General features: G+C 40.1%; 1 annotated feature.

The window, feature by feature from the left end:
- Positions 1–144,179: part of a centromere (Linear centromere model derived predominantly from reads generated in PMID: 17803354. This region does not represent an actual centromere sequence, as long-range ordering of repeats and unmapped WGS contigs is not provided by the model. For details of model production, see http://arxiv.org/abs/1307.0035.) that runs on past both edges of the window.

Genomic DNA, 144,179 nt, shown 5'->3' on the forward strand with positions numbered 1-144,179 from the left:
CTTTCATAGTTCAGCTTTCAAACACTCTTTTTGTAGAATCTGCAAGTGGATATTTGGACCACTTTGTGGCCTTCCTTCGAAACGGGTATATCTTCACATCAAACCTAGACAGAAGCATTCTCAGAATGTTTCCTGTGATGACTGCATTCAACTCACAGAGGTGAACAATCCTGCTGATGGAGCAGTTTTGAAACTCTCTTTCTTTGGATTCTGCAGGTGGATATGTGGACCTCTGTGAAGATTTCGTTGGAAACGGGTTCATCTTCACAGAAAAACTAAACGGGAGCATTCTCAGAAACTGCTTTGTGATGTTTGTGTTCCACTTCAGGAATTGAACTTTCCTCTTGACAGAGCAGCTCTGAAACCCTCTTTTTCTAGAATCTGCAAGTGGACATTTGGAGGGCTTTGAGGCCTGTGGTGGAAAAGGAAAATCTTCACATAAAAACTAGATGGAAGCATTCTCAGAAACTACTTTGTGATGATTGCATTCGACTCACAGAGTTGAACATTCCTATAGATAGAGCAGGTTGTAAACAATCTTTTTGTAGAATCTGCGATTGGAGATTTGGACTGCTTTGAGGCCTACTGTAGTAAAGGAAAGAACTTCATCTAAAAACCAAACGGAAGTATTCACAGACAATTCTTAGTGATCATTGGATTGAACTAACAGAGCTGAACATTCCTTTAGATGGCGCAGTTTCCAAACTCACTTTCTGTACAATCTGCAAGTGGATATTTGGACCTCTCTGAGGATTTCGTTGGAAACGGGATAAACTTCCCAGAACTACACGGAAGCATTCTGAGAAACTTCTTTGTGAAGTTTGCATGCAACACACAGAGTTGAACCTTGCTTTCATAGTTCAGCTTTCAAACACTCTTTTTGTAGAATCTGCAAGTGGATATTTGGACCATTTGTGGTCTTCCTTCGAAACGGGTATATCTTCACATCAAACCTAGACAGAAGCATTCTCAGAATGTTTCCTGTGATGACTGCATTCAACTCACAGAGGTGAACAATCCTGCTGATGGAGCACTTTTGAAACTCTCCTTCTTTGGATTCTGCAAGTGAATATGTGGTCCTCTGTGAAGATTTCGTTGGAAACGGGTTCATCTTCACAGAAAAACTAAACAGAAGCATTCTCAGAAACTGCTTTGTGATGTTTGTGTTCCACTTCAGGAATTGAACTTTCCTCTTGACAGAGCAGCTCTGAAACCCTCTTATTCTAGAATCTGCAAGTGGACATTTGGAGGGCTTTGAGGCCTGTGGTGGAAAAGGAAAATCTTCACATAATAACTAGATGGAAGCATTCTCAGAAACTACTTTGTGATGATATCATTCGACTCACAGAGTTGAACATTCCTATAGATAGAGCAGGTTGTAAACAATCTTTTTGTAGAATCTGCGATTGGAGATTTGGACTGCTTTGAGGCCTACTGTAGTAAAGGAAATAACTTCATCTAAAAACCAAACGGAAGCATTCACAGATAATTCTTAGTGATATTGGATTGAACTAACAGAGCTGAACATTCCTTTAGATGGAGCAGTTTCCAAACACACTTTCTGTAGAATCTGCAAGTGGATATTTGGACTTCTCTGAGGATTTCGTTGGAAACGGGATAAACTTATCAGAACTACACGGAAGCATTCTGAGAAACTTCTTTGTGATGTTTGCATTCAACTCACAGAGTTGAACCTTGCTTTCATTGTTCAGCTTTCAAACACTCTTTTTGTAGAATCTGCAAGTGGATATTTGGACCACTTTGTGGCCTTCCTTCGAAACGGGTATATCTTCACATCAAACCTAGACAGAAGCATTCTCAGAATGTTTCCTGTGATGACTGCATTCAACTCACAGAGGTGAACAATCCTGCTGATGGAGCAGTTTTGAAACTCTCTTTCTTTGGATTCTGCAAGTGGATATGTGGACCTCTGTGAAGATTTCGTTGGAAACGGGTTCATCTTCACAGAAAAACTAAACAGAAGCATTCTCAGAAACTGCTGTGTGATGTTTGTGTTCGACTTCAGGAATTGAACTTTCCTCTTGACAGAGCAGCTCTGAAACCCTCTTTTTCTAGAATCTGCAAGTGGACATTTGGAGGGCTTTGAGGCCTGTGGTGGAAAAGGAAAATCTTCACATAAAAACTAGATGGAAGCATTCTCAGAAACTACTTTGTGATGATTGCATTCGACTCACAGAGTTGAACATTCCTATAGATAGAGCAGGTTGTAAACAATCTTTTTGTAGAATCTGCGATTGGAGATTTGGACTGCTTTGAGGCCTACTGTAGTAAAGGAAATAACTTCATCTAAAAATCAAACGGAAGCATTCACAGACAATTCTTAGTGATCATTGGATTGAACTAACAGAGCTGAACATTCCTTTAGATGGCGCAGTTTCCAAACACACTTTCTGTAGAATCTGCAAGTGGATATTTGGACCTCTCTGAGGATTTCGTTGGAAACGGTCTAAACTTCCCAGAACTACACGGAAGCATTCTGAGAAACTTCTTTGTGATGTTTGCATTCAACTCACAGAGTTGAACCTTGCTTTCATAGTTCAGCTTTCAAACACTCTTTTTGTAGAATCTGCAAGTGGATATTTGGACCACTTTGTGGCCTTCCTTCGAAACGGGTATATCTTCACATCAAACCTAGACAGAAGCATTCTCAGAATGTTTCCTGTGATGACTGCATTCAACTCACAGAGGTGAACAATCCTGCTGATGGAGCAGTTTTGAAACTCTCTTTCTTTGGATTCTGCAAGTGGATATGTGGACCTCTGTGAAGATTTCGTTGGAAACGGGTTCATCTTCACAGAAAAACTAAACAGGAGCATTCTCAGAAACTGCTTTGTGATGTTTGTGTTCCACTTCAGGAATTGAACTTTCCTCTTGACAGAGCAGCTCTAAAACCCTCTTATTCTAGAATCTGCAAGTGGACATTTGGAGGGCTTTGAGGCCTGTGGTGGAAAAGGAAAATCTTCACATAAAAACTAGATGGAAGCATTCTCAGAAACTACTTTGTGATGATTGCATTCGACTCACAGAGTTGAACATTCCTATAGATAGAGCAGGTTGTAAACAATCTTTTTGTAGAATCTGCGATTGGAGATTTGGACTGCTTTGAGGCCTACTGTAGTAAAGGAAATAACTTCATCTAAAAACCAAACGGAAGCATTCACAGACAATTCTTAGTGATCATTGGATTGAACTAACAGAGCTGAACATTCCTTTAGATGGAGCAGTTTCCAAACCCACTTTCTGTAGAATCTGCAAGTGGATATTTGGACTTCTCAGAGGATTTCGTTGGAAACGGGATAAACTTCCCAGAACTACACGGAAGCATTGTGAGAAACTTCTTTGTGATGTTTGCATTCAACTCACAGAGTTGAACCTTGCTTTCATAGTTCAGCTTTCAAACACTCTTTTTGTAGAATCTGCAAGTGGACATTTGGACCACTTTGTGGCCTTCCTTCGAAACGGGTATATCTTCACATCAAACCTAGACAGAAGCATTCTCAGAATGTTTCCTGTGATGACTGCATTCAACTCATAGAGATGAACAATCCTGTTGATGGAGCAGTTTTGAAACTCTCTTTCTTTGCATTCTGCAAGTGGATATGTGGACCTCTGTGAAGATTTCGTTGGAAACGGGTTCATCTTCACAGAAAAATTAAACAGAAGCATTCTCAGAAACTGCTTTGTGATGTTTGTGTTCCACTTCAGGAATTGAACTTTCCTCTTGACAGAGCAGCTCTGAAACCCTCTTATTCTAGAATCTGCAAGTTGACATTTGGAGGGCTTTGAGGCCTGTGGTGGAAAAGGAAAATCTTCACATAAAAACTAGATGGAAGCATTCTCAGAAACTACTTTGTGATGATTGCATTCGACTCACAGAGTTGAACATTCCTACAGATAGAGCAGGTTGTAAACAATCTTTTTGTAGAATCTGCGATTGGAGATTTGGACTGCTTTGAGGCCTACTGTAGTAAAGGAAATAACTTCATCTAAAAACCAAACGGAAGCATTCACAGACAATTCTTAGTGATCATTGCATTGAACTATCAGAGCTGAACATTGCTTTAGATGGAGCAGTTTCCAAACACACTTTCTGTAGAATCTGCAAGTGGATATTTGGACTTCTCTGAGGATTTCGTTGGAAACGGGATAAACTTCCCAGAACTACACGGAAGCATTGTGAGAAACTTCTTTGTGATGTTTGCATTCAACTCACAGAGTTGAACCTTGCTTTCATAGTTCAGCTTTCAAACACTCTTTTTGTAGAATCTGCAAGTGGACATTTGGAACACTTTGTGGCCTTCCTTCGAAACGGGTATATCTTCACATCAAACCTAGACAGAAGCATTCTCAGAATGTTTCCTGTGATGACTGCATTCAACTCACAGAGGTGAACAATCCTGTTGATGGAGCAGTTTTGAAACTCTCTTTCTTTGGATTCTGCAAGTTGATATGTGGACCTCTGTGAAGATTTCGTTCGAAACGGGTTCATCTTCACAGAAAAACTAAACAGAAGCATTCTCAGAAACTGCTTTGTGATGTTTGTGTTCCACTTCAAGAATTGAACTTTCCTCTTGACAGAGCAGCTCTGAAACCCTCTTTTTCTAGAATCTGCAAGTGGACATTTGGAGGGCTTTGAGGCCTGTGGTGGAAAAGGAAAATCTTCCCATAAAAACTAGATGGAAGCATTCTCAGAAACTCCTTTGTGATGATTGCATTCGACTCACAGAGTTGAACATTCCTATAGATAGAGCAGGTTGTAAACAATCTTTTTGTAGAATCTGCGATTGGAGATTTGGACTGCTTTGAGGCCTACTGTAGTAAAGGAAATAACTTCATCTAAAAACCAAACGGAAGCATTCACAGACAATTCTTAGTGATCATTGGATTGAACTAACAGAGCTGAACATTCCCTTTAGATGGAGCATTTTCCAAACACACTTTCTGTAGAATCTGCAAGTGGATATTTGGACTTCTCTGAGGATTTCGTTGGAAACGGGATAAACTTCCCAGAACTACACGGAAGCATTCTGAGAAACTTCTTTGTGATGTTTGCATTCAACTCACAGAGTTGAACCTTGCTTTCATAGTTCAGCTTTCAAACACTCTTTTTGTAGAATCTGCAAGTGGATATTTGGACCACTTTCTGGCCTTCCTTCGAAACGGGTATATCTTCACATCAAACCTAGACAGAAGCATTCTCAGAATGTTTCCTGTGATGACTGCATTCAACTCACAGAGGTGAACAATCCTGCTGATGGAGCAGTTTTGAAACTCTCTTTCTTTGGATTCTGCAAGTGGATATGTGGACCTCTGTGAAGATTTCGTTGGAAACGGGTTCATCTTCACAGAAAAACTAAACAGAAACATTCTCAGAAACTGCTTTGTGATGTTTGTGTTCCACTTCAGGAATTGAACTTTCCTCTTGACAGAGCAGCTCTGAAACCCTCTTATTCTAAAATCTGCAAGAGGACATTTGAAGGGCTTTGAGGCCTGTGGTGGAAAAGGAAAATCTTCATATAAAAACTAGATGGAAGCATTCTCAGAAACTACTTTGTGATGATTGCATTCGACTCACAGAGTTGAACATTCCTATAGATAGAGCAGGTTGTAAACAATCTTTTTGTAGAATCTGCGATTGGAGATTTGGACTGCTTTGAGGCCTACTGTAGTAAAGGAAATAACTTCATCTAAAAACCAAACGGAAGAATTCACAGACAATTCTTAGTGATCATTGGATGGAACAAACAGAGCTGAACATTCCTTTAGATAGAGCAGTTTACAAACACACTTTCTGTAGAATCTGCAAGTGGATATTTGGACTTCTCTGAGGATTTCGTTGGAAACAGGATAAACTTCCCAGAACTACACGGAAGCATTCTGAGAAACTTCTTTGTGATGTTTGCATTCAACTCACAGAGTTGAAACTTGCTTTCATAGTTCAGCTTTCAAACACTCTTTTTGTAGAATCTGCAAGTGGATATTTGGACCACTTTGTGGCCTTCCTTCGAAACGGGTATATCTTCACATCAAACCTAGACAGAAGCATTCTCAGAATGTTTCCTGTGATGACTGCATTCAACTCACAGAGGTGAACAATCCTGCTGATGGAGCAGTTTTGAAACTCTCTTTCTTTGGATTCTGCAAGTGGATATGTGGACCTCTGTGAAGATTTCGTTGGAAACGGGTTCATCTTCACAGAAAAACTAAACAGAAGCATTCTCAGAAACTGCTTTGTGATGTTTGTGTTCCACTTCAAGAATTGAACTTTCCTCTTGACAGAGCAGCTCTGAAACCCTCTTTTTCTAGAATCTGCAAGTGGACATTTGGAGGGCTTTGAGGCCTGTGGTGGAAAAGGAAAATCTTCACATAAAAACTAGATGGAAGCATTCTCAGAAACTACTTTGTGATGATTGCATTCGACTCACAGAGTTGAACATTCCTATAGATAGAGCAGGTTGAAAACAATCTTTTTGTAGAATCTGCGATTGGAGATTTGGACTGCTTTGAGGCCTACTGTAGTAAAGGAAATAACTTCATCTAAAAACCAAACGGAAGCATTCACAGACAATTCTTAGTGATCATTGGATTGAACTAACAGAGCTGAACATTCCTTTAGATGGAGCAGTTTCCAAAACCACTTTCTGTAGAATCTGCAAGTGGATATTTGGACTTCTCTGAGGATTTCGTTGGAAACGGGATAAACTTCCCAGAACTACACGGAAGCATTCTGAGAAACTTCTTTGTCATGTTTGCATTCAACTCAAAGAGTTGAACCTTGCTTTCATAGTTCAGCTTTCAAACACTCTTTTTGTAGAATCTGCAAGTGGATATTTGGACCACTTTGTGGCCTTCCTTCGAAACGGGTATATCTTCACATCAAACCTAGACAGAAGCATTCTCAGAATGTTTCCTGTGATGACTGCATTCAACTCACAGAGGTGAACAATCCTGTTGATGGAGCACTTTTGAAACTCTCTTTCTTTGGATTCTGCAAGTTGATATGTGGATCTCTGTGAAGATTTCGTTGGAAACGGGTTCATCTTCACAGAAAAACTAAACAGGAGCATTCTCAGAAACTGCTTTGTGATGTTTGTGTTCCACTTCAAGAATTGAGCTTTCCTCTTGACAGAGCAGCTCTGAAACCCTCTTTTTCTAGAATCTGCAAGTGGACATTTGGAGGGCTTTGAGGCCTGTGGTGGAAAAGGAAAATCTTCACATAAAAACTAGATGGAAGCATTCTCAGAAACTACTTTGTGATGATTGCATTCGACTCACAGAGTTGAACATTCCTATAGATAGAGCAGGTTGTAAACAATCTTTTTGTAGAATCTGCGATTGGAGATTTGGACTGCTTTGAGGCCTACTGTAGTAAAGGAAATAACTTCATCTAAAAACCAAACGGAAGCATTCACAGACAATTCTTAGTGATTATTGGATTGAACTAACAGAGCTGAACATTCCTTTAGATGGAGCAGTTTCCAAACCCACTTTCTGTAGAATCTGCAAGTGGATATTTGGACTTCTCTGAGGATTTCGTTGGAAACGGGATAAACTTCCCAGAACTACACGGAAGCATTGTGAGAAACTTCTTTGTGATGTTTGCATTCAACTCACAGAGTTGAACCTTGCTTTCATAGTTCAGCTTTCAAACACTCTTTTTGTAGAATCTGCAAGTGGATATTTGGACCACTTTGTGGCCTTCCTTCGAAACGGGTATATCTTCACATCAAACCTAGACAGAAGCATTCTCAGAATGTTTCCTGTGATGACTGCATTCAACTCACAGAGGTGAACAATCCTGCTGTTGGAGCAGTTTTGAAACTCTCTTTCTTTGGATTCTGCAAGTGGATATGTGGACCTCTGTGAAGATTTCGTTGGAAACGGGTTCATCTTCACAGAAAAACTAAACAGGAGCATTCTCAGAAACTGCTTTGTGATGTTTGTGTTCCACTTCAAGAATTGAACTTTCCTCTTGACCGAGCAGCTCTGAAACCCTCTTATTCTAGAATCTGCAAGTGGACATTCGGAGGGCTTTGAGGCCTGTGGTGGAAAAGGAAAATCTTCACATAAAAACTAGATGGAAGCATTCTCAGAAACTACTTTGTGATGATTGCATTCGACTCACAGAGTTGAACATTCCTATAGATAGAGCAGGTTGTAAACAATCTTTTTGTAGAATCTGCGATTGGAGATTTGGACTGCTTTGAGGCCTACTGTAGTAAAGGAAATAACTTCATCTAAAAACCAAACGGAAGCATTCACAGACAATTCTTAGTGATCATTGCATTGAACTAACAGAGCTGAACATTCCTTTACATGGAGCAGTTTCCAAACACACTTTCTGTAGAATCTGCAAGTGGATATTTGGACTTCTCTGAGGATTTCGTTGGAAACGGGATAAACTTCCCAGAACTACACGGAAGCATTGTGAGAAACTTCTTTGTGATGTTTGCATTCAACTCACAGAGTTGAACCTTGCTTTCATAGTTCAGCTTTCAAACACTCTTTTTGTAGAATCTGCAAGTGGATATTTGGGCCATTTTGTGGCCTTCCTTCGAAACGGGTATATCTTCACATCAAACCTAGACAGAAGCATTCTCAGAATGTTTCCTGTGATGACTGCATTCAACTCACAGAGGTGAACAATCCTGTTGATGGAGCAGTTTTGAAACTCTCTTTCTTTGGATTCTGCAAGTTGATATGTGGACCTATGTGAAGATTTCGTTGGAAACGGGTTCATCTTCACAGAAAAACTAAACAGAAGCATTCTCAGAAACTGCTTTGTGATGTTTGTGTTCCACTTCAAGAATTGAACTTTCCTCTTGACAGAGCAGCTCTGAAACCCTCTTTTTCTAGAATCTGCAAGTGGACATTTGGAGGGCTTTGAGGCCTGTGGTGGAAAAGGAAAATCTTCACATAAAAACTAGATGGAAGCATTCTCAGAAACTACTTTGTGATGATTGCATTCGACTCACAGAGTTGAACATTCCTATAGATAGAGCAGGTTGTAAACAATCTTTTTGTAGAATCTGCGATTGGAGATTTGGATTGCTTTGAGGCCTACTGTAGTAAACGAAATAACTTCATCTAAAAACCAAACGGAAGCATTCACAGACAATTCTTAGTGATCATTGCATTGAACTAACAGAGCTGAACATTCCTTTAGATGGAGCAGTTGCCAAACCCACTTTCTGTAGAATCTGCAAGTGGATATTTGGACTTCTCTGAGGATTTCGTTGGAAACGGGATAAACTTCCCAGAACTACACGGAAGCATTGTGAGAAACTTCTTTGTGATGTTTGCATTCAACTCACAGAGTTGAACCTTGCTTTCATAGTTCAGCTTTCAAACACTCTTTTTGTAGAATCTGCAAGTGGATATTTGGACCACTTTGTGGCCTTCCTTTGAAAAGGGTATATCTTCACATCAAACCTAGACAGAAGCATTTTCAGAATGTTTCCTATGATGACTGCATTCAACTCACAGAGGTGAACAATCCTGCTGATGGAGCAGTTTTGAAACTCTCTTTCTTTGGATTCTGCAAGTGGATATGTGGACCTCTGTGAAGATTTTGTTGGAAACGGGTTCATCTTCACAGAAAAACTAAACAGAAGCATTCTCAGAAACTGCTTTGTGATGTTTGTGTTCCACTTCAGGAATTGAACTTTCCTCTTGAAAGAGCAGCTCTGAAACCCTCTTTTTCTAGAATCTGCAAGTGGACATTTGGAGGGCTTTGAGGCCTGTGGTTGAAAAGGAAAATCTTCACATAAAAACTAGATGGAAGCATTCTCAGAAACTACTTTGTGATGATTGCATTCGACTCACAGAGTTGAACATTCCTATAGATAGAGCAGGTTGTAAACAATCTTTTTGTAGAATCTGCGATTGTAGATTTGGACTGCTTTGAGGCCTACTGTAGTAAAGGAAATAACTTCATGCTAAAAACCAAACGGAAGCATTCACAGACAATTCTTAGTGATCATTGGATTGAACTAACAGAGCTGAACATTCCTTTAGATGGAGCAGTTTCCAAACACACTTTCTGTAGAATCTGCAAGTGGATATTTGGACCTCTCTGAGGATTTCGTTGGAAACGGGCTAAACTTCCAAGAACTACACGGAAGCATTGTGAGAAACTTCTTTGTGATGTTTGCATTCAACTCACAGAGTTGAACCTTGCTTTCATAGTTCAGCTTTCAAACACTCTTTTTGTAGAATCTGCAAGTGGATATTTGGACCACTTTGTGGCCTTCCTTCGAAACGGGTATATCTTCACATCAAACCTAGACAGAAGCATTCTCAGAATGTTTCCTGTGATGACTGCATTCAACTCACAGAGGTGAACAATCCTGCTGTTGGAGCAGTTTTGAAACTCTCTTTCTTTGGATTCTGCAAGTGGATATGTGGACCTCTGTGAAGATTTCGTTGGAAACGGGTTCATCTTCACAGAAAAACTAAACAGGAGCATTCTCAGAAACTGCTTTGTGATGTTTGTGTTCCACTTCAGGAATTGAAGTTTCCTCTTGACAGAGCAGCTCTGAAACCCTCTTTTTCTAGAATCTGCAAGTGGACATTTGGAGGGCTTTGAGGCCTGTGGTGGAAAAGGAAACTCTTCACATAAAAACTAGATGGAAGCATTCTCAGAAACTACTTTGTGATGATTGCATTCGACTCAGAGTTGAACATTCCTATAGATAGAGCAGGTTGTAAACAATCTTTTTGTAGAATCTGCGATTGGAGATTTGGACTGCTTTGAGGCCTACTGTAGTAAAGGAAATAACTTCATCTAAAAACCAAACGGAAGCATTCACAGACAATTCTTAGTGATCATTGGATTGAACTAACAGAGCTGAACATTCCTTTAGATGGAGCAGTTTCCAAACACACTTTCTGTAGAATCTGCAAGTGGATATTTGGACCTCTCTGAGGATTTCGTTGGAAACGGGATAAACTTCCCAGAACTACACGGAAGCATTCTGAGAAACTTCTTTGTGATATTTGCATTCAACTCACAGAGTTGGACCTTGCTTTCATAGTTCAGCTTTCAAACACTCTTTTTGTAGAATCTGCAAGTGGATATTGGGACCACTTTGTGGCCTTCCTTCAAAACGGGTATATCTTCACATCAAACCTAGACAGAAGCATTCTCAGAATGTTTCCTGTGATGACTGCATTCAACTCACAGAGGTGAACAATCCTGCTGATGGAGCAGTTTTGAAACTCTCTTTCTTTGGATTCTGCAAGTGGATATGTGGACCTCTGTGAAGATTTCGTTGGAAACGGGTTCATCTTCACAGAAAAACTAAACAGGAGCATTCTCAGAAACTGCTTTGTGATGTTTGTGTTCCACTTCAGGAATTGAACTTTCCTCTTGACAGAGCAGCTCTGAAAACCTCTTTTTCTAGAATCTGCAAGTGGACATTTGGAGGGCTTTGAGGCCTGTGGTGGAAAAGGAAAATCTTCACATAAAAACTAGATGGAAGCATTCTCAGAAACTACTTTGTGAATATTGCATTCGACTCACAGAGTTGAACATTCCTATAGATAGAGCAGGTTGTAAACAATCTTTTTGTAGAATCTGCGATTGGAGATTTCGACTGCTTTGAGGCCTACTGTAGTAAAGGAAATAACTTCATCTAAAAACCAAACGGAAGCATTCACAGACAATTCTTAGTGATCATTGGATTGAACTAACAGAGCTGAACATTCCTTTAGATGGAGCAGTTTCCAAACACACTTTCTGTAGAATCTGCAAGTGGATATTTTGGACCTCTCTGAGGATTTCGTTGGAAACGGGCTAAACTTCCCAGAACTACACGGAAGCATTCTGAGAAACTTCTTTGTGATGTTTGCATTCAACTCACAGAGTTGAACCTTGCTTTCATAGTTCAGCTTTCAAACACTCTTTTTGTAGAATCTGCAAGTGGATATTTGGACCACTTTCTGGCCTTCCTTCGAAACGGGTATATCTTCACATCAAACCTAGACAGAAGCATTCTCAGAATGTTTCCTGTGATGACTGCATTCAACTCACAGAGGTGAACAATCCTGCTGATGGAGCAGTTTTGAAACTCTCTTTCTTTGGATTGTGCAAGTGGATATGTGGACCTCTGTGTAGATTTCGTTGGAAACGGGTTCATCTTCACAGAAAAACTAAACAGGAGCATTCTCAGAAACTGCTTTGTGATGTTTGTGTTCCACTTCAAGAATTGAACTTTCCTCTTGACAGAGCAGCTCTGAAACCCTCTTTTTCTAGAATCTGCAAGTGGACATTTGGAGGGCTTTGAGGCCTGTGGTGGAAAAGGAAAATCTTCACATAAAAACTAGATGGAAGCATTCTCAGAAACTACTTTGTGATGATTGCATTCGACTCACAGAGTTGAACATTCCTATAGATAGAGCAGGTTGTAAACAATCTTTTTGTAGAATCTGCGATTGGAGATTTGGACTGCTTTGAGGCCTACTGTAGTAAAGGAAATAACTTCATCTAAAAACCAAACGGAAGCATTCACAGACAATTCTTAGTGATCATTGGATTGAACTAACAGAGCTGAACATTCCTTTAGATGGAGCATTTTCCAAACACACTTTCTGTAGAATCTGCAAGTGGATATTTGGACTTCTCTGAGGATTTCGTTGGAAACGGGATAAACTTCCCAGAACTACACGGAAGCATTCTGAGAAACTTCTTTGTGATGTTTGCATTCAACTCACAGAGTTGAACCTTGCTTTCGTAGTTCAGCTTTCAAACACTCTTTTTGTAGAATCTGCAAGTGGATATTTGGAACACTTTGTGGCCTTCCTTCGAAAAGGGTATATCTTCACATCAAACCTAGACAGAAGCATTCTCAGAATGTTTCCTGTGATGACTGCATTCAACTCACAGAGGTGAACAATCCTGCTGATGGAGCAGTTTTGAAACTCTCTTTCTTTGGATTCTGCAAGTGGATATGTGGACCTCTGTGAAGATTTCGTTGGAAACGGGTTCATCTTCACAGAAAAACTAAACAGGAGCATTCTCAGAAACTGCTTTGTGATGTTTGTGTTCCACTTCAAGAATTGAACTTTCCTCTTGACAGAGCAGCTCTGAAACCCTCTTTTTCTAGAATCTGCAAGTGGACATTTGGAGGGCTTTGAGGCCTGTGGTGGAAAAGGAAAATCTTCACATAAAAACTAGATGGAAGCATTCTCAGAAACTACTTTGTGATGATTGCATTCGACTCACAGAGTTGAACATTCCTATAGATAGAGCAGGTTGTAAACAATCTTTTTGTAGAATCTGCGATTGGAGATTTGGACTGCTTTGAGGCCTACTGTAGTAAAGGAAATAACTTCATCTAAAAACCAAACGGAAGCATTCACAGACAATTCTTAGTGATCATTGGATTGAACTAACAGAGCTGAACATTCCTTTAGATGGAGCAGTTTCCAAACACACTTTCTGTAGAATCTGCAAGTGGATATTTGGACTTCTCTGAGGATTTCGTTGGAAACGGGATAAACTTCCCAGAACTACACGGAAGCATTGTGAGAAACTTCTTTGTGATGTTTGCATTCAACTCACAGAGTTGAACCTTGCTTTCATAGTTCAGCTTTCAAACACTCTTTTTGTAGAATCTGCAAGTGGATATTTGGACCACTTTGTGGCCTTCCTTCGAAACGGGTATATCTTCACATCAAACCTAGACAGAAGCATTCTCAGAATGTTTCCTGTGATGACTGCATTCAACTCACAGAGGTGAACAATCCTGCTGATGGAGCAGTGTTGAAACTCTCTTTCTTTGGATTCTGCAAGTGGATATGTGGACCTCTGTGAAGATTTCGTTGGAAACGGGTTCATCTTCACAGAAAAACTAAACAGGAGCATTCTCAGAAACTGCATTGTGATGTTTGTGTTCCACTTCAAGAATTGAACTTTCCTCTTGACAGAGCAGCTCTGAAACCCTCTTTTTCTAGAATCTGCAAGTGGACATTTGGAGGGCTTTGAGGCCTGTGGTGGAAAAGGAAAATCTTCACATAAGAACTTTATGGAAGCATTCTCAGAAACTACTTTGTGATGATTGCATTCGACTCACAGAGTTGAACATTCCTATAGATAGAGCAGGTTGTAAACAATCTTTTTGTAGAATCTGCGATTGGAGATTTGGACTGCTTTGAGGCCTACTGTAGTAAAGGAAATAACTTCATCTAAAAACCAAACGGAAGCATTCACAGACAATTCTTAGTGATCATTGCATTGAACTAACAGAGCTGAACATTCCTTTAGATGGAGCAGTTTCCAAACCCACTTTCTGTAGAATCTGCAAGTGGATATTTGGACTTCTCTGAGGATTTCGTTGGAAACGGGATAAACTTCCCAGAACTACACGGAAGCATTGTGAGAAACTTCTTTGTGATGTTTTCATTCAACTCACAGAGTTGAAACTTGCTTTCATAGTTCAGCTTTCAAACACTCTTTTTGTAGAATCTGCAAGTGGATATTTGGACCACTTTGTGGCCTTCCTTCGAAACGGGTATATCTTCACATCAAACCTAGACAGAAGCATTCTCAGAATGTTTCCTGTGATGACTGCATTCAACTCACAGAGGTGAACAATCCTGTTGAAGGAGCAGTTTTGAAACTCTCTTTCTTTGGATTCTGCAAGTGGATATGTGGACCTCTGTGAAGATTTCGTTGGAAACGGGTTCATTTTCACAGAAAAACTAAACAGAAGCATTCTCAGAAACTGCTTTGTGATGTTTGTGTTCCACTTCAAGAATTGAACTTTCCTCTTGACAGAGCAGCTCTGAAACCCTCTTTTTCTAGAATCTGAAAGTGGACATTTGGAGGGATTTGAGGCCTGTGGTGGAAAAGGAAAATCTTCACATAAAAACTAGATGGAAGCATTCTCACAAACTCCTTTGTGATGATTGCATTCGACTCACAGAGTTGAACATTCGTATAGATAGAGTAGGTTGTAAACATTCTTTTTGTAGAATCTGTGATTGGAGATTTCGACTGCTTTGAGGCCTACTGTAGTAAAGGAAATAACTTCATCTAAAAACCAAACGGAAGCATTCACAGACAATTCTTAGTGATCATTGGATTGAACTAACAGAGCTGAACATTCCTTTAGATGGAGCAGTTTCCAAACACACTTTCTGTAGAATCTGCAAGTGGATATTTGGACTTCTCTGAGGATTTCGTTGGAAACGGGATAAACTTCCCAGAACTACACGGAAGCATTCTGAGAAACTTCTTTGTGATGTTTTCATTCAACTCACAGAGTTGAACCTTGCTTTCATAGTTCAGCTTTCAAACACTCTTTTTGTAGAATCTGCAAGTGGATATTTGGACCACTTTGTGGCCTTCCTTCGAAACGGGTATATCTTCACATCAAACCTAGACAGAAGCATTCTCAGAATGTTTCCTGTGATGACTGCATTCAACTCACAGAGGTGAACAATCCTGCTGATGGAGCAGTTTTGAAACTCTCTTTCTTTGGATTCTGCAAGTGGATATGTAGACCTCTGTGAAGATTTCGTTGGAAACGGGTTCATCTTCACAGAAAAACTAAACAGGAGCATTCTCAGAAACTGCTTTGTGATGTTTGTGTTCCACTTCAGGAATTGAACTTTCCTCTTGACAGACCAGCTCTGAAACCCTCTTATTCTAGAATCTGCAAGTGGACATTTGGAGGGCTTTGAGGCCTGTGGTGGAAAAGGAAAATCTTCACATAAAAACTAGATGGAAGCATTCTCAGAAACTACTTTGTGATGATTGCATTCGACTCACAGAGTTGAACATTCCTATAGATAGAGCAGGTTGTAAACAATCTTTTTGTAGAATCTGCGATTGGAGATTTGGACTGCTTTGAGGCCTACTGTAGTAAAGGAAATAACTTCATCTAAAAACCAAAATGGAAGCATTCACGGACAATTCTTAGTGATCATTGGATTGAACTAACAGAGCTGAACATTCCTTTAGATGGAGCAGTTTCCAAACCCACTTTCTGTAGAATCTGCAAGTGGATATTTGGACTTCTCTGAGGATTTCGTTGGAAACGGGATAAACTTCCCAGAACTACACGGAAGCCTTCTGAGAAACTTCTTTGTGATGTTTGCATTCAACTCACAGAGTTGAACCTTGTTTTCATAGTTCAGCGTTCAAACACTCTTTTTGTAGACTCTGCAAGTGGATATTTGGACCACTTTGTGGCCTTCCTTCGAAACGGGTATATCTTCACATCAAACCTAGACAGAAGCATTCTCAGAATGTTTCCTGTGATGACTGCATTCAACTCACAGAGGTGAACAATCCTGCTGATGGAGCAGTTTTGAAACTCTCTTTCTTTGGATTCTGCAAGTGGATATGTGGACCTCTGTGAAGATTTCGTTGGAAACGGTTTCATCTTCACAGAAAAACTAAACAGAAGCATTCTCAGAAACTGCTTTGTGATGTTTGTGTTCCACTTCAAGAATTGAACTTTTCTCTTGACAGAGCAGCTCTGAAACCCTCTTTTTCTAGAATCTGCAAGTGGACATTTGGAGGGCTTTGAGGCCTGTGGTGGAAAAGGAAACTCTTCACATAAAAACTAGATTGAAGCATTCTCACAAACTACTTTGTGATGATTGCATTCGACTCACAGAGTTGAACATTCCTATAGATAGAGCAGGTTGTAAACAATCTTTTTGTAGAATCTGCGATTGGAGATTTCGACTGCTTTGAGGCCTACTGTAGTAAAGGAAATAACTTCATCTAAAAACCAAACGGGAAGCATTCACAGACAATTCTTAGTGATCATTGCATTGAACTAACAGAGCTGAACATTGCTTTAGATGGCGCAGTTTCCAAACACACTTTCTGTAGAATCTGCAAGTGGATATTTGGACCTCTCTGAGGATTTCGTTGGAAACGGGATAAACTTCCCAGAACTACACGGAAGCATGCTGAGAAACTTCTTTGTGATGTTTGCATTCAACTCACAGAGTTGAACCTTGCTTTCATAGTTCAGCTTTCAAACACTCTTTTTGTAGAATCTGCAAGTGGATATTTGGACCACTTTGTGGCCTTCCTTCGAAACGGGTATATCTTCACATCAAACCTAGACAGAAGCATTCTCAGAATGTTTCCTGTGATGACTGCATTCAACTCACAGAGGTGAACAATCCTGTTGATGGAGCACTTTTGAAACTCTCTTTCTTTGGATTCTGCAAGTTGATATGTGGACCTCTGTGAAGATTTCGTTGGAAACGGGTTCATCTTCACAGAAAAACTAAACAGAAGCATTCTCAGAAACTGCTTTGTGATGTTTGTGTTCCACTTCAAGAATTGAACTTTCCTCTTGACAGAGCAGGTCTGAAACCCTCTTTTTCTAGAATCTGCAAGTGGACATTTGGAGGGCTTTGAGGCCTGTGGTGGAAAAGGAAAATCTTCACATAAAAACTAGATGGAAGCATTCTCAGAAACTACTTTGTGATGATTGCATTCGACTCACAGAGTTGAACATTCCTATAGATAGAGCAGGTTGTAAACAATCTTTTTGCAGAATCTGCGATTGGAGATTTGGACTGCTTTGAGGCCTACTGTAGTAAAGGAAATAACTTCATCTAAAAACCAAACGGAAGCATTCACAGACAATTCTTAGTGATCATTGGATTGAACTAACAGAGCTGAACATTCCCTTAGATGGCGCAGTTTCCAAACACACTTTCTGTAGAATCTGCAAGTGGATATTTGGACCTCTCTGAGGATTTCGTTGGAAACGGGATAAACTTCCCAGAACTACACGGAAGCATTCTGAGAAACTTCTTTGTGATGTTTGCATTCAACTCACAGAGTTGAACCTTGCTTTCATAGTTCAGCTTTCAAACACTCTTTTTGTAGAATCTGCAAGTGGATATTTGGACCACTTTGTGGCCTTCCTTCGAAACGGGTATATCTTCACATCAAACCTAGACAGAAGCATTCTCAGAATGTTTCCTGTGATGACTGCATTCAACTCACAGAGGTGAACAATCCTGCTGATGGAGCAGTTTTGAAACTCTCTTTCTTTGGATTCTGCAAGTGGATATGTGGACCTCTGTGAAGATTTCGTTGGAAACGGGTTCATCTTCACAGAAAAAACTAAACAGAAGCATTCTCAGAAACTGCTTTGTGATGTTTTTGTTCCACTTCAGGAATTGAACTTTCCTCTTGACAGAGCAGCTCTGAAAACCTCTTATTCTAGAATCTGCAAGTGGACATTTGGAGGGCTTTGAGGCCTGTGGTGGAAAAGGAAAATCTTCACATAAAAACTAGATGGAAGCATTCTCAGAAACTACTTTGTGATGATTGCATTCGACTCACAGAGTTGAACATTCCTATAGATAGAGCAGGTTGTAAACAATCTTTCTGTAGAATCTGCGATTGGAGATTTGGACTGCTTTGAGGCCTACTGTAGTAAAGGAAATAACTTCATCTAAAAACCAAACGGAAGCATTCACAGACAATTCTTAGTGATCATTGGATTGAACTAACAGAGCTGAACATTCCTTTAGATGGAGCAGTTTCCAAACACAATTTCTGTAGAATCTGCAAGTGGATATTTGGACTTCTCTGAGGATTTCGTTGGAAACGGGATAAACTTCCCAGAACTACACGGAAGCATTCTGAGAAACTTCTTTGTGATGTTTGCATTCAACTCACAGAGTTGAACCTTGCTTTCATAGTTCAGCTTTCAAACACTCTTTTTGTAGAATCTGCAAGTGGATATTTGGACCACTTTGTGGCCTTCCTTCGAAACGGGTATATCTTCACATCAAACCTAGACAGAAGCATTCTCAGAATGTTTCCTGTGATGACTGCATTCAACTCACAGAGGTGAACAATCCTGCTGATGGAGCAGTTTTGAAACTCTCTTTCTTTGGATTCTGCAAGTGGATATGTGGACCTCTGTGAAGATTTCGTTGGAAACGGGTTCATCTTCACAGAAAAACTAAACAGGAGCATTCTCAGAAACTGCTTTGTGATGTTTGTGTTCCACTTCAAGAATTGAACTTTCCTCTTGACAGAGCAGCTCTGAAACCCTCTTTTTCTAGAATCTGCAAGTGGACATTTGGAGGGCTTTGAGGCCTGTGGTGGAAAAGGAAAATCTTCACATAAAAACTAGATGGAAGCATTCTCAGAAACTACTTTGTGATGATTGCATTCGACTCACAGAGTTGAACATTCCTATAGATAGAGCAGGTTGTAAACAATCTTTTTGTAGAATCTGCGATTGGAGATTTGGACTGCTTTGAGGCCTACTGTAGTAAAGGAAATAACTTCATCTAAAAACCAAACGGAAGCATTCACAGACAATTCTTAGTGATCATTGCATTGAACTAACAGAGCTGAACATTCCTTTAGATGGCGCAGTTTCCAAACACACTTTCTGTAGAATCTGCAAGTGGATATTTGGACCTCCTCTGAGGATTTCGTTGGAAACGGGATAAACTTCCCAGAACTACACGGAAGCATTCTGAGGAAACTTCTTTGTGATGTTTGCATTCAACTCACAGAGTTGAACCTTGCTTTCATAGTTCAGCTTTCAAACACTCTTTTTGTAGAATCTACAGAAAGTGGATATTTGGACCACTTTGTGGCCTTCCTTCGAAACGGGTATATCTTCACATCAAACCTAGACAGAAGCATTCTCAGAATGTTTCCTGTGATGACTGCATTCAACTCACAGAGGTGAACAATCCTGCTGATGGAGCAGTTTTGAAACTCTCTTTCTTTGGATTCTGCAAGTGGATATGTGGACCTCTGTGAAGATTTCGTTGGAAACGGGTTCATCTTCACAGAAAAACTAAACAGAAGCATTCTCAGAAACTGCTTTGTGATGTTTGTGTTCCACTTCAAGAATTGAACTTTCCTCTTGACCGAGCAGCTCTGAAACCCTCTTATTCTAGAATCTGCAAGTGGACATTTGGAGGGCCTTTGAGGCCTGTGGTGGAAAAGGAAAATCTTCACATAAAAACTAGATGGAAGCATTCTCAGAAACTACTTTGTGATGATTGCATTCGACTCACAGAGTTGAACATTCCTATAGATAGAGCAGGTTGTAAACAATCTTTTTGTAGAATCTGCGATTGGAGATTTGGACTGCTTTGAGGCCTACTGTAGTAAAGGAAATAACTTCATCTAAAAACCAAACGGAAGCATTCACAGACAATTCTTAGTGATCATTGCATTGAACTAACAGAGCTGAATATTCCTTTAGATGGAGCAGTTTCCAAACACACTTTCTGTAGAATCTGCAAGTGGATATTTGGACCTCTCTGAGGATTTCGTTGGAAACGGGATAAACTTCCCAGAACTACACGGAACCATTCTGAGAAACTTCTTTGTGATGTTTGCATTCAACTCACAGAGTTGAACCTTGCTTTCATAGTTCAGCTTTCAAACACTCTTTTTGTAGAGTCTGCAAGTGGATATTTGGACCACTTTGTGGCCTTCCTTCGAAACGGGTATATCTTCACATCAAACCTAGACAGAAGCATTCTCAGAATGTTTCCTGTGATGACTGCATTCAACTCACAGAGGTGAACAATCCTGCTGTTGGAGCAGTTTTGAAACTCTCTTTCTTTGGATTCTGCAAGTGGATATGTGGACCTCTGTGAAGATTTCGTTGGAAACGGGTTCATCTTCACAGAAAAACTAAACAGAAGCATTCTCAGAAACTGCTTTGTGATGTTTGTGTTCCACTTCAAGAATTGAACTTTCCTCTTGACAGAGCAGCTCTGAAACCCTCTTTTTCTAGAATCTGCAAGTGGACATTTGGAGGGCTTTGAGGCCTGTGGTGGAAAAGGAAAATCTTCACATAAAAACTAGATGGAAGCATTCTCAGAAACTACTTTGTGATGATTGCATTCGACTCACAGAGTTGAACATTCCTATAGATAGAGCAGGTTGTAAACAATCTTTTTGTAGAATCTGCGATTGGAGATTTGGACTGCTTTGAGGCCTACTGTAATAAAGGAAATAACTTCATCTAAAAACCAAACGGAAGCATTCACAGACAATTCTTAGTGATCATTGGATTGAACTAACAGAGCTGAACATTCCTTTAGATGGCGCAGTTTCCAAACACATTTTCTGTAGAATCTGCAACTGGATATTTGGACCTCTCTGAGGATTTCATTGAAAACGGGCTGAACTTCCCAGAACTACACGGAAGCATTCTGAGAAACTTCTTTGTGATGTTTGCATTCAACTCACAGAGTTGAACCTTGCTTTCATAGTTCAGCTTTCAAACACTCTTTTTGTAGAATCTGCAAGTGGATATTTGGACCACTTTGTGGCCTTCCTTCGAAACGGGTATATCTTCACATCAAACCTAGACAGGAAGCATTCTCAGAATGTTTCCTGTGATGACTGCATTCAACTCACAGAGGTGAACAATCCTGCTGATGGAGCAGTTTTGAAACTCTCTTTCTTTGGATTCTGCAAGTGGATATGTGGACCTCTGTGAAGATTTCGTTGGAAACGGGTTCATCTTCACAGAAAAACTAAACAGGAGCATTCTCAGAAACTGCTTTGTGATGTTTGTGTTCCACTTCAAGAATTGAACTTTCCTCTTGACAGAGCAGCTCTGAAACCCTCTTTTTCTAGAATCAGCAAGTGTACATTTGGAGGACTTTGAGGCCTGTGGTGGAAAAGGAAAATCTTCACATAAAAACTAGATGGAAGCATTCTCAGAAACTACTTTGTGATGATTGCATTCGACTCACAGAGTTGAACATTCCTATACATAGAGCAGGTTGTAAACAATCTTTTTGTAGAATCTGCGATTGGAGATTTGGACTGCTTTGAGGCCTACTGTAGTAAAGGAAATAACTTCATCTAAAAACCAAACGGAAGCATTCACAGACAATTCTTAGTGATCATTGGATTGAACTAACAGAGCTGAACATTCCCTTAGATGGCGCAGTTTCCAAACACACTTTCTGTAGAATCTGCAAGTGGATATTTGGACCTCTCTGAGGATTTCGTTGGAAACGGGATAAACTTCCCAGAACTACACGGAAGCATTCTGAGAAACTTCTTTGTGATGTTTGCATTCAACTCACAGAGTTGAACCTTGCTTTCATAGTTCAGCTTTCAAACACTCTTTTTGTAGAATCTGCAAGTGGATATTTGGACCACTTTGTGGCCTTCCTTCGAAACGGGTATATCTTCACATCAAACCTAGACAGAAGCATTCTCAGAATGTTTCCTGTGATGACTGCATTCAACTCACAGAGGTGAACAATCCTTCTGATGGAGCAGTTTTGAAACTCTCTTCCTTTGGATTCTGCAAGTGGATATGTGGACCTCTGTGAAAATTTCGTTGGAAACGGGTTCATCTTCACAGAAAAACTAAACAGAAGCATTCTCGGAAACTGCTTTGTGATGTTTGTGTTCCACTTCAGGAATTGAACTTTCCTCTTGACAGAGCAGCTCTGAAACCCTCTTATTCTAGAATCTGCAAGTGGACATTTGGAGGGCTTTGAGGCCTGTGGTGGAAAAGGAAAATCTTCACATAAAAACTAGATGGAAGCATTCTCAGAAACTACTTTGTGATGATTGCATTCGACTCACAGAGTTGAACATTCCTATAGATAGAGCAGGTTGTAAACAATCTTTTTGTAGAATCTGCGATTGGAGATTTGGACTGCTTTGAGGCCTACTGTAGTAAAGGAAATAACTTCATCTAAAAACCAAACGGAAGCATTCACAGACAATCCTTAGTGATCATTGCATTGAACTAACAGAGCTGAACATTCCTTTAGATGGCGCAGTTTCCAAACACACTTTCTGTAGAATCTGCAAGTGGATATTTGGACCTCTCTGAGGATTTCGTTGGAAACGGGATAAACTTCCCAGAACTACACGGAAGCATTCTGAGAAACTTCTTTGTGATGTTTGCATTCAACTCACAGAGTTGAACCTTGCTTTCATAGTTCAGCTTTCAAACACTCTTTTTGTAGAATCTGCAAGTGGATATTTGGACCACTTTGTGGCCTTCCTTCGAAACGGGTATATCTTCACATCAAACCTAGACAGAAGCATTCTCAGAATGTTTCCTGTGATGACTGCATTCAACTCACAGAGGTGAACAATCCTGCTGATGGAGCAGTTTTGAAACTCTCTTTCTTTGGATTCTGCAAGTGGATATGTGGACCTCTGTGAAGATTTCGTTGGAAACGGGTTCATCTTCACAGAAAAACTAAACAGAAGCATTCTCAGAAACTGCTTTGTGATGTTTGTGTTCCACTTCAAGAATTGAACTTTCCTCTTGACAGAGCAGCTCTGAAACCCTCTTTTTCTAGAATCTGCAAGTGGACATTTGGAGGGCTTTGAGGCCTGTGGTGGAAAAGGAAAATCTTCACATAAAAACTAGATGGAAGCATTCTCAGAAACTACTTTGTGATGATTGCATTCGACTCACAGAGTTGAACATTCCTATAGATAGAGCAGGTTGTAAACAATCTTTTTGTAGAATCTGCGATTGGAGATTTGGACTGCTTTGAGGCCTACTGTAGTAAAGGAAATAACTTCATCTAAAAACCAAACGGAAGCATTCACAGACAATTCTTAGTGATCATTGGATTGAACTAACAGAGCTGAACATTCCTTTAGATGGAGCAGTTTCCAAACACACTTTCTGTAGAATCTGCAAGTGGATATTTGGACCTCTCTGAGGATTTCGTTGGAAACGGGATAAACTTCCCAGAACTACACGGAAGCATTGTGAGAAACTTCTTTGTGATGTTTGCATTCAACTCACAGAGTTGAACCTTGCTTTCATAGTTCAGCTTTCAAACACTCTTTTTGTAGAATCTGCAAGTGGATATTTGGACCACTTTGTGGCCTTCCTTCGAAACGGGTATATCTTCACATCAAACCTAGACAGAAGCATTCTCAGAATGTTTCCTGTGATGACTGCATTCAACTCACAGAGGTGAACAATCCTGCTGATGGAGCAGTTTTGAAACTCTCTTTCTTTGGATTCTGCAAGTGGATATGTGGACCTCTGTGAAGATTTCGTTGGAAACGGGTTCATCTTCACAGAAAAACTAAACAGGAGCATTCTCAGAAACTGCTTTGTGATGTTTGTGTTCCACTTCAAGAATTGAACTTTCCTCTTGACAGAGCAGCTCTGAAACCCTCTTTTTCTAGAGTCTGCAAGTGGACATTTGGAGGGCTTTGAGGCCTGTGGTGGAAAAGGAAAATCTTCACATAAAAACTAGATGGAAGCATTCTCAGAAACTACTTTGTGATGATTGCATTCGACTCACAGAGTTGAACATTCCTATAGAGAGAGCAGGTTGTAAACAATCTCTTTGTAGAATCTGCGATTAGAGATTTGGACTCCTTTGAGGCCTACTGTAGTAAAGGAAATAACTTCATCTAAAAACCAAACGGAAGCATTCACAGACAATTCTTAGTGATCATTGGATTGAACTAACAGAGCTGAACATTCCTTTAGATGGCGCAGTTTCCAAACACACTTTCTGTAGAATCTGCAAGTGGATATTTGGACTTCTCTGAGGATTTCGTTGGAAACGGGATAAACTTCCCAGAACTACACGGAAGCATTCTGAGAAACTTCTTTGTGATGTTTGCATTCAACTCACAGAGTTGAACCTTGCTTTCATAGTTCAGCTTTCAAACACTCTTTTTGTAGAATCTGCAAGTGGATATTTGGACCACTTTGTGGCCTTCCTTCGAAACGGGTATATCTTCACATCAAACCTAGACAGAAGCATTCTCAGAATGTTTCCTGTGATGACTGCATTCAACTCACAGAGGTGAACAATCCTGCTGATGGAGCAGTTTTGAAACTCTCCTTCTTTGGATTCTGCAAGTGGATATGTGGACCTCTGTGAAGATTTCGTTGGAAACGGGTTCATCTTCACAGAAAAACTAAACAGAAGCATTCTCAGAAACTGCTTTGTGATGTTTGTGTTCCACTTCAGGAATTGAACTTTCCTCTTGACAGAGCAGCTCTAAAACCCTCTTATTCTAGAATCTGCAAGTGGACATTTGGAGGGCTTTGAGGCCTGTGGTGGAAAAGGAAAATCTTCACATAAAAACTAGATGGAAGCATTCTCAGAAACTACTTTGTGATGATTGCATTCGACTCACAGAGTTGAACATTCCTATACATAGAGCAGGTTGTAAACAATCTTTTTGTAGAATCTGCGATTGGAGATTTGGACTGCTTTGAGGCCTACTGTAGTAAAGGAAATAACTTCATCTAAAAACCAAACGGAAGCATTCACAGACAATTCTTAGTGATCATTGCATTGAACTAACAGAGCTGAACATTCCTTTAGATGGCGCAGTTTCCAAACACACTTTCTGTAGAATCTGCAAGTGGATATTTGGACCTCTCTGAGGATTTCGTTGGAAACGGGATAAACTTCCCAGAACTACACGGAAGCATTGTGAGAAACTTCTTTGTGATGTTTGCATTCAACTCACAGAGTTGAACCTTGCTTTCATAGTTCAGCTTTCAAACACTCTTTTTATAGAATCTGCAAGTGGATATTTGGACCACTTTGTGGCCTTCCTTCGAAACGGGTATATCTTCACATCAAACCTAGACAGAAGCATTCTCAGAATGTTTCCTGTGATGACTGCATTCAACTCACAGAGGTGAACAATCCTGCTGATGGAGCAGTTTTGAAACTCTCTTTCTTTGGATTCTGCAAGTGGATATGTGGACCTCTGTGAAGATTTCGTTGGAAACGGGTTCATCTTCACAGAAAAACTAAACAGGAGCATTCCCAGAAACTGCTTTGTGATGTTTCTGTTCCACTTCAAGAATTGAACTTTCCTCTTGACAGAGCAGCTCTGAAACCCTCTTTTTCTAGAATCTGCAAGTGGACATTTGGAGGGCTTTGAGGCCTGTGGTGGAAAAGGAAAATCTTCACATAAAAACTAGATGGAAGCATTCTCAGAAACTACTTTGTGATGATTGCATTCGACTCACAGAGTTGAACATTCCTATACATAGAGCAGGTTGTAAACAATCTTTTTGTAGAATCTGCGATTGGAGATTTGGACTGCTTTGAGGCCTACTGTAGTAAAGGAAATAACTTCATCTAAAAACCAAACGGAAGCATTCACAGACAATTCTTAGTGATCATTGGATTGAACTAACAGAGCTGAACATTCCTTTAGATGGAGCAGTTTCCAAACCCACTTTCTGTAGAATCTGCAAGTGGATATTTGGACTTCTCTGAGGATTTCGTTGGAAACGGGATAAACTTCCCAGAACTACACGGAAGCATTGTGAGAAACTTCTTTGTGATGTTTGCATTCAACTCACAGAGTTGAACCTTGCTTTCATAGTTCAGCTTTCAAACACTCTTTTTGTAGAATCTGCAAGTGGATATTTGGACCACTTTGTGGCCTTCCTTCGAAACGGGTATATCTTCACATCAAACCTAGACAGAAGCATTCTCAGAATGTTTCCTGTGATGACTGCATTCAACTCACAGAGGTGAACAATCCTGTTGATGGAGCACTTTTGAAACTCTCTTTCTTTGGATTCTGCAAGTGGATATGTGGATCTCTGTGAAGATTTCGTTGGAAACGGGTCCATCTTCACAGAAAAACTAAACAGGAGCATTCTCAGAAACTACTTTGTGATGTTTGTGTTCCACTTCAAGAATTGAACTTTCCTCTTGACAGACCAGCTCTGAAACCCTCTTTTTCTAGAATCTGCAAGTGGACATTTGGAGGGCTTTGAGGCATGTGGCGGAAAAGGAAAATCTTCACATAAAAACTAGATGGAAGCATTCTCAGAAACTACTTTGTGATGATTGCATTCGACTCACAGAGTTGAACATTCGTATAGATAGAGCAGGTTGTAAACAATCTTTTTGTAGAATCTCCGATTGGAGATTTGGACTGCTTTGAGGCCTACTGTAGTAAAGGAAATAACTTCATCTAAAAACCAAACGGAAGCATTCACAGACAATTCTTAGTGATCATTGCATTGAACTAACACAGCTGAACATTCGTTTAGATGGCGCAGTTTCCAAACAGACTTTCTGTAGAATCTGCAGGTGGATATTTGGACCTCTCTGAGGATTTCGTTGGAAACGGGATAAACTTCCCAGAACTACACGGAAGCATTGTGAGAAACTTCTTTGTGATGTTTGCATTCAACTCACAGAGTTGAACCGTGCTTTCATAGTTCAGCTTTCAAACACTCTTTTTGTAGAATCTGCAAGTGGATATTTTGACCACTTTGTGGCCTTCTTTCGAAACGGGTATATCTTCACATCAAACCTAGACAGAAGAATTCTCAGAATGTTTCCTGTGATGACTGCATTCAACTCACAGAGGTGAACAATCCTGCTGATGGAGCAGTTTTGAAACTCTCTTTCTTTGGATTCTGCAGGTGGATATGTGGACCTCTGTGAAGATTTCGTTGGAAATGGGTTCATCTTCACAGAAAAACTAAACAGGAGCATTCTCAGAAACTGCTTTGTGATGTTTGTGTTCCACTTCAGGAATTGAACTTTCCTCTTGACAGAGTAGCTCTGAAACCCTCTTTTTCTAGAATCTGCAAGTGGACATTTGGAGGGCTTTGAGGCCTGTGGTGGAAAAGGAAAATCTTCACATAAAAACTAGATGGAAGCATTCTCAGAAACTACTTTGTGATGATTGCATTCGACTCACAGAGTTGAACATTCCTATAGATAGAGCAGGTTGTAAACAATCTTTTTGTAGAATCTGCGATTGGAGATTTGGACTGCTTTGAGGCCTACTGTAGTAAAGGAAATAACTTCATCTAAAAACCAAACGGAAGCATTCACAGACAATTCTTAGTGATCATTGGATTGAACTAACAGAGCTGAACATTCCTTTAGATGGAGCAGTTTCCAAACACACTTTCTGTAGAATCTGCAAGTGGATATTTGGACTTCTCTGAGGATTTCGTTGGAAACGGGATAAACTTCCCAGAACTACACGGAAGCATTGTGAGAAACTTCTTTGTGATGTTTGCATTCAACTCACAGAGTTGAACCTTGCTTTCATAGTTCAGCTTTCAAACACTCTTTTTGTAGAATCTGCAAGTGGATATTTGGACCACTTTGTGGCCTTCCTTCGAAACGGGTATATCTTCACATCAAACCTAGACAGAAGCATTCTCAGAATGTTTCCTGTGATGACTGCATTCAACTCACAGAGGTGAACAATCCTGCTGATGGAGCAGTTTTGAAACTCTCTTTCTTTGGATTGTGCAAGTGGATATGTGGATCTCTGTGTAGATTTCGTTGGAAACGGGTTCATCTTCACAGAAAAACTAAACAGGAGCATTCTCAGAAACTGCTTTGTGATGTTTGTGTTCCACTTCAAGAATTGAACTTTCCTCTTGACAGAGCAGCTCTGAAACCCTCTTTTTCTAGAAACTGCAAGTGGACATTTGGAGGGCTTAGAGGCCTGTGGTGGAAAAGGAAAATCTTCACATAAAAACTAGATGGAAGCATTCTCAGAAACTACTTTGTGATGATTGCATTCGACTCACAGAGTTGAACATTCCTATAGATAGATCAGGTTGTAAACAATCTTTTTGTAGAATCTGCGATTGGAGATTTGGACTGCTTTGAGGCCTACTGTAGTAAAGGAAATAACTTCATCTAAAAACCAAACGGAAGCATTCACAGACAATTCTTAGTGATCATTGCATTGAACTAACAGAGCTGAACATTCCTTTAGATGGAGCAGTTTCCAAACACACTTTCTGTAGAATCTGCAAGTGGATATTTGGACTTCTCTGAGGATTTCGTTGGAAACGGGATAAACTTCCCAGAACTACACGGAAGCATGCTGAGAAACTTCTTTGTGATGTTTGCATTCAACTCACAGAGTTGAACCTTGCTTTCATAGTTCAGCTTTCAAACACTCTTTTTGTAGAATCTGCAAGTGGATATTTGGACCACTTTGTGGCCTTCCTTCGAAACGGGTATATCTTCACATCAAACCTAGACAGAAGCATTCTCAGAATGTTTCCTGTGATGACTGCATTCAACTCACAGAGGTGAACAATCCTGTTGATGGAGCACTTTTGAAACTCTCTTTCTTTGGATTCTGCAAGTTGATATGTGGACCTCTGTGAAGATTTCGTTGGAAACGGGTTCATCTTCACAGAAAAACTAAACAGAAGCATTCTCAGAAACTACTTTGTGATGTTTGTGTTCCACTTCAAGAATTGAACTTTCCTCTTGACAGAGCAGCTCTGAAACCCTCTTTTTCTAGAATCTGCAAGTGGACATTTAGAGGGCTTTGAGGCCTGTGGTGGAAAAGGAAAATCTTCCCATAAAAACTAGATGGAAGCATTCTCAGAAACTACTTTGTGATGATTGCATTCGACTCACAGAGTTGAACATTCCTATAGATAGAGCAGGTTGTAAACAATCTTTTTGTAGAATCTGCGATTGGAGATTTGGACTGCTTTGAGGCCTACTGTAGTAAAGGAAATAACTTCATCTAAAAACCAAACGGAAGCATTCACAGACAATTCTTAGTGATCATTGGATTGAACTAACAGAGCTGAACATTCCTTTAGATGGAGCATTTTCCAAACGCACTTTCTGTAGAATCTGCAAGTGGATATTTGGACTTCTCTGAGGATTTCGTTGGAAACGGGATAAACTTCCCAGAACTACACGGAAGCATTCTGAGAAACTTCTTTGTGATGTTTGCATTCAACTCACAGAGTTGAACCTTGCTTTCATAGTTCAGCTTTCAAACACTCTTTTTGTAGAATCTGCAAGTGGATATTTGGACCACTTTGTGGCCTTCCTTCGAAACGGGTATATCTTCACATCAAACCTAGACAGAAGCATTCTCAGAATGTTTCCTGTGATGACTGCATTCAACTCACAGAGGTGAACAATCCTGTTGATGGAGCAGTTTTGAAACTCTCTTTCTTTGGATTCTGCAAGTTGATATGTGGACCTCTGTGAAGATTTCGTTGGAAACGGGTTCATCTTCACAGAAAAACTAAACAGAAGCATTCTCAGAAACTGCTTTGTGATGTTTGTGTTCGACTTCAGGAATTGAACTTTCCTCTTGACAGAGCAGCTCTGAAACCCTCTTATTCTAGAATCTGCAAGTGGACATTTGGAGGGCTTTGAGGCCTGTGGTGGAAAAGGAAAATCTTCACATAAAAACTAGATGGAAGCATTCTCAGAAACTACTTTGTGATGATTGCATTCGACTCACAGAGTTGAACATTCCTATAGATAGAGCAGGTTGTAAACAATCTTTTTGTAGAATCTGCGATTGGAGATTTGGACTGCTTTGAGGCCTACTGTAGTAAAGGAAATAACTTCATCTAAAAACCAAACGGAAGCATTCACAGACAATTCTTAGTGATCATTGGATTGAACTAACAGAGCTGAACATTCCTTTAGATGGAGCAGTTTCCAAACCCACTTTCTGAAGAATCTGCAAGTGGATATTTGGACTTCTCTGAGGATTTCGTTGGAAACGGGATAAACTTCCCAGAACTACACGGAAGCATTGTGAGAAACTTCTTTGTGATGTTTGCATTCAACTCACAGAGTTGAACCTTGCTTTCATAGTTCAGCTTTCAAACCCTCTTTTTGTAGAATCTGCAAGTGGATATTTGGACCACTTTGTGGCCTTCCCTCGAAACGGGTATATCTTCACATCAAACCTAGACAGAAGCATTCTCAGAATGTTTCCTGTGATGACTGCATTCAACTCACAGAGGTGAACAATCCTGCTGATGGAGCAGTTTTGAAACTCTCTTTCTTTGGATTCTGCAAGTGGATATGTGGACCTCTGTGAAGATTTCGTTGGAAACGGGTTCATCTTCACAGAAAAACTAAACAGGAGCATTCTCAGAAACTGCTTTGTGATGTTTGTGTTCCACTTCAAGAATTGAACTTTCCTCTTGACAGAGCAGCTCTGAAACCCTCTTTTTCTAGAATCTGCAAGTGGACATTTGGAGGGCTTTGAGGCCTGTGGTGGAAAAGGAAAATTTTCACATAAAAACTTTATGGAAGCATTCTCAGAAACTACTTTGTGATGATTGCATTCGACTCACATAGTTGAACATTCCTATAGATAGAGCAGGTTGTAAACAATCTTTTTGTAGAATCTGCGATTGGAGATTTGGACTGCTTTGAGGCCTACTGTAGTAAAGGAAATAACTTCATCTAAAAACCAAACGGAAGCATTCACAGAAAATTCTTAGTGATCATTGGATTGAACTAACAGAGCTGAACATTCCTTTAGATGGAGCAGTTTCCAAACCCACTTTCTGTAGAATCTGCAAGTGGATATTTGGACTTCTCTGAGGATTTCGTTGGAAACGGGATATGCTTCCCAGAACTACAGGGAAGCATTCTGAGAAACTTCTTTGTGATGTTTGCATTCAACTCACAGAGTTGAACCTTGCTTTCATAGTTCAGCTTTGAAACACTCTTTCTGTAGAATCTGCAAGTGGATATTAGGACCACATTGTGGCCTTCCTTCGAAACGGGTATATCTTCACATCAAACCTAGACAGAAGCATTCTCAGAATGTTTCCTGTGATGACTGCATTCAAATAACAGAGTTGAACAATCCTGCTGATGGAGCAGTTTTGAAACTCTCTTTCTTTGGATTCTGAAAGTGGATATGTGGACCTCTGTGAAGATTTCGTTGGAAACGGGTTCATCTTCACGGAAAAACTAAACAGGAGCATTCTCAGAAACTGCTTTGTGATGTTTGTGTTCCACTTCAGGAATTGTACTTTCCTCTTGACAGAGCAGCTCTGAAACCCTCTTATTCTAGAATCTGCAAGTGGACATTTGGAGGGCTTTGAGGCCTGTGGTGGAAAAGGAAAATCTTCACATAAAAACTAGATGGAAGCATTCTCAGAAACTACTTTGTGATGATTGCATTCGACTCACAGAGTTGAACATTCCTATAGATAGAGCAGGTTGTAAACAATCTTTTTGTAGAATCTGCGATTGGAGATTTGGACTGCTTTGAGGCCTACTGTAGTAAAGGAAATAACTTCATCTAAAAACCAAACGGAAGCATTCACAGACAATTCTTAGTGATCATTGGATTGAACTAACAGAGCTGAACATTCCTTTAGATGGAGCATTTTCCAAACACACTTTCTGTAGAATCTGCAAGTGGATATTTGGACTTCTCTGAGGATTTCGTTGGAAACGGGATAAACTTCCCAGAACTACACGGAAGCATTCTGAGAAACTTCTTTGTGATGTTTGCATTCATCTCACAGAGTTGAACCTTGCTTTCATAGTTCAGCTTTCAAACACTCTTTTTGTAGAATCTGCAAGTGGATATTTGGACCACTTTGTGGCCTTCCTTCGAAACGGGTATATCTTCACATCAAACCTAGACAGAAGCATTCTCAGAATGTTTCCTGTGATGACTGCATTCAACTCACAGAGGTGAACAATCCTGTTGATGGAGCAGTTTTGAAACTCTCTTTCTTTGGATTCTGCAAGTTGATATGTGGACCTCTGTGAAGATTTCGTTGGAAACGGGTTCATCTTCACAGAAAAACTAAACAGAAGCATTCTCAGAAACTGCTTTGTGATGTTTGTGTTCCACTTCAAGAATTGAACTTTCCTCTTGACAGAGCAGCTCTGAAACCCTCTTTTTCTAGAATCTGCAAGTGGACATTTGGAGGGCTTTGAGGCCTGTGGTGGAAAAGGAAAATCTTCACATAAAAACTAGATGGAAGAATTCTCAGAAACTACTTTGTGATGATTGCATTCGACTCACAGAGTTGAACATTCCTATAGATAGAGCAGGTTGTAAACAATCTTTTTGTAGAATCTGCGATTGGAGATTTGGACTGCTTTGAGGCCTACTGTAGTAAAGGAAATAACTTCATCTAAAAACCAAACGGAAGCATTCACAGACAATTCTTAGTGATCATTGCATTGAACTAACAGAGCTGAACATTCCTTTAGATGGCGCAGTTTCCAAACACACTTTCTGTAGAATCTGCAAGTGGATATTTGGACCTCTCTGAGGATTTCGTTGGAAACGGGATAAACTTCCCAGAACTACACGGAAGCATTGTGAGAAACTTCTTTGTGATGTTTGCATTCAACTCACAGAGTTGAACCTTGCTTTCATAGTTCAGCTTTCAAACACTCTTTTTGTAGAATCTGCAAGTGGATATTTGGACCACTTTGTGGCCTTCCTTCGAAACGGGTATATCTTCACATCAAACCTAGACAGAAGCATTCTCAGAATGTTTCCTGTGATGACTGCATTCAACTCACAGAGGTGAACAATCCTGCTGATGGAGCAGTTTTGAAACTCTCTTTCTTTGGATTCTGCAAGTGGATATGTGGACCTCTGTGAAGATTTCGTTGGAAACGGGTTCATCTTCACAGAAAAACTAAACAGGAGCATTCTCAGAAACTGCTTTGTGATGTTTGTGTTCCACTTCAGGAATTGAACTTTCCTCTTGACTGAGCAGCTCTGAAACCCTCTTTTTCTAGAATCTGCAAGTGGACATTTGGAGGGCTTTGAGGCCTGTGGTGGAAAAGGAAAATCTTCACATAAAAACTAGATGGAAGCATTCTCAGAAACTACTTTGTGATGATTGCATTCGACTCACAGAGTTGAACATTCCTATAGATAGAGCAGGTTGTAAACAATCTTTTTGTAGAATCTGCGATTGGAGATTTGGACTGCTTTGAGGCCTACTGTAGTAAAGGAAATAACTTCATCTAAAAACCAAACGGAAGCATTTACAGACAATTCTTAGTGATCATTGCATTGAACTAACAGAGGTGAACATTCCTTTAGATGGCGCAGTTTCCAAACACACTTTCTGTAGAATCTGCAAGTGGATATTTGGACCTCTCTGAGGATTTCGTTGGAAACGGGATAAACTTCCCAGAACTACACGGAAGCATTCTGAGAAACTTCTTTGTGATGTTTGCATTCAACTCACAGAGTTGAACCTTGCTTTCATAGTTCAGCTTTCAAACACTCTTTTTGTAGAATCTGCAAGTGGATATTTGGACCACTTTGTGGCCTTCCTTCGAAACGGGTATATCTTCACATAAAACCTAGACAGAAGCATTCTCAGAATGTTTCCTGTGATGACTGCATTCAACTCACAGAGGTGAACAATCCTGCTGATGGAGCAGTTTTGAAACTCTCTTTCTTTGGATTCTGCAAGTGGATATGTGGACCTCTGTGAAGATTTCGTTGGAAACGGGTTCATCTTCACAGAAAAACTAAACAGAAGCATTCTCAGAAACTGCTTTGTGATGTTTGTGTTCCACTTCAGGAATTGAACTTTCCTCTTGACAGAGCAGCTCTGAAACCCTCTTATTCTAGAATCTGCAAGTGGACATTTGGAGGGCTTTGAGGCCTGTGGTGGAAAAGGAAAATCTTCACATAAAAACTAGACGGAAGCATTCTCAGAAACTACTTTGTGATGATTGCATTCGACTCACAGAGTTGAACATTCCTATAGATAGAGCAGGTTGTAAACAATCTTTTTGTAGAATCTGCGATTGGAGATTTGGACTGCTTTGAGGCCTACTGTAGTAAAGGAAATAACTTCATCTAAAAACCAAACGGAAGCATTCACAGACAATTCTTAGTGATCATTGCATTGAACTAACAGAGCTGAACATTCCTTTAGATGGCGCAGTTTCCAAACACACTTTCTGTAGAATCTGCAAGTGGATATTTGGACCTCTCTGAGGATTTCGTTGGAAACGGGATAAACTTCCCAGAACTACACGGAAGCATTCTGAGAAACTTCTTTGTGATGTTTGCATTCAACTCACAGAGTTGAACCTTGCTTTCATAGTTCAGCTTTCAAACACTCTTTTTGTAGAATCTGCAAGTGGATATTTGGACCACTTTGTGGCCTTCCTTCGAAACGGGTATATCTTCACATCAAACCTAGACAGAAGCATTCTCGGAATGTTTCCTGTGATGACTGCATTCAACTCACAGAGGTGAACAATCCTGCTGATGGAGCAGTTTTGAAACTCTCTTTCTTTGGATTCTGCAGGTGGATATGTGGACCTCTGTGAAGATTTCGTTGGAAACAGGTTCATCTTCACAGAAAAACTAAACAGGAGCATTCTCAGAAACTGCTTTGTGATGTTTGTGTTCCACTTCAAGAATTGAACTTTCCTCTTGACAGAGCAGCTCTGAAACCCTCTTTTTCTAGAATCTGCAAGTGGACATTTGGAGGGCTTTGAGGCCTGTGGTGGAAAAGGAAAATCTTCACATAAAAACTAGATGGAAGCATTCTCAGAAACTACTTTGTGATGATTGCATTCGACTCACAGAGTTGAACATTCCTATAGATAGAGCAGGTTGTAAACAATCTTTTTGTAGAATCTGCGATTGGAGATTTGGACTGCTTTGAGGCCTACTGTAGTAAAGGAAATAACTTCATCTAAAAACCAAACGGAAGCATTCACAGACAATTCTTAGTGATCATTGGATTGAACTAACAGAGCTGAACATTCCTTTAGATGGAGCAGTTTCCAAACCCACTTTCTGTAGAATCTGCAAGGGGATATTTGGACTTCTCTGAGGATTTCGTTGGAAACGGGATAAACTTCCCAGAACTACACGGAAGCATTGTGAGAAACTTCTTTGTGATGTTTGCATTCAACTCACAGAGTTGAACCTTGCTTTCATAGTTCAGCTTTCAAACACTCTTTTTGTAGAATCTGCAAGTGGATATATGGACCACTTTGTGGCCTTCCTTCGAAACGGGTATATCTTCACATCAAACCTTGACAGAAGCATTCTCAGAATGTTTCCTGTGATGACTGCATTCAACTCACAGAGGTGAACAATCCTGCTGATGGAGCAGTTTTGAAACTCTCTTTCTTTGGATTCTGCAAGTGGATATGTGGACCTCTGTGAAGATTTCGTTGGAAACGGGTTCATCTTCACAGAAAAACTAAACAGAAGCATTCTCAGAAACTGCTTTGTGATGTTTGTGTTCCACTTCAAGAATTGAACTTTCTTCTTGATAGAGCAACTCTGAAACCCTCTTTTTCTAGAATCTGCAAGTGGACATTTGGAGGGCTTTGAGGCCTGTGGTGGAAAAGGAAAATCTTCACATAAAAACTAGATGGAAGCATTCTCAGAAACTACATTGTGATGATTGCATTCGACTCACAGAGTTCAACATTCCTATAGATAGAGCAGGTTGTAAACAATCTTTTTGTAGAATCTGCGATTGGAGATTTAGACTGCTTTGAGGCCTACTGTAGTAAATTAAATAACTTCATCTAAAAACCAAACGGAAGCATTCACAGACAATTCTTAGTGATCATTGCATTGAACTAACAGAGCTGAACATTCCTTTAGATGGAGCAGTTTCCAAACACACTTTCTGTAGAATCTGCAAGTGGATATTTGGACCTCTCTGAGGATTTCGTTGGAAACGGGATAAACTTCCCAGAACTACACGGAAGCATGCTGAGAAACTTCTTTGTGATGTTTGCATTCAACTCACAGAGTTGAACCTTGCTTTCATAGTTCAGCTTTCAAACACTCTTTTTGTAGAATCTGCAAGTGGATATTTGGACCACTTTGTGGCCTTCCTTCGAAACGGGTATATCTTCACATCAAACCTAGACAGAAGCATTCTCAGAATGTTTCCTGTGATGACTGCATTCAACTCACAGAGGTGAACAATCCTGCTGATGGAGCAGTTTTGAAACTCTCTTTCTTTGGATTCTGCAAGTGGATATGTGGACCTCTGTGAAGATTTCGTTGGAAACGGGTTCATCTTCACAGAAAAACTAAACAGAAGCATTCTCAGAAACTGCTTTGTGATGTTTGTGTTCCACTTCAAGAATTGAACTTTCCTCTTGACAGAGCAGCTCTGAAACCCTCTTTTTCTAGAATCTGCAAGTGGACATTTGGAGGGCTTTGAGGCCTGTGGTGGAAAAGGAAAATCTTCACATAAAAACTAGATGGAAGCATTCTCAGAAACTACTTTGTGATGATTGCATTCGACTCACAGAGTTGAACATTCCTATAGATAGAGCAGGTTGTAAACAATGTTTTTGTAGAATCTGCGATTGGAGATTTGGATTGCTTTGAGGCCTACTGTAGTAAAGGAAATAACTTCATCTAAAAACCAAACGGAAGCATTCACAGACAATTCTTAGTGATCATTGGATTGAACTAACAGAGCTGAACATTCCTTTAGATGGAGCAGTTGCCAAACCCACTTTCTGTAGAATCTGCAAGTGGATATTTGGACTTCTCTGAGGATTTCGTTGGAAACGGGATAAACTTCCCAGAACTACACGGAAGCATTCTGAGAAACTTCTTTGTGATGTTTGCATTCAACTCACAGAGTTGAACCTTGCTTTCATAGTTCAGCTTTCAAACACTCTTTTTGTAGAATCTGCAAGTGGATATTTGGACCACTTTGTGGCCTTCCTTTGAAAAGGGTGTATCTTCACATCAAACCTAGACAGAAGCATTCTCAGAATGTTTCCTGTGATGACTGCATTCAACTCACAGAGGTGAACAATCCTGCTGATGGAGCAGTTTTGAAACTCTCTTTCTTTGGATTCTGCAAGTGGATATGTGGACCTCTGTGAAGATTTCGTTGGAAACGGATTCATCTTCACAGAAAAACTAAACAGAAGCATTCTCAGAAACTGCTTTGTGATGTTTGTGTTCCACTTCAAGAATTGAACTTTCCTCTTGACAGAGCAGCTCTGAAACCCTCTTTTTCTAGAATCTGCAAGTGGACATTTGGAGGGCTTTGAGGCCTGTGGTGGAAAAGGAAAATCTTCCCATAAAAACTAGATGGAAGCATTCTCAGAAACTACTTTGGGATGATTGCATTCGACTCACAGAGTTGAACATTCCTATAGATAGAGCAGGTTGTAAACAATCTTTTTGTAGAATCTGCGATTGGAGATTTGGACTGCTTTGAGGCCTACTGTAGTAAATTAAATAACTTCATCTAAAAACCAAACGGAAGCATTCACAGACAATTCTTAGTGATCATTGCATTGAACTAACAGAGCTGAACATTCCTTTAGATGGCGCAGTTTCCAAACACACTTTCTGTAGAATCTGCAAGTGGATATTTGGACCTCTCTGAGGATTTCGTTGGAAACGGGATAAACTTCCCAGAACTACACGGAAGCATTGTGAGAAAATTCTTTGTGAAGTTTGCATTCAACTCACAGAGTTGAACCTTGGTTTCATAGTTCAGCTTTCAAACACTCTTTTTGTAGAATCTGCAAGTGGATATTTGGACCACTTTGTGGCCTTCCTTCGAAACGGGTATATCTTCACATCAAACCTAGACAGAAGCATTCTCAGAATGTTTCCTGTGATGACTGCATTCAACTCACAGAGGTGAACAATCCTGCTGATGGAGCAGTTTTGAAACTCTCTTTCTTTGGATTCTGCAAGTGGATATGTGGACCTCTGTGAAGATTTCGTTGGAAACGGGTTCATCTTCACAGAAAAACTAAACAGGAGCATTCTCAGAAACTGCTTTGTGATGTTTGTGTTCCACTTCAGGAATTGAACTTTCCTCTTGACAGAGCAGCTCTGAAACCCTCTTTTTCTAGAATCTGCAAGTGGACATTTGGAGGGCTTTGAGGCCTGTGGTGGAAAAGGAAAATCTTCACATAAAAACTAGATGGAAGCATTCTCAGAAACTACTTTGTGATGATTGCATTCGACTCACAGAGTTGAACATTCCTATAGATAGAGCAGGTTGTAAACAATCTTTTTGTAGAATCTGCGATTGGAGATTTGGACTGCTTTGAGGCCTACTGTAGTAAAGGAAATAACTTCATCTAAAAACCAAACGGAAGCATTCACAGACAATTCTTAGTGATCATTGGATTGAACTAACAGAGCTGAACATTCCTTTAGATGGAGCAGTTTCCAAACCCACTTTCTGTAGAATCTGCAAGTGGATATTTGGACTTCTCTGAGGATTTCGTTGGAAACGGGATAAACTTCCCAGAACTACACGGAAGCATTCTGAGAAACTTCTTTGTGATGTTTGCATTCAACTCACAGAGTTGAACCTTGCTTTCATAGTTCAGCTTTCAAACACTCTTTTTGTAGAATCTGCAAGTGGATATTTGGACCACTTTGTGGCCTTCCTTCGAAACGGGTATATCTTCACATCAAACCTAGACAGAAGCATTCTCAGAATGTTTCCTGTGATGACTGCATTCAACTCACAGAGGTGAACAATCCTGCTGATGGAGCAGTTTTGAAACTCTCTTTCTTTGGATTCTGCAAGTGGATATGTGGACCTCTGTGAAGATTTCGTTGGAAACGGGTTCATCTTCACAGAAAAACTAAACAGAAGCATTCTCAGAAACTGTTTTGTGATGTTTGTGTTCCACTTCAGGAATTGAACTTTCCTCTTGACAGAGCAGCTCTGAAACCCTCTTATTCTAGAATCTGCAAGTGGACATTTGAAGGGCTTTGAGGCCTGTGGTGGAAAAGGAAAATCTTCACATAAAAACTAGATGAAAGCATTCTCAGAAACTACTTTGTGATGATTGCATTCGACTCACAGAGTTGAACATTCCTATAGATAGAGCAGGTTGAAAACAATCTTTTTTTAGAATCTGCGATTGGAGATTTGGACTGCTTTGAGGCCTACTGTAGTAAAGGAAATAACTTCATCTAAAAACCAAACGGAAGCATTCACAGACAATTCTTAGTGATCATTGGATTGAACTAACAGAGCTGAAAATTCCTTTAGATGGAGCAGATTCCAAACACACTTTCTGTAGAATCTGCAACTGGATATTTGGACCTCTCTGAGGATTTCGTTGGAAACAGGATAAACTTCCCAGAACTACACGGAAGCATTGTGAGAGACTTCTTTGTGATGTTTTCATTCAACTCACAGAGTTGAACCTTGCTTTCATAGTTCAGCTTTCAAACACTCTTTTTGTAGAATCTGCAAGTGGATATTTGGACCACTTTGTGGCCTTCCTTCGAAACGGGTATATCTTCACATCAAACCTATACAGAAGCATTCTCAGAATGTTTCCTGTGATGACTGCATTCAACTCACAGAGGTGAACAATCCTGCTGATGGAGCAGTTTTGAAACTCTCTTTCTTTGGATTCTGCAAGTGGATATGTGGACCTCTGTGAAGATTTCGTTGGAAACGGGTTCATCTTCACAGAAAAACTAAACAGAAGCATTCTCGGAAACTGCTTTGTGATGTTTGTGTTCCACTTCAGGAATTGAACTTTCCTCTTGACAGAGCAGCTCTGAAACCCTCTTATTCTAGAATCTGCAAGTGGACATTTGGAGGGCTTTGAGGCCTGTGGTGGAAAAGGAAAATCTTCACATAAAAACTAGATGGAAGCATTCTCAGAAACTACTTTGTGATGATTGCATTCGACTCACAGAGTTGAACATTCCTATAGATAGAGCAGGTTGTAAACAATCTTTTTGTAGAATCTGCGATTGGAGATTTGGACTGCTTTGAGGCCTACTGTAGTAAAGGAAATAACTTCATCTAAAAACCAAACGGAAGCATTCACAGACAATTCTTAGTGATCATTGGATTGAACTAACAGAGCTGAACATTCCTTTAGATGGAGCAGTTTCCAAACACACTTTCTGTAGAATCTGCAAGTGGATATTTGGACTTCTCTGAGGATTTCGTTGGAAACGGGATAAACTTCCCAGAACTACACGGAAGCATTCTGAGAAACTTCTTTGTGATGTTTGCATTCAACTCACAGAGTTGAACCTTGCTTTCTTAGTTCAGCTTTCAAACACTCTTTTTGTAGAATCTGCAAGTGGATATTTGGACCACTTTGTGGCCTTCCTTCGAAACGGGTATATCTTCACATCAAACCTAGACAGAAGCATTCTCAGAATGTTTCCTGTGATGACTGCATTCAACTCACAGAGGTGAACAATCCTGCTGATGGAGCAGTTTTGAAACTCTCTTTCTTTGGATTCTGCAAGTGGATATGTGGACCTCTTTGAAGATTTCGTTGGAAACGGGTTCATCTTCACAGAAAAACTAAACAGGAGCATTCTCAGAAACTGCTTTGTGATGTTTGTGTTCCACTTCAAGAATTGAACTTTCCTCTTGACAGAGCAGCTCTGAAACCCTCTTTTTCTAGAATCTGCAAGTGGACATTTGGAGGGCTTTGAGGCCTGTGGTGGAAAAGGAAAATCTTCACATAAAAACTAGATGGAAGCATTCTCAGAAACTACTTTGTGATGATTGCATTCGACTCACAGAGTTGAACATTCCTATAGGTAGAGCAGGTTGTAAACAATCTTTTTGTAGAATCTGCGATTGGAGATTTGGACTGCTTTGAGGCCTACTGTAGTAAAGGAAATAACTTCATCTAAAAACCAAACGGAAGCATTCACAGACAATTCTTAGTGATCATTGCATTGAACTAACAGAGCTGAACATTCCTTTAGATGGCGCAGTTTCCAAACACACTTTCTGTAGAATCTGCAAGTGGATATTTGGACCTCTCTGAGGATTTCGTTGGAAACGGGATAAACTTCCCAGAACTACACGGAAGCATGCTGAGAAACTTCTTTGTGATGTTTGCATTCAACTCACAGAGTTGAACCTTGCTTTCATAGTTCAGCTTTCAAACACTCTTTTTGTAGAATCTGCAAGTGGATATTTGGACCGCTTTGTGGCCTTCCTTCGAAACGGGTATATCTTCACATCAAACCTAGACAGAAGCATTCTCAGAATGTTTCCTGTGATGACTGCATTCAACTCACAGAGGTGAACAATCCTGCTGATGGAGCAGTTTTGAAACTCTCTTTCTTTGGATTCTGCAAGTGGATATGTGGACCTCTGTGAAGATTTCGTTGGAAACGGGTTCATCTTCACAGAAAAACTAAACAGGATCATTCTCAGAAACTGCTTTGTGATGTTTGTGTTCCACTTCAAGAATTGAACTTTCCTCTTGACAGAGCAGCTCTGAAACCCTCTTTTTCTAGAATCTGCAAGTGGACATTTGGAGGGCTTTGAGGCCTGTGGTGGAAAAGGAAAATCTTCACATAAAAACTAGGTGGAAGCATTCTCAGAAACTACTTTGTGATGATTGCATTCGACTCACAGAGTTGAACATTCCTATAGATAGAGCAGGTTGTAAACAATCTTTTTGTAGAATCTGCGATTGAAGATTTGGACTGCTTTGAGGCCTACTGTAGTAAAGGAAATAACTTCATCTAAAAACCAAACGGAAGCATCCACAGACAATTCTTAGTGATCATTGCATTGAACTAACAGAGCTGAACATTCCTTTAGATGGAGCAGTTTCCAAACACACTTTCTGTAGAATCTGCAAGTGGATATTTGGACTTTTCTGAGGATTTCGTTGGAAACGGGATAAACTTCCCAGAACTACAGGGAAGCATTCTGAGAAACTTCTTTGTGATGTTTGCATTCAACTCACAGATTTGCACCTTGCTTTCATAGTTCAGCTTTCAAACACTCTTTTTGTAGAATCTGCAAGTGGATATTTGGACCACTTTGTGGCCTTCCTTCGAAAAGGGTATATCTTCACATCAAACCTAGACAGAAGCATTCTCAGAATGTTTCCTGTGATGACTGCATTCAACTCACAGAGGTGAACAATCCTGCTGATGGAGCAGTTTTGAAACTCTCTTTCTTTGGATTCTGCAAGTGGATATGTGGACCTCTGTGAAGATTTCGTTGGAAACGGGTTCATCTTCACAGAAAAACTAAACAGAAGCATTCTCAGAAACTGCTTTGTGATGTTTGTGTTTCACTTCAGGAATTGAACTTTCCTCTTGACCGAGCAGCTCTGAAACCCTCTTATTCTAGAATCTGCAAGTGGACATTTGGAGGGCTTTGAGGCCTGTGGTGGAAAAGGAAAATCTTCACATAAAAACTAGATGGAAGCATTCTCAGAAACTACTTTGTGATGATTGCTTTTGACTCACAGAGTTGAACATTCCTATAGATAGAGCAGGTTGTAAACAATCTTTTTGTAGAATCTGCGATTGGAGATTTGGACTGCTTTGAGGCCTACTGTAGTAAAGGAAATAACTTCATCTAAAAACCAAACGGAAGCATTCACAGACAATTCTTAGTGATCATTGGATTGAACTAACAGAGCTGAACATTCCTTTAGATGGAGCAGTTTCCAAACCCACTTTCTGTAGAATCTGCAAGTGGATATTTGGACTTCTCTGAGGATTTCGTTGGAAACGGGATAAACTTCCCAGAACTACAAGGAAGCATTCTGAGAAACTTCTTTGTTATGTTTGCATTCAACTCACAGAGTTGAACCTTGCTTTCATAGTTCAGCTTTCAAACACTCTTTTTGTAGAATCTGCAAGTGGATATTTGGACCACTTTGTTGCCTTCCTTCGAAACGGGTATATCTTCACATCAAACCTAGACAGAAGCATTCTCAGAATGTTTCCTGTGATGACTGCATTCAACTCACAGAGGTGAACAATCCTGCTGATGGAGCAGTCTTGAAACTCTCTTTCTTTGGATTCTGCAAGTGGATATGTGGACCTCTGTGAAGATTTCGTTGGAAACGGGTTCATCTTCACAGAAAAACTAAACAGGAGCATTCTCAGAAACTGCTTTGTGATGTTTCTGTTCCACTTCAGGAATTGAACTTTCCTCTTGACAGAGCAGCTCTGAAACCCTCTTTTTCTAGAATCTGCAAGTGGACATTTGGAGGGCTTTGAGGCCTGTGGTGGAAAAGGAAAATCTTCACATAAAAACTAGATGGAAGCATTCTCAGAAACTACTTTGTGATCATTGCATTCGACTCACAGATTTGAACATTCCTATAGATAGAGCAGGTTGTAAACAATCTTTTTGTAGAATCTGCGATTGGAGATTTGGACTGCTTTGAGGCCTACTGTAGTAAAGGAAATAACTTCATCTAAAAACCAAACGGAGGCATTCACAGACAATTCTTAGTGATCATTGGATTGAACTAACAGAGCTGAAGATTCCTTTAGATGGAGCAGTTTCCAAACACACTTTCTGTAGAATCTGCAAGTGGATATTTGGACCTCTCTGAGGATTTTGTTGGAAACAGGATAAAGTTCCCAGAACTACACGGAAGTATTCTGAGAAACTTCTTTGTGATGTTTGCATTCAACTCACAGAGTTGAACCTTGCTTTCATAGTTCAGCTTTCAAACACTCTTTTTGTAGAATCTGCAAGTGGATATTTGGACCACTTTGTGGCCTTCCTTCGAAACGGGTATATCTTCACATCAAACCTAGACAGAAGCATTCTCGGAATGTTTCCTGTGATGACTGCATTCAACTCACAGAGGTGAACAATCCTGCTGATGGAGCAGTTTTGAAACTCTCTTTCTTTGGATTCTGCAAGTGGATATGTGGACCTCTGTGAAGATTTCGTTGGAAACGGGTTCATCTTCACAGAAAAACTAAACAGGAGCATTCTCAGAAACTGCTTTGTGATGTTTGTGTTCCACTTCAAGAATTGAACTTTCCTCTTGACAGAGCAGCTCTGAAACCCTCTTTTTCTAGAATCTGCAAGTGGACATTTGGAGGGCTTTGAGGCCTGTGGTGGAAAAGGAAAATCTTCACATAAAAACTAGATGGAAGCATTCTCAGAAACTACTTTTTGATGATTGCATTCGACTCACAGAGTTGAACATTCCTATAGATAGAGCAGGTTGTACACAATCTTTTTGTAGAATCTGCGATTGGAGATTTGGACTGCTTTGAGGCCTACTGTAGTAAAGGAAATAACTTCATCTAAAAACCAAACGGAAGCATTCACAGACAATTCTTAGTGATCATTGCATTGAACTAACAGAGCTGAACATTCCTTTAGATGGAGCAGTTTCCAAACACACTTTCTGTAGAATCTGCAAGTGGATATTTGGACTTCTCTGAGGATTTCGTTTGAAACGGGATAAACTTCCCAGAACTACACGGAAGCATTGTGAGAAACTTCTTTGTGATGTTTGCATTCAACTCACAGAGTTGAACCTTGCTTTCATAGTTCAGCTTTCAAACACTCTTTTTGTAGAATCTGCAAGTGGATATTTGGACCACTTTGTGGCCTTCCTTCGAAACGGGTATATCTTCACATCAAACCTAGACAGAAGCATTCTCAGAATGTTTCCTGTGATGACTGCATTCAACTCACAGAGGTGAACAATCCTGTTGATGGAGCAGTTTTGAAACTCTCTTTCTTTGGATTCTGCAAGTGGATATGTGGACCTCTGTGAAGATTTCGTTGGAAACGGGTTCATCTTCACAGAAAAACTAAACAGAAGCATTCTCAGAAACTGCTTTGCGATGTTTGTGTTCCACTTCAAGAATTGAACTTTCCTCTTGACAGAGCAGCTCTGAAACCCTCTTTTTCTAGAATCTGCAAGTGGACATTTGGAGGGCTTTGAGGCCTGTGGTGGAAAAGGAAACTCTTCATATAAAAACTAGATGGAAGCATTCTCAGAAACTACTTTGTGATGATTGCATTCGACTCACAGAGTTGAACATTCCTATAGATAGAGCAGGTTGTAAACAATCTTTTTGTAGAATCTGCGATTGGAGATTTGGACTGCTTTGAGGCCTACTGTAGTAAAGGAAATAACTTCATCTAAAAATCAAACGGAAGCATTCACAGACAATTCTTAGTGATCATTGCATTGAACTAACAGAGCTGAACATTCCTTTAGATGGCGCAATTTCCAAACACACTTTCTGTAGAATCTGCAAGTGGATATTTGGACCTCTCTGAGGATTTCGTTGGAAACGGGATAAACTTCCCAGAACTACACGGAAGCATTCTGAGAAACTTCTTTGTGATGTTTGCATTCAACTCACAGAGTTGAACCTTGCTTTCATAGTTCAGCTTTCAAACCCTCTTTTTGTAGAATCTGCAAGTGGATATTTGGACCACTTTGTGGCCTTCCTTCGAAACGGGTATATCTTCACATCAAACCTAGACAGAAGCATTCTCAGAATGTTTCCTGTGATGACTGCATTCAACTCACAGAGGTGAACAATCCTGCTGATGGAGGAGTTTTGAAACTCTCTTTCTTTGGATTCTGCAAGTGGATATGTGGACCTCTGTGAAGATTTCGTTGGAAACGGGTTCATCTTCACAGAAAAACTAAACAGAAACATTCTCAGAAACTGCTTTGTGATGTTTGTGTTCCACTTCAAGAATTGAACTTTCCTCTTGACAGAGCAGCTCTGAAACCCTCTTTTTCTAGAATCTGCAAGTGGACATTTGGAGGGCTTTGAGGCCTGTGGTGGAAAAGGAAAATCTTCACATAAAAACTAGATGGAAGCATTCTCAGAAACTACTTTGTGATGATTGCATTCGACTCACAGAGTTGAACATTCCTATAGATAGAGCAGGTTGTAAACAATCTTTTTGTAGAATCTGCGATTGGAGATTTGGACTGCTTTGAGGCCTACTGTAGTAAAGGAAATAACTTCATCTAAAAACCAAACGGAAGCATTCACAGACAATTCTTAGTGATCATTGCATTGAACTAACAGAGCTGAACATTCCTTTAGATGGAGCAGTTTCCAAACACACTTTCTGTAGAATGTGCAAGTGGATATTTGGACTTCTCTGAGGATTTCGTTGGAAACGGGATAAACTTCCCAGAACTACACGGAAGCATTGTGAGAAACTTCTTTGTGATGTTTGCATTCAACTCACAGAGTTGAACCTTGCTTTCATAGTTCAGCTTTCAAACACTCTTTTTGTAGAATCTGCAAGTGGATATTTGGACCACTTTGTGGCCTTCCTTCGAAACGGGTATATCTTCACATCAAACCTAGACAGAAGCATTCTCAGAATGTTTCCTGTGATGACTGCATTCAACTCACAGAGGTGAACAATCCTGCTGATGGAGCAGTTTTGAAACTCTCTTTCTTTGGATTCTGCAAGTGGATATGTGGACCTCTGTGAAGATTTCGTTGGAAACGGGTTCATCTTCACAGAAAAACTAAACAGGAGCATTCTCAGAAACTGCTTTGTGATGTTTGTGTTCCACTTCAAGAATTGAACTTTCCTCTTGACAGAGCAGCTCTGAAACCCTCTTCTTCTAGAATCTGCAAGTGGACATTTGGAGGGCTTTGAGGCCTGTGGTGGAAAAGGAAAATCTTCACATAAAAACTAGATGGAAGCATTCTCAGAAACTACTTTGTGATGATTGCATTCGACTCACAGAGTTGAACATTCCTATAGATAGAGCAGGTTGTAAACAATCTTTTTGTAGAATCTGCGATTGGAGATTTGGACTGCTTTGAGGCCTACTGTAGTAAAGGAAATAACTTCATCTAAAAACCAAACGGAAGCATTCACAGAGAATTCTTAGTGATCATTGCATTGAACTAACAGAGCTGAACATTCCTTTAGATGGCGCAGTTTCCAAACACACTTTCTGTAGAATCTGAAAGTGGATATTTGGACCTCTCTGAGGATTTCGTTGGAAACGGGATAAACTTCCCAGAACTACACGGAAGCATTCTGAGAAACTTCTTTGTGATGTTTGCATTCAACTCACAGAGTTGAACCTTGCTTTCATAGTTCAGCTTTCAAACACTCTTTTTGTAGAATCTGCAAGTGGATATTTGGACCACTTTGTGGCCTTCCTTCGAAACGGGTATATCTTCACATCAAACCTAGACAGAAGCATTCTCAGAATGTTTCCTGTGATGACTGCATTCAACTCACAGAGGTGAACAATCCTGCTGATGGAGCAGTTTTGAAACTCTCTTTCTTTGGATTCTGCAGGTGGATATGTGGACCTCTGTGAAGATTTCGTTGGAAACGGGTTCATCTTCACAGAAAAACTAAACAGGAGCATTCTCAGAAACTGCTTTGTGATGTTTGTGTTCCACTTCAGGAATTGAACTTTCCTCTTGACAGAGCAGCTCTGAAACCCTCTTTTTCTAGAATCTGCAAGTGGACATTTGGAGGGCTTTGAGGCCTGTGGTGGAAAAGGAAAATCTTCACATAAAAACTAGATGGAAGCATTCTCAGAAACTACTTTGTGATGATTGCATTCGACTCACAGAGTTGAACATTCCTATAGATAGAGCAGGTTGAAAACAATCTTTTTGTAGAATCTGCGATTGGAGATTTGGACTGCTTTGAGGCCTACTGTAGTAAAGGAAATAACTTCATCTAAAAACCAAACGGAAGCATTCACAGACAATTCTTAGTGATCATTGGATTGAACTAACAGAGCTGAACATTCCTTTAGATGGAGCAGTTTCCAAACCCACTTTCTGTAGAATCTGCAAGTGGATATTTGGACTTCTCTGAGGATTTCGTTGGAAACGGGATAAACTTCCCAGAACTACACGGAAGCATTTTGAGAAACTTCTTTGTGATGTTTGCATTCAACTCACAGAGTTGAACCTTGCTTTCATAGTTCAGCTTTCAAACACTCTTTTTGTAGAATCTGCAAGTGGATATTTGGACCACTTTGTGGCCTTCCTTTGAAAAGGGTATATCTTCACATCAAACCTAGACAGAAGCATTCTCAGAATGTTTCCTGTGATGACTGCATTCAACTCACAGAGGTGAACAATCCTGCTGATGGAGCAGTTTTGAAACTCTCTTTCTTTGGATTCTGCAAGTGGATATGTGGACCTCTGTGAAGATTTCGTTGGAAACGGGTTCATCTTCACAGAAAAACTAAACAGAAGCATTCTCAGAAACTGCTTTGTGATGTTTGTGTTCCACTTCAGGAATTGAACTTTCCTCTTGACAGAGCAGCTCTGAAACCCTCTTATTCTAGAATCTGCAAGTGGACATTTGGAGGGCTTTGAGGCCTGTGGTGGAAAAGGAAAATCTTCACATAAAAACTAGATGGAAGCATTCTCAGAAACTACTTTGTGATGATTGCATTCGACTCACAGAGTTGAACATTCCTATAGATAGAGCAGGTTGTAAACAATCTTTTTGTAGAATCTGCGATTGGAGATTTGGACTGCTTTGAGGCCTACTGTAGTAAAGGAAATAACTTCATCTAAAAACCAAACGGAAGCATTCACAGACAATTCTTAGTGATCATTGGATTGAACTAACAGAGCTGAACATTCCTTTAGATGGAGCATTTTCCAAACACACTTTCTGTAGAATCTGCAAGTGGATATTTGGACTACTCTGAGGATTTCGTTGGAAACGGGATAAACTTCCCAGAACTACACGGAAGCATTGTGAGAAACTTCTTTGTGATGTTTGCATTCAACTCACAGAGTTGAACCTTGCTTTCATAGTTCAGCTTTCAAACACTCTTTTTGTAGAATCTGCAAGTGGATATTTGGACCACTTTGTGGCCTTCCTTCGAAACGGGTATATCTTCACATCAAACCTAGACAGAAGCATTCTCAGAATGTTTCCTGTGATGACTGCATTCAACTCACAGAGGTGAACAATCCTGCTGATGGAGCAGTTTTGAAACTCTCTTTCTTTGGATTCTGCAAGTGGATATGTGGACCTCTGTGAAGATTTCGTTGGAAACGGGTTCATCTTCACAGAAAAACTAAACAGGAGCATTCTCAGAAACTGCTTTGTGATGTTTGTGTTCCACTTCAAGAATTGAACTTTCCTCTTGACAGAGCAGCTCTGAAACCCTCTTTTTCTAGAATCTGCAAGTGGACATTTGGAGGGCTTTGAGACCTGTGGTGCAAAAGGAAAATCTTCACATAAAAACTAGATGGAAGCATTCTCAGAAACTACTTTGTGATGATTGCATTCGACTCACAGAGTTGAACATTCCTATAGATAGAGCAGGTTGTAAACAATCTTTTTGTAGAATCTGCGATTGGAGATTTGGACTGCTTTGAGGCCTACTGTAGTAAAGGAAATAACTTCATCTAAAAACCAAACGGAAGCATTCACAGACAATTCTTAGTGATCATTGGATTGAACTAACAGAGCTGAACATTCCTTTAGATGGAGCAGTTTCCAAACACACTTTCTGTAGAATCTGCAAGTGGATATTTGGACCTCTCTGAGGATTTCGTTGGAAACGGGATAAACTTCCCAGAACTACACGGAAGCATTGTGAGAAACTTCTTTGTGATGTTTGCATTCAACTCACAGAGTTGAACCTTGCTTTCATAGTTCAGCTTTCAAACACTCTTTTTGTAGAATCTGCAAGTGGATATTTGGACCACTTTGTGGCCTTCCTTCGAAACGGGTATATCTTCACATCAAACCTAGACAGAAGCATTCTCAGAATGTTTCCTGTGATGACTGCATTCAACTCACAGAGGTGAACAATCCTGCTGATGGAGCAGTTTTGAAACTCTCTTTCTTTGGATTCTGCAAGTGGATATGTGGACCTCTGTGAAGATTTCGTTGGAAACGGGTTCATCTTCACAGAAAAACTAAACAGGAGCATTCTCAGAAACTGCTTTGTGATGTTTGTGTTCCACTTCAGGAATTGAACTTTCCTCTTGACAGAGCAGCTCTAAAACCCTCTTATTCTAGAATCTGCAAGTGGACATTTGGAGGGCTTTGAGGCCTGTGGTGGAAAAGGAAAATCTTCACATAAAAACTAGATGGAAGCATTCTCAGAAACTACTTTGTGATGATTGCATTCGACTCACAGAGTTGAACATTCCTATAGATAGAGCAGGTTGTAAACAATGTTTTTGTAGAATCTGCGATTGGAGATTTGGACTGCTTTGAGGCCTACTGTAGTAAAGGAAATAACTTCATCTAAAAACCAAACGGAAGCATTCACAGACAATTCTTAGTGATCATTGGATTGAACTAACAGAGCTGAACATTCCTTTAGATGGAGCAGTTTCCAAACACACTTTCTGTAGAATCTGCAAGTGGATATTTGGACTTCTCTGAGGATTTCGTTGGAAACGGGATAAACTTCCCAGAACTACACGGAAGCATTCTGAGAAACTTCTTTGTGATGTTTGCATTCAACTCACAGAGTTGAACCTTGCTTTCATAGTTCAGCTTTCAAACACTCTTTTTGTAGAATCTGCAAGTGGATATTTGGACACTTTGTGGCCTTCCTTCGAAACGGGTATATCTTCACATCAAACCTAGACAGAAGCATTCTCAGAATGTTTCCTGTGATGACTGCATTCAACTCACAGAGGTGAACAATCCTGCTGATGGAGCAGTGTTGAAACTCTCTTTCTTTGGATTCTGCAAGTGGATATGTGGACCTCTGTGAAGATTTCGTTGGAAACGGGTTCATCTTCACAGAAAAACTAAACAGGAGCATTCTCAGAAACTGCTTTGTGATGTTTGTGTTCCACTTCAAGAATTGAACTTTCCTCTTGACAGAGCAGCTCTGAAACCCTCTTTTTCTAGAATCTGCAAGTGGACATTTGGAGGGATTTGAGGCCTGTGGTGGAAAAGGAAAATCTTCACATAAAAACTAGATGGAAGCATTCTCAGGAACTACTTTGTGATGATTGCATTCGACTCACAGAGTTGAACATTCCTATAGATAGAGCAGGTTGTAAACAATCTTTTTGTAGAATCTGCGATTGGAGATTTGGACAGCTTTGAGGCATACTGTAGTAAAGGAAATAACTTCATCTAAAAACCAAACGGAAGCATTCACAGACAATGCTTAGTGATCATTGGATTGAACTAACAGAGCTGAGCATTCCTTTAGATGGAGCAGTTTCCAAACCCACTTTCTGTAGAATCTGCAAGTGGATATTTGGACCTCTCTGAGGATTTCGTTGGAAACGGGATATACTTCCCAGAACTACACGGAAGTATTCTGAGAAACTTCTTTGTGATGTTTGCATTCAACTCACAGAGTTGAACCTTGCTTTCATAGTTCAGCTTTCAAACACTCTTTTTGTAGAATCTGCAAGTGGATATTTGGACCACTTTGTGGCCTTCCTTCGAAACGGGTATATCTTCACATCAAACCTAGACAGAAGCATTCTCAGAATGTTTCCTGTGATGACTGCATTCAACTCACAGAGGTGAACAATCCTGTTGATGGAGCAGTTTTGAAACTCTCTTTCTTTGTATTCTGCAAGTGGATATGTGGACCTCTGTGCAGATTTCGTTGGAAACGGGTTCATCTTCACAGAAAAACTAAACAGAAGCATTCTCAGAAACTGCTTTGTGATGTTTGTGTTCCACTTCAAGAATTGAACTTTCCTCTTGACAGAGCAGCTCTGAAACCCTCTTTTTCTAGAATCTGCAAGTGGACATTTGGAGGGCTTTGAGGCCTGTGGTGGAAAAGGAAACTCTTCACATAAAAACTAGATGGAAGCATTCTCAGAAACTACTTTGTGATGATTGCATTCGACTCACAGAGTTGAACATTCCTATAGATAGAGCAGGTTGTAAACAATCTTTTTGTAGAATCTGCGATTGGAGATTTGGACTGCTTTGAGGCCTACTGTAGTAAAGGAAATAACTTCATCTAAAAACCAAACGGAAGCATTCACAGATAATTCTTAGTGATCATTGGATTGAACTAACAGAGCTGAACATTCCTTTAGATGGAGCAGTTTCCAAACCCACTTTCTGTAGAATCTGCAAGTGGATATTTGGACTTCTCGGAGGATTTCGTTGGAAACGGGATAAACTTCCCAGAACTACACGGAAGCACTGTGAGAAACTTCTTTGTGATGTTTGCATTCAACTCACAGAGTTGAACCTTGCTTTCATAGTTCAGCTTTCAAACACTCTTTTTGTAGAATCTGCAAGTGGATATTTGGACCACTTTGTGGCCTTCCTTCGAAACGGGTATATCTTCACATCAAACTTAGACAGAAGCATTCTCAGAATGTTTCCTGTGATGACTGCATTCAACTCACAGAGGTGAACAATCCTGCTGATGGAGCAGTTTTGAAACTCTCTTTCTTTGGATTCTGCAAGTGGATATGTGGACCTCTGTGAAGATTTCGTTGGAAACGGGTTCATCTTCACAGAAAAACTAAACAGGAGCATACTCAGAAACTGCTTTGTGATGTTTGTGTTCCACTTCAGGAATTGTACTTTCCTCTTGACAGAGCAGCTCTGAAACCCTCTTATTCTAGAATCTGCAAGTGGACATTTGGAGGCCTTTGAGGCCTGTGGTGGAAAAGGAAAATCTTCACATAAAAACTAGATGGAAGCATTCTCAGAAACTACTTTGTGATGATTGCATTCGACTCACAGAGTTGAACATTCCTATAGATAGAGCAGGTTGTAAACAATCTTTTTGTAGAATCTGCGATTGGAGATTTGGACTGCTTTGAGGCCTACTGTAGTAAAGGAAATTACTTCATCTAAAAACCAAACGGAAGCATTCACAGACAATACTTAGTGATCATTGGATTGAACTAACAGAGCTGAACATTCCTTTAGATGGCGCAGTTTCCAAACACACTTTCTGTAGAATCTGCAAGTGGATATTTGGACTTCTACTGAGGATTTCGTTGGAAACGGGATAAACTTCCCAGAACTACACGGAAGCATTCTGAGAAACTTCTTTGTGATGTTTGCATTCAACTCACAGAGTTGAACCTTGCTTTCATAGTTCAGCTTTCAAACACTCTTTTTGTAGAATCTGCAAGTGGATATTTGGACCACTTTGTGGCCTTCCTTCGAAACGGGTATATCTTCACATCAAACCTAGACAGAAGCATTCTCAGAATGTTTCCTGTGATGACTGCATTCAACTCACAGTGGTGAACAATCCTGCTGATGGAGCAGTTTTGAAACTCTCTTTCTTTGGATTCTGCAAGTGGATATGTGGACCTCTGTGAAGATTTCGTTGGAAACGGGTTCATCTTCACAGAAAAACTAAACAGAAGCATTCTCAGAAACTGCTTTGTGATGTTTGTGTTCCACTTCAAGAATTGAACTTTCCTCTTGACAGAGCAGCTCTGAAACCCTCTTTTTCTAGAATCTGCAAGTGGACATTTGGAGGGCTTTGAGGCCTGTGGTGGAAAAGGAAAATCTTCACATAAAAACTAGATGGAAGCATTCTCAGAAACTACTTTGTGATGATTGCATTCGACTCACAGAGTTGAACATTCCTATAGATAGAGCAGGTTGTAAACAATGTTTTTGTAGAATCTGCGATTGGAGATTTGGACTGCTTTGAGGCCTACTGTAGTAAAGGAAATAACTTCATCTAAAAACCAAACGGAAGCATTCACAGACAATTCTTAGTGATCATTGCATTGAACTAACAGAGCTGAACATTCCTTTAGATGGCGCAGTTTCCAAACACACTTTCTGTAGAATCTGCAAGTGGATATTTGGACTTCTCTGAGGATTTCGTTGGAAACGGGATAAACTTCCCAGAACTACACGGAAGCATTCTGAGAAACTTCTTTGTGATGTTTGCATTCAACTCACAGAGTTGAACCTTGCTTTCATAGTTCAGCTTTCAAACACTCTTTTTGTAGAATCTGCAAGTGGATATTTGGACCACTTTGTGGCCTTCCTTCGAAACGGGTATATCTTCACATCAAACCTAGACAGAAGCATTCTCAGAATGTTTCCTATGATGACTGCATTCAACTCACAGAGGTGAACAATCCTGCTGATGGAGCAGTTTTGAAACTCTCTTTCTTTGGATTCTGCAAGTGGATATCTGGACCTCTGTGAAGATTTCGTTGGAAACGTGTTAATCTTCACAGAAAAACTAAACAGAAACATTCTCAGAAACTGCTTTGTGATGTTTGTGTTCCACTTCAGGAATTGAACTTTCCTCTTGACAGAGCAGCTCTGAAATCCTCTTATTCTAGAATCTGCAAGTGGACATTTGGAGGGCTTTGAGGCCTGTGGTGGAAAAGGAAAATCTTCACATAAAAACTAGATGGAAGCATTCTCAGAAACTACTTTGTGATGATTGCATTCGACTCACAGAGTTGAACATTCCCATAGATAGAGCAGGTTGTAAACAATCTTTTTGTAGAATCTGCGATTGGAGATTTGGACTGCTTTGAGGCCTACTGTAGTAAAGGAAATAACTTCATCTAAAAACAAAACGGAAGCATTCACAGATAATTCTTAGTGATATTGGATTGAACTAACAGAGCTGAACATTCCTTTAGATGGAGCACTTTCCAAACACACTTTCTGTAGAATCTGCAAGTGGATATTTGGACCTCTCTGAGGATTTCGTTGGAAACGGGATAAACTTCCCAGAACTACACGGAAGCATTCTGAGAAACTTCTTTGTGATGTTTGCATTCAACTCACAGAGTTGAACCTTGCTTTCATAGTTCAGCTTTCAAACACTCTTTTTGTAGAATCTGCAAGTGGATATTTGGACCACTTTGTGGCCTTCCTTCGAAACGGGTATATCTTCACATCAAACCTAGACAGAAGCATTCTCAGAATGTTTCCTGTGATGACTGCATTCAACTCACAGAGGTGAACAATCCTGTTGATGGAGCAGTTTTGAAACTCTCTTTCTTTGGATTCTGCAAGTTGATATGTGGACCTCTGTGAAGATTTCGTTGGAAACGGGTTCATCTTCACAGAAAAACTAAACAGAAGCATTCTCAGAAACTGCTTTGTGATGTTTGTGTTCCACTTCAAGAATTGAACTTTCCTCTTGACAGAGCAGCTCTGAAACCCTCTTTTTCTAGAATCTGCAAGTGGACATTTGGAGGGCTTTGAGGCCTGTGGTGGAAAAGGAAAATCTTCACATAAAAACTAGATGGAAGCATTCTCAGAAACTACTTTGTGATGATTGCATTCGACTCACAGAGTTGAACATTCCTATAGATAGAGCAGGTTGTAAACAATGTTTTTGTAGAATCTGCGATTGGAGATTTGGACTGCTTTGAGGCCTACTGTAGTAAAGGAAATAACTTCATCTAAAAACCAAACGGAAGCATTCACAGACAATTCTTAGTGATCATTGGATTGAACTAACAGAGCTGAACATTCCTTTAGATGGAGCAGTTTCCAAACACACTTTCTGTAGAATCTGCAAGTGGATATTTGGACTTCTCTGAGGATTTCGTTGGAAACGGGATAAACTTCCCAGAACTACACGGAAGCATTCTGAGAAACTTCTTTGTGATGTTTGCATTCAACTCACAGAGTTGAACCTTGCTTTCATAGTTCAGCTTTCAAACACTCTTTTTGTAGAATCTGCAAGTGGATATTTGGACCACTTTGTGGCCTTCCTTCGAAACGGGTATATCTTCACATCAAACCTAGACAGAAGCATTCTCAGAATGTTTCCTGTGATGACTGCATTCAACTCACAGAGGTGAACAATCCTGCTGATGGAGCAGTTTTGAAACTCTCTTTCTTTGGATTCTGCAAGTGGATATGTGGACCTCTGTGAAGATTTCGTTGGAAACGGGTTCATCTTCACAGAAAAACTAAACAGAAGCATTCTCAGAAACTGCTTTGTGATGTTTGTGTTCCACTTCAGGAATTGAACTTTCCTCTTGACAGAGCAGCTCTGAAACCCTCTTATTCTAGAATCTGCAAGTGGACATTTGGAGGGCTTTGAGGCCTGTGGTGGAAAAGGAAAATCTTCACATAAAAACTAGATGGAAGCATTCTCAGAAACTACTTTGTGATGATTGCATTCGACTCACAGAGTTGAACATTCCTATAGATAGAGCAGGTTGTAAACAATCTTTTTGTAGAATCTGCGATTGGAGATTTGGACTGCTTTGAGGCCTACTGTAGTAAAGGAAATAACTTCATCTAAAAACCAAACGGAAGCATTCACAGACAATTCTTAGTGATCATTGGATTGAACTAACAGAGCTGAACATTCCTTTAGATGGAGCATTTTCCAAACACACTTTCTGTAGAATCTGCAAGTGGATATTTGGACTACTCTGAGGATTTCGTTGGAAAAGGGATAAACTTCCCAGAACTACACGGAAGCATTGTGAGAAACTTCTTTGTGATGTTTGCATTCAACTCACAGAGTTGAACCTTGCTTTCATAGTTCAGCTTTCAAACACTCTTTTTGTAGAATCTGCAAGTGGATATTTGGACCACTTTGTGGCCTTCCTTCGAAACGGGTATATCTTCACATCAAACCTAGACAGAAGCATTCTCAGAATGTTTCCTGTGATGACTGCATTCAACTCACAGAGGTGAACAATCCTGCTGATGGAGCAGTTTTGAAACTCTCTTTCTTTGGATTCTGCAAGTGGATATGTGGACCTCTGTGTAGATATCGTTGGAAACGGGTTCATCTTCACAGAAAAACTAAACAGGAGCATTCTCAGAAACTGCTTTGTGATGTTTGTGTTCCACTTCAAGAATTGAACTTTCCTCTTGACAGAGCAGCTCTGAATCCCTCTTTTTCTAGAATCTGCAAGTGGACATTTGGAGGGCTTTGAGGCCTGTGGTGGAAAAGGAAAATCTTCACATAAAAACTAGATGGAAGCATTCTCAGAAACTACTTTGTGATGATTGCATTCGACTCACAGAGTTGAACATTCCTATAGATAGAGCAGGTTGTAAACAATCTTTTTGTAGAATCTGCGATTGGAGATTTGGACTGCTTTGAGGCCTACTGTAGTAAAGGAAATAACTTCATCTAAAAACCAAACGGAAGCATTCACAGACAATTCTTAGTGATCATTGCATTGAACTAACAGAGCTGAACATTCCTTTAGATGGCGCAGTTTCCAAACACACTTTCTGTAGAATCTGCAAGTGGATATGTGGACCTCTCTGAGGATATCGTTGGAAACGGGATAAACTTCCCAGAACTACACGGAAGCATTCTGAGAAACTTCTTTGTGATGTTTGCATTCAACTCACAGAGTTGAACCTTGCTTTCATAGTTCAGCTTTCAAACACTCTTTTTGTAGAATCTGCAAGTGGATATTTGGACCACTTTGTGGCCTTCCTTCGAAACGGGTATATCTTCACATCAAACCTAGACAGAAGCATTCTCAGAATGTTTCCTGTGATGACTGCATTCAACTCACAGAGGTGAACAATCCTGCTGATGGAGCAGTTTTGAAACTCTCTTTCTTTGGATTCTGCAAGTGGATATGTGGACCTCTGTGAAGATTTCGTTGGAAACGGGTTCATCTTCACAGAAAAACTAAACAGAAACATTCTCAGAAACTGCTTTGTGATGTTTGTGTTCCACTTCAGGAATTGAACTTTCCTCTTGACAGAGCAGCTCTGAAATCCTCTTATTCTAGAATCTGCAAGTGGACATTTGGAGGGCTTTGAGGCCTGTGGTGGAAAAGGGAAATCTTCACATAAAAACTAGATGGAAGCATTCTCAGAAACTCCTTTGTGATGATTGCATTCGACTCACAGAGTTGAACATTCCTATAGATAGAGCAGGTTGTAAACAATCTTTTTGTAGAATCTGCGATTGGAGATTTGGACTGCTTTGAGGCCTACTGTAGTAAAGGAAATAACTTCATCTAAAAACCAAACGGAAGCATTCACAGACAATTCTTAGTGATCATTGGATTGAACTAACAGAGCTGAAAATTCCGTTAGATGGTGCAGTTTCCAAACACACTTTCTGTAGAATCTGCAAGTGGATATTTGGACCTCTCTGAGGATTTCGTTGGAAACGGGATAAGCTTCCCAGAACTACACGGAAGCATTGTGAGAAACTTCTTTGTGATGTTTGCATTCAACTCACAGAGTTGAACCTTGCTTTCATAGTTCAGCTTTCAAACACTCTTTTTGTAGAATCTGCAAGTGGATATTTGGACCACTTTGTGGCCTTCCTTCGAAACGGGTATATCTTCACATCAAACCTAGACAGAAGCATTCTCAGAATGTTTCCTGTGATGACTGCATTCAACTCACAGAGGTGAACAATCCTGCTGATGGAGCAGTTTTGAAACTCTCTTTCTTTGGATTCTGCAAGTGGATATGTGGACCTCTGTGAAGATTTCGTTGGAAACGGGTTCATCTTCACAGAAAAACTAAACAGGAGCATTCTCAGAAACTGCTTTGTGATGTTTGTGTTCCACTTCAAGAATTGAACTTTCCTCTTGACAGAGCAGCTCTGAAACCCTCTTTTTCTAGAATCTGCAAGTGGACATTTGGAGGGCTTTGAGGCCTGTGGTGGAAAAGGAAAATCTTCCCATAAAAACTAGATGGAAGCATTCTCAGAAACTACTTTGTGATGATTGCATTCGACTCACAGAGTTGAACATTCCTATAGATAGAGCAGGTTGTAAACAATCTTTTTGTAGAATCTGCGATTGGAGATTTGGACTGCTTTGAGGCCTACTGCAGTAAAGGAAAGAACTTCATCTAAAAACCAAACGGAAGCATTCACAGACAATTCTTAGTGATCATTGGATTGAACTAACAGAGCTGAACATTCCCTTAGATGGCGCAGTTTCCAAACACACTTTCTGTAGAATCTGCAAGTGGATATTTGGACCTCTCTGAGGATTTCGTAGGAAACGGGATAAACTTCCCAGAACTACACGGAAGCATTCTGAGAAACTTCTTTGTGATGTTTGCATTCAACTCACAGAGTTGAACCTTGCTTTCATAGTTCAGCTTTCAAACACTCTTTTTGTAGAATCTGCAAGTGGATATTTGGACCACTTTGTGGCCTTCCTTCGAAACGGGTATATCTTCACATCAAACCTAGACAGAAGCATTCTCAGAATGTTTCCTGTGATGACTGCATTCAACTCACAGAGGTGAACAATCCTGCTGATGGAGCAGTGTTGAAACTCTCTTTCTTTGGATTCTGCAAGTGGATATGTGGACCTCTGTGAAGATTTCGTTGGAAACGGGTTCATCTTCACAGAAAAACTAAACAGGAGCATTCTCAGAAACTGCTGTATGATGTTTGTGTTCGACTTCAGGAATTGAACTTTCCTCTTGACAGAGCAGCTCTGAAACCCTCTTTTTCTAGAATCTGCAAGTGGACATTTGGAGGGCTTTGAGGCCTGTGGTGGAAAAGGAAAATCTTCACATAAAAACTAGATGGAAGCATTCTCAGAAACTACTTTGTGATGATTGCATTCGACTCACAGAGTTGAACATTCCTATAGATAGAGCAGGTTGTAAACAATCTTTTTGTAGAATCTGCGATTGGAGATTTGGACTGCTTTGAGGCCTACTGTAGTAAAGGAAATAACTTCATCTAAAAACCAAACGGAAGCATTCACAGACAATTCTTAGTGATCACTGGATTGAACTAACAGAGCTGAACATTCCTTTAGATGGAGCAGTTTCCAAACACACTTTCTGTAGAATCTGCAAGTGGATATTTGGACTTCTCTGAGGATTTCGTTGGAAACGGGATAAACTTCCCAGAACTACACGGAAGCATTCTGAGAAACTTCTTTGTGATGTTTGCATTCAACTCACAGAGTTGAACCTTGCTTTCATAGTTCAGCTTTCAAACACTCTTTTTGTAGAATCTGCAAGTGGATATTTGGACCACTTTGTGGCCTTCCTTCGAAACGGGTATATCTTCACATCAAACCTAGACAGAAGCATTCTCAGAATGTTTCCTGTGATGACTGCATTCAACTCACAGAGGTGAACAATCCTGTTGATGGAGCAGTTTTGAAACTCTCTTTCTTTGGATTCTGCAAGTTGATATGTGGACCTCTGTGAAGATTTCGTTGGAAACGGGTTCATCTTCACAGAAAAACTAAACAGGAGCATTCTCAGAAACTGCTTTGTGATGTTTGTGTTCCACTTCAAGAATTGAACTTTCGTCTTGACAGAGCAGCTCTGAAACCCTCTTTTTCTAGAATCTGCAAGTGGACATTTGGAGGGCTTTGAGGCCTGTGGTGGAAAAGGAAAATCTTCACATAAAAACTAGATGGAAGCATTCTCAGAAACTACTTTGTGATGATTGCATTCGACTCACAGAGTTGAACATTCCTATAGATAGAGCAGGTTGTAAACAATCTTTTTGTAGAATCTGCGATTGGAGATTTGGACTGCTTTGAGGCCTACTGTAGTAAAGGAAATAACTTCATCTAAAAATCAAACGGAAGCATTCACAGACAATTCTTAGTGATCATTGCATTGAACTAACAGAGCTGAACATTGCTTTAGACGGCGCAGTTTCCAAACACACTTTCTGTAGAATCTGCAAGTGGATATTTGGACTTCTCTGAGGATTTCGTTGGAAACGGGATAAACTTCCCAGAACTACACGGAAGCATGCTGAGAAACTTCTTTGTGATGTTTGCATTCAACTCACAGAGTTGAACCTTGCTTTCATAGTTCAGCTTTCAAACACTCTTTTTGTAGAATCTGCAAGTGGATATTTGGACCACTTTGTGGCCTTCCTTCGAAACGGGTATATCTTCACATCAAACCTAGACAGAAGCATTCTCAGAATGTTTCCTGTGATGACTGCATTCAACTCACAGAGGTGAACAATCCTGTTGATGGAGCACTTTTGAAACTCTCTTTCTTTGGATTCTGCAAGTTGATATGTGGACCTCTGTGAAGATTTCGTTGGAAACGGGTTCATCTTCAGAGAAAAACTAAACAGAAGCATTCTCAGAAACTGCTTTGTGATTTTTGTGTTCCACTTCAGGAATTGAACTTTCCTCTTGACAGAGCAGCTCTGAAACCCTCTTATTCTAGAATCTGCAAGTGGACATTTGGAGGGCTTTGAGGCCAGTGGTGGAAAAGGAAAATCTTCACATAAAAACTAGATGGAAGCATTCTCAGAAACTACTTTGTGATGATTGCATTCGACTCACAGAGTTGAACATTCCTATAGATAGAGCAGGTTGTAAACAATCTTTTTGTAGAATCTGCGATTGGAGATTTGGACTGCTTTGAGGCCTACTGTAGTAAAGGAAATAACTTCATCTAAAAACCAAACGGAAGCATTCACAGACAATCCTTAGTGATCATTGCATTGAACTAACAGAGCTGAACATTCCTTTAGATGGCGCAGTTTCCAAACACACTTTCTGTAGAATCTGCAAGTGGATATTTGGACCTCTCTGAGGATTTCGTTGGAAACGGGATAAACTTCCCAGAACTACACGGAAGCATTCTGAGAAACTTCTTTGTGATGTTTGCATTCAACTCACAGAGTTGAACTTTGCTTTCATAGTTCAGCTTTCAAACACTCTTTTTGTAGAATCTGCAAGTGGATATTTGGACCACTTTGTGGCCTTCCTTCGAAACGGGTATATCTTCACATCAAACCTAGACAGAAGCATTCTCAGAATGTTTTCCTGTGATGACTGCATTCAACTCACAGAGGTGAACAATCCTGCTGATGGAGCAGTTTTGAAACTCTCTTTGTTTGGATTCTGCAAGTGGATATGTGGACCTCTGTGAAGATTTCGTTGGAAACGGGTTCATCTTCACAGAAAAACTAAACAGGAGCATTCTCAGAAACTGTTTTGTGATGTTTGTGTTCCACTTCAAGAATTGAACTTTCCTCTTGACAGAGCAGCTCTGAAACCCTCTTTTTCTAGAATCTGCAAGTGGACATTTGGAGGGCTTTGAGGCCTGTGGTGGAAAAGGAAAATCTTCACATAAAAACTAGATGGAAGCATTCTCAGAAACTACTTTGTGATGATTGCATTCGACTCACAGAGTTGAACATTCCTATAGATAGAGCAGGTTGTAAACAATCTTTTTGTAGAATCTGCGATTGGAGATTTGGACTGCTTTGAGGCCTACTGTAGTAAAGGAAATAACTTCATCTAAAAACCAAACGGAAGCATTCACAGACAATTCTTAGTGATCATTGGATTGAACTAACAGAGCTGAACATTCCTTTAGATGGAGCAGTTTCCAAACACACTTTCTGTAGAATCTGCAAGTGGATATTTGGACTTCTCTGAGGATTTCGTTGGAAACGGGATAAACTTCCCAGAACTACACGGAAGCATTCTGAGAAACTTCTTTGTGATGTTTGCATTCAACTCACAGAGTTGAACCTTGCTTTCATAGTTCAGCTTTCAAACACTCTTTTTGTAGAATCTGCAAGTGGATATTTGGACCACTTTGTGGCCTTCCTTCGAAACGGGTATATCTTCACATCAAACCTAGACAGAAGCATTCTCGGAATGTTTCCTGTGATGACTGCATTCAACTCACAGAGGTGAACAATCCTGCTGATGGAGCAGTTTTGAAACTCTCTTTCTTTGGATTCTGCAAGTGGATATGTGGACCTCTGTGAAGATTTCGTTGGAAACGGGTTCATCTTCACAGAAAAACTAAACAGGAGCATTCTCAGAAACTGCTTTGTGATGTTTGTGTTCCACTTCAGGAATTCAACTTTCCTCTTGACAGAGCAGCTCTGAAACCCTCTTATTCTAGAATCTGCAAGTGGACATTTGGAGGGCTTTGAGGCCTGTGGTGGAAAAGGAAAATCTTCACATAATAACTAGATGGAAGCATTCTCAGAAACTACTTTGTGATGATTGCATTCGACTCACAGAGTTGAACATTCCTATAGATAGAGCAGGTTGTAAACAATCTTTTTGTAGAATCTGCGATTGGAGATTTGGACTGCTTTGAGGTCTACTGTAGTAAAGGAAATAACTTCATCTAAAAACCAAACGGAAGCATTCACAGACAATTCTTAGTGATCATTGGATTGAACTAACAGAGCTGAACATTCCTTTAGATGGAGCAGTTTCCAAACACACTTTCTGTAGAATCTGCAAGTGGATATTTGGACCTCTCTGAGGATTTCGTTGGAAACGGGATAAACTTCCCAGAACTACACGGAAGCATTGTGAGAAAATTCTTTGTGATGTTTGCATTCAACTCACAGAGTTGAACCTTGCTTTCATAGTTCAGCTTTCAAACACTCTTTTTGTAGAATCTGCAAGTGGATATTTGGACCACTTTGTGGCCTTCCTTCGAAACGGGTATATCTTCACATCATCCTAGACAGAAGCATTCTCAGAATGTTTCCTGTGATGACTGCATTCAACTCACAGAGGTGAACAATCCTGCTGATGGAGCAGTTTTGAAACTCTCTTTCTTTGGATTCTGCAAGTGGATATGTGGACCTCTGTGAAGATTTCGTTGGAAACGGGTTCATCTTCACAGAAAAACTAAACAGAAGCATTCTCAGAAACTGCTTTGTGATGTTTGTGTTCCACTTCAGGAATTGTATTTTCCTCTTGACAGAGCAGCTCTGAAACCCTCTTATTCTAGAATCTGCAAGTGGACATTTGGAGGGCTTTGAGGCCTGTGGTGGAAAAGGAAAATCTTCACATAAAAACTAGATGGAAGCATTCTCAGAAACTACTTTGTGATGATTGCATTCGACTCATAGAGTTGAACATTCCTATAGATAGAGCAGGTTGTAAACAATCTTTTTGTAGAATCTGCGATTGGAGATTTGGACTGCTTTGAGGCCTACTGTAGTAAAGGAAATAACTTCATCTAAAAACCAAACGGAAGCATTCACAGACAATTCTTAGTGATCTATTGGATTGAACTAACAGAGCTGAACATTCCTTTAGATGGAGCAGTTTCCAAACACACTTTCTGTAGAATCTGCAAGTGGATATTTGGACTTCTCTGAGGATTTCGTTGGAAACGGGAAAAACTTCCCAGAACTACACGGAAGCATTGTGAGAAACTTCTTTGTGATGTTTGCATTCAACTCACAGAGTTGAACCTTGCTTTCATAGTTCAGCTTTCAAACACTCTTTTTGTAGAATCTGCAAGTGGATATTTGGACCACTTTGTGGCCTTCCTTCGAAACGGGTATATCTTCACATCAAACCTAGACAGAAGCATTCTCAGAATGTTTCCTGTGATGACTGCATTCAACTCACAGAGGTGAACAATCCTGCTGATGGAGCAGTTTTGAAACTCTCTTTCTTTGGATTCTGCAAGTGGATATGTGGACCTCTGTGAAGATTTCGTTGGAAACGGGTTCATCTTCACAGAAAAACTAAACAGGAGCATTCTCAGAAACTGCTTTGTGATGTTTGTGTTCCACTTCAAGAATTGAACTTTCCTCTTGACAGAGCAGCTCTGAAACCCTCTTTTTCTAGAATCTGCAAGTGGACATTTGGAGGGCTTTGAGGCCTGTGGTGGAAAAGGAAAATCTTCACATAAAAACTAGATGGAAGCATTCTCAGAAACTACTTTGTGATGATTGCATTCGACTCACAGAGTTGAACATTCCTATAGATAGAGCAGGTTGTAAACAATCTTTTTGTAGAATCTGCGATTGGAGATTTGGACTGCTTTGAGGCCTACTGTAGTAAAGGAAATAACTTCATCTAAAAACCAAACGGAAGCATTCACAGACAATTCTTAGTGATCATTGCATTGAACTAACAGAGCTGAACATTCCTTTAGATGGAGCAGTTTCCAAACACACTTTCTGTAGAATCTGCAAGTGGATATTTGGACCTCTCTGAGGATTTCGTTGGAAACGGGATAAACTTCCCAGAACTACACGGAAGCATTCTGAGAAACTTCTTTGTGATGTTTGCATTCAACTCACAGAGTTGAACCTTGCTTTCATAGTTCAGCTTTCAAACACTCTTTTTGTAGAATCTGCAAGTGGATATTTGGACCACTTTGTGGCCTTCCTTCGAAACGGGTATATCTTCACATCAAACCTAGACAGAAGCATTCTCAGAATGTTTCCTGTGATGACTGCATTCAACTCACAGAGGTGAACAATCCTGTTGATGGAGCAGTTTTGAATCTCTCTTTCTTTGGATTCTGCAAGTGGATATGTGGACCTCTGTGAAGATTTCGTTGGAAACGGGTTCATTTTCACAGAAAAACTAAACAGAAGCATTCTCAGAAACTGCTTTGTGATGTTTGTGTTCCACTTCAAGAATTGAACTTTCCTCTTGACAGAGCAGCTCTGAAACCCTCTTTTTCTAGAATCTGCAAGTGGACATTTGGAGGGCTTTGAGGCCTGTGGTGGAAAAGGAAAATCTTCCCATAAAAACTAGATGGAAGCATTCTCAGAAACTACTTTGTGATGATTGCATTCGACTCACAGAGTTGAACATTCCTATAGATAGAGCAGGTTGTAAACAATCTTTTTGTAGAATCTGCGATTCGAGATTTGGAATGCTTTGAGGCCTACTGCAGTAAAGGAAATAACTTCATCTAAAAACCAAACGGAAGCATTCACAGACAATTCTTAGTGATCATTGGATTGAACTAACAGAGCTGAACATTCCTTTTGATGGAGCAGTTTCCAAACACACTTTCTGTAGAATCTGCAAGTGGATATTTGGACTTCTCTGAGGATTTCGTTGGAAACGGGATAAACTTCCCAGAACTACACGGAAGCATTCTGAGAAACTTCTTTGTGATGTTTGCATTCAACTCACAGAGTTGAACCTTGCTTTCATAGTTCAGCTTTCAAACACTGTTTTTGTAGAATCTGCAAGTGGATATTTGGACCACTTTGTGGCCTTCCTTCGAAACGGGTATATCTTCACATCAAACCTAGAGAGAAGCATTCTCAGAATGTTTCCTGTGATGACTGCATTCAACTCACAGAGGTGAACAATCCTGTTGATGGAGCACTTTTGAAACTCTCTTTCTTTGGATTCTGCAAGTGGATATGTGGACCTCTGTGAAGATTTCGTTGGAAACGGGTTCATCTTCACAGAAAAACTAAACAGAAGCATTCTCAGAAACTGCTTTGTGATGTTTGTGTTCCACTTCAAGAATTGAACTTTCCTCTTGACAGAGCAGCTCTGAAACCCTCTTTTTCTAGAATCTGCAAGTGGACATTTGGAGGGCTTTGAGGCCTGTGGTGGAAAAGGAAAATCTTCACATAAAAACTAGATGGAAGCATTCTCAGAAACTACTTTGTGATGATTGCATTCGACTCACAGAGTTGAACATTCCTATAGATAGAGCAGGTTGTAAACAATCTTTTTGTAGAATCTGCGATTGGAGATTTGGACTGCTTTGAGGCCTACTGTAGTAAAGGAAATAACTTCATCTAAAAACCAAACGGAAGCATTCACAGACAATTCTTAGTGATCATTGCATTGAACTAACAGAGCTGAACATTCCTTTAGGTGGAGCAGTTTCGAAACACACTTTCTTTAGAATCTGCAAGTGGATATTTGGACTTCTCTGAGGATTTCGTTGGAAACGGGATAAACTTCCCAGAACTACACGGAAGCATTGTGAGAAACTTCTTTGTGATGTTTGCATTCAACTCACAGAGTTGAACCTTGCTTTCATAGTTCAGCTTTCAAACCCTCTTTTTGTAGAATCTGCAAGTGGATATTTGGACCACTTTGTGGCCTTCCTTCGAAACGGGTATATCTTCACATCAAACCTAGACAGAAGCATTCTCAGAATGTTTCCTGTGATGACTGCATTCAACTCACAGAGGTGAACAATCCTGCTGATGGAGCAGTTTTGAAACTCTCTTTCTTTGGATTCTGCAAGTGGATATGTGGACCTCTGTGAAGATTTCGTTGGAAACGGGTTCATCTTCACAGAAAAACTAAACAGGAGCATTCTCAGAAACTGCTTTGTGATGTTTGTGTTCCACTTCAAGAATTGAACTTTCCTCTTGACAGAGCAGCTCTGAAACCCTCTTTTTCTAGAATCTGCAAGTGGACATTTGGAGGGCTTTGAGGCCTGTGGTGGAAAAGGAAAATGTTCACATAAAAACTAGATGGAAGCATTCTCAGAAACTACTTTGTGATGATTGCATTCGACTCACAGAGTTGAACATTCCTATAGATAGAGCAGGTTGTAAACAATCTTTTTGTAGAATCTGCGATTGGAGATTTGGACTGCTTTGAGGCCTACTGTAGTAAAGGAAATAACTTCATCTAAAAACCAAACGGAAGCATTCACAGACAATTCTTAGTGATCATTGCATTGAACTAACAGAGCTGAACATTGCTTTAGATGGCGCAGTTTCCAAACACACTTTCTGTAGAATCTGCAAGTGGATATTTGGACCTCTCTGAGGATTTCGTTGGAAACGGGATAAACTTCCCAGAACTACACGGAAGCATTGTGAGAAACTTCTTTGTGATGTTTGCATTCAACTCACAGAGTTGAACCTTGCTTTCATAGTTCAGCTTTCAAACACTCTTTTTGTAGAATCTGCAAGTGGATATTTGGACCACTTTGTGGCCTTCCTTCGAAACGGGTATATCTTCACATCAAACCTAGACAGAAGCATTCTCAGAATGTTTCCTGTGATGACTGCATTCAACTCACAGAGGTGAACAATCCTGCTGATGGAGCAGTTTTGAAACTCTCTTTCTTTGGATTCTGCAAGTGGATATGTGGACCTCTGTGAAGATTTCGTTGGAAACGGGTTCATCTTCACAGAAAAACTAAACAGAAGCATTCTCAGAAACTGCTTTGTGATGTTTGTGTTCCACTTCAGGAATTGAACTTTCCTCTTGACAGAGCAGCTCTGAAACCCTCTTATTCTAGAATCTGCAAGTGGACATTTGGAGGGCTTTGAGGCCTGTGGTGGAAAAGGAAAATCTTCACATAAAAACTAGATGGAAGCATTCTCAGAAACTACTTTGTGATGATTGCATTCGACTCACAGAGTTGAACATTCCTATAGATAGAGCAGGTTGTAAACAATCTTTTTGTAGAATCTGCGATTGGAGATTTGGACTGCTTTGAGGCCTACTGTAGTAAAGGAAATAACTTCATCTAAAAACCAAACGGAAGCATTCACAGACAATTCTTAGTGATCATTGGATTGAACTAACAGAGCTGAACATTCCTTTAGATGGAGCAGTTTCCAAACACACTTTCTGTAGAATCTGCAAGTGGATATTTGGACTTCTCTGAGGATTTCGTTGGAAACGGGATAAAATTCCCAGAACTACACGGAAGCATTCTGAGAAACTTCTTTGTGATGTTTGCATTCAACTCACAGAGTTGAACCTTGCTTTCATAGTTCAGCTTTCAAACACTCTTTTTGTAGAATCTGCAAGTGGATATTTGGACCACTTTGTGGCCTTCCTTCGAAACGGGTATATCTTCACATCAAACCTAGACAGAAGCATTCTCAGAATGTTTCCTGTGATGACTGCATTCAACTCACAGAGGTGAACAATCCTTCTGATGGAGCAGTTTTGAAACTCTCTTTCTTTGGATTCTGCAAGTGGATATGTGGACCTCTGTGAAGATTTCGTTGGAAACGGGTTCATCTTCACAGAAAAACTAAACAGGAGCATTCCCAGAAACTGCTTTGTGATGTTTGTGTTCCACTTCAAGAATTGAACTTTCCTCTTGACAGAGCAGCTCTGAAACCCTCTTTTTCTAGAATCTGCAAGTGGACATTTGGAGGGCTTTGAGGCCTCTGGTGGAAAAGGAAAATCTTCACATAAAAACTAGATGGAAGCATTCTCAGAAACTACTTTGTGATGATTGCATTCGACTCACATAGTTGAACATTCCTATAGATAGAGCAGGTTGTAAACAATCTTTTTGTAGAATCTGCGATTGGAGATTTGGACTGCTTTGAGGCCTACTGTAGTAAAGGAAATAACTTCATCTAAAAACCAAACGGAAGCATTCACAGACAATTCTTAGTGATCATTGGATTGAACTAACAGAGCTGAACATTCCTTTAGATGGAGCAGTTTCCAAACCCACTTTCTGTAGAATCTGCAAGTGGATATTTGGACTTCTCTGAGGATTTCGTTGGAAACGGGATAAACTTCCCAGAACTACACGGAAGCATTGTGAGAAACTTCTTTGTGATGTTTGCATTCAACTCACAGAGTTGAACCTTGCTTTCATAGTTCAGCTTTCAAACACTCTTTTTGTAGAATCTGCAAGTGGATATTTGGACCACTTTGTGGCCTTCCTTCGAAACGGGTATATCTTCACATCAAACCTAGACAGAAGCATTCTCAGAATGTTTCCTGTGATGACTGCATTCAACTCACAGAGGTGAACAATCCTGCTGATGGAGCAGTTTTGAAACTCTCTTTCTTTGGATTCTGCAAGTGGATATGTGGACCTCTGTGAAGATTTCGTTGGAAACGGGTTCATCTTCACAGAAAAACTAAACAGAAGCATTGTCAGAAACTGCTTTGTTATGTTTGTGTTCCACTTCAGGAATTGAACTTTCCTCTTGACAGAGCAGCTCTGAAACCCTCTTATTCTAGAATCTGCAAGTGGACATTTGGAGGGCTTTGAGGCCTGTGGTGGAAAACGAAAATCTTCACATAAAAACTAGATGGAAGCATTCTCAGAAACTACTTTGTGATGATTGCATTCGACTCACAGAGTTGAACATTCCTATAGATAGAGCAGGTTGTAAACAATCTTTTTGTAGAATCTGCGATTGGAAATTTGGACTGCTTTGAGGCCTACTGTAGTAAAGGAAATAACTTCATCTAAAAACCAAACGGAAGCATTCACAGACAATTCTTAGTGATCATTGCATTGAACTAACAGAGCTGAACATTCCTTTAGATGGCGCAGTTTCCAAACACACTTTCTGTAGAATCTGCAAGTGGATATTTGGACCTCTCTGAGGATTTCGTTGGAAACGGGATAAACTTCCCAGAACTACACGGAAGCATTGTGAGAAACTTCTTTGTGATGTTTGCATTCAACTCACAGAGTTGAACCTTGCTTTCATAGTTCAGCTTTCAAACACTCTTTTTGTAGAATCTGCAAGTGGATATTTGGACCACTTTGTGGCCTTCCTTCGAAACGGGTATATCTTCACATCAAACCTAGACAGAAGCATTCTCAGAGTGTTTCCTGTGATGACTGCATTCAACTCACAGAGGTGAACAATCCTGTTGATGGAGCAGTTTTGAAACTCTCTTTCTTTGGATTCTGCAAGTTGATATGTGGACCTCTGTGAAGATTTCGTTGGAAACGGGTTCATCTTCACAGAAAAACTAAACAGAAGCATTCTCAGAAACTACTTTGTGATGTTTGTGTTCAACTTGCAGAGTTGAACTTTCCTCTTGACAGAGCAGCTATGAAACATTGATTTTCTTGAATCTGCAAGGGGACATTTGGAGGGCTTTGGGGCCTGTGGCGGAAACGTAAATATCTGCATATAAAAACTAGATAGAAGCATTCTCAGAAACTACTTTGTGATGATTGCATTCGACTCACAGAGTTGAACATTCCTATAGATGGAGTAGGTTGTAAACAATCTTTTTGTAGAATCTGCGATTGGAGATTTGGACTGCTTTGAGGTCTACTGTAGTAAAGGAAATAACTTCATCTAAAAAACAAACGGAAGCATTCACAGACAATTCTTAGTGATCATTGGATTGAACTAACAGAGCTGAACATTCCTTTAGATGGAGCAGTTTCCAAACCCACTTTCTGTAGAATCTGCAAGTGGATATTTGGACTTCTCTGAGGATTTCGTTGGAAACGGGATAAACTTCCCAGAACTACAGGGAAGCATTGTGAGAAACTTCTTTGTGATGTTTGCATTCAACTCACAGAGTTGAACCTTGCTTTCATAGTTCAGCTTTCAAACACTCTTTTTGTAGAATCTGCAAGTGGATATTTGGACCACTTTGTGGCCTTCCTTCGAAACGGGTATATCTTCACATCAAACCTAGACAGAAGCATTCTCAGAATGTTTTCCTGTGATGACTGCATTCAACTCACAGAGGTGAACAATCCTGTTGATGGAGCAGTTTTGAAACTCTCTTTCTTTGGATTCTGCAAGTTGATATGTGGACCTCTGTGAAGATTTCGTTGGAAACGGTTTCATGTTCACAGAAAAACTAAACAGAAACATTCTCAGAAACTGCTTTGTGATGTTTGTGTTCCACTTCAAGAATTGAACTTTCCTCTTGACAGAGCAGCTCTGAAACCCTCTTTTTCTAGAATCTGCAAGTGGACATTTGGAGGGCTTTGAGGCCTGTGGTGGAAAAGGAAAATCTTCACATAAAAACTAGATGGAAGCATTCTCAGAAACTACTTTGTGATGATTGCATTCGACTCACAGAGTTGAACATTCCTATAGATAGAGCAGGTTGAAAACAATCTTTTTGTAGAATCTGCGATTGGAGATTTGGACTGCTTTGAGGCCTACTGTAGTAAAGGAAATAACTTCATCTAAAAACCAAACGGAAGCATTCACAGACAATTCTTAGTGATCATTGGATTGAACTAACAGAGCTGAACATTGCTTTAGATGGCGCAGTTTCCAAACACACTTTCTGTAGAATCTGCAAGTGGATATTTGGACCTCTCTGAGGATTTCGTTGGAAACGGGATAAACTTCCCAGAAATACACGGAAGCATTGTGAGAAACTTCTTTGTGATGTTTGCATTCAACTCACAGAGTTGAACCTTGCTTTCATACTTCAGCTTTCAAACACTCTTTTTGTAGAATCTGCAAGTGGATATTTGGACCACTTTGTGGCCTTCCTTCGAAACGGGTATATCTTCACATCAAACCTAGACAGAAGCATTCTCAGAATGTTTCCTGTGATGACTGCATTCAACTCACAGAGGTGAACAATCCTGCTGATGGAGCAGTTTTGAAACTCTCTTTCTTTGGATTCTGCAAGTGGATATGTGGACCTCTGTGAAGATTTCGTTGGAAACGGGTTCATCTTCATAGAAAAACTAAACAGGAGGATTCTCAGAAAATGCTTTGTGATGTTTGTGTTCCACTTCAAGAATTGAACTTACCTCTTGACAGAGCAGCTCTGAAACCCTGTTTTTCTAGAATCTGCAAGTGGACATTTGGAGGGCTTTGAGGCCTGTGGTGGAAAAGGAAAATCTTCACATAAAAACTAGATGGAAGCATTCTCAGAAACTTCTTTGTGATGATTGCATTCGACTCACAGAGTTGAACATTCCTATAGATAGAGCAGGTTGTAAACAATCTTTTTGTAGAATCTGCGATGGGAGATTTGGACTGCTTTGAGGCCTACTGTAGTAAAGGAAATTACTTCATCTAACAACCAAACGGAAGCATTCACAGACAATTCTTAGTGATCATTGGATTGAACTAACAGAGCTGAACATTCCTTTAGATGGAGCAGTTTCCAAACACACTTTCTGTAGAATCTGCAAGTGGATATTTGGACTTCTCTGAGGATTTCGTTGGAAACGGGATAAACTTCCCAGAACTACACGAAAGCATTGTGAGAAACTTCTTTGTGATGTTTGCATTCAACTCACAGAGTTGAACCTTGCTTTCATAGTTCAGCTTTCAAACACTCTTTTTGTAGAATCTGCAAGTGGATATTTGGACCACTTTGTGGCCTTCCTTCGAAACGGGTATATCTTCACATCAAACCTAGACAGAAGCATTCTCAGAATGTTTCCTGTGATGACTGCATTCAACTCACAGAGGTGAACAATCCTGCTGATGGAGCAGTTTTGAAACTCTCTTTCTTTGGATTCTGCAAGTGGATATGTGGACCTCTGTGAAGATTTCGTTGGAAACGGGTTCATCTTCACAGAAAAACTAAACAGAAGCATTCTCAGAAACTACTTTGTGATGTTTGTGTTCCACTTCAAGAATTGAACTTTCCTCTTGACAGAGCAGCTCTGAAACCCTCTTTTTCTAGAATCTGCAAGTGGACATTTGGAGGGCTTTGAGGCCTGTGGTGGAAAAGGAAAATCTTCACATAAAAACTAGATGGAAGCATTCTCAGAAACTACTTTGTGATGATTGCATTCGACTCACAGAGTTGAACATTCCTATAGATAGAGCAGGTTGAAAACAATCTTTTTGTAGAATCTGCGATTGGAGATTTGGACTGCTTTGAGGCCTACTGTAGTAAAGGAAATAACTTCATCTAAAAACCAAACGGAAGCATTCACAGACAATTCTTAGTGATCATTGGATTGAACTAACAGAGCTGAACATTCCTTTAGATGGAGCAGTTTCCAAACACACTTTCTGTAGAATCTGCAAGTGGATATTTGGACTTCTCTGAGGATTTCGTTGGAAACGGGATAAACTTCCCAGAACTACACGGAAGCATTGTGAGAAACTTCTTTGTGATGTTTGCATTCAACTCACAGAGTTGAACCTTGGTTTCATAGTTCAGCTTTCAAACACTCTTTTTGTAGAATCTGCAAGTGGATATTTGGACCACTTTGTGGCCTTCCTTCGAAACGGGTATATCTTCACATCAAACCTAGACAGAAGCATTCTCAGAATGTTTCATGTGATGACTGCATTCAACTCACAGAGGTGAACAATCCTGTTGATGGAGCAGTTTTGAATCTCTCTTTCTTTGGATTCTGCAAGTGGATATGTGGACCTCTGTGAAGATTTCGTTGGAAACGGGTTCATCTTCACAGAAAAACTAAACAGAAGCATTCTCAGAAACTGCTTTGTGATGTTTGTGTTCCACTTCAAGAATTGAACTTTCCTCTTGACAGAGCAGCTCTGAAACCCTCTTTTTCTAGAATCTGCAAGTGGACATTTGGAGGGCTTTGAGGCCTGTGGTGGAAAAGGAAAATCTTCACATAAAAACTAGATGAAAGCATTCTCAGAAACTACTTTGTGATGATTGCATTCGACTCACAGAGTTGAACATTCCTATAGATAGAGCAGGTTGTAAACAATCTTTTTGCAGAATCTTTGATTGGAGATTTGGACTGCTTTGAGGCCTACTGTAGTAAAGGAAATAACTTCATCTAAAAACCAAACGGAAGCATTCACAGACAATTCTTAGTGATCATTGGATTGAACTAAGAGAGCTGAACATTCCCTTAGATGGCACAGTTTCCAAACACACTTTCTGTAGAATCTGCAAGTGGATATTTGGACTTCTCTGAGGATTCCGTTGGAAACGGGATAAACTTCCCAGAACTACACGGAAGCATTCTGAGAAACTTCTTTGTGATGTTTGCATTCAACTCACAGAGTTGAACCTTGCTTTCATAGTTCAGCTTTCAAACACTCTTTTTGTAGAATCTGCAAGTGGATATTTGGACCACCTTGTGGCCTTCCTTCGAAACGGGTATATCTTCACATCAAACCTAGACAGAAGCATTCTCAGAATGTTTCCTGTGATGACTGCATTCAACTCACAGAGGTGAACAATCCTGCTGATGGTGCAGTTTTGAAACTCTCTTTCTTTGGATTCTGCAAGTGGATATGTGGACCTCTGTGAAGATTTCGTTGGAAACGGGTTCATCTTCACAGAAAAACTAAACAGGAGCATTCTCAGAAACTACTTTGTGATGTTTGTGTTCCACTTCAAGAATTGAACTTTCCTCTTGACAGAGCAGCTCTGAAACCCTCTTTTTCTAGAATCTGCAAGTGGACATTTGGAGGGCTTTGAGGCCTGTGGTGGAAAAGGAAAATCTTCACATAAAAACTAGATGGAAGCATTCTCAGAAACTACTTTGTGATGATTGCATTCGACTCACAGAGTTGAACATTCCTATAGATAGAGCAGGTTGTAAACAATCTTTTTGTAGAATCTGCGATTGGAGATTTGGACTGCTTTGAGGCCTACTGTAGTAAAGGAAATAACTTCATCTAAAAACCAAACGGAAGCATTCACAGACAATTCTTAGTGATCATTGGATTGAACTAACAGAGCTGAACATTCCTTTAGATGGAGCAGTTTCCAAACACACTTTCTGTAGAATCTGCAAGTGGATATTTGGACTTCTCTGAGGATTTCGTTGGAAACGGGATAAAATTCCCAGAACTACACGGAAGCATGCTGAGAAACTTCTTTGTGATGTTTGCATTCAACTCACAGAGTTGAACCTTGCTTTCATAGTTCAGCTTTCAAACACTCTTTTTGTAGAATCTGCAAGTGGATATTTGGACCACTTTGTGGCCTTCCTTCGAAACGGGTATATCTTCACATCAAACCTAGACAGAAGCATTCTCAGAATGTTTCCTGTGATGACTGCATTCAACTCACAGAGGTGAACAATCCTGTTGATGAAGCAGTTTTGAAACTCTCTTTCTTTGGATTCTGCAAGTTGATATGTGGACCTCTGTGAAGATTTCGTTGGAAACGGGTTCATCTTCACAGAAAAACTAAACAGAAGCATTCTCAGAAACTGCTTTGTGATGTTTGTGTTCCACTTCAAGAATTGAACTTTCCTCTTGACAGAGCAGCTCTGAAACCCTCTTTTTCTAGAATCTGCAAGTGGACATTTGGAGGGCTTTGAGGCCTGTGGTGGAAAAGGAAAATCTTCACATAAAAACTAGATGGAAGCATTCTCAGAAACTACTTTGTGATGATTGCATTCGACTCACAGAGTTGAACATTCCTATAGATACAGCAGGTTGTAAACAATCTTTTTGTAGAATCTGCGATTGGAGATTTGGACTGCTTTGAGGCCTACTGTAGTAAAGGAAATAACTTCATCTAAAAACCAAACGGAAGCATTCACAGACAATTCTTAGTGATCATTGCATTGAACTAACAGAGCTGAACATTCCTTTAGATGGAGCAGTTTCCAAACCCACTTTCTGTAGAATCTGCAAGTGGATATTTGGACTTCTCCGAGGATTTCGTTGGAAACGGGATAAACTTCCCAGAACTACACGGAAGCATTCTGAGAAACTTCTTTGTGATGTTTGCATTCAACTCACAGAGTTGAACCTTGCTTTCATAGTTCAGCTTTCAAACACTCTTTTTGTAGAATCTGCAAGTGGATATTTGGACCACTTTGTGGCCTTCCTTCGAAACGGGTATATCTTCACATCAAACCTAGACAGAAGCATTCTCAGAATGTTTCCTGTGATGACTGCATTCAACTCACAGAGGTGAACAATCCTGCTGATGGAGCAGTTTTGAAACTCCCTTTCTTTGGATTCTGCAAGTGGATATGTGGACCTCTGTGAAGATTTCGTTGGAAACGGGTTCATCTTCACAGAAAAACTAAACAGAAGCATTCTCAGAAACTGTTTTGTGATGTTTGTGTTCCACTTCAGGAATTGAACTTTCCTCTTGACAGAGCAGCTCTGAAACCCTCTTATTCTAGAATCTGCAAGTGGACATTTGGAGGGCTTTGAGGCCTGTGGTGGAAAAGGAAAATCTTCACATAAAAACTAGATGGAAGCATTCTCAGAAACTACTTTGTGATGATTGCATTCGACTCACAGAGTTGAACATTCCTATAGATAGAGCAGGTTGTAAACAATCTTTTTGTAGAATCTGCGATTGGAGATTTGGACTGCTTTGAGGCCTACTGTAGTAAAGGAAATAACTTCATCTAAAAACCAAACGGAAGCATTCACAGACAATTCTTAGTGATCATGGCATTGAACTAACAGAGCTGAACATTCCTTTAGATGGAGCAGTTTCCAAACACACTTTCTGTAGAATCTGCAAGTGGATATTTGGACCTCTCTGAGGATTTCGTTGGAAACGGGATAAACTTCCCAGAACTACACGGAAGCATTGTGAGAAACTTCTTTGTGATGTTTGCATTCAACTCACAGAGTTGAACCTTGCTTTCATAGTTCAGCTTTCAAACACTCTTTTTGTAGAATCTGCAAGTGGATATTTGGACCACTTTGTGGCCTTCCTTCGAAACGGGTATATCTTCACATCAAACCTAGACAGAAGCATTCTCAGAATGTTTCCTGTGATGACTGCATTCAACTCACAGAGGTGAACAATCCTGCTGATGGAGCAGTTTTGAAACTCTCTTTCTTTGGATTCTGCAAGTGGATATGTGTACCTCTGTGAAGATTTCGTTGGAAACGTGTTCATCTTCACAGAAAAACTAAACAGGAGCATTCTCAGAAACTGCTTTGTGATGTTTGTGTTCCACTTCAAGAATTGAACTTTCCTCTTGACAGAGCAGCTCTGAAACCCTCTTTTTCTAGAATCTGCAAGTGGACATTTGGAGGGCTTTGAGGCCTGTGGTGGAAAAGGAAAATCTTCCCATAAAAACTAGATGGAAGCATTCTCAGAAACTACTTTGTGATGATTGCATTCGACTCACAGAGTTGAACATTCCTATAGATAGAGCAGGTTGTAAACAATGTTTTTGTAGAATCTGCGATTGGAGATTTGGACTGCTTTGAGGCCTACTGTAGTAAAGGAAATAACGTCATCTAAAAACCAAACGGAAGCATTCACAGACAATTCTTAGTGATCATTGGATTGAACTAACAGAGCTGAACATTCCTTTAGATGGAGCAGTTTCCAAACACACTTTCTGCAGAATCTGCAAGTGGATATTTGGACTTCTCTGAGGATTTCGTTGGAAACGGGATAAACTTCCCAGAACTACACGGAAGCATTGTGAGAAACTTCTTTGTGATGTTTGCATTCAACTCACAGAGTTGAACCTTGCTTTCATAGTTCAGCTTTCAAACACTCTTTTTGTAGAATCTGCAAGTGGATATTTGGACCACTTTGTGGCCTTCCTTCGAAACGGGTATATCTTCACATCAAACCTAGACAGAAGCATTCTCAGAATGTTTCCTGTGATGACTGCATTCAACTCACAGAGGTGAACAATCCTGCTGATGGAGCAGTTTTAAAACTCTCTTTCTTTGGATTCTGCAAGTGGATATGTGGACCTCTGTGAAGATTTCGTTGGAAACGGGTTCATCTTCATAGAAAAACTAAACAGGAGCATTCTCAGAAACTGCTTTGTGATGTTTGTGTTCCACTTCAGGAATTGAACTTTCCTCTTGAAAGAGCAGCTCTGAAACCCTCTTTTTCTAGAATCTGAAAGTGGACATTTGGAGGGCTTTGAGGCCTGTGGTGGAAAAGGAAAATCTTCACATAAAAACTAGATGGAAGCATTCTCAGAAACTACTTTGTGATGATTGCATTCGACTCACAGAGTTGAACATTCCTTTAGATAGAGCAGGTTGTAAACAATCTTTTTGTAGAATCTGCGATTGGAGATTTGGACTGCTTTGAGGCCTACTGTAGTAAAGGAAATAACTTCATCTAAAAACCAAACGGAAGCATTCACAGACAATTCTTAGTGATCATTGCATTGAACTAACAGAGCTGAACATTCCTTTAGATGGCGCAGTTTCCAGACACACTTTCTGTAGAATCTGCAAGTGGATATTTGGACTTCTCTGAGGATTTCGTTGGAAACGGGATAAAGTTCCCAGAACTACACGGAAGCATTCTGAGAAACTTCTTTGTGATGTTTGCATTCAACTCACAGAGTTCAACCTTGCTTTCATAGTTCAGCTTTCAAACACTCTTTTTGTAGAATCTGCAAGTGGATATTTGGACCACTTTGTGGCCTTCCTTCGAAACGGGTATATCTTCACATCAAACCTAGACAGAAGCATTCTCAGAATGTTTCCTGTGATGACTGCATTCAACTCACAGAGGTGAACAATCCTGCTGATGGAGCAGTTTTGAAACTCTCTTTCTTTGGATTCTGCAAGTGGATATGTGGACCTCTGTGAAGATTTCGTTGGAAACGGGTTCATCTTCACAGAAAAACTAAACAGAAGCATTCTCAGAAACTGCTTTGTGATGTTTGTGTTCCACTTCAGGAATTGAACTTTCCTCTTGACAGAGCAGCTCTGAAACCCTCTTTTTCTAGAATCTGCAAGTGGACATTTGGAGGGCTTTGAGGCCTGTGGTGGAAAAGGAATATCTTCACATAAAAACTAGATGGAAGCATTCTCAGAAACTACTTTGTGATGATTGCATTCGACTCACAGAGTTGAACATTCCTATAGATAGAGCAGGTTGTAAACAATCTTTTTGTAGAATCTGCGATTGGAGATTTGGACTGCTTTGAGGCCTACTGTAGTAAAGGAAATAACTTCATCTAAAAACCAAACGGAAGCATTCACAGACAATTCTTAGTGATCATTGCATTGAACTAACAGAGCTGAACATTCCTTTAGATGGAGCAGTTTCCAAACACACTTTCTGTAGAATCTGCAAGTGGATATTTGGACTTCTCTGAGGATTTCGTTGGAAACGGGATAAACTTCCCAGAACTACACGGAAGCATTCTGAGAAACTTCTTTGTGATGTTTGCATTCAACTCACAGAGTTGAACCTTGCTTTCATAGTTCAGCTTTCAAACACTCTTTTTGTAGAATCTGCAAGTGGATATTTGGACCACTTTGTGGCCTTCCTTCGAAACGGGTATATCTTCACATCAAACCTAGACAGAAGCATTCTCAGAATGTTTCCTGTGATGACTGCATTCAACTCACAGAGGTGAACAATCCTGCTGATGGAGCAGTTTTGAAACTCTCTTTCTTTGGATTCTGCAAGTGGATATGTGGACCTCTGTGAAGATTTCGTTGGAAACGGGTTCATCTTCACAGAAAAACTAAACAGAAGCATTCTCAGAAACTGCTTTGTTATGTTTGTGTTCCACTTCAAGAATTGAACTTTCCTCTTGACAGAGCAGCTCTGAAACCCTCTTATTCTAGAATCTGCAAGTGGACATTTGGAGGGCTTTGAGGCCTGTGGTGGAAAAGGAAAATCTTCACATAAAAACTAGATGGAAGCATTCTCAGAAACTACTTTGTGATGATTGCATTCGACTCACAGAGTTGAACATTCCTATAGATAGAGCAGGTTGTAAACAATCTTTTTGTAGAATCTGCGATTGGAAATTTGGACTGCTTTGAGGCCTACTGTAGTAAAGGAAATAACTTCATCTAAAAACCAAACGGAAGCATTCACAGACAATTCTTAGTGATCATTGCATTGAACTAACAGAGCTGAACATTCCTTTAGATGGCGCAGTTTCCAAACACACTTTCTGTAGAATCTGCAAGTGGATATTTGGACCTCTCTGAGGATTTCGTTGGAAACGGGATAAACTTCCCAGAACTACACGGAAGCATTCTGAGAAACTTCTTTGTGATGTTTGCATTCAACTCACAGAGTTGAACCTTGCTTTCATAGTTCAGCTTTCAAACACTCTTTTTGTAGAATCTGCAAGTGGATATTTGGACCACTTTGTGGCCTTCCTTCGAAACGGGTATATCTTCACATCAAACCTAGACAGAAGCATTCTCAGAATGTTTCCTGTGATGACTGCATTCAACTCACAGAGGTGAACAATCCTGCTGATGGAGCAGTTTTGAAACTCTCTTTCTTTGGATTCTGCAAGTGGATATGTGGACCTCTGTGAAGATTTCGTTGGAAACGGGTTCATCTTCACAGAAAAACTGAACAGAAGCATTCTCAGAAACTGCTTTGTGATGTTTGTGTTCCACTTCAGGAATTGAACTTTCCTCTTGAAAGAGCAGCTCTGAAACCCTCTTTTTCTAGAATCTGCAAGTGGACATTTGGAGGGCTTTGAGGCCTGTGGTGGAAAAGGAAAATCTTCACATAAAAACTAGATGGAAGCATTCTCAGAAACTCCTTTGTGATGATTGCATTCGACTCACAGAGTTGAACATTCCTATAGATAGAGTAGGTTGTAAACAATCTTTTTGTAGAATCTGCGATTGGAGATTTGGACTGCTTTGAGGCCTACTGTAGTAAAGGAAATAACTTCATCTAAAAACCCAACGGAAGCATTCACAGACAATTCTTAGTGATCATTGGATTGAACTAACAGAGCTGAACATTCCTTTAGATGGAGCAGTTTCCAAACACAATTTCTGTAGAATCTGCAAGTGGATATTTGGACTTCTCTGAGGATTTCGTTGGAAACGGGATAAACTTCCCAGAACTACACGGAAGCATTGTGAGAAACTTCTCTGTGATGTTTGCATTCAACTCACAGAGTTGAACCTTGCTTTCATAGTTCAGCTTTCAAACACTCTTTTTGTAGAATCTGCAAGTGGATATTTGGACCACTTTGTGGCCTTCCTTCGAAACGGGTATATCTTCACATCAAACCTAGACAGAAGCATTCTCAGAATGTTTCCTGTGATGACTGCATTCAACTCACAGAGGTGAACAATCCTGTTGATGGAGCACTTTTGAAACTCTCTTTCTTTGGATTCTGCAAGTTGATATGTGGAACTCTGTGAAGATTTCGTTGGAAACGGGTTCATCTTCACAGAAAAACTAAACAGGAGCATTCTCAGAAACTGCTTTGTGATGTTTGTGTTCCACTTCAAGAATTGAACTTTCCTCTTGACAGAGCAGCTCTGAAACCCTCTTTTTCTAGAATCTGCAAGTGGACATTTGGAGGGCTTTGAGGCCTGTGGTGGAAAAGGAAAATCTTCACATAAAAACTAGATGGAAGCATTCTCAGAAACTACTTTGTGATGATTGCATTCGACTCACAGAGTTGAACATTCCTATAGATAGAGCAGGTTGTAAACAATCTTTTTGTAGAATCTGCGATTGGAGATTTGGACTGCTTTGAGGCCTACTGTAGTAAAGGAAATAACTTCATCTAAAAACCAAACGGAAGCATTCACAGACAATTCTTAGTGATCATTGGATTGAACTAACAGAGCTGAACATTCCTTTAGGTGGAGCAGTTTCCAAACACACTTTCTGTAGAATCTGCAAGTGGATATTTGGACTTCTCTGAGGATTTCGTTGGAAACGGGATAAACTTCCCAGAACTACACGGAAGCATTGTGAGAAACTTCTTTGTGATGTTTGCATTCAACTCACAGAGTTGAACCTTGCTTTCATAGTTCAGCTTTCAAACACTCTTTTTGTAGAATCTGCAAGTGGATATTTGGACCACTTTGTGGCCTTCCTTCGAAACGGGTATATCTTCACATCAAACCTAGACAGAAGCATTCTCAGAATGTTTCCTGTGATGACTGCATTCAACTCACAGAGGTGAACAATCCTGTTGATGGAGCAGTTTTGAAACTCTCTTTCTTTGGATTCTGCAAGTTGATATGTGGACCTCTGTGAAGATTTCGTTGGAAACGGGTTCATCTTCACAGAAAAACTAAACAGAAGCATTCTCAGAAACTGCTTTGTGATGTTTGTGTTCCACTTCAAGAATTGAACTTTCCTCTTGACAGAGCAGCTCTGAAACCCTCTTTTTCTAGAATCTGCAAGTGGACATTTGGAGGGCTTTGAGGCCTGTGGTGGAAAAGGAAAATCTTCACATAAAAACTAGATGGAAGCATTCTCAGAAACTACTTTGTGATGATTGCATTCGACTCACAGAGTTGAACATTCCTATAGGTAGAGCAGGTTGTAAACAATCTTTTTGTAGAATCTGCGATTGGAGATTTGGACTGCTTTGAGGCCTACTGTAGTAAAGGAAATAACTTCATCTAAAAACCAAACGGAAGCATTCACAGACAATTCTTAGTGATCATTGCATTGAACTAACAGAGCTGAACATTCCTTTAGATGGCGCAGTTTCCAAACACACTTTCTGTAGAATCTGCAAGTGGATATTTGGACCTCTCTGAGGATTTCGTTGGAAACGGGATAAACTTCCCAGATCTACACGGAAGCATTCTGAGAAACTTCTTTGTGATGTTTGCATTCAACTCACAGAGTTGAACCTTGGTTTCATAGTTCAGCTTTCAAACACTCTTTTTGTAGAATCTGCAAGTGGATATTTGGACCACTTTGTGGCCTTCCTTCGAAACGGGTATATCTTCACATCAAACCTAGACAGAAGCATTCTCAGAATGTTTCCTGTGATGACTGCATTCAACTCACAGAGGTGAACAATCCTGCTGATGGAGCAGTTTTGAAACTCTCTTTCTTTGGATTCTGCAAGTGGATATGTGGACCTCTGTGAAGATTTCGTTGGAAACGGGTTCATCTTCACAGAAAAACTAAACAGGAGCATTCTCAGAAACTGCTTTGTGATGTTTGTGTTCCACTTCAAGAATTGAACTTTCCTCTTGACAGAGCAGCTCTGAAACCCTCTTTTTCTAGAATCTGCAAGTGGACATTTGGAGGGCTTTGAGGCCTGTGGTGGAAAAGGAAAACCTTCACATAAAAACTAGATGGAAGCATTCTCAGAAACTACTTTGTGATGATTGCATTCGACTCACAGAGTTGAACATTCCTATAGATAGAGCAGGTTGTAAACAATCTTTCTGTAGAATCTGCGATTGGAGATTTGGACTGCTTTGAGGCCTACTGTAGTAAAGGAAATAACTTCATCTAAAAACCAAACGGAAGCATTCACAGACAATTCTTAGTGATCATTGCATTGAACAAACAGAGCTGAAAATTGCTTTAGATGGCGCAGTTTCCAAACCCACTTTCTGTAGAATCTGCAAGTGGATATTTGGACCTCTCTGAGGATTTCGTTGGAAACGGGATAAACTTCCCAGAACTACACGGAAGCATGCTGAGAAACTTCTTTGTGATGTTTGCATTCAACTCACAGAGTTGAACCTTGCTTTCATAGTGCAGCTTTCAAACACTCTTTTTGTAGAATCTGCAAGTGGATATTTGGACCACTTTGTGGCCTTCCTTCGAAACGGGTATATCTTCACATCAAACCTAGACAGAAGCATTCTCAGAATGTTTCCTGTGATGACTGCATTCAACTCACAGAGGTGAACAATCCTGTTGATGGAGCACTTTTGAAACTCTCTTTCTTTGGATTCTGCAAGTTGATATGTGGACCTCTGTGAAGATTTCGTTGGAAACGGGTTCATCTTCACAGAAAAACTAAACAGAAGCATTCTCAGAAACTGCTTTGTGATGTTTGTGTTCCACTTCAAGAATTGAACTTTCCTCTTGACAGAGCAGCTCTGAAACCCTCTTTTTCTAGAATCTGCAAGTAGACATTTGGAGGGCTTTGAGGCCTGTGGTGGAAAAGGAAAATCTTCACATAAAAACTAGATGGAAGCATTCTCAGAAACTACTTTGTGATGATTGCATTCGACTCACAGAGTTGAACATTCCTATAGATAGAGCAGGTTGTAAACAATCTTTTTGTAGAATCTGCGATTGGAGATTTGGACTGCTTTGAGGCCTACTGTAGTAAAGGAAATAACTTCATCTAAAAACCAAACGGAAGCATTCACAGACAATTCTTAGTGATCATTGGATTGAACTAACAGAGCTGAACATTCCTTTAGATGGAGCAGTTTCCAAACACACTTTCTGTAGAATCTGCAAGTGGATATTTGGACCTCTCTGAGGATTTCGTTGGAAACGGGATAAACTTCCCAGAACTACACGGAAGCATTCTGAGAAACTTCTTTGTGATGTTTGCATTCAACTCACAGGGTTGAACCTTGCTTTCATAGTTCAGCTTTCAAACACTCTTTTTGTAGAATCTGCAAGTGGATATTTGGACCACTTTGTGGCCTTCCTTCGAAACGGGTATATCTTCACATCAAACCTAGACAGAAGCATTCTCAGAATGTTTCCTGTGATGACTGCATTCAACTCACAGAGGTGAACAATCCTGCTGATGGAGCAGTTTTGAAACTCTCTTTCTTTGGATTCTGCAAGTGGATATGTGGACCTCTGTGAAGATTTCGTTGGAAACGGGTTCATCTTCACAGAAAAACTAAACAGAATCATTCTCAGAAACTGCTTTGTGATGTTTGTGTTCCACTTCAAGAATTGAACTTTCCTCTTGACAGAGCAGCTCTGAAACCCTCTTTTTCTAGAATCTGCAAGTGGACATTTGGAGGGCTTTGAGGCCTGTGGTGGAAAAGGAAAATCTTCACATAAAAACTAGGTGGAAGCATTCTCAGAAACTACTTTGTGATGATTGCATTCGACTCACAGAGTTGAACATTCCTATAGATAGAGCAGGTTGTAAACAATCTTTTTGTAGAATCTGCGATTCGAGATTTGGAATGCTTTGAGGCCTACTGCAGTAAAGGAAATAACTTCATCTAAAAACCAAACGGAAGCATTCACAGAAAATTCTTAGTGATCATTGGATTGAACTAACAGAGCTGAACATTCCTTTAGATGGCGCAGTTTCCAAACCCACTTTCTGTAGAATCTGCAAGTGGATATTTGGACTTCTCTGAGGATTTCGTTGGAAACGGGATAAACTTACCAAAACTACACGGAAAGCATTGTGAGAAACTTCTTTGTGATGTTTGCATTCAACTCACAGAGTTGAACCTTGCTTTCATAGTTCAGCTTTCAAACACTCTTTTTGTGGAATCTGCAAGTGGATATTTGGACCACTTTGTGGCCTTCCTTCGAAACGGGTATATCTTCACATCAAACCTAGACAGAAGCATTCTCAGAATGTTTCCTGTGATGACTGCATTCAACTCACAGAGGTGAACAATCCTGTTGATGGAGCACTTTTGAAACTCTCTTTCTTTGGATTCCGCAAGTTGATATGTGGACCTCTGTGAAGATTTCATTGGAAACGGGTTCATCTTCACAGAAAAACTAAACAGAAGCATTCTCAGAAACTACTTTGTGATGTTTGTGTTCCACTTCAAGAATTGAACTTTCCTGTTGACAGAGCAGCTCTGAAACCCTCTTTTTCTAGAATCTGCAAGTGGACATTTGGAGGGCTTTGAGGCCTGTGGTGGAAAAGGAAAATCTTCACATAAAAACTAGATGGAAGCATTCTCAGAAACTACTTTGTGATGATTGCATTCGACTCACAGAGTTGAACATTCCTATAGATAGAGCAGGTTGTAAACAATCTTTTTGTAGAATCTGCGATTGGAGATTTGGACTGCTTTGAGGCCTACTGTAGTAAAGGAAATAACTTCATCTAAAAACCAAACGGAAGCATTCACAGACAATTCTTAGTGATCATTGGATTGAACTAACAGAGCTGAACATTCCTTTAGATGGCGCAGTTTCCAAACACACTTTCTGTAGAATCTGCAAGTGGATATTTGGACCTCTCTGAGGATTTCGTTGGAAACGGGATAAACTTCCCAGAACTACACGGAAGCATTCTGAGAAACTTCTTTGTGATGTTTGCATTCAACTCACAGAGTTGAACCTTGCTTTCATAGTTCAGCTTTCAAACACTCTTTTTGTAGAATCTGCAAGTGGATATTTGGACCACTTTGTGGCCTTCCTTCGAAACGGGTATATCTTCACATCAAACCTAGACAGAAGCATTCTCAGAATGTTTCCTGTGATGACTGCATTCAACTCACAGAGGTGAACAATCCTGTTGATGGAGCAGTTTTGAAACTCTCTTTCTTTGGATTCTGCAAGTTGATATGTGGACCTCTGTGAAGATTTCGTTGGAAACGGGTTCATCTTCACAGAAAAACTAAACAGAAGCATTCTCAGAAACTGCTTTGTGATGTTTGTGTTCCACTTCAAGAATTGAACTTTCCTCTTGATAGAGCAGCTCTGAAACCCTCTTTTTCTAGAATCTGCAAGTGGACATTTGGAGGGCTTTGAGGCCTGTGGTGGAAAAGGAAAATCTTCCCATAAAAACTAGATGGAAGCATTCTCAGAAACTACTTTGTGATGATTGCATTCGACTCACAGAGTTGAACATTCCTATAGATAGAGCAGGTTGTAAACAATCTTTTTGTAGAATCTGCGATTGGAGATTTGGACTGCTTTGAGGCCTACTGTAGTAAAGGAAATAACTTCATCTAAAAACCAAACGGAAGCATTCACAGACAATTCTTAGTGATCATGGCATTGAACTAACAGAGCTGAACATTCCTTTAGATGGCGCAGTTTCCAAACACACTTTCTGTAGAATCTGCAAGTGGATATTTGGACCTCTCTGAGGATTTCGTTGGAAACGGGATAAACTTCCCAGAACTACACGGAAGCATTGTGAGAAACTTCTTTGTGATGTTTGCATTCAACTCACAGAGTTGAACCTTGCTTTCATAGTTCAGCTTTCAAACACTCTTTTTGTAGAATCTGCAAGTGGATATTTGGACCACTTTGTGGCCTTCCTTCGAAACGGGTATATCTTCACATCAAACCTAGACAGAAGCATTCTCAGAATGTTTCCTGTGATGACTGCATTCAACTCACAGAGGTGAACAATCCTGCTGTTGGAGCAGTTTTGAAACTCTCTATCTTTGGATTCTGCAAGTGGATATGTGGACCTCTGTGAAGATTTCGTTGGAAACGGGTTCATCTTCACAGAAAAACTAAACAGGAGCATTCTCAGAAACTGCTTTGTGATGTTTGTGTTCCACTTCAAGAATTGAACTTTCCTCTTGACAGAGCAGCTCTGAAACCCTCTTTTTCTAGAATCTGCAAGTGGACATTTGGAGGGCTTTGAGGCCTGTGGTGGAAAAGGAAAATCTTCACATAAAAACTAGATGGAAGCATTCTCAGAAACTACTTTGTGATGATTGCATTCGACTCACAGAGTTGAACATTCCTATAGATAGAGCAGGTTGTAAACAATCTTTTTGTAGAATCTGCGATTGGAGATTTGGACTGCTTTGAGGCCTACTGTAGTAAAGGAAATAACTTCATCTAAAAACCAAACGGAAGCATTCACAGACAATTCTTAGTGATCATTGGATTGAACTAACAGAGCTGAACATTCCTTTAGATGGTGCAGTTTCCAAACACACTTTCTGTAGAATCTGCAAGTGGATATTTGGACCTCTCTGAGGATTTCGTTGGAAACGGGATAAACTTCCCAGAACTACACGGAAGCATTCTGAGAAACTTCTTTGTGATGTTTGCATTCAACTCACAGAGTTGAACCTTGCTTTCTTAGTTCAGCTTTCAAACACTCTTTTTGTAGAATCTGCAAGTGGATATTTGGACCACTTTGTGGCCTTCCTTCGAAACGGGTATATCTTCACATCAAACCTAGACAGAAGCATTCTCAGAATGTTTCCTGTGATGACTGCATTCAACTCACAGAGGTGAACAATCCTGCTAATGGAGCAGTTTTGCAACTCTCTTTCTTTGGATTCTGCAAGTGGATATGTGGACCTCTGTGAAGATTTCGTTGGAAACGGGTTCATCTTCACAGAAAAACTAAACAGAAGCATTCTCAGAAACTGCTTTGTGATGTTTGCGTTCCACTTCAGGAACTGAACTTTCCTCTTGACAGAGCAGCTCTGAAACCCTCTTATTCTAGAATCTGCAAGTGGACATTTGGAGGGCTTTGAGGCCTGTGGTGGAAAAGGAAAATCTTCACATACAAACTAGATGGAAGCATTCTCAGAAACTACTTTGTGATGATTGCATTCGACTCACAGAGTTGTACATTCCTATAGATAGAGCAGGTTGTAAACAATCTTTTTGTAGAATCTGCGATTGGAGATTTGGACTGCTTTGAGGCCTACTGTAGTAAAGGAAATAACTTCATCTAAAAACCAAACGGAAGCATTCACAGACAATTCTTAGTGATCATTGGTTTGAAATAACTGAGCTGAACATTCCTTTAGATGGCGCAGTTTCCAAACACACTTTCTGTAGAATCTGCAAGTGGATATTTGGACCTCTCTGAGGATTTCGTTGGAAACGGGATAAACTTCCCAGAACTACACGGAAGCATTCTGAGAAACTTCTTTGTGATGTTTGCATTCAACTCACAGAGTTGAACCTTGCTTTCATTGTTCAGCTTTCAAACACTCTTTTTGTAGAATCTGCAAGTGGATATTTGGACCACTTTGTGGCCTTCCTTCGAAACGGGTATATCTTCACATCAAACCTAGACAGAAGCATTCTCAGAATGTTTCCTGTGATGACTGCATTCAACTCACAGAGGTGAACAATCCTGCTGATGGAGCAGTTTTGAAACTCTCTTTCTTTGGATTCTGCAAGTGGATATGTGGACCTCTGTGAAGATTTCGTTGGAAACGGGTTCATCTTCACAGAAAAACTAAACAGAAGCATTCTCAGAAACTGCTTTGTGATGTTTGTGTTCCACTTCAAGAATTGAACTTTCCTTTTGACAGAGCAGCTCTGAAACCCTCTTATTCTAAAATCTGCAAGTGGACATTTGGAGGGCTTTGAGGCCTGTGGTGGAAAAGGAAAATCTTCACATAAAAACTAGATGGAAGCATTCTCAGAAACTACTTTGTGATGATTGCATTCGACTCACAGAGTTGAACATTCCTATAGATAGAGCAGGTTGTAAACAATCTTTTTGTAGAATCTGCGATTGGAGATTTGGACTGCTTTGAGGCCTACTGTAGTAAAGGAAATAACTTCATCTAAAAACCAAACGGAAGCATTCACAGACAATTCTTAGTGATCATTGGATTGAACTAACAGAGCTGAACATTCCTTTAGATGGCGCAGTTTCCAAACACACTTTCTGTAGAATCTGCAAGTGGATATTTTGATTTCTCTGTGGATTTCGTTGGAAACGGGATAAACTTATCAGAACTACACGGAAGCATTGTGAGAAACTTCTTTGTGATGTTTGCATTCAACTCACAGAGTTGAACCTTGCTTTCATAGTTCAGCTTTCAAACACTCTTTTTGTAGAATCTGCAAGTGGATATTTGGACCACTTTGTGGCCTTCCTTCGAAACGGGTATATCTTCACATCAAACCTAGACAGAAGCATTCTCACAATGTTTCCTGTGATGACTGCATTCAACTCACAGAGGTGAACAATCCTGCTGTTGGAGCAGTTTTGAAACTCTCTTTCTTTGGATTCTGCAAGTGGATATGTGGACCTCTGTGAAGATTTCGTTGGAAACGGGTACATCTTCACAGAAAAACTAAACAGGAGCATTCTCAGAAACTGCTTTGTGATGTTTGTGTTCCACTTCAAGAATTGAACTTTCCTCTTGACAGAGCAGCTCTGAAACCCTCTTTTTCTAGAATCTGCAAGTGGACATTTGGAGGGCTTTGAGGCCTGTGGTGGAAAAGGAAAATCTTCACATAAAAACTAGATGGAAGCATTCTCAGAAACTACTTTGTGATGATTGCATTCGACTCACAGAGTTGAACATTCCTATAGATAGAGCAGGTTGTAAACAATCTTTTTGTAGAATCTGCGATTGGAGATTTGGACTGCTTTGAGGCCTACTGTAGTAAAGGAAATAACTTCATCTAAAAACCAAACGGAAGCATTCACAGACAATTCTTAGTGATCATTGCATTGAACTAACAGAGCTGAACATTGCTTTAGATGGCGCAGTTTCCAAACACACTTTCTGTAGAATCTGCAAGTGGATATTTGGACCTCTCTGAGGATATCGTTGGAAAAGGGATAAACTTCCCAGAACTACACGGAAGCATTCTGAGAAACTTCTTTGTGATGTTTGCATTCAACTCACAGAGTTGAACCTTGCTTTCATAGTTCAGCTTTCAAACACTCTTTTTGTAGAATCTGCAAGTGGATATTTGGACCACTTTGTGGCCTTCCTTCGAAACGGGTATATCTTCACATCAAACCTAGACAGAAGCATTCTCAGAATGTTTCCTGTGATGACTGCATTCAACTCACAGAGGTGAACAATCCTGCTGATGGAGCAGTTTTGAAACTCTCTTTCTTTGGATTCTGCAAGTGGATATGTGGACCTCTGTGAAGATTTCGTTGGAAACGGGTTCATCTTCACAGAAAAACTAAACAGAAGCATTCTCAGAAACTGCTTTGTGATGTTTGTGTTCCACTTCAGGAATTGTACTTTCCTCTTGACAGAGCAGCTCTGAAACCCTCTTATTCTAGAATCTGCAAGTGGACATTTGGAGGGCTTTGAAGCCTGTGGTGGAAAAGGAAACTCTTCACATAAAAACTAGATGGAAGCATTCTCAGAAACTACTTTGTGATGATTGCATTCGACTCACAGAGTTGAACATTCCTATAGATAGAGCAGGTTGTAAACAATCTTTTTGTAGAATCTGCGATTGGAGATTTGGACTGCTTTGAGGCCTACTGTAGTAAAGGAAATAACTTCATCTAAAAACCAAACGGAACCATTCACGGACAATTCTTAGTGATCATTGCATTGAACTAACAGAGCTGAACATTCCTTTAGATGGCGCAGTTTCCAAACACACTTTCTGTAGAATCTGCAAGTGGATATTTGGACCTCTCTGAGGATTTCGTTGGAAACAGGATAAACTTCCCAGAACTACACGGAAGCATTGTGAGAAACTTCTTTGTGATGTTTGCATTCAACTCACAGAGTTGAACCTTGCTTTCATAGTTCAGCTTTCAAACACTCTTTTTGTAGAATCTGCAAGTGGATATTTGGACCACTTTGTGGCCTTCCTTTGAAAAGGGTATATCTTCACATCAAACCTAGACAGAAGCATTCTCAGAATGTTTCCTGTGATGACTGCATTCAACTCACAGAGGTGAACAATCCTGCTGATGGAGCAGTTTTGAAACTCTCTTTCTTTGGATTCTGCAAGTGGATATGTGGACCTCTGTGAAGATTTCGTTGGAAACGGGTTCATCTTCACAGAAAAACTAAACAGAAGCATTCTCAGAAACTGCTTTGTGATGTTTGTGTTCCACTTCAGGAATTGAACTTTCCTCTTGAAAGAGCAGCTCTGAAACCCTCTTTTTCTAGAATCTGCAAGTGGACATTTGGAGGGCTTTGAGGCCTGTGGTGGAAAAGGAAAATCTTCACATAAAAACTAGATGGAAGCATTCTCAGAAACTACTTTGTGATGATTGCATTCGACTCACAGAGTTGAACATTCCTATAGATAGAGCAGGTTGTAAACAATCTTTTTGTAGAATCTGCGATTGGAGATTTGGACTGCTTTGAGGCCTACTGTAGTAAAGGAAATAACTTCATCTAAAAACCAAACGGAAGCATTCACAGACAATTCTTAGTGATCATTGGATTGAACAAACAGAGCTGAACATTCCTTTAGATAGAGCAGTTTACAAACACACTTTCTGTAGAATCTGCAAGTGGATATTTGGACTTCTCTGAGGATTTCGTTGGAAAAGGGATAAAATTCCCAGAACTACACGGAAGCATTCTGAGAAACTTCTTTGTGATGTTTGCATTCAACTCACAGAGTTGAACCTTGCTTTCATAGTTCAGCTTTCAAACACTCTTTTTGTAGAATCTGCAAGTGGATATTTGGACCACTTTGTGGCCTTCCTTCGAAACGGGTATATCTTCACATCAAACCTAGACAGAAGCATTCTCAGAATGTTTCCTGTGATGACTGCATTCAACTCACAGAGGTGAACAATCCTGTTGATGGAGCAGTGTTGAAACTCTCTTTCTTTGGATTCTGCAAGTTGATATGTGGACCTCTGTGAAGATTTCGTTGGAAACGGGTTCATCTTCACAGAAAATCTAAACAGAAGCATTCTCAGAAACTGCTTTGTGATGTTTGTGTTCCACTTCAAGAATTGAACTTTCCTCTTGACAGAGCAGCTCTGAAACCCTCTTTTTCTAGAATCTGCAAGTGGACATTTGGAGGGCTTTGAGGCCTGTGGTGGAAAAGGAAAATCTTCACATAAAAACTAGATGGAAGCATTCTCAGAAACTACTTTGTGATGATTGCATTCGACTCACAGAGTTGAACATTCCTATAGATAGAGCAGGTTGTAAACAATCTTTTTGTAGAATCTGCGATTGGAGATTCGGACTGCTTTGAGACCTACTGTAGTAAAGGAAATAACTTCATCTAAAAACCAAACGGAAGCATTCACAGACAATTCTTAGTGATCATTGCATTGAACTAACAGAGCTGAACATTCCTTTAGATGGCGCAGTTTCCAAACACACTTTCTGTAGAATCTGCAAGTGGATATTTGGACCTCTCTGAGGATTTCGTTGGAAACGGGATAAACTTCCCAGAACTACACGGAAGCATTGTGAGAAACTTCTTTGTGATGTTTACATTCAACTCACAGAGTTGAACCTTGCTTTCATAGTTCAGCTTTCAAACACTCTTTTTGTAGAATCTGCAAGTGGATATTTGGACCACTTTGTGGCCTTCCTTCGAAACGGGTATATCTTCACATCAAACCTAGACAGAAGCATTCTCAGAATGTTTCCTGTGATGACTGCATTCAACTCACAGAGGTGAACAATCCTGTTGATGGAGCAGTTTTGAAACTCTCTTTCTTTGGATTCTGCAAGTTGATATGTCGACCTCTGTGAAGATTTCGTTGGAAACGGGTTCATCTTCACAGAAAAACTAAACAGAAGCATTCTCAGAAACTGCTTTGTGATGTTTGTGTTCCACTTCAAGAATTGAACTTTCCTCTTGACAGAGTAGCTCTGAAACCCTCTTTTTCTAGAATCTGCAAGTGGACATTTGGAGGGCTTTGAGGCCTGTGGTGGAAAAGGAAAATCTTCACATAAAAACTAGATGGAAGCATTCTCAGAAACTACTTTGTGATGATTGCATTCGACTCACAGAGTTGAACATTCCTATAGATAGAGCAGGTTGTAAACAATCTTTTTGTAGAATCTGCGATTGGAGATTTGGACTGCTTTGAGGCCTACTGTAGTAAAGGAAATAACTTCATCTAAAAACCAAACGGAAGCATTCACAGACAATTCTTAGTGATCATTGGATTGAACTAACAGAGCTGAACATTCCTTTAGATGGAGCAGTTTCCAAACACACTTTCTGTAGAATCTGCAAATGGATATTTGGACTTCTCTGAGGATTTCGTTGGAAACGGGATAAACTTCCCAGAACTACACGGAAGCATTCTGAGAAACTTCTTTGTGATGTTTGCATTCAACTCACAGAGTTGAACCTTGCTTTCATAGTTCAGCTTTCAAACACTCTTTTTGTAGAATCTGCAAGTGGATATTTGGACCACTTTGTGGCCTTCCTTCGAAACGGGTATATCTTCACATCAAACCTAGACAGGAAGCATTCTCAGAATGTTTCCTGTGATGACTGCATTCAACTCACAGAGGTGAACAATCCTGTTGATGGAGCACTTTTGAAACTCTCTTTCTTTGGATTCTGCAAGTTGATATGTGGACCTCTGTGAAGATTTCGTTGGAAATGGGTTCATCTTCACAGAAAAACTAAACAGAAGCATTCTCAGAAACTACTTTGTGATGTTTGTGTTCCACTTCAAGAATTGAACTTTCCTCTTGACAGAGCAGCTCTGAAACCCTCTTTTTCTAGAATCTGCAAGTGGACATTTGGAGGGCTTTGAGGCCTGTGGTGGAAAAGGAAAATCTTCACATAAAAACTAGATGGAAGCATTCTCAGAAACTACTTTGTGATGATTGTATTCGACTCACAGAGTTGAACATTCCTATAGATAGAGCAGGTTGTAAACAATCTTTTTGTAGAATCTGCGATTGGAGATTTGGACTGCTTTGAGGCCTACTGTAGTAAAGGAAATAACTTCACCTAAAAACCAAACGGAAGCATTCACAGACAATTCTTAGTGATCATTGCATTGAACTAACAGAGCTGAACATTCCTTTAGATGGCGCAGTTTCCAAACACACTTTCTGTAGAATCTGCAAGTGGATATTTGGACCTCTCTGAGGATTTCGTTGGAAACGGGATAAACTTCCCAGAACTACACGGAAGCATTGTGAGAAACTTCTTTGTGATGTTTGCATTCAACTCACAGAGTTGAACCTTGCTTTCATAGTTCAGCTTTCAAACACTCTTTTTGTAGAATCTGCAAGTGGATATTTGGACCACTTTGTGGCCTTCCTTCGAAACGGGTATATCTTCACATCAAACCTAGACAGAAGCATTCTCAGAATGTTTCCTGTGATGACTGCATTCAACTCACAGAGGTGAACAATCCTGCTGTTGGAGCAGTTTTGAAACTCTCTTTCTTTGGATTCTGCAAGTGGATATGTGGACCTCTGTGAAGATTTCGTTGGAAACGGGTTCATCTTCACAGAAAAACTAAACAGGAGCATTCTCAGAAACTGCTTTGTGATGTTTGTGTTCCACTTCAGGAATTGAACTTTCCTCTTGACAGAGCAGCTCTGAAACCCTCTTTTTCTAGAATCTGCAAGTGGACATTTGGAGGGCTTTGAGGCCTGTGGTGGAAAAGGAAAATCTTCACATAAAAACTAGATGGAAGCATTCTCAGAAACTACTATGTGATGATTGCATTCGACTCACAGAGTTGAACATTCCTATAGATAGAGCAGGTTGTAAACAATCTTTTTGTAGAATCTGCGATTGGAGATTTGGACTGCTTTGAGGCCTACTGTAGTAAAGGAAATAACTTCATCTAAAAACCAAACGGAAGCATTCACAGACAATTCTTAGTGATCATTGGATTGAACTAACAGAGCTGAACATTCCTTTAGATGGAGCAGTTTCCAAACACACTTTCTGTAGAATCTGCAAGTGGATATTTGGACCTCTCTGAGGATTTCGTTGGAAACGGGCTAAATTTCCCAGAACTACACGGAAGCATTCTGAGAAACTTCTTTGTGATGTTTGCATTCAACTCACAGAGTTGAACCTTGCTTTCATAGTTCAGCTTTCAAACACTCTTTTTGTAGAATCTGCAAGTGGATATTTGGACCACTTTGTGGCCTTCCTTCGAAACGGGTATATCTTCACATCAAACCTAGACAGAAGCATTCTCAGAATGTTTCCTGTGATGACTGCATTCAACTCACAGAGGTGAACAATCCTGTTGATGGAGCAGTTTTGAAACTCTCTTTCTTTGGATTCTGCAAGTGGATATGTGGACCTCTGTGAAGATTTCGTTGGAAACGGGTTCATCTTCACAGGAAAACTATACAGGAGCATTCTCAGAAACTGCTTTGTGATGTTTGTGTTCCACTTCAAGAATTGAACTTTCCTCTTGACAGAGCAGCTCTGAAACCCTCTTTTTCTAGAATCTGCTAGTGGACATTTGGAGGGCTTTGAGGCCTGTGGTGGAAAAGGAAAATCTTCACATAAGAACTAGATGGAAGCATTCTCAGAAACTACTTTGTGATGATTGCATTCGACTCACAGAGTTGAACATTCCTATAGATAGAGCAGGTTGTAAACAATCTTTTTGTAGAATCTGCGATTGGAGATTTGGACTGCTTTGAGGCCTACTGTAGTAAAGGAAATAACTTCATCTAAAAACCAAACGGAAGCATTCACAGACAATTCTTAGTGATCATTGGATTGAACTAACAGAGCTGAATATTCCTTGAGACGGAGCAGTTTCCAAACACACTTTCTGTAGAATCTGCAAGTGGATATTTGGACTTCTCTGAGGATTTCGTTGGAAACGGGATAATCTTCCCAGAACTACACGGAAGCATTGTGAGAAACTTCTTTGTGATGTTTGCATTCAACTCACAGAGTTGAACCTTGCTTTCATAGTTCAGCTTTCAAACACTCTTTTTGTAGAATCTGCAAGTGGATATTTGGACCACTTTGTGGCCTTCCTTTGAAAAGGGTATATCTTCACATCAAACCTAGACAGAAGCATTCTCAGAATGTTTCCTGTGATGACTGCATTCAACTCACAGAGGTGAACAATCCTGTTGATGTAGCACTTTTGAAACTCTCTTTCTTTGGATTCTGCAAGTTGATATGGGGACCTCTGTGAAGATTTCGTTGGAAACGGGTTCATCTTCACAGAAAAACTAAACAGAAGCATTCTCAGAAACTACTTTGTGATGTTTGTGTTCCACTTCAAGAATTGAACTTTCCTCTTGACAGAGCAGCTCTGAAACCCTCTTTTTCTAGAATCTGCAAGTGGACATTTGGAGGGCTTTGAGGCCTGTGGTGGAAAAGGAAAATCTTCACATAAAAACTAGATGGAAGCATTCTCAGAAACTACTTTGTGATGATTGCATTCGACTCACAGAGTTGAACATTCCTATAGATAGAGCAGGTTGTAAACAATCTTTTTGTAGAATCTGCGATTGGAGATTTGGACTGCTTTGAGGCCTACTGTAGTAAAGGAAATAACTTCATCTAAAAACCAAACGGAAGCATTCACAGACAATTCTTAGTGATCATTGCATTGAACTAACAGAGCTGAACATTCCTTTAGATGGCGCAGTTTCCAAACACACTTTCTGTAGAATCTGCAAGTGGATATTTGGACCTCTCTGAGGATTTCGTTGGAAAGGGGATAAACTTCCCAGAACTACACGGAAGCATTCTGAGAAACTTCTTTGTGATGTTTGCATTCAACTCACAGAGTTGAACCTTGCTTTCATAGTTCAGCTTTCAAACACTCTTTTTGTAGAATCTGCAAGTGGATATTTGGACCACTTTGTGGCCTTCCTTCGAAACGGGTATATCTTCACATCAAACCTAGACAGAAGCATTCTCAGAATGTTTCCTGTGATGACTGCATTCAACTCACAGAGGTGAACAATCCTGCTGATGGAGCAGTTTTGAAACTCCCTTTCTTTGGATTCTGCAAGTGGATATGTGGACCTCTGTGAAGATTTCGTTGGAAACGGGTTCATCTTCACAGAAAAACTAAACAGAAGCATTCTCAGAAACTGCTTTGTGATGTTTGTGTTCCACTTCAAGAATTGAACTTTCCTCCTGACAGAGCAGCTCTGAAACCCTCTTTTTCTAGAATCTGCAAGTGGACATTTGGAGGGCTTTGAGGCCTGTGGTGGAAAAGGAAAATCTTCACATAAAAACTAGATGGAAGCATTCTCAGAAACTACTTTGTGATGATTGCATTCGACTCACAGAGTTGAACATTCCTACAGATAGAGCAGGTTGTAAACAATCTTTTTGTAGAATCTGCGATTGGAGATTTGGACTGCTTTGAGGCCTACTGTAGTAAAGGAAATAACTTCATCTAAAAACCAAACGGAAGCATTCACAGACAATTCTTAGTGATCATTGCATTGAACTAACAGAGCTGAACATTCCTTTAGATGGAGCAGTTTCCAAACACACTTTCTGTAGAATCTGCAAGTGGATATGTGGACTTCTCTGAGGATTTCGTTGGAAACGGGATAAACTTCCCAGAACTACACGGAAGCATTGTGAGAAACTTCTTTGTGATGTTTGCATTCAACTCACAGAGTTGAACCTTGCTTTCATAGTTCAGCTTTCAAACACTCTTTTTGTAGAATCTGCAAGTGGATATTTGGACCACTTTGTGGCCTTCCTTCGAAACGGGTATATCTTCACATCAAACCTAGACAGAAGCATTCTCAGAATGTTTCCTGTGATGACTGCATTCAACTCACAGAGGTGAACAATCCTGTTGATGGGGCACTTTTGAAACTCTCTCTCTTTGGATTCTGCAAGTTGATATGTGGACCTCTGTGAAGATTTCGTTGGAAACGGGTTCATCTTCACAGAAAAACTAAACAGAAGCATTCTCAGAAACTACTTTGTGATGTTTGTGTTCCACTTCAAGAATTGAACTTTCCTCTTGACAGAGCAGCTCTGAAACCCTCTTTTTCTAGAATCTGCAAGTGGACATTTGGAGGGCTTTGAGGCCTGTGGTGGAAAAGGAAAATCTTCACATAAAAACTAGATGGAAGCATTCTCAGAAACTACTTTGTGTTGATTGCATTCGACTCACAGAGTTGAACATTCCTATAGATAGAGCAGGTTGTAAACAATCTTTTTGTAGAATCTGCGATTGGAGATTTGGACTGCTTTGAGGCCTACTGTAGTAAAGGAAATAACTTCATCTAAAAACCAAACGGAAGCATTCACAGACAATTCTTAGTGATCATTGGATTGAACTAACAGAGCTGAACATTCCTTTAGATGGAGCAGTTTCCAAACACACTTTCTGTAGAATCTGCAAGTGGATATTTGGACTTCTCTGAGGATTTCGTTGGAAACGGGATAAACTTCCCAGAACTACAGGGAAGCATTCTGAGAAACTTCTTTGTGATGTTTGCATTCAACTCACAGAGTTGAACCTTGCTTTCATAGTTCAGCTTTCAAACACTCTTTTTGTAGAATCTGCAAGTGGATATTTGGACCACTTTGTGGCCTTCCTTCGAAACGGGTATATCTTCACATCAAACATTGACAGAAGCATTCTCAGAATGTTTCCTGTGATGACTGCATTCAACTCACAGAGGTGAACAATCCTGCTGATGGAGCAGTTTTGAAACTCTCTTTCTTTGGATTCTGCATGTGGATATGTGGACCTCTGTGAAGATTTCGTTGGAAACGGGTTCATCTTCACAGAAAAACTAAACAGAAGAATTCTCAGAAACTGCTTTGTGATGTTTGTGTTCCACTTCAGGAATTGAACTTTCCTCTTGACAGAGCAGCTCTGAAACCCTCTTTTTCTAGAATCTGCAAGTGGACATTTGGAGGGCTTTGAGGCCTGTGGTGGAAAACGAAAATCTTCACATAAAAACTAGATGGAAGCATTCTCAGAAACTACTTTGTGATGATTGCATTCGACTCACAGAGTTGAACATTCCTATAGATAGAGCAGGTTGTAAACAATCTTTTTGTAGAATCTGCGATTGGAGATTTGGACTGCTTTGACGCCTACTGTAGTAAAGGAAATAACTTCATCTAAAAACCAAACGGAAGCATTCACAGACAATTCTTAGTGATCATTGCATTGAACTAACAGAGCTGAACATTCCTTTAGATGGAGCAGTTTCCAAACACACTTTCTGTAGAATCTGCAAGTGGATATTTGGACCTCTCTGAGGATTTCGTTGGAAACGGGATAAACTTCCCAGAACTACACGGAAGCATTGTGAGAAACTTCTTTGTGATGTTTGCATTCAACTCACAGAGTTGAACCTTGCTTTCATAGTTCAGCTTTCAAACACTCTTTTTGTAGAATCTGCAAGTGGATATTTGGACCACTTTGTGGCCTTCCTTCGAAACGGGTATATCTTCACATCAAACCTAGACAGAAGCATTCTCAGAATGTTTCCTCTGATGACTGCATTCAACCCACAGAGGTGAACAATCCTGCTGATGGAGCAGTTTTGAAACTCTCTTTCTTTGGATTCTGCAAGTGGATATGTGGACCTCTGTGAAGATTTCGTTGGAAACGGGTTCATCTTCACAGAAAAACTAAACAGGAGCATTCTCAGAAACTGCTTTGTGATGTTTGTGTTCCACTTCAGGAATTGAACTTTCCTCTTGACAGAGCAGCTCTGAAACCCTCTTTTTCTAGAATCTGCAAGTGGACATTTGGAGGGCTTTGAGGCCTGTGGTGGTAAAGGAAAATCTTCACATAAAAACTAGATGGAAGCATTCTCAGAAACTACTTTGTGATGATTGCATTCGACTCACAGAGTTGAACATTCCTATAGATAGAGCAGGTTGTAAACAATCTTTTTGTAGAATCTGCGATTGGAGATTTGGACTGCTTTGAGGCCTACTGTAGTAAAGGAAATAACTTCATCTAAAAACCAAACGGAAGCATTCACAGACAATTCTTAGTGATCATTGCATTGAACTAACAGAGCTGAACATTCCTTTAGATGGAGCAGTTTCCAAACACACTTTCTGTAGAATCTGCAAGTGGATATTTGGACTTCTCTGAGGATTTCGTTGGAAACGGGATAAACTTCCCAGAACTACACGGAAGCATTGTGAGAAACTTCTTTGTGATGTTTGCATTCAACTCACAGAGTTGAACCTTGCTTTCATAGTTCAGCTTTCAAACACTCTTTTTGTGGAATCTGCAAGTGGATATTTGGACCACTTTGTGGCCTTCCTTCGAAACGGGTATATCTTCACATCAAACCTAGACAGAAGCATTCTCAGAATGTTTCCTGTGATGACTGCATTCAACTCACAGAGGTGAACAATCCTGCTGATGGAGCAGTTTTGAAACTCTCTTTCTTTGGATTCTGCAAGTGGATATGTGGACCTCTGTGAAGATTTCGTTGGAAACGGGTTCATCTTCACAGAAAAACTAAACAGAAGCATTCTCAGAAACTGCTTTGTGATGTTTGTGTTCCACTTCAAGAATTGAACTTTCCTCTTGACAGAGCAGCTCTGAAACCCTCTTATTCTAGAATCTGCAAGTGGACATTTGGAGGGCTTTGAGGCCTGTGGTGGAAAAGGAAAATCTTCACATAAAAACTAGATGGAAGCATTCTCAGAAACTACTTTGTGATGATTGCATTCGACTCACAGAGTTGAACATTCCTATAGATAGAGCAGGTTGTAAACAATCTTTTTGTAGAATCTGCGATTGGAGATTTGGACTGCTTTGAGGCCTACTGTAGTAAAGGAAATAACTTCATCTAAAAACCAAACGGAAGCATTCACAGACAATTCTTAGTGATCATTGCATTGAACTAACAGAGCTGAACATTGCTTTAGATGGCGCAGTTTCCAAACCCACTTTCTGTAGAATCTGCAAGTGGATATTTGGACCTCTCTGAGGATTTCGTTGGAAACGGGATAAACTTCCCAGAACTACACGGAAGCATGCTGAGAAACTTCTTTGTGATGTTTGCATTCAACTCACAGAGTTGAACCTTGCTTTCATAGTTCAGCTTTCAAACACTCTTTTTGTAGAATCTGCAAGTGGATATTTGGACCACTTTGTGGCCTTCCTTCGAAACGGGTATATCTTCACATCAAACCTAGACAGAAGCATTCTCAGAATGTTTCCTGTGATGACTGCATTCAACTCACAGAGGTGAACAATCCTGTTGATGTAGCACTTTTGAAACTCTCTTTCTTTGGATTCTGCAAGTTGATATGGGGACCTCTGTGAAGATTTCGTTGGAAACGGGTTCATCTTCACAGAAAAACTAAACAGAAGCATTCTCAGAAACTACTTTGTGATGTTTGTGTTCCACTTCAAGAATTGAACTTTCCTCTTGACAGAGCAGCTCTGAAACCCTCTTTTTCTAGAATCTGCAAGTGGACATTTGGAGGGCTTTGAGGTCTGTGGTGGAAAAGGAAAATCTTCACATAAAAACTAGATGGAAGCATTCTCAGAAACTACTTTGTGATGATTGCATTCGACTCACAGAGTTGAACATTCCTATAGATAGAGCAGGTTGTAAACAATCTTTTTGTAGAATCTGCGATTGGAGATTTGGACTGCTTTGAGGCCTACTGTAGTAAAGGAAATAACTTCATCTAAAAACCAAACGGAAGCATTCACAGACAATTCTTAGTGATCATTGCATTGAACTAACAGAGCTGAACATTCCTTTAGATGGAGCAGTTTCCAAACACACTTTCTGTAGAATCTGCAAGTGGATATTTGGACTTCTCTGAGGATTTCGTTGGAAACGGGATAAACTTCCCAGAACTACACGGAAGCATTCTGAGAAACTTCTTTGTGATGTTTGCATTCAACTCACAGAGTTGAACCTTGCTTTCATAGTTCAGCTTTCAAACACTCTTTTTGTAGAATCTGCAAGTGGATATTTGGACCACTTTCTGGCCTTCCTTCGAAACGGGTATATCTTCACATCAAACCTAGACAGAAGCATTCTCAGAATGTTTCCTGTGATGACTGCATTCAACTCACAGCAGGTGAACAATCCTGCTGATGGAGCAGTTTTGAAACTCTCCTTCTTTGGATTCTGCAAGTGGATATGTGGACCTCTGTGAAGATTTCGTTGGAAACGGGTTCATCTTCACAGAAAAACTAAACAGAAGCATTCTCAGAAACTGCTTTGTGATGTTTGTGTTCCACTTCAGGAATTGAACTTTCCTCTTGACAGAGCAGCTCTGAAACCCTCTTATTCTAGAATCTGCAAGTGGACATTTGGAGGGCTTTGAGGCCTGTGGTGGAAAAGGAAAATCTTCACATAAAAACTAGATGGAAGCATTCTCAGAAACTACTTTGTGATGATTGCATTCGACTCACAGAGTTGAACATTCCTATACATAGAGCAGGTTGTAAACAATCTTTTTGTAGAATCTGCGATTGGAGATTTGGACTGCTTTGAGGCCTACTGTAGTAAAGGAAATAACTTCATCTAAAAACCAAACGGAAGCATTCACAGACAATTCTTAGTGATCATTGCATTGAACTAACAGAGCTGAACATTCCTTTAGATGGAGCAGTTTCCAAACCCACTTTCTGTAGAATCTGCAAGTGGATATTTGGACTTCTCTGAGGATTTCGTTGGAAACGGGATATACTTCCCAGAACTACACGGAAGCATTCTGAGAAACTTCTTTGTGATGTTTGCATTCAACTCACAGAGTTGAACCTTGCTTTCATAGTTCAGCTTTCAAACACTCTTTTTGTAGAATCTGCAAGTGGATATTTGGACCACTTTGTGGCCTTCCTTCGAAACGGGTATATCTTCACATCAAACCTAGACAGAAGCATTCTCAGAATGTTTCCTGTGATGACTGCATTCAACTCACAGAGGTGAACAATCCTGCTGATGGAGCAGTTTTGAAACTCTCTTTCTTTGGATTCTGCAAGTGGATATGTGGACCTCTGTGAAGATTTCGTTGGAAACGGGTTCATCTTCACAGAAAAACTAAACAGAAGCATTCTCAGAAACTGCTTTGTGATGTTTGTGTTCCACTTCAGGAATTGAACTTTCCTCTTGACAGAGCAGCTCTAAAACCCTCTTATTCTAGAATCTGCAAGTGGACATTTGGAGGGCTTTGAGGCCTGTGGTGGAAAAGGAAAATCTTCACATAAAAACTAGATGGAAGCATTCTCAGAAACTACTTTGTGATGATTGCATTCGACTCACAGAGTTGAACATTCCTATAGATAGAGCAGGTTGTAAACAATCTTTTTGTAGAATCTGCGATTGGAGATTTGGACTGCTTTGAGGCCTACTGTAGTAAAGGAAATAACTTCATCTAAAAACCAAACGGAAGCATTCACAGACAATTCTTAGTTATCATTGCATTGAACTAACAGACCTGAACATTCCTTTAGATGGCGCAGTTTCCAAACACACTTTCTGTAGAATCTGCAAGTGGATATTTGGACCTCTCTGAGGATTTCGTTGGAAACGGGATAAACTTCCCAGAACTACACGGAAGCATTGTGAGAAACTTCTTTGTGATGTTTGCATTCAACTCACAGAGTTGAACCTTGCTTTCATAGTTCAGCTTTCAAACACTCTTTTTGTAGAATCTGCAAGTGGATATTTGGACCACTTTGTGGCCTTCCTTCGAAACGGGTATATCTTCACATCAAACCTAGACAGAAGCATTCTCCGAATGTTTCCTGTGATGACTGCATTCAACTCACAGAGGTGAACAATCCTGCTGTTGGAGCAGTTTTGAAACTCTCTTTCTTTGGATTCTGCAAGTGGATATGTGGACCTCTGTGAAGATTTCGTTGGAAACGGGTTCATCTTCACAGAAAAACTAAACAGGAGCATTCTCAGAAACTGCTTTGTGATGTTTGTGTTCCACTTCAAGAATTGAACTTTCCTCTTGACAGAGCAGCTCTGAAACCCTCTTTTTCTAGAATCTGCAAGTGGACATTTGGAGGGCTTTGAGGCCTGTGGTGGAAAAGGAAAATCTTCACATAAAAACTAGATGGAAGCATTCTCAGAAACTACTTTGTGATGATTGCATTCGACTCACAGAGTTGAACATTCCTATAGATAGAGCAGGTTGTAAACAATCTTTTTGTAGAATCTGCGATTGGAGATTTGGACTGCTTTGAGGCCTACTGTAGTAAAGGAAATAACTTCATCTAAAAACCAAACGGAAGCATTCACAGACAATTCTTAGTGATCATTGCATTGAACTAACAGAACTGAACATTCCTTTAGATGGCGCAGTTTCCAAACACACTTTCTGTAGAATCTGCAAGTGGATATTTGGACTTCTCTGAGGATTTCGTTGGAAGCGGGATAAACTTCCCAGAACTACACGGAAGCATTCTGAGAAACTTCTTTGTGATGTTTGCATTCAACTCACAGAGTTGAACCTTGCTTTCATAGTTCAGCTTTCAAACACTCTTTTTGTAGAATCTGCAAGTGGATATTTGGACCACTTTGTGGCCTTCCTTCGAAACGGGTATATCTTCACATCAAACCTAGACAGAAGCATTCTCAGAATGTTTCCTGTGATGACTGCATTCAACTCACAGAGGTGAACAATCCTGCTGATGGAGCAGTTTTGAAACTCTCTTTCTTTGGATTCTGCAAGTGGATATGTGGACCTCTGTGAAGATTTCGTTGGAAACGGGTTCATCTTCACAGAAAAACTAAACAGAAGCATTCTCAGAAACTGCTTTGTGATGTTTGTGTTCCACTTCAGGAATTGAACTTTCCTCTTGACAGAGCAGCTCTGAAACCCTCTTATTCTAGAATCTGCAAGTGGACATTTGGAGGGCTTTGAGGCCTGTGGTGGAAAAGGAAAATCTTCACATAAAAACTAGATGGAAGCATTCTGAGAAACTACTTTGTGATGATTGCATTCGACTCACAGAGTTGAACATTCCTATAGATAGAGCAGGTTGTAAACAATCTTTTTGTAGAATCTGCGATTGGAGATTTGGACTGCTTTGAGGCCTACTGTAGTAAAGGAAATAACTTAATCTAAAAATCAAACGGAAGCATTCACAGACAATTCTTAGTGATCATTGGATTGAACTAACAGAGCTGAACATTCCTTTAGATGGAGCAGTTTCCAAACCCTCTTTCTGTAGAATCTGCAAGTGGATATTTGGACTTCTCTGAGGATTTCGTTGGAAACGGGATAAACTTCCCAGAACTACACGGAAGCATTGTGAGAAACTTCTTTGTGATGTTTGCATTCAACTCACAGAGTTGAACCTTGCTTTCATAGTTCAGCTTTCAAACACTCTTTTTGTAGAATCTGCAAGTGGATATTTGGACCACTTTGTGGCCTTCCTTCGAAACGGGTATATCTTCACATCAAACCTAGACAGAAGCATTCTCAGAATGTTTCCTGTGATGACTGCATTCAACTCACAGAGGTGAACAATCCTGCTGATGGAGCAGTTTTGAAACTCTCTTTCTTTGGATTCTGCAAGTGGATATGTGGACCTCTGTGAAGATTTCGTTGGAAACGTGTTCATCTTCACAGAAAAACTAAACAGGAGCATTCTCAGAAACTGCTTTGTGATGTTTGTGTTCCACTTCAAGAATTGAACTTTCCTCTTGACAGAGCAGCTCTGAAACCCTCTTTTTCTAGAATCTGCAAGTGGACATTTGGAGGGCTTTGAGGCCTGTGGTGGAAAAGGAAAATCTTCCCATAAAAACTAGATGGAAGCATTCTCAGAAACTATTTTGTGATGATTGCATTCGACTCACAGAGTTGAACATTCCTATAGATAGAGCAGGTTGTAAACAATCTTTTTGTAGAATCTGCGATTGGAGATTTGGACTGCTTTGAGGCCTACTGTAGTAAAGGAAATAACTTCATCTAAAAACCAAACTGAAGCATTCACAGACAATACTTAGTGATCATTGGATTGAACAAACAGAGCTGAACATTCCTTTAGATAGAGCAGTTTACAAACACACTTTCTGTAGAATCTGCAAGTGGATATTTGGACTTCTGTGAGGATTTCGTTGGAAACGGGATAAACTTCCCAGAACTACACGGAAGCATGCTGAGAAACTTCTTTGTGATGTTTGCATTCAACTCACAGAGTTGAACCTTGCTTTCATAGTTCAGCTTTCAAACACTCATTTTGTAGAATCTGCAAGTGGATATTTAGACCACTTTGTGGCCTTCCTTCGAAACGGGTATATCTTCACATCAAACCTAGACAGAAGCATTCTCAGAATGTTTCCTGTGATGACTGCATTCAACTCACAGAGGTGAACAATCCTGTTGATGGAGCACTTTTGAAACTCTCTTTCTTTGGATTCTGCAAGTGGATATGTGGACCTCTGTGAAGATTTCGTTGGAAACGGGTTCATCTTCACAGAAAAACTAAACAGAAGCATTCTCAGAAACTACTTTGTGATGTTTGTGTTCCACTTCAGGAATTGAACTTTCCTCTTGACAGAGCAGCTCTGAAACCCTCTTTTTCTAGAATCTGCAAGTGGACATTTGGAGGGCTTTGAGGCCTGTGGTGGAAAAGGAAAATCTTCACATAAAAACTAGATGGAAGCATTCTCAGAAACTACTCTGTGATGATTGCATTCGACTCACAGAGTTGAACCTTCCTATAGATAGAGCAGGTTGTAAACAATCTTTTTGTAGAATCTGCGATTGGAGATTTGGACTGCTTTGAGGCCTACTGTAGTAAAGGAAACAACTTCATCTAAAAACCAAACGGAAGCATTCACAGACAATTCTTAGTGATCATTGCATTGAACTAACAGAGCTGAACATTCCTTTAGATGGAGCAGTTTCCAAACACACTTTCTGTAGAATCTGCAAGTGGATATTTGGACTTCTCTGAGGATTTCGTTGGAAACGGGATAAACTTCCCAGAACTACACGGAAGCATTGGGAGAAACTTCTTTGTGATGTTTGCATTCAACTCACAGAGTTGAACCTTGCTTTCATAGTTCAGCTTTCAAACACTCTTTTTGTAGAATCTGCAAGTGGATATTTGGACCACTTTGTGGCCTTCCTTCGAAACGGGTATATCTTCACATCAAACCTAGACAGAAGCATTCTCAGAATGTTTCCTGTGATGACTGCATTCAACTCACAGAGGTGAACAATCCTGCTGATGGAGCAGTTTTGAAACTCTCTTTCTTTGGATTCTGCAAGTGGATATGTGGACCTCTGTGAAGATTTCGTTGGAAACGGGTTCATCTTCACAGAAAAACTAAACAGAAGCATTCTCGGAAACTGCTTTGTGATGTTTGTGTTCCACTTCAGGAATTGAACTTTCCTCTTGACAGAGCAGCTCTGAAACCCTCTTATTCTAGAATCTGCAAGTGGACATTTGGAGGGCTTTGAGGCCTGTGGTGGAAAAGGAAAATCTTCACATAAAAACTAGATGGAAGCATTCTCAGAAACTACTTTGTGATGATTGCATTCGACTCACAGAGTTGAACATTCCTATAGATAGAGCAGGTTGTAAACAATCTTTTTGTAGAATCTGCGATTGGAGATTTGGACTGCTTTGAGGCCTACTGTAGTAAAGGAAATAACTTCATCTAAAAACCAAACGGAAGCATTCACAGACAATTCTTAGTGATCATTGGATTGAACTAACAGAGCTGAACATTCCTTTAGATGGAGCAGTTTCGAAACACACTTTCTGTAGAATCTGCAAGTGGATATTTGGACTTCTCTGAGGATTTCGTTGGAAACGGGATAAACTTCCCAGAACTACACGGAAGCATTGTGAGAAACTTCTTTGTGATGTTTGCATTCAACTCACAGAGTTGATCCTTGCTTTCATAGTTCAGCTTTCAAACACTCTTTTTGTAGAACCTGCAAGTGGATATTTGGACCACTTTGTGGCCTTCCTTCGAAACGGGTATATCTTCACATCAAACCTAGACAGAAGCATTCTCAGAATGTTTCCTGTGATGACTGCATTCAACTCACAGAGGTGAACAATCCTGTTGATGGAGCAGTTTTGAAACTCTCTTTCTTTGGATTCTGCAAGTTGATATGTGGACCTCTGTGAAGATTTCGTTGGAAACGGGTTCATCTTCACAGAAAATCTAAACAGAAGCATTCTCAGAAACTGCTTTGTGATGTTTGTGTTCCACTTCAAGAATTGAACTTTCCTCTTGACAGAGCAGCTCTGAAACCCTCTTTTTCTAGAATCTGCAAGTGGACATTTGGAGGGCTTTGAGGCCTGTGGTGGAAAAGGAAAATCTTCCCATAAAAACTAGATGGAAGCATTCTCAGAAACTACTTTGTGATGATTGCATTCTACTCACAGAGTTGAACATTCCTATAGATAGAGCAGGTTGTAAACAATGTTTTTGTAGAATCTGCGATTGGAGATTTGGACTGCTTTGAGGCCTACTGTAGTAAAGGAAATAACTTCATCTAAAAACCAAACGGAAGCATTCACAGACAATTCTTAGTGATCATTGGATTGAACTAACAGAGCTGAACATTCCTTTAGATGGAGCAGTTTCCAAACACACTTTCTGCAGAATCTGCAAGTGGATATTTGGACTTCTCTGAGGATTTCGTTGGAAACGGGATAAACTTCCCAGAACTACACGGAAGCATTGTGAGAAACTTCTTTGTGATGTTTGCATTCAACTCACAGAGTTGAACCTTGCTTTCATAGTTCAGCTTTCAAACACTCTTTTTGTAGAATCTGCAAGTGGATATTTGGACCACTTTGTGGCCTTCCTTTGAAAAGGGTATATCTTCACATCAAACCTAGACAGAAGCATTCTCAGAATGTTTCCTGTGATGACTGCATTCAACTCACAGAGGTTAACAATCCTGCTGATGGAGCAGTTTTGAAACTCTCTTTCTTTGGATTCTGCAAGTGGATATGTGGACCTCTGTGAAGATTTCGTTGGAAACGGGTTCATCTTCACAGAAAAACTAAACAGAAGCATTCTCAGAAACTGCTTTGTGATGTTTGTGTTCCACTTCAGGAATTCAACTTTCCTCTTGAAAGTGCAGCTCTGAAACCCTCTTTTTCTAGAATCTGCAAGTGGACATTTGGAGGGCTTTGAGGCCTGTGGTGGAAAAGGAAAATCTTCACATAAAAACTAGATGGAAGCATTCTCAGAAACTACTTTGTGATGATTGCATTCGACTCACAGAGTTGAACATTCCTATACATAGAGCAGGTTGTAAACAATCTTTTTGTAGAATCTGCGATTGGAGATTTGGACTGCTTTGAGGCCTACTGTAGTAAAGGAAATAACTTCATCTAAAAACCAAACGGAAGCATTCACAGACAATTCTTAGTGATCATTGGATTGAACTAACAGAGCTGAACATTCCTTTAGATGGAGCAGTTTCCAAACACACTTTCTGTAGAATCTGCAAGTGGATATTTGGACTTCTCTGAGGATTTCGTTGGAAACGGGATAAACTTCCCAGAACTACACGGAAGCATTCTGAGAAACTTCTTTGTGATGTTTGCATTCAACTCACAGAGTTGAACCTTGCTTTCATAGTTCAGCTTTCAAACACTCTTTTTGTAGAATCTGCAAGTGGATATTTGGACCACTTTGTGGCCTTCCTTCGAAACGGGTATATCTTCACATCAAACCTAGACAGGAAGCATTCTCAGAATGTTTCCTGTGATGACTGCATTCAACTCACAGAGGTGAACAATCCTGCTGATGGAGCAGTTTTGAAACTCTCTTTCTTTGGATTCTGCAAGTGGATATGTGGACCTCTGTGAAGATTTCGTTGGAAACGGGTTCATCTTCACAGAAAAACTAAACAGGAGCATTCTCAGAAACTGCTTTGTGATGTTTGTGTTCCACTTCAAGAATTGAACTTTCCTCTTGACAGAGCAGCTCTGAAACCCTCTTTTTCTAGAATCAGCAAGTGTACATTTGGAGGACTTTGAGGCCTGTGGTGGAAAAGGAAAATCTTCACATAAAAACTAGATGGAAGCATTCTCAGAAACTACTTTGTGATGATTGCATTCGACTCACATAGTTGAACATTCCTATAGATAGAGCAGGTTGTAAACAATCTTTTTGTAGAATCTGTGATTGGAGATTTGGACTGCTTTGAGGCCTACTGTAGTAAAGGAAATAACTTCATCTAAAAACCAAACGGAAGCATTCACAGACAATTCTTAGTGATCATTGCATTGAACTAACAGAGCTGAACATTCCTTTAGATGGCGCAGTTTCCAAACACACTTTCTGTAGAATCTGAAAGTGGATATTTGGACCTCTCTGAGGATTTCGTTGGAAACGGGATAAACTTCCCAGAACTACACGGAAGCATTCTGAGAAACTTCTTTGTGATGTTTGCATTCAACTCACAGAGTTGAACCTTGCTTTCATAGTTCAGCTTTCAAACACTCTTTTTGTAGAATCTGCAAGTGGATATTTGGACCACTTTGTGGCCTTCCTTCGAAACGGGTATATCTTCACATCAAACCTAGACAGAAGCATTCTCAGAATGTTTCCTGTGATGACTGCATTCAACTCACAGAGGTGAACAATCCTGCTGATGGAGCAGTTTTGAAACTCTCTTTCTTTGGATTCTGCAAGTGGATATGTGGACCTCTGTGAAGATTTCGTTGGAAACGGGTTCATCTTCACAGAAAAACTAAACAGAAGCATTCTCAGAAACTGCTTTGTGATGTTTGTGTTCCACTTCAAGAATTGAACTTTCCTCTTGACAGAGCAGCTCTGAAACCCTCTTTTTCTAGAATCTGCAAGTGGACATTTGGAGGGCTTTGAGGCCTGTGGTGGAAAAGGAAAATCTTCACATAAAAACTAGATGGAAGCATTCTCAGAAACTACTTTGTGATGATTGCATTCGACTCACAGAGTTGAACATTCCTATAGATAGAGCAGGTTGTAAACAATCTTTTTGTAGAATCTGCGATTGGAGATTTGGACTGCTTTGAGGCCTACTGTAGTAAAGGAAATAACTTCATCTAAAAACCAAACGGAAGCATTCACAGACAATTCTTAGTGATCATTGCATTGAACTAACAGAGCTGAACATTCCTTTAGATGGCGCAGTTTCCAAACACACTTTCTGTAGAATCTGCAAGTGGATATTTGGACCTCTCTGAGGATTTCGTTGGAAACGGGATAAACTTCCCAGAACTACACGGAAGCATTCTGAGAAACTTCTTTGTGATGTTTGCATTCAACTCACAGAGTTGAACCTTGCTTTCATAGTTCAGCTTTCAAACCCTCTTTTTGTAGAATCTGCAAGTGGATATTTGGACCACTTTGTGGCCTTCCTTCGAAACGGGTATATCTTCACATCAAACCTAGACAGAAGCATTCTCAGAATGTTTCCTGTGATGACTGCATTCAACTCACAGAGGTGAACAATCCTGCTGATGGAGCAGTTTTGAAACTCTCTTTCTTTGGATTCTGCAAGTGGATATGTGGACCTCTGTGAAGATTTCGTTGGAAACGCGTTCATCTTCACAGAAAAACTAAACAGAAGCATTCCCAGAAACTGCTTTGTGATGTTTCTGTTCCACTTCAAGAATTGAACTTTCCTCTTGACAGAGCAGCTCTGAAACCCTCTTTTTCTAGAATCTGCAAGTGGACATTTGGAGGGCTTTGAGGCCTGTGGTGGAAAAGGAAAATCTTCACATAAAAACTAGATGGAAGCATTCTCAGAAACTACTTTGTGATGATTGCATTCGACTCACAGAGTTGAACATTCCTATAGATAGAGCAGGTTGTAAACAATCTTTTTGTAGAATCTGCGATTGGAGATTTGGACTGCTTTGAGGCCTACTGTAGTAAAGGAAATAACTTCATCTAAAAACCAAACGGAAGCATTCAAAGACAATTCTTAGTGATCACTGGATTGAACTAACAGAGCTGAACATTCCTTTAGATGGCGCAGTTTCCAAAAGACTTTCTGTAGAATCTGCAAGTGGATATTTGGACTTCTCTGAGGATTTCGTTGGAAACGGGATAAACTTCCGAGAACTACACGGAAGCATTCTGAGAAACTTCTTTGTGATGTTTGCATTCAACTCACAGAGTTGAACCTTGCTTTCATAGTTCAGCTTTCAAACACTCTTTTTGTAGAATCTGCAAGTGGATATTTGGACCACTTTGTGGCCTTCCTTCGAAACGGGTATATCTTCACATCAAACCTAGACAGAAGCATTCTCAGAATGTTTCCTGTGATGACTGCATTCAACTCACAGAGGTGAACAATCCTGTTGATGGAGCAGTTTTGAAACTCTCTTTCTTTGGATTCTGCAAGTGGATATGTGGACCTCTGTGAAGATTTGGTTGGAAACGGGTTCATCTTCACAGAAAAACTAAACAGAAGCATTCTCAGAAACTGCTTTGTGATGTTTATGTTCCACTTCAGGAATTGAACTTTCCTCTTGACAGAGCAGCTCTGAAACCCTCTTTTTCTAGAATCTGCAAGTGGACATTTGGAGGGCTTTGAGGCCTGTGGTGGAAAAGGAAAATCTTCACATAAAAACTAGATGGAAGCATTCTCAGAAACTCCTTTGTGATGATTGCATTCGACTCACAGAGTTGAACATTCCTATAGATAGAGCAGGTTGTAAACAATCTTTTTGTAGAATCTGCGATTGGAGATTTGGACTGCTTTGAGGCCTACTGTAGTAAAGGAAATAACTTCATCTAAAAACCAAACGGAAGCATTCACAGACAATTCTTAGTGATCATTGGATTGAACTAACAGAGCTGAACATTCCTTTAGATGGAGCAGTTTCCAAACACACTTTCTGTAGAATCTGCAAGTGGATATTTGGACTTCTCTGAGGATTTCGTTGGAAACGGGATAAACTTCCCAGAACTACACGGAAGCATGCTGAGAAACTTCTTTGTGATGTTTGCATTCAACTCACAGAGTTGAACCTTGCTTTCATAGTTCAGCTTTCAAACACTCTTTTTGTAGAATCTGCAAGTGGATATTTGGACCACTTTGTGGCCTTTCTTCGAAACGGGTATATCTTCACATCAAACATAGACAGAAGCATTCTCAGAATGTTTCCTGTGATGACTGCATTCAACTCACAGAGGTGAACAATCCTGTTGATGAAGCACTTTTGAAACTCTCTTTCTTTGGATTCTGCAAGTGGATATGTGGACCTCTGTGAAGATTTCGTTGGAAACGGGTTCATCTTCCCAGAAAAACTAAAAAGAAACATTCTCAGAAACTGCTTTGTGAAGTTTGTGTTCCACTTCAGGAATTGAACTTTCCTCTTGACAGAGCAGCTCTGAAACCCTCTTATTCTAGAATCTGCAAGTGGACATTTGGAGGGCTTTGAGGCCTGTGGTGGAAAAGGAAAATCTTCACATAAAAACTAGATGGAAGCATTCTCAGAAACTACTTTGTGATGATTGCATTCGACTCACAGAGTTGAACATTCCTATAGATAGAGCAGGTTGTAAACAATCTTTTTGTAGAATCTGCGATTGGAGATTTGGACTGCTTTGAGGCCTACTGTAGTAAAGGAAATAACTTCATCTAAAAACCAAACGGAAGCATTCACAGACAATTCTTAGTGATCATTGGATTGAACTAACAGAGCTGAACATTCCTTTAGATGGCGCAGTTTCCAAACACACTTTCTGTAGAATCTGCAAGTGGATATTTGGACCTCTCTGAGGATTTCGTTGGAAACGGGATAAACTTCCCAGAACTACACGGAAGCATTCTGAGAAACTTCTTTGTGATGTTTGCATTCAACTCACAGAGTTGAACCTTGCTTTCATAGTTCAGCTTTCAAACACTCTTTTTGTAGAATCTGCAAGTGGATATTTGGACCACTTTGTGGCCTTCCTTCGAAACGGGTATATCTTCACATCAAACCTAGACAGAAGCATTCTCAGAATGTTTCCTGTGATGACTGCATTCAACTCACAGAGGTGAACAATCCTGCTGTTGGAGCAGTTTTGAAACTCTCTTTCTTTGGATTCTGCAAGTGGATATGTGGACCTCTGTGAAGATTTCGTTGGAAACGGGTTCATCTTCGCAGAAAAACTAAACAGGAGCATTCTCAGAAACTGCTTTGTGATGTTTGTGTTCCACTTCAAGAATTGAACTTTCCTCTTGACAGAGCAGCTCTGAAACCCTCTTATTCTAGAATCTGCAAGTGGACATTTGGAGGGCTTTGAGGCCTGTGGTGGAAAAGGAAAATCTTCACATAAAAACTAGATGGAAGCATTCTCAGAAACTACTTTGTGATGATTGCATTCGACTCACAGAGTTGAACATTCCTATAGATAGAGCAGGTTGTAAACAATCTTTTTGTAGAATCTGCGATTGGAGATTTGGACTGCTTTGAGGCCTACTGTAGTAAAGGAAATAACTTCATCTAAAAACCAAACGGAAGCATTCACAGACAATTCTTAGTGATCATTGGATTGAACTAACAGAGCTGAACATTCCCTTAGATGGCGCAGTTTCCAAACACACTTTCTGTAGAATCTGCAAGTGGATATTTGGACCTCCTCTGAGGATTTCGTTGGAAACGGGATAAACTTCCCAGAACTACACGGAAGCATTCTGAGAAACTTCTTTGTGATGTTTGCATTCAACTCACAGAGTTGAACCTTGCTTTCATAGTTCAGCTTTCAAACACTCTTTTTGTAGAATCTGCAAGTGGATATTTGGACCACTTTGTGGCCTTCCTTCGAAACGGGTATATCTTCACATCAAACCTAGACAGAAGCATTCTCAGAATGTTTCCTGTGATGACTGCATTCAACTCACAGAGGTGAACAATCCTGCTGATGGAGCAGTTTTGAAACTCTCTTTCTTTGGATTCTGCATGTGGATATGTGGACCTCTGTGAAGATTTCGTTGGAAAAGGGTTCATCTTCACAGAAAAACTAAACAGGAGCATTCTCAGAAACTGCTTTGTGATGTTTGTGTTCCACTTCAGGAATTGAACTTTCCTCTTGACAGAGCAGCTCTGAAACCCTCTTTTTCTAGAATCTGCAAGTGGACATTTGGAGGGCTTTGAGGCCTGTGGTGGAAAAGGAAAATCTTCACATAAAAACTAGATGGAAGCATTCTCAGAAACTACTTTGTGATGATTGCATTCGACTCACAGAGTTGAACATTCCTATAGATAGAGCAGGTTGTAAACAATCCTTTTGTAGAATCTGCGATTGGAGATTTGGAATGCTTTGAGGCCTACTGTAGTAAAGGAAAGAACTTCATCTAAAAACCAAACGGAAGCATTCACAGACAATTCTTAGTGATCATTGGATTGAACTAACAGAGCTGAAGATTCCCTTAGATGGCGCAGTTTCCAAACACACTTTCTGTAGAATCTGCAAGTGGATATTTGGACCTCTCTGAGGATTTCGTTGGAAACGGGATAAACTTCCCAGAACTACACGGAAGCATTCTGAGAAACTTCTTTGTGATGTTTGCATTCAACTCACAGAGTTGAACCTTGCTTTCATAGTTCAGCTTTCAAACACTCTTTTTGTAGAATCTGCAAGTGGATATTTGGACCACTTTGTGGCCTTCCTTCGAAACGGGTATATCTTCACATCAAACCTAGACAGAAGCATTCTCAGAATGTTTTCCTGTGATGACTGCATTCAACTCACAGAGGTGAACAATCCTGCTGATGGAGCAGTTTTGAAACTCTCTTTCTTTGGATTCTGCAAGTGGATATGTGGACCTCTGTGAAGATTTCGTTGGAAACGGGTTCATCTTCACAGAAAAACTAAACAGGAAGCATTCTCAGAAACTGCTTTGTGATGTTTGTGTTCCTCTTCAAGAATTGAACTTTCCTCTTGACAGAGCAGCTCTGAAACCCTCTTTTTCTAGAATCTGCAAGTGGACATTTGGAGGGCTTTGAGGCCTGTGGTGGAAAAGGAATATCTTCACATTAAAACTAGATGGAAGCATTCTCAGAAACTACTTTGTGATGATAGCATTCGACTCACAGAGTTGAACCTTCCAATGGAGAGAGCAGTTTCTAAACACTCTTTTTGTAGAATCTGTCATTGCTGATTTGGACTGCATTGAGGCCTGCGGTACTAAAGGAAATATCTTCATCTAAAAACCAAACGGAAGCATTCACAGACAATTCTTAGTGATCATTGCATTGAACTAACAGAGCTGAACATTGCTTTAGACGGCGCAGTTTCCAAACACACTTTCTGTAGAATCTGCAAGTGGATATTTGGACTTCTCTGAGGATTTCGTTGGAAACGGGATAAACTTCCCAGAACTACACGGAAGCATGCTGAGAAACTTCTTTGTGATGTTTGCATTCAACTCACAGAGTTGAACCTTGCTTTCATAGTTCAGCTTTCAAACACTCTTTTTGTAGAATCTGCAAGTGGATATTTGGACCACTTTGTGGCCTTCCTTCGAAACGGGTATATCTTCACATCAAACCTAGACAGAAGCATTCTCAGAATGTTTCCTGTGATGACTGCATTCAACTCACAGAGGTGAACAATCCTGTTGATGGAGCACTTTTGAAACTCTCTTTCTTTGGATTCTGCAAGTTGATATGTGGACCTCTGAGAACATTTCGTTGGAAACGGGTTCATCTTCACAGAAAAACTAAACAGAAGCATTCTCAGAAACTACTTTGTGATGTTTGTGTTCCACTTCAAGAATTGAACTTTCCTCTTGACAGAGCAGCTCTGAAACCCTCTTTTTCTAGAATCTGCAAGTGGACATTTGGAGGGCTTTGAGGCCTGTGGTGGAAAAGGAAAATCTTCACATAAAAACTAGATGGAAGCATTCTCAGAAACTACTTTGTGATGATTGCATTCGACTCACAGAGTTGAACATTCCTATAGATAGAGCAGGTTGTAAACAATCTTTTTGTAGAATCTGCGATTGGAGATTTGGACTGCTTTGAGGCCTACTGTAGTAAAGGAAATAACTTCATCTAAAAACCAAACGGAAGCATTCACAGACAATTCTTAGTGATCATTGGATTGAACTAACAGAGCTGAACATTCCTTTAGATGTAGCAGTTTCCAAACACACTTTCTGTAGAATCTGCAAGTGGATATTTGGACTTCTCTGAGGATTTCGTTGGAAACGGGATAAACTTCCCAGAACTACACGGAAGCATTGTGAGAAACTTCTTTGTGATGTTTGCATTCAACTCACAGAGTTGAACCTTGCTTTCATAGTTCAGCTTTCAAACACTCTTTTTGTAGAATCTGCAAGTGGATATTTGGACCACTTTGTGGCCTTCCTTCGAAACGGGTATATCTTCACATCAAACCTAGACAGAAGCATTCTCAGAATGTTTCCTGTGATGACTGCATTCAACTCACAGAGGTGAACAATCCTGCTGATGGAGCAGTTTTGAAACTCTCTTTCTATGGATTCTGCAAGTGGATATGTGGACCTCTGTGAAGATTTCGTTGGAAACGGGTTCATCTTCACAGAAAAACTAAACAGGAGCATTCTCAGAAACTGCTTTGTGATGTTTGTGTTCCACTTAAAGAATTGAACTTTCCTCTTGACAGAGCAGCTCTGAAACCCTCTTTTTCTAGAATCTGCAAGTGGACATTTGGAGGGCTTTGAGGCCTGTGGTGGAAAAGGAAAATCTTCACATAAAAATTTTATGGAAGCATTCTCAGAAACTTCTTTGTGATGATTGCATTCGACTCACAGAGTTGAACATTCCTATAGATAGAGCAGGTTGTAAACAATCTTTTTGTAGAATCTGCGATTGGAGATTTGGACTGCTTTGAGGCCTACTGTAGTAAAGGAAATTACTTCATCTAAAAACCAAACGGAAGCATTCACAGACAATTCTTAGTGATCATTGGATTGAACTAACAGAGCTGAACATTCCTTTAGATGGAGCAGTTTCCAAACCCACTTTCTGTAGAATCTGCAAGTGGATATTTGGACTTCTCTGAGGATTTCGTTGGAAACGGGATAAACTACCCAGAACTACACGGAAGCATTGTGAGAAACTTCTTTGTGATGTTTGCATTCAACTCACAGAGTTGAACCTTGCTTTCATAGTTCAGCTTTCAAACACTCTTTTTGTAGAATCTGCAAGTGGATATTTGGACCACTTTGTGGCCTTCCTTCGAAACGGGTATATCTTCACATCAAACCTAGACAGAAGCATTCTCAGAATGTTTCCTGTGATGACTGCATTCAACTCACAGAGGTGAACAATCCTGCTGATGGAGCTGTTTTGAAACTCTCTTTCTTTGGATTCTGCAAGTGGATATGTGGACCTCTGTGAAGATTTCGTTGGAAACGGGTTCATCTTCACAGAAAAACTAAACAGAAGCATTCTCAGAAACTGCTTTGTGATGTTTGTGTTCCACTTCAGGAATTGTACTTTCCTCTTGACAGAGGCAGCTCTGAAACCCTCTTATTCTAGAATCTGCAAGTGGACATTTGGAGGGCTTTGAGGCCTGTGGTGGAAAAGGAAAATCTTCACATAAAAACTAGATGGAAGCATTCTCAGAAACTACTTTGTGATGATTGCATTCGACTCACAGGGTTGAACATTCCTATAGATAGAGCAGGTTGTAAACAATCTTTTTGTAGAATCTGCGATTGGAGATTTGGACTGCTTTGAGGCCTACTGTAGTAAAGGAAATAACTTCATCTAAAAACCAAACGGAAGCATTCACAGACAATTCTTAGTGATCATTGGATTGAACTAACAGAGCTGAACATTCCTTTAGATGGAGCAGTTTCCAAACCCACTTTCTGTAGAATCTGCAAGTGGATATTTGGACCTCTCTGAGGATTTCGTTGGAAACGGGATAAACTTCCCAGAACTACACGGAAGCATTGTGAGAAACTTCTTTGTGATGTTTGCATTCAACTCACAGAGTTGAACCTTGCTTTCATAGTTCAGCTTTCAAACACTCTTTTTGTAGAATCTGCAAGTGGATATTTGGACCACTTTGTGGCCTTCCTTCGAAACGGGTATATCTTCACATCAAACCTAGACAGAAGCATTCTCAGAATGTTTCCTGTGATGACTGCATTCAACTCACAGAGGCGAACAATCCTGCTGTTGGAGCAGTTTTGAAACTCTCTTTCTTTGGATTCTGCAAGTGGATATGTGGACCTCTGTGAAGATTTCGTTGGAAACGGGTTCATCTTCACAGAAAAACTAAACAGGAGCATTCTCAGAAACTGCTTTGTGATGTTTGTGTTCCACTTCAAGAATTGAACTTTCCTCTTGACAGAGCAGCTCTGAAACCCTCTTTTTCTAGAATCTGCAAGTGGACATTTGGAGGGCTTTGAGGCCTGTGGTGGAAAAGGAAAATCTTCACATAAAAACTAGATGGAAGCATTCTCAGAAACTACTTTGTGATGATTGCATTCGACTCACAGAGTTGAACATTCCTATAGATAGAGCAGGTTGTAAACAATCTTTTTGTAGAATCTGCGATTGGAGATTTGGACTGCTTTGAGGCCTACTGTAGTAAAGGAAATTACTTCATCTAAAAACCAAACGGAAGCATTCACAGACAATTCTTAGTGATCATTGGATTGAACTAACAGAGCTGAACATTCCTTTAGATGGAGCAGTTTCCAAACACACTTTCTGTAGAATCTGCAAGTGGATATTTGGACTTCTCTGAGGATTTCGTTGGAAACGGGATAAACTTCCCAGAACTACACGGAAGCATTGTGAGAAACTTCTTTGTGATGTTTGCATTCAACTCACAGAGTTGAACCTTGCTTTCATAGTTCAGCTTTCAAACACTCTTTTTGTAGAATCTGCAAGTGGATATTTGGACCACTTTGTGGCCTTCCTTCGAAACGGGTATATCTTCACATCAAACCTAGACAGAAGCATTCTCAGAATGTTTCCTGTGATGACTGCATTCAACTCACAGAGGTGAACAATCCTGCTGATGGAGCACTTTTGAAACTCTCTTTCTTTGGATTCTGCAAGTGGATATGTGGACCTCTGTGTAGATTTCGTTGGAAACGGGTTCATCTTCACAGAAAAACTAAACAGAAGCATTCTCAGAAACTGCTTTGTGATGTTTGTGTTCCACTTCAGGAATTGAACTTTCCTCTTGACAGAGCAGCTCTGAAACCCTCTTATTCTAGAATCTGCAAGTGGACATTTGGAGGGCTTTGAGGCCTGTGGTGGAAAAGGAAAATCTTCACATAAAAACTAGATGGAAGCATTCTCAGAAACTACTTTGTGATGATTGCATTCGACTCACAGAGTTGAACATTCCTATACATAGAGCAGGTTGTAAACAATCTTTTTGTAGAATCTGCGATTGGAGATTTGGACTGCTTTGAGGCCTACTGTAGTAAAGGAAATAACTTCATCTAAAAACCAAACGGAAGCATTCACAGACAATTCTTAGTGATCATTGCATTGAACTAACAGAGCTGAACATTCCTTTAGATGGAGCAGTTTCCAAACACACTTTCTGTAGAATCTGCAAGTGGATATTTGGACTTGTCTGAGGATTTCGTTGGAAACGGGATAAACTTCCCAGAACTACACGGAAGCATGCTGAGAAACTTCTTTGTGATGTTTGCATTCAACTCACAGAGTTGAAACTTGCTTTCATAGTTCAGCTTTCAAACACTCTTTTTGTAGAATCTGCAAGTGGATATTTGGACCACTTTGTGGCCTTCCTTCGAAACGGGTATATCTTCACATCAAACCTAGACAGAAGCATTCTCAGAATGTTTCCTGTGATGACTGCATTCAACTCACAGAGGTGAACAATCCTGTTGATGGAGCACTTTTGAAACTCTCTTTCTTTGGATTCTGCAAGTTGATATGTGGACCTCTGTGAAGATTTCGTTGGAAACGGGTTCATCTTCACAGAAAAACTAAACAGAAGCATTCTCAGAAACTGCTTTGTGATGTTTGTGTTCCACTTCAAGAATTGAACTTTCCTCTTGACAGAGCAGCTCTGAAACCCTCTTTTTCTAGAATCTGCAAGTGGACATTTGGAGGGCTTTGAGGCCTGTGGTGGAAAAGGAAAATCTTCACATAAAAACTAGATGGAAGCATTCTCAGAAACTACTTTGTGATGATTGCATTCGACTCACAGAGTTGAACATTCCTACAGATAGAGCAGGTTGTAAACAATCTTTTTGTAGAATCTGCGATTGGAGATTTGGACTGCTTTGAGGCCTACTGTAGTAAAGGAAATAACTTCATCTAAAAACCAAACGGAAGCATTCACAGACAATTCTTAGTGATCATTGCATTGAACTAACAGAGCTGAACATTCCTGTAGATGGCGCAGTTTCCAAACACACTTTCTGTAGAATCTGCAAGTGGATATTTGGACCTCTCTGAGGATTTCGTTGGAAACGGGATAAACTTCCCAGAACTACACGGAAGCATTCTGAGAAACTTCTTTGTGATGTTTGCATTCAACTCACAGAGTTGAACCTTGCTTTCATAGTTCAGCTTTCAAACACTCTTTTTGTAGAATCTGCAAGTGGATATTTGGACCACTTTGTGGCCTTCCTTCGAAACGGGTATATCTTCACATCAAACCTAGACAGAAGCATTCTCAGAATGTTTCCTGTGATGACTGCATTCAACTCACAGAGGTGAACAATCCTGCTGATGGAGCAGTTTTGAAACTCTCTTTCTTTGGATTCTGCAAGTGGATATGTGGACCTCTGTGAAGATTTCGTTGGAAACGGGTTCATCTTCACAGAAAAACTAAACAGAAGCATTCTCAGAAACTGCTTTGTGATGTTTGTGTTCCACTTCAAGAATTGAACTTTCCTCTTGACAGAGCAGCTCTGAAACCCTCTTTTTCTAGAATCTGCAAGTGGACATTTGGAGGGCTTTGAGGCCTGTGGTGGAAAAGGAAAATCTTCCCATAAAAACTAGATGGAAGCATTCTCAGAAACTACTTTGTGATGATTGCATTCGACTCACAAAGTTGAACATTCCTATAGATAGAGCAGGTTGTAAACAATCTTTTTGTAGAATCTACGATTGGAGATTTGGACTGCTTTGAGGCCTACTGTAGAAAAGGAAATAACTTCATCTAAAAACCAAACGGAAGCATTCACAGACAATTCTTAGTTATCATTGGATTGAACTAACAGAGCTGAACATTCCTTTAGATGGCGCAGTTTCCAAACACACTTTCTGTAGAATCTGCAAGTGGATATTTGGACCTCTCTGAGGATTTCGTTGGAAACGGGATAAATTTCCCAGAACTACACGGAAGCATTCTGAGAAACTTCTTTGTGATGTTTGCATTCAACTCACAGAGTTGAACCTTGCTTTCATAGTTCAGCTTTCAAACACACTTTTTGTAGAATCTGCAAGTGGATATTTGGACCACTTTGTGGCCTTCCTTCGAAACGGGTATATCTTCACATCAAACCTAGACAGAAGCATTCTCAGAATGTTTCCTGTGATGACTGCATTCAACTCACAGAGGTGAACAATCCTGCTGATGGAGTAGTTTTGAAACTCTCTTTCTTTGGATTCTGCAAGTGGATATGTGGACCTCTGTGAAGATTTCGTTAGAAACGGGTTCATCTTCACAGAAAAACTAAACAGAAGCATTCTCAGAAACTGCTTTGTGATGTTTGTGTTCCACTTCAGGAATTGAACTTTCCTCTTGACAGAGCAGCTCTGAAACCCTCTTATTCTAGAATCTGCAAGTGGACATTTGGAGGGCTTTGAGGCCTGTGGTGGAAAAGGAAAATCTTCACATAAAAACTAGATGGAAGCATTCTCAGAAACTACTTTGTGATGATTGCATTCGACTCACAGAGTTGAACATTCCTATAGATAGAGCAGGTTGTAAACAATCTTTTTGTAGAATCTGCGATTGGAGATTTGGACTGCTTTGAGGCCTACTGTAGTAAAGGAAATAACTTCATCTAAAAACCAAACGGAAGCATTCACAGACAATTCTTAGTGATCATTGGATTGAACTAACAGAGCTGAACATTCCTTTAGATGGAGCAGTTTCCAAACACACTTTCTGTAGAATCTGCAAGTGGATATTTGGACCTCTCTGAGGATTTCGTTGGAAACGGGATAAACTTCCCAGAACTACACGGAAGCATTCTGAGAAACTTCTTTGTGATGTTTGCATTCAACTCACAGAGTTGAACCTTGCTTTCATAGTTCAGCTTTCAAACACTCTTTTTGTAGAATCTGCAAGTGGATATTTGGACCACTTTGAGGCCTTCCTTCGAAACGGGTATATCTTCACATCAAACCTAGACAGAAGCATTCTCAGAATGTTTCCTGTGATGACTGCATTCAACTCACAGAGGTGAACAATCCTGCTGATGGAGCAGTTTTGAAACTCTCTTTCTTTGGATTCTGCAGGTGGATATGTGGACCTCTGTGAAGATTTCGTTGGAAACGGGTTCATCTTCACAGAAAAACTAAACAGGAGAATTCTCAGAAACTGCTTTGTGATGTTTGCGTTCCACTTCAGGAATTGAACTTTCCTCTTGACTGAGTAGCTCTGAAACCCTCTTTTTCTAGAATCTGCAAGTGGACATTTGGAGGGCTTTGAGGCCTGTGGTGGAAAAGGAAAATCTTCACATAAAAACTAGATGGAAGCATTCTCAGAAACTACTTTGTGATGATTGCATTCGACTCACAGAGTTGAACATTCCTATAGATAGAGCAGGTTGTAAACAATCTTTTTGTAGAATCTGCGATTGGAAATTTGGACTGCTTTGAGGCCTACTGTAGTAAAGGAAATAACTTCATCTAAAAACCAAACGGAAGCATTCACAGACAATTCTTAGTGATCATTGGATTGAACTAACAGAGCTGAACATTCCCTTAGATGGCGCAGTTTCCAAACACACTTTCTGTAGAATCTGCAAGTGGATATTTGGACCTCTCTGAGGATTTCGTTGGAAACGGGATAAACTTCCCAGAACTACACGGAAGCATTCTGAGAAACTTCTTTGTGATGTTTGCATTCAACTCACAGAGTTGAACCTTGCTTTCATAGTTCAGCTTTCAAACACTCTTTTTGTAGAATCTGCAAGTGGATATTTGGACCACTTTGTGGCCTTCCTTCGAAACGGGTATATCTTCACATCAAACCTAGACAGAAGCATTCTCAGAATGTTTCCTGTGATGACTGCATTCAACTCACAGAGGTGAACAATCCTGTTGATGGAGCAGTTTTGAAACTCTCTTTCTTTGGATTCTGCAAGTTGATATGTGGACCTCTGTGAAGATTTCGTTGGAAACGGGTTCATCTTCACAGAAAAACTAAACAGAAGCATTCTCAGAAACTGTTTTGTGATGTTTGTGTTCCACTTCAAGAATTGAACTTTCCTCTTGACAGAGCAGCTCTGAAACCCTCTTTTTCTAGAATCTGCAAGTGGACATTTGGAGGGCTTTGAGGCCTGTGGTGGAAAAGGAAAATCTTCACATAAAAACTAGATGGAAGCATTCTCAGAAACTAGTTTGTGATGATTGCATTCGACTCACAGAGTTGAACATTCCTATAGATAGAGCAGGTTGTAAACAATCTTTTTGTAGAATCTGCGATTGGAGATTTGGACTGCTTTGAGGCCTACTGTAGTAAAGGAAATAACTTCATCTAAAAACCAAACGGAAGCATTCACAGACAATTCTTAGTGATCATTGCATTGAACTAACAGAGCTGAACATTCCTTTAGATGGAGCAGTTTCCAAACACACTTTCTGTAGAATCTGCAAGTGGATATTTGGACTTCTCTGAGGATTTCGTTGGAAACGGGATAAACTTCCCAGAACTACACGGAAGCATTCTGAGAAACTTCTTTGTGATGTTTGCATTCAACTCACAGAGTTGAACCTTGCTTTCATAGTTCAGCTTTCAAACACTCTTTTTGTAGAATCTGCAAGTGGATATTTGGACCACTTTGTGGCCTTCCTTCGAAACGGGTATATCTTCACATCAAACCTAGACAGAAGCATTCTCAGAATGTTTCCTGTGATGACTGCATTCAACTCACAGAGGTGAACAATCCTGTTGATGGAGCACTTTTGAAACTCTCTTTCTTTGGATTCTGCAAGTGGATATGTGGACCTCTGTGAAGATTTCATTGGAAACGGGTTCATCTTCACAGAAAAACTAAACAGAAGCAGTCTGAGAAACTGCTTTGTGATGTTTGTGTTCCACTTCAAGAATTGAACTTTCCTGTTGACAGAGCAGCTCTGATACCCTCTTATTCTAGAATCTGCAAGTGGACATTTGGAGGGCTTTGAGGCCTGTGGTGGAAAAGGAAAATCTTCACATAAAAACTAGATGGAAGCATTCTCAGAAACTACTTTGTGATGATTGCATTCGACTCACAGAGTTGAACATTCCTATAGATAGAGCAGGTTGTAAACAATCTTTTTGTAGAATCTGCGATTGGAAATTTGGACTGCTTTGAGGCCTACTGTAGTAAAGGAAATAACTTCATCTAAAAACCAAACGGAAAGCATTCACAGACAATTCTTAGTGATCATTGGATTGAACTAACAGAGCTGAACATTCCTTTAGATGGAGCAGTTTCCAAACACACTTTCTGTAGAATCTGCAAGTGGATATTTGGACTTCTCTGAGGATTTCGTTGGAAACGGGATAAACTTCCCAGAACTACAGGGAAGCATTCTGAGAAACTTCTTTGTGATGTTTGCATTCAACTCACAGAGTTGAACCTTGCTTTCATAGTTCAGCTTTCAAACACTCTTTTTGTAGAATCTGCAAGTGGATATTTGGACCACTTTGTGGCCTTCCTTCGAAACGGGTATATCTTCACATCAAACCTAGACAGAAGCATTCTCAGAATGTTTCCTGTGATGACTGCATTCAACTCACAGAGGTGAACAATCCTGTTGATGGAGCAGTTTTGAAACTCTCTTTCTTTGGATTCTGCAAGTGGATATGTGGACCTCTGTGAAGATTTCGTTGGAAACGGGTTCATCTTCACAGAAAAACTAAACAGAAGCATTCTCAGAAACTGCTTTGTGATGTTTGTGTTCCACTTCAAGAATTGAACTTTCCTCTTGACAGAGCAGCTCTGAAACCCTCTTTTTCTAGAATCTGCAAGTGGACATTTGGAGGGCTTTGAGGCCTGTGGTGGAAAAGGAAAATCTTCACATACAAACTAGATGGAAGCATTCTCAGAAACTACTTTGTGATGATTGCATTCGACTCACAGAGTTGAACATTCCTATAGATAGAGCAGGTTGTAAACAATCTTTTTGTAGAATCTGCGATTGGAGATTTGGACTGCTTTGAGGCCTACTGTAGTAAAGGAAATAACTTCATCTAAAAACCAAACGGAAGCATTCACAGACAATTCTTAGTGATCATTGCATTGAACTAACAGAGCTGAACATTCCTTTAGATGGCGCAGTTTCCAAACACACTTTCTGTAGAATCTGCAAGTGGATATTTGGACTTCTCTGAGGATTTCGTTGGAAACGGGATAAACTTCCCAGAACTACACGGAAGCATTCTGAGAAACTTCTTTGTGATGTTTGCATTCAACTCACAGAGTTGAACCTTGCTTTCATAGTTCAGCTTTCAAACACTCTTTTTGTAGAATCTGCAAGTGGATATTTGGACCACTTTGTGGCCTTCCTTCGAAACGGGTATATCTTCACATCAAACATAGACAGAAGCATTCTCAGAATGTTTCCTGTGATGACTGCATTCAACTCACAGAGGTGAACAATCCTGTTGATGGAGCACTTTTGAAACTCTCTTTCTTTGGATTCTGCAAGTTGATATGTGGACCTCTGTGAAGATTTCGTTGGAAACGGGTTCATCTTCACAGAAAAACTAAACAGAAGCATTCTCAGAAACTACTTTGTGATGTTTGTGTTCCACTTCAAGAGTTGAACTTTCCTCTTTACAGAGCAGCTCTGAAACCCTCTTTTTCTAGAATCTGCAAGTGGACATTTGGAGGGCTTTGAGGCCTGTGGTGGAAAAGGAAAATCTTCACATAAAAACTAGATGGAAGCATTCTCAGAAACTACTTTGTGATGATTGCATTCGACTCACAGAGTTGAACATTCCTATAGATAGAGCAGGTTGTAAACAATGTTTTTGTAGAATCTGCGATTGGAGATTTGGACTGCTTTGAGGCCTACTGTAGTAAAGGAAATAACTTCATCTAAAAACCAAACGGAAGCATTCACAGACAATTCTTAGTGATCATTGGATTGAACTAACAGAGCTGAACATTCCTTTAGATGGAGCAGTTTCCAAACACACTTTCTGTAGAATCTGCAAGTGGATATTTGGACCTCTCTGAGGATTTCTTTGGAAACGGGATAAACTTCCCAGAACTACACGGAAGCATTCTGAGAAACTTCTTTGTGATGTTTGCATTCAACTCACAGAGTTGAACCTTGCTTTCATAGTTCAGCTTTCAAACACTCTTTTTGTAGAATCTGCAAGTGGATATTTGGACCACTTTGTGGCCTTCCTTCGAAACGGGTATATCTTCACATCAAACCTAGACAGAAGCATTCTCAGAATGTTTCCTGTGATGACTGCATTCAACTCACAGAGGTGAACAATCCTGTTGATGGAGCAGTTTTGAAACTTTCTTTGGATTCTGCAAGTGGATATGTGGACCTCTGTGAAGATTTCGTTGGAAACGGGTTCATCTTCACAGAAAAACTAAACAGAAGCATTCTCAGAAACTGCTTTGTGATGTTTGTGTTCCACTTCAGGAATTGAACTTTCCTCTTGACAGAGCAGCTCTGAAACCCTCTTATTCTAGAATCTGCAAGTGGACATTTGGAGGGCTTTGAGGCCTGTGGTGGAAAAGGAAAATCTTCACATAAAAACTAGATGGAAGCATTCTCAGAAACTACTTTGTGATGATTGCATTCGACTCACAGAGTTGAACATTCCTATAGATAGAGCAGGTTGTAAACAACCTTTTGGTAGAATCTGCGATTGGAGATTTGGACTGCTTTGAGGCCTACTGTAGTAAAGGAAATAACTTCATCTAAAAACCAAACGGAAGCATTCACAGACAATTCTTAGTGATCATTGCATTGAACTAACAGAGCTGAACATTCCTTTAGATGGAGCAGTTTCCAAACACACTTTCTGTAGAATGTGCAAGTGGATATTTGGACTTCTCTGAGGATTTCGTTGGAAACGGGATAAACTTCCCAGAACTACACGGAAGCATTCTGAGAAACTTCTTTGTGATGTTTGCATTCAACTCACAGAGTTGAACCTTGCTTTCATAGTTCAGCTTTCAAACACTCTTTTTGTGGAATCTGCAAGTGGATATTTGGACCACTTTGTGGCCTTCCTTCGAAACGGGTATATCTTCACATCAAACCTAGACAGAAGCATTCTCAGAATGTTTCCTGTGATGACTGCATTCAACTCACAGAGGTGAACAATCCGGCTAATGGAGCAGTTTTGAAACTCTCTTTCTTTGGATTCTGCAAGTGGATATGTGGACCTCTGTGAAGATTTCGTTGGAAACGGGTTCATCTTCACAGAAAAACTAAACAGAAGCATTCTCAGAAACTGCTTTGTGATGTTTGTGTTCCACTTCAGGAATTGAACTTTCCTCTTGACAGAGCAGCTCTGCAACCCTCTTATTCTAGAATCTGCAAGTGGACATTTGGAGGGCTTTGAGGCCTGTGGTGGAAAAGGAAAATCTTCACATAAAAACTAGATGGAAGCATTCTCAGAAACTACTTTGTGATGATTGCATTCGACTCACAGAGTTGAACATTCCTATAGATAGAGCAGGTTGTAAACAATCTTTTTGTAGAATCTGCGATTGGAGATTTGGACTGCTTTGAGGCCTACTGTAGTAAAGGAAATAACTTCATCTAAAAACCAAACGGAAGCATTCACAGACAATTCTTAGTGATCATTGCATTGAACTAACAGAGCTGAACATTCCTTTAGATGGAGCAGTTTCCAAACACACTTTCTGTAGAATCTGCAAGTGGATATTTGGACTTCTCTGAGGATTTCGTTGGAAACGGGATAAACTTCCCAGAACTACACGGAAGCATTGTGAGAAACTTCTTTGTGATGTTTGCATTCAACTCACAGAGTTGAACCTTGCTTTCATAGTTCAGCTTTCAAACACTCTTTTTGTAGAATCTGCAAGTGGATATTTGGACCACTTTGTGGCCTTCCTTCGAAACGGGTATATCTTCACATCAAACCTAGACAGAAGCATTCTCAGAATGTTTCCTGTGATGACTGCATTCAACTCACAGAGGTGAACAATCCTGCTGATGGAGCAGTTTTGAAACTCTCTTTCTTTGGATTCTGCAAGTGGATATGTGGACCTCTGTGAAGATTTCGTTGGAAACGGGTTCATCTTCACAGAAAAACTAAACAGAAGCATTCTCAGAAACTCCTTTGTCATGTTTGTGTTCCACTTCAGGAATTGAACTTTCCTCTTGACAGAGCAGCTCTGAAACCCTCTTATTCTAGAATCTGCAAGTTGACATTTGGAGGGCTTTGAGGCCTGTGGTGGAAAAGGAAAATGTTCACATAAAAACTAGATGGAAGCATTCTCAGAAACTACTTTGTGATGATTGCATTCGACTCACAGAGTTGAACATTCCTAAAGATAGAGCAGGTTGTAAACAATCTTTTTGTAGAATCTGAGATCGGAGATTTGGACTGCTTTGAGGCCTACTGTAGTAAAGGAAATAACTTCATCTAAAAACCAAACGGAAGTATTCACAGACAATTCTTAGTGATCATTGGATTGAACTAACAGAGCTGAACATTCCTTTAGATGGAGCAGTTTCCAAACACACTTTCTGTAGAATCTGCAAGTGGATATTTGGACTTCTCTGAGGATTTCGTTGGAAACGGGATAAACTTCCCAGAACTACACGGAAAAGCATTGTGAGAAACTTCTTTGTGATGTTTGCATTCAACTCACAGAGTTGAACCTTGCTTTCATAGTTCAGCTTTCAAACACTCTTTTTGTAGAATCTGCAAGTGGATATTTGGACCACTTTGTGGCCTTCCTTCGAAACGGGTATATCTTCACATCAAACCTAGACAGAAGCATTCTCAGAATGTTTCCTGTGATGACTGCATTCAACTCACAGAGGTGAACAATCCTTCTGATGGAGCAGTTTTGAAACTCTCTTTCTTTGGATTCTGCAAGTGGATATGTGGACCTCTGTGAAGATTTCGTTGGAAACGGGTTCATCTTCACAGAAAAACTAAACAGGAGTATTCTCAGAAACTGCTTTGTGATGTTTGTGTTCCACTTCAGGAATTGAACTTTCCTCTTGACAGAGCAGCTCTGAAACCCTCTTATTCTAGAATCTGCAAGTGGACATTTGGAGGGCTTTGAGGCCTGTGGTGGAAAAGGAAAATCTTCACATAAAAACTAGATGGAAGCATTCTCAGAAACTACTTTGTGATGATTGCATTCGACTCACAGAGTTGAACATTCCTATAGATAGAGCAGGTTGTAAACAATCTTTTTGTAGAATCTGCGATTGGAGATTTGGACTGCTTTGAGGCCAACTGTAGTAAAGGAAATAACTTCATCTAAAAACCAAACGGAAGCATTCACAGACAATTCTTAGTGATCATTGCATTGAACTAACAGAGCTGAACATTCCTTTAGATGGCGCAGTTTCCAAACACACTTTCTGTAGAATCTGCAAGTGGATATTTGGACCTCTCTGAGGATTTCGTTGGAAACGGGATAAACTTCCCAGAACTACACGGAAGCATTGTGAGAAACTTCTTTGTGATGTTTGCATTCAACTCACAGAGTTGAACCTTGCTTTCATAGTTCAGCTTTCAAACACTCTTTTTGTAGAATCTGCAAGTGGATATTTGGACCACTTTGTGGCCTTCCTTCGAAACGGGTATATCTTCACATCAAACCTAGACAGAAGCATTCTCAGAATGTTTCCTGTGATGACTGCATTCAACTCACAGAGGTGAACAATCCTGTTGATGGAGCAGTTTTGAAACTCTCTTTCTTTGGATTCTGCAAGTGGATATGTGGACCTCTGTGAAGATTTCGTTGGAAACGGGTTCATCTTCACAGAAAAACTAAACAGAAGCATTCTCAGAAACTGCTTTGTGATGTTTGTGTTCCACTTCAGGAATTGAACTTTCCTCTTGACTGAGCAGCTCTGAAACCCTCTTTTTCTAGAATCTGCAAGTGGACATTTGGAGGGCTTTGAGGCCTGTGGTGGAAAAGGAAAATCTTCACATAAAAACTAGATGGAAGCATTCTCAGAAACTACTTTGTGATGATTGCATTCGACTCACAGAGTTGAACATTCCTATAGATAGAGCAGGTTGTAAACAATCTTTTTGTAGAATCTGCGATTGGAGATTTGGACTGCTTTGAGGCCTACTGTAGTAAAGGAAATAACTTCATCTAAAAACCAAACGGAAGCATTCACAGACAATTCTTAGTGATCATTGGATTGAACTAACAGAGCTGAACATTCCTTTAGATGGAGCAGTTTCCAAACACACTTTCTGTAGATTCTGCAAGTGGATATTTGGACCTCTCTGAGGATTTCGTTGGAAAAGGGATAAACTTCCCAGAACTACACGGAAGCATTCTGAGAAACTTCTTTTTGATGTTTGCATTCAACTCACAGAGTTGAACCTTGCTTTCATAGTTCAGCTTTCAAACACTCTTTTTGTAGGATCTGCAAGTGGATATTTGGACCACTTTGTGGCCTTCCTTCGAAACGGGTATATCTTCACATCAAACCTAGACAGAAGCATTCTCAGAATGTTTCCTGTGATGACTGCATTCAACTCACAGAGGTGAACAATCCTGTTGATGGAGCAGTTTTGAAACTCTCTTTCTTTGGATTCTGCAAGTGGATATGTGGACCTCTGTGAAGATTTCGTTGGAAACGGGTTCATCTTCACAGAAAAACTAAACAGAAGCATTCTCAGAAACTGCTTTGTGATGTTTGTGTTCCACTTCAGGAATTGAACTTTCCTCTTGACAGAGCAGCTCTGAAACCCTCTTTTTCTAGAATCTGCAAGTGGACATTTGGAGGGCTTTGAGGCCTGTGGTGGAAAAGGAAAATCTTCACATAAAAACTAGATGGAAGCATTCTCAGAAACTACTTTGTGATGATTGCATTCGACTCACAGAGTTGTACATTCCTATAGATAGAGCATGGTTGAAAACAATCTTTTTGTAGAATCTGCGATTGGAGATTTGGACTGCTTTGAGGCCTACTGTAGTAAAGGAAATAACTTCATCTAAAAACCAAACGGAAGCATTCACAGACAATTCTTAGTGATCATTGGATTGAACTAACAGAGCTGAACATTCCTTTAGATGGAGCAGTTTCCAAACACACTTTCTGTAGAATCTGCAAGTGGATATTTGGACTTCTCTGAGGATTTCGTTGGAAACGGGATAAACTTCCCAGAACTACACGGAAGCATTCTGAGAAACTTCTTTGTGATGTTTGCATTCAACTCACAGAGTTGAACCTTGCTTTCATAGTTCAGCTTTCAAACACTCTTTTTGTAGAATCTGCAAGTGGATATTTGGACCACTTTGTGGCCTTCCTTCGAAACGGGTATATCTTCACATCAAACCTAGACAGAAGCATTCTCAGAATGTTTCCTGTGATGACTGCATTCAACTCACAGAGGTGAACAATCCTGCTGATGGAGCAGTTTTGAAACTCTCTTTCTTTGGATTCTGCAAGTGGATATGTGGACCTCTGTGAAGATTTCGTTGGAAACGGGTTCATCTTCACAGAAAAACTAAACAGGAGCATTCTCAGAAACTGCTTTGTGATGTTTGTGTTCCACTTCAAGAATTGAACTTTCCTCTTGACAGAGCAGCTCTGAAACCCTCTTTTTCTAGAATCTGCAAGTGGACATTTGGAGGGCTTTGAGGCCTGTGGTGGAAAAGGAAAATCTTCACATACAAACTAGATGGAAGCATTCTCAGAAACTACTTTGTGATGATTGCATTCGACTCACAGAGTTGAACATTCCTATAGATAGAGCTGGTTGTAAACAATCTTTTTGTAGAATCTGCGATTGGAGATTTGGACTGCTTTGAGGCCTACTGTAGTAAAGGAAATAACTTCATCTAAAAACCAAACGGAAGCATTCAAAGACAATTCTTAGTGATCATTGGATTGAACTAACAGAGCTGAACATTCCTTTAGATGGCGCAGCTTCCAAACACACTTTCTGTAGAATCTGCAACTGGATATTTGGACCTCTGGGAGGATTTCGTTGGAAACAGGACAAACTTCCCAGAACTACACGGAAGCATTGTGAGAATCATCTTTCTGATGTTTGCATTCAACTCACAGAGTTGAACCTTGCTTTCATAGTTCAGCTTTCAAACACTCTTTTTGTAGAATCTGCAAGTGGATATTTGGACCACTTTGTGGCCTTCCTTTGAAACGGGTACATCTTCACATCAAACCTAGACAGAAGCATTCTCAGAATGTTTCCTGTGATGACTGCATTCAACTCACAGAGGTGAACAATCCTGCTGATGGAGCAGTTTTGAAACTCTCTTTCTTTGGATTCTGCAAGTGGATATGTGGACCTCTGTGAAGATTTCGTTGGAAACGGGTTCATCTTCACAGAAAAACTAAACAGGAGCATTCTCAGAAACTGCTTTGTGATGTTTGTGTTCCACTTCAAGAATTGAACTTTCCTCTTGACAGAGCAGCTCTGAAACCCTCTTTTTCTAGAATCTGCAAGTGGACATTTGGAGGGCTTTGAGGCCTGTGGTGGAAAAGGAAAATCTTCACATAAAAACTAGATGGAAGCATTCTCAGAAACTACTTTGTGATGATTGCATTCGACTCACAGAGTTGAACATTCCTATAGATAGAGCAGGTTGTAAACAATCTTTTTGTAGAATCTGCGATTGGAGATTTGGACTGCTTTGAGGCCTACTGTAGTAAAGGAAATAACTTCATCTAAAAGCCAAACGGAAGCATTCACAGACAATTCTTAGTGATCATTGCATTGAACTAACAGAGCTGAATATTCCTTTAGATGGCGCAGTTTCCAAACACACTTTCTGTAGAATCTGCAAGTGGATATTTGGACCTCTCTGAGGATTTCGTTGGAAACGGGATAAACTTCCCAGAACTACACGGAAGCATTCTGAGAAACTTCTTTGTGATGTTTGCATTCAACTCACAGAGTTGAACCTTGCTTTCATAGTTCAGCTTTCAAACACTCTTTTTGTAGAATCTGCAAGTGGATATTTGGACCACTTTGTGGCCTTCCTTCGAAACGGGTATATCTTCACATCAAACCTAGACAGAAGCATTCTCAGAATGTTTCCTGTGATGACTGCATTCAACTCACAGAGGTGAACAATCCTGCTGATGGAGCAGTTTTGAAACTCTCTTTCTTTGGATTCTGCAAGTGGATATGTGGACCTCTGTGAAGATTTCGTTGGAAACGGGTTCATCTTCACAGAAAAACTAAACAGGAGCATTCTCAGAAACTGCTTTGTGATGTTTGTGTTCCACTTCAAGAATTGAACTTTCCTCTTGACAGAGCAGCTCTGAAACCCTCTTTTTCTAGAATCTGCAAGTGGACATTTGGAGGGCTTTGAGGCCTGTGGTGGAAAAGGAAAATCTTCCCATAAAAACTAGATGGAAGCATTCTCAGAAACTACTTTGTGATGATTGCATTCGACTCAGAGAGTTGAACATTCCTATAGATAGAGCAGGTTGTAAACAATCTTTTTGTAGAATCTGCGATTGGAGATTTGGACTGCTTTGAGGCCTACTGTAGTAAAGGAAATAACTTCATCTAAAAACCAAACGGAAGCATTCACAGACAATTCTTAGTGATCATTGCATTGAACTAACAGAGCTGAACATTCCTTTAGATGGCGCAGTTTCCAAACACACTTTCTGTAGAATCTGCAAGTGGATATTTGGACCTCTCTGAGGATTTCGTTGGAAAAGGGATAAACTTCCCAGAACTACACGGAAGCATTGTGAGAAACTTCTTTGTGATGTTTGCATTCAACTCACAGAGTTGAACCTTGCTTTCATAGTTCAGCTTTCAAACACTCTTTTTGTAGAATCTGCAAGTGGATATTTGGACCACTTTGTGGCCTTCCTTCGAAACGGGTATATCTTCACATCAAACCTAGACAGAAGCATTCTCAGAATGTTTCCTGTGATGACTGCATTCAACTCACAGAGGTGAACAATCCTGTTGATGGAGCAGTTTTGAAACTCTCTTTCTTTGGATTCTGCAAGTTGATATGTGGACCACTGTGAAGATTTCGTTGGAAACGGGTTCATCTTCACAGAAAAACTAAACAGAAGCATTCTCAGAAACTGCTTTGTGATGTTTGTGTTCCACTTCAAGAATTGAACTTTCCTCTTGACAGAGCAGCTCTGAAACCCTCTTTTTCTAGAATCTGCAAGTGGACATTTGGAGGGCTTTGAGGCCTGTGGTGGAAAAGGAAAATCTTCACATAAAAACTAGATGGAAGCATTCTCAGAAACTACTTTGTGATGATTGCATTCGACTCACAGAGTTGAACATTCCTATAGATAGAGCAGGTTGTAAACAATCTTTTTGTAGAATCTGCGATTGGAGATTTGGACTGCTTTGAGGCCTACTGTAGTAAAGGAAATAACTTCATCTAAAAACCAAACGGAAGCATTCACAGACAATTCTTAGTGATCATTGGATTGAACTAACAGAGCTGAACATTCCTTTAGATGGAGCTGTTTCCAAACACACTTTCTGTAGAATCTGCAAGTGGATATTTGGACTTCTCTGAGGATTTCGTTGGAAACGGGATAAACTTCCCAGAACTACACGGAAGCATTGTGAGAAACTTCTTTGTGATGTTTGCATTCAACTCACAGAGTTGAACCTTGCTTTCATAGTTCAGCTTTCAAACACTCTTTTTGTAGAATCTGCAAGTGGATATTTGGACCACTTTGTGGCCTTCCTTCGAAACGGGTATATCTTCACATCAAACCTAGACAGAAGCATTCTCAGAATGTTTCCTGTGATGACTGCATTCAACTCACAGAGGTGAACAATCCTGCTGATGGAGCAGTTTTGAAACTCTCTTTCTTTGGATTCTGCAAGTGGATATGTGGACCTCTGTGAAGATTTCGTTGGAAACGGGTTCATCTTCACAGAAAAACTAAACAGAAGCATTCTCAGTAAACTGCTTTGCGATGTTTGTGTTCCACTTCAAGAATTGAACTTTCCTCTTGACAGAGCAGCTCTGAAACCCTCTTTTTCTAGAATCTGCAAGTGGACATTTGGAGGGCTTTGAGGCCTGTGGTGGAAAAGGAAAATCTTCCCATAAAAACTAGATGGAAGCATTCTCAGAAACTACTTCGTGATGATTGCATTCGACTCACAGAGTTGAACATTCCTATAGATAGAGCAGGTTGTAAACAATCTTTTTGTAGAATCTGCGATTGGAGATTTGGACTGCTTTGAGGCCTACTGTAGTAAAGGAAATAACTTCATCTAAAAACCAAACGGAAGCATTCACAGACAATTCTTAGTGATCATTGGATTGAACTAACAGAGCTGAACATTCCTTTAGATGGAGCAGTTTCCAAACACACTTTCTGTAGAATCTGCAAGTGGATATTTGGACTTCTCTGAGGATTTCGTTGGAAACGGGAAAACTTCCCAGAACTACACGGAAGCATTCTGAGAAACTTCTTTGTGATGTTTGCATTCAACTCACAGAGTTGAACCTTGCTTTCATAGTTCAGCTTTCAAACACTCTTTTTGTAGAATCTGCAAGTGGATATTTGGACCACTTTGGGGCCTTCCTTCGAAACGGGTATATCTTCACATCAAACCTAGACAGAAGCATTCTCAGAATGTTTCCTGTGATGACTGCATTCAACTCACAGAGGTGAACAATCCTGCTGATGGAGCAGTTTTGAAACTCTCTTTCTTTGGATTCTGCAAGTGGATATGTGGACCTCTGTGAAGATTTCGTTGGAAACGGGTTCATCTTCACAGAAAAACTAAACAGGAGCATTCTCAGAAACTGCTTTGTGATGTTTGTGTTCCACTTCAAGAATTGAACTTTCCTCTTGACAGAGCAGCTCTGAAACCCTCTTTTTCTAGAATCTGCAAGTGGACATTTGGAGGGCTTTGAGGCCTGTGGTGGAAAAGGAAAATCTTCACATAAAAACTAGATGGAAGCATTCTCAGAAACTTCTTTGTGATGATTGCATTCGACTCACAGAGTTGAACATTCCTATAGATAGAGCAGGTTGTAAACAATCTTTTTGTAGAATCTGCGATTGGAGATTTGGACTGCTTTGAGGCCTACTGTAGTAAAGGAAATAACTTCATCTAAAAACCAAACGGAAGCATTCACAGACAATTCTTAGTGATCATTGGATTGAACTAACAGAGCTGAACATTCCTTTAGATGGAGCAGTTTCCAAACCCACTTTCTGTAGAATCTGCAAGTGGATATTTGGACTTCTCTGAGGATTTCGTTGGAAACGGGATAAACTTCCCAGAACTACACGGAAGCATTGTGAGAAACTTCTTTGTGATGTTTGCATTCAACTCACAGAGTTGAACCTTGCTTTCATAGTTCAGCTTTCAAACACTCTTTTTGTAGAATCTGCAAGTGGATATTTGGACCACTTTGTGGCCTTCCTTCGAAACGGGTATATCTTCACATCAAACCTAGACAGAAGCATTCTCAGAATGTTTCCTGTGATGACTGCATTCAACTCACAGAGTTGAACAATCCTGTTGATGGAGCAGTTTTGAAACTCTCTTTCTTTGGATTCTGCAAGTGGATATGTGGACCTCTGTGAAGATTTCGTTGGAAACGGGTTCATCTTCACAGAAAAACTAAACAGGAGCATTCTCAGAAACTGCTTTGTGATGTTTGTGTTCCACTTCAAGAATTGAACTTTCCTCTCGACAGAGCAGCTCTGAAACCCTCTTTTTCTAGAATCTGCAAGTGGACATTTGGAGGGCTTTGAGGCCTGTGGTGGAAAAGGAAACTCTTCACAGAAAAACTAGATGGAAGCATTCTCAGAAACTACTTTGTGATGATTGCATTCGACTCACAGAGTTGAACATTCCTATAGATAGAGCAGGTTGTAAACAATCTTTTTGTAGAATCTGCGATTGGAGATTTGGACTGCTTTGAGGCCTACTGTAGTAAAGGAAATAACTTCATCTAAAAACCAAACGGAAGCATTCACAGACAATTCTTAGTGATCATTGGATTGAACTAACAGAGCTGAACATTCCTTTAGATGGAGCAGTTTCCAAACACACTTTCTGTAGAATCTGCAAGTGGATATTTGGACTTCTCTGAGGATATCGTAGGAAACGGGATAAACTTCCCAGAACTACACGGAAGCATTGTGAGAAACTTCTTTGTGATGTTCGCATTCAACTCACAGAGTTGAACCTTGCTTTCATAGTTCAGCTTTCAAACACTCTTTTTGTAGAATCTGCAAGTGGATATTTGGACCACTTTGTGGCCTTCCTTCGAAACGGGTATATCTTCACATCAAACCTAGACAGAAGCATTCTCAGAATGTTTCCTGTGATGACTGCATTCAACTCACAGAGGTGAACAATCCTGTTGATGGAGCAGTTTTGAATCTCTCTTTCTTTGGATTCTGCAAGTGGATATGTGGACCTCTGTGAAGATTTCGTTGGAAACGGGTTCATTTTCACAGAAAAACTAAACAGAAGCATTCTCAGAAACTGCTTTGTGATGTTTGTGTTCCACTTCAAGAATTGAACTTTCCTCTTGACAGAGCAGCTCTGAAACCCTCTTTTTCTAGAATCTGCAAGTGGACATTTGGAGGGCTTTGAGGCCTGTGGTGGAAAAGGAAAATCTTCCCATAAAAACTAGATGGAAGCATTCTCAGAAACTACTTTGTGATGATTGCATTCGACTCACAGAGTTGAACATTCCTATAGATAGAGCAGGTTGTAAACAATCTTTTTGTAGAATCTGCGATTGGAGATTTGGACTGCTTTGAGGTCTACTGTAGTAAAGGAAATAACTTCATCTAAAAACCTAACGGAAGCATTCACAGACAATTCTTAGTGATCATTGGATTGAACTAACAGAGCTGAACATTCCTTTAGATGGAGCAGTTTCCAAACACACTTTCTGTAGAATCTGCAAGTGGATATTTGGACCTCTCTGAGGATTTCGTTGGAAACGGGATAAACTTCCCAGAACTACACGGAAGCATTCTGAGAAACTTCTTTGTGATGTTTGCATTCAACTCACAGAGTTGAACCTTGCTTTCATAGTTCAGCTTTCAAACACTCTTTTTGTAGGATCCGCAAGTGGATATTTGACAACTTTGTGGCCTTCCTTCGAAACGGGTATATCTTCACATCAAACCTAGACAGAAGCATTCTCAGAATGTTTCCTGTGATGACTGCATTCAACTCACAGAGGTGAACAATCCTGCTGATGGAGCAGTTTTGAAACTCTCTTTCTTTGGATTCTGCAAGTGGATATGTGGACCTCTGTGAAGATTTCGTTGGAAACGGGTTCATCTTCACAGAAAAACTAAACAGAAGCATTCTCAGAAACTGCTTTGTGATGTTTGTGTTCCACTTCAAGAATTGAACTTTCCTCTTGAAAGAGGAGCTCTGAAACCCTCTTTTTCTAGAATCTGCAAGTGGACATTTGGAGGGCTTTGAGGGCTGTGGTGGAAAAGGAAAATCTTCCCATAAAAACTAGATGGAAGCATTCTCAGAAACTACTTCGTGATGATTGCATTCGACTCACAGAGTTGAACATTCGTATAGATAGAGCAGGTTGTAAACAATCTTTTTGTAGAATCTGCGATTGGAGATTTGGACTGCTTTGAGGCCTACTGTAGTAAAGGAAATAACTTCATCTAAAAACCAAACGGAAGCATTCACAGACAATTCTTAGTGATCATTGGATTGAACTAACAGAGCTGAACATTCCTTTAGATGGAGCAGTTTCCAAACACACTTTCTGTAGAATCTGCAAGTGGATATTTGGACTTCTCTGAGGATTTCGTTGGAAACGGGATAAACTTCCCAGAACTACAGGGAAGCATTGTGAGAAACTTCTTTGTGATGTTTGCATTCAACTCACAGAGTTGATCCTTGCTTTCATAGTTCAGCTTTCAAACACTCTTTTTGTAGAACCTGCAAGTGGATATTTGGACCACTTTGTGGCCTTCCTTCGAAACGGGTATATCTTCACATCAAACCTAGACAGAAGCATTCTCAGAATGTTTCCTGTGATGACTGCATTCAACTCACAGAGGTGAACAATCCTGCTGATGGAGCAGTTTTGAAACTCTCTTTCTTTGGATTCTGCAAGTGGATATGTGGACCTCTGTGAAGATTTCGTTGGAAACGGGTTCATCTTCACAGAAAAACTAAACAGGAGCATTCTCAGAAACTGCTTTGTGATGTTTGTGTTCCACTTCAAGAATTGAACTTTCCTCTTGACAGAGCAGCTCTGAAACCCTCTTTTTCTAGAATCTGCAAGTGGACATTTGGAGGGCTTTGAGGCCTGTGGTGGAAAAGGAAAATCTTCACATAAAAACTAGATGGAAGCATTCTCAGAAACTACTTTGTGATGATTGCATTCGACTCACAGAGTTGAACATTCCTATAGATAGAGCAGGTTGAAAACAATCTTTTTGTAGAATCTGCGATTGGAGATTTGGACTGCTTTGAGGCCTACTGTAGTAAAGGAAATAACTTCATCTAAAAACCAAACGGAAGCATTCACAGACAATTCTTAGTGATCATTGCATTGAACTAACAGAGCTGAACATTCCTTTAGATGGCGCAGTTTCCAAACACACTTTCTGTAGAATCTGCAAGTGGATATTTGGACCTCTCTGAGGATTTCGTTGGAAACGGGATAAACTTCCCAGAACTACACGGAAGCATTCTGAGAAACTTCTTTGTGATGTTTGCATTCAACTCACAGAGTTGAACCTTGCTTTCATAGTTCAGCTTTCAAACACTCTTTTTGTAGAATCTGCAAGTGGATATTTGGACCACTTTGTGGCCTTCCTTCGAAACGGGTATATCTTCACATCAAACCTAGACAGAAGCATTCTCAGAATGTTATCTGTGATGACTGCATTCAACTCACAGAGGTGAACAATCCTGTTGATGGAGCAGTTTTGAAACTCTCTTTCTTTGGATTCTGCTAGTGCATATGTGGACCTCTGTGAAGATTTCGTTGGAAACGTGTTCATCTTCACAGAAAAACTAAACAGGAGCATTCTCAGAAACTGCTTTGTGATGTTTGTGTTCCACTTCAAGAATTGAACTATCCTCTTGACAGAGCAGCTCTGAAACCCTCTTTTTCTAGAATCTGCAAGTAGACATTTGGAGGGCTTTGAGGCCTGTGGTGGAAAAGGAAAATCTTCACATAAAAACTAGATGGAAGCATTCTCAGAAACTACTTTGTGATGATTGCATTCGACTCACAGAGTTGAACATTCCTATAGATAGAGCAGGTTGTAAACAATCTTTTTGTAGAATCTGCGATTGGAGATTTGGACTGCTTTGAGGCCTACTGTAGTAAAGGAAATAACTTCATCTAAAAACCAAACGGAAGCATTCACAGACAATTCTTAGTGATCATTGGATTGAACTAACAGAGCTGAACATTCCTTTAGATGGCGCAGTTTCCAAACACACTTTCTGTAGAATCTGCAAGTGGATATTTGGACTTCTCTGAGGATTTCGTTGGAAACGGGATAACCTTCCCAGAACTACACGGAAGCATTGTGAGAAACTTCTTTGTGATGTTTGCATTCAACTCACAGAGTTGAACCTTGCTTTCATAGTTCAGCTTTCAAACACTCTTTTTGTAGAATCTGCAAGTGGATATTTGGACCACTTTGTGGCCTTCCTTCGAAACGGGTATATCTTCACATCAAACCTAGACAGAAGCATTCTCAGAAAGTTTCCTGTGATGACTGCATTCAACTCACAGAGGTGAACAATCCTTCTGATGGAGCAGTTTTGAAACTCTCTTTCTTTGGATTCTGCAAGTGGATATGTGGACCTCTGTGAAGATTTCGTTGGAAACGGGTTCATCTTCACAGAAAAACTAAACAGAAGCATTCTCAGAAACTGCTTTGTGATGTTTGTGTTCCACTTCAAGAATTGAACTTTCCTCTTGACAGAGCAGCTCTGAAACCCTCTTTTTCTAGAATCTGCAAGTGGACATTTGGAGGGCTTTGAGGCCTGTGGTGGAAAAGGAAAATCTTCCCATAAAAACTAGATGGAAGCATTCTCAGAAACTACTTTGTGATGATTGCATTCGACTCACAGAGTTGAACATTCCTATAGATAGAGCAGGTTGTAAACAATGTTTTTGTAGAATCTGCGATTGGAGATTTGGACTGCTTTGAGGCCTACTGTAGTAAAGGAAATAACTTCATCTAAAAACCAAACGGAAGCATTCACAGACAATCCTTAGTGATCATTGCATTGAACTAACAGAGCTGAACATTCCTTTAGATGGCGCAGTTTCCAAACACACTTTCTGTAGAATCTGCAAGTGGATATTTGGACCTCTCTGAGGATTTCGTTGGAAACGGGATAAACTTCCCAGAACTACACGGAAGCATTGTGAGAAACTTCTTTGTGATGTTTGCATTCAACTCACAGAGTTGAACCTTGCTTTCATAGTTCAGCTTTCAAACACTCTTTTTGTAGAATCTGCAAGTGGATATTTGGACCACTTTGTGGCCTTCCTTCGAAACGGGTATATCTTCACATCAAACCTAGACAGAAGCATTCTCAGAATGTTTCCTGTGATGACTGCATTCAACTCACAGAGGTGAACAATCCTGTTGATGGGGCACTTTTGAAACTCTCTCTCTTTGGATTCTGCAAGTTGATATGTGGACCTCTGTGAAGATTTCGTTGGAAACGGGTTCATCTTCACAGAAAAACTAAACAGAAGCATTCTCAGAAACTACTTTGTGATGTTTGTGTTCCACTTCAAGAATTGAACTTTCCTCTTGACAGAGCAGCTCTGAAACCCTCTTTTTCTAGAATCTGCAAGTGGACATTTGGAGGGCTTTGAGGCCTGTGGTGGAAAAGGAAAATCTTCACATAAAAACTAGATGGAAGCATTCTCAGAAACTACTTTGTGATGATTGCATTCGACTCACAGAGTTGAACATTCC

This window comes from Homo sapiens, chromosome 11, assembly GCF_000001405.40.
Source record: "Homo sapiens chromosome 11, GRCh38.p14 Primary Assembly".
Lineage (NCBI taxonomy): Eukaryota > Metazoa > Chordata > Mammalia > Primates > Hominidae > Homo > Homo sapiens.